The following is a 144,179-nucleotide window of genomic DNA, read 5'->3' as shown; positions in this document are numbered from 1 at the left end:
TCCCGATGTTGGCTTGGGGCCACCTCTACTCCAGAAAGTGAAACAATTTCTCCCAGAAAGTGACTTCAGAACTGTTGTTCAAACCCTCATACTCTAAATTTGGTTGGTGGCAAGGACCGTCTCCAGAGCCCTCCAAGACTTTAATGCCCCTGCCATGTAAGTGTATCATACATGCTGCAAAATGCCTCACTGAGAGCCTCAGGAAATACAACTACATCACCTTGGTCCTCATGGAACTCCACTTTCTTCGATTACTGCTCCACACCATCTTTAAAACTAGCTGCATCTTTTACAAAGTGATCGCAATTGCGCAACTCCCTATTTGGCTGACAAGGTTAACACCTCCAGTGGCACCCGGCAGCCCCACATTCAGGACTCCATCACACTGGAGAACAATGTGCATAAAAAAGCCAATTGGCCTTCTCTGTCACCCAGAATTTGTTATGACATCCCTGTATCCCCCAACCCTGCTCTAGTTGAGTAAAGAGCTGAGTAGACGCCACTTTAAAGAACAGTATATCACAATGCACCTCTCTCTTAAGAAATTGTAAAAAATTTACTATACCTGTGCCTTGGAGATGTACAGCATTTTGCTGCCTTTTCGCTAGGTTTGTGTTATACATATACAACATATAAATACATTCTGGTCTAGGGCTGATTATCCAGCAAGGCGTTAGTTGATCTTTGCTCTTCCTGCTAAATATTAGCGTCTTGTAAAAAAAACAAAAAACACTGTGATAGATAGTATGGGGACATCCACCTTATTGTCAGATGTGTGCGTGACTCACCTTGGTGTTCAGAGGTACTGGTGTGTGGGGTGGCACATGGATATACCTGCCCGTCTACAAAATATTATCTGGCCCTCTGTTGTTTTCCAAAACCTCAGATTCCAATGATCAAAGGGAAATATATATCCAGTTCCTTTGGCAACCTGTAGGTGTCAGCAGAGCCTCTTGAATCTTCTCTATTGTAAAGTTTGGACCAGCAATGTCATGTATGCCAGATCTTTGAAAAACGCAAGTTCCTAGTGCACGCTGCAGAAAACTCCAATTGCATGAATTGTGTAGAAAGGTGCAAATTGAATTTATTTTTGTTAGATCTTTATTAATGGCACAAGTTTATTCTGAATTTCTTTGCTTTGTTTTACTGAAGTTCTTTCTTGGACTGTGTTTATTTTTCTTCTTGGGTGCTACAAAATGGACAGATTATCATTTCATGTAAATTTGTAAATTTTCATTATTTAAAATTAATTAAAAATGAATAGTCAGCTTTTCTTATCTCCAGTTAAGTAACTGATTATTTTGTCAGAGCACTTGCTAATGTTTGACATTTTTACTCATTGTATTTCATTTCACCAGTGTAAGCACAGCATTGTTTCTTTGTAATTCCCACATTTCTATTTCGTTCTGAATCATATTATGCTGATTACAAAAAAGTTCCAAGTAAACCTTATTCATTCAAACAAATTGTATTCATTCATTTAGAAAAATGTTCTTTTTCGCCCTGTGATTATGTGTAAAATATACAATGTGGCCCTCATCCTGAAAAGTTTGGAGACCCCTGGACTAAGCTATTCAGGAAGAGGGGTTTACCATGTGCAAGTGGGTACTTGATACATGCAAGTAGAAGAGTCATCCTGAAGACAGGAGTAGGTTGGAGTCCACTGCTATTTTAATACTGGACAAAAATAGATAATGCCAGTAAAAGACAAAACTAGGAAGACAATGCATGTATACTACAGTAAACAATGTGAAGGCAATAGGAAAGTACTAGGTAGAAGAATAATAGCCTACACGCTCCGTGGATAATGATCTGTCTGCAACTGAAAGGCACAATAAGGAAAGATCAGTTACTCTTATAGTCTTGGGAGACACCTAGCACCTCCTATTGGAAAAATGTGTGAAGTGAGTTTCAATGCATGAGCCAACAGTCCTCAGAACTTACAGGCACCCTCTTGGAATACAGGAATGGCTCACCCATGGTTCTCCTTTTTGACTGCTCATTCACAGTCAGTGGGTTTGTCCTTTTTTGATTCACACAAATGTACTTTTTCACTGTTTTTATTTAATATGTACTCCCAACCTCCTGTAGCCATATAAGATCCTACAGCTTTGAGTGTTAGTCATAAATCAATGACTCTCAACTACTGGTAAAATTTGATCAGAGGTCTACACATTTTCAGTTAGCTGAAAGACTGCCTCCTAGGAATTTAACATTGGATGACCAGAAACTTCTTATAACGAAATGGAGAGAGGACTGAGGTGTTCATCGTGAGTGAAGAGGAAAATCACTGGACTTCTAACCTATGGCTTATCTGGATCCCTGGTGTAGGTACTCCTGTCTTCTGGGTATCCTGGGGTAGGGGCATTCCCAACCTTCGACTTGTGCGCTGGTTTCCTCGAGGTCCTCAGGGAAGGGTCCTGAAACACCTGAACTCCAACCACTACTTCCCTATGTTAGCCTATGGGAAGACTGGGTAGGTAACCTCTGAGCACGTGGTCGTTGGGAACACTTGCTGTACTAACCTCTAGCGTTTTATCTTTCCCCAGCTCCTAACTACCAGACTCACTTTGATTGGGTTCACTATTTCGCATTCCACTTACTTAGTGGCCATTGGGCCCTGTACATTTTATGCTATTTCATATTCCACTTACTTAGCGGCCATAGGGCCCTGTACATTTTATGCTATTTCTGCCGGTTATTTTGCATATATATTGTGTGTACATATCTCCAAAGGGAGACATACCAATGCTAGTCTAGTAGTAGTTCTGTAATAAAGAATACTTTATTTTTGAAACACTTGTGGGGTTCCTACTTGTGAGTGACTGACTACTGTGGTAATGCAAGTGCTTTACATTCCTCCTGCATAAGCTTGAGCTGCTTGCCTCAGCTACCCCTAGAAATCTTTGGCTATCTGGACACCTATTCACCATCCCTAAGGGTTGCCTGGCCTCAGAATAGGGTGCCGCATCATAGGTGTACCCCATAAACTGAGCCAGCCTCCTACAACCATCCTACCTCTTAAAAAATCATCACTAAACACTTATGACCTTACTCATTTCCGACCTATCGGCTAACTTTTTGTCCTCTCTAAAGCTCTTGAGTACCTCGTTATTTCCCAGTTTTCCTTACGACAGTCTTCTTTCTCTTGTTCAATCTGGTTTTCTTCCTGGTCACTCCCCGAAACATTGCTTCTCTCTGTTTGCAACTTTGTTCCCCATTGTTGACCCAATAAATAGGCCTTTATATTAATTCTTCCTGATCTATCCGCTGCTTTTACAGTGTATCAATAAATTCTTCTGTCCACCATGCAATCTTTTGGGTGTCTGTTTCTGACCACCCCGACCTTTTTTCTTTCTACCTATCTTTCACACCACTCTGTTTAGTCTCCTGGAAGTGATCTGTGTCTGCCCTTGATCCTCGCCACCCTCGGCATGTTAGGATTCTTTTCTTGGTCCACGTCTCTTTTCTCTACACTTTCTTTATTTCGGCTCAGTGTCTAGAGCCGCGTTTCTGTGCAGATGACCATACATTTGTGTTTCCCTTCTCCCCTTTTTCTATTGTTTTTCTGCTGCGTGGGATTGAGAAGGCTTTTCATTTTTTTAAACTCAACCCTAGTAAGACTGAAATTCTATTTTTTCTGTGACACCCGCATCCTTCTTTCCTCCTTATATTCTGTTCTCTTCTTCTGCTATTAAGCTTCACTTCTATTTTCTACTCTCTAATGATCCTGTTCCTCTGATCAATGCTTTGTTAAATCCTGTAAGGTAAGCTGTCAATATCTTTAACATATCACCCCTTGTTCCTTTTTCCCCCCGAAACTTCTCCTTCTTGTTCTTTTTCTGTCACCCTTTTATCCATTCCTCCCTTGTGTGTGGGGCTGCCTAAGGACACAGGCACTTGACGGCAGTCCATTCTGATCACTTGTTTTCACCTCCTCTCTACCGCCAGGTTCTTTCACCTTGCATTCATCAATTACGCCGGCTTCCTTTCCCTTTATAGTGCAGATTTCACACTCTGTTATCACTCTCTTGCTTCTTCTCATTGAGTTGCTGGGCTCTCCTCTTGTTCTGAACAGTCCCTGTTGTATGCCTTTGCAAGACTGCTCTCTTCTCCGGGCCTCCTTTCATGTTTTCGCTTATTTGAATTATTGGCCTCTTTGTTGTGGACTCAGCTCTTCTTCGCTGTTTGATCAGTTTCTACTTTGGCTTTATTAAAAGGACACCTGCTGTTTATCAGTTCTGCATCTTAAGTATGGCTGTCCCAGACTTTGGTCTGAATGTGTCCTAACTTATTTGTTCACTTGTTTTGTACAGTGCTTTGGATAAAAGTGCTATAGTTAATTTGGTAAATAAATAAATAGTGCTCTATTATAAAAACAAAGGTACCAGAATCCTAACAGTATGCCCCTTGTATATAGAAAATGAACGTAGCTATGCTGCCTCTTTCGCTGAAAAAATCTAGAGATTAAACATTACACGTGGACCTAGACATCATATTTATACTAAAGGAAATGTTTTGGAAGTGCTTCAAGGGGTTACTGGGCTTAAAAGCACCAAGAACATTTCACTAGCACTGTTTCTCATGGTAGTGAAATTTAGTAGTCCAAAGTTTCTCTGTGTGCTAGTCAATGTAGTAGAAAACCAGAATTCAGTACAGTGAATAACCGCAGTCCTTCAATCATTGTCCAACTAGGGCATTTAATTTTGCTCATAGAACTCAACATTGGTCCTGAAAGTTCAGAAGGCCATCAGAATGGACACAGATATATCTGGAGAATAATCACTGTTTTGGGGGAATCTGCTGGATTGGTCTACGCATGGCCTGTAGCACTAGGTAATCTGTGCAAATTAAGTTGTACTTAAGTGATTAGGACAGCGAGGGATGCCTCCCCTTCGGGTAGATGCCTTGTCCCAGATGTCATGTGTCATGGACGTTCTCTGTGTCCTGTTTCCCCTGTTCACAATCTATGCACAGAACCTGTTTCAAAGTTACTGCTGGCTGGGCCTCTCTTGTCGGCGAAGGCAAGGTGTGTGTGTGGCGGGGGGTGGGGTGTTCTTACTGGCCTGCTTGGGCTGAAAAGCGAGAGATCATAGAGACATTGACTTCATGCTAGACTGGCCAATGTCGCTACTTACCTCTGGTTCCAATCACTAGTATGCAGGTATATTGGCGATAGATGGGAAAGGCTGGGCAGGCTGACACAGATGAGCAGCGATTGCACTCCACTCAGAGTGGCTGGAGAATATTAGTCCTTGTTATGGGATGCTTCCTCAGGCACCAACTCAAACGTGCCACTAAAGTAAAGCAAACAAATGAAGAAGGAAAAGGTCAAGAACAGTCTATAGACTACAAGGTTATGCTCTGTCTCCAATCCTGCACACTCTAGGGCAGAGGTCTTCAAACGTTTTTGCTTCATGCCCCCCAAATAAAATGTTTTGAAGTAAGGGCCCCCCTCCAAACCTTTACAGCAGGGATTGAGGGGTGGGGCTGAGCACAGGTGGTGGGATTTATGAGATCATTTCAGGGAGACATTTTCCATGCTGGATAATCCACAATGAATGTGAGACTTATAAAAGAGCACATCCACCAAAAACAATTAACTCTCCATAATTGGGGTGTAGTGAGCCAGTCACACTCGTCGGCCCTAATCTGCAGTAATGATAACCGTGGCCTTGAGTACGGGAAAAAAACCTCCAATTACATTACACAAGGTCATATTTTTTTAAGGCTCAAGTAGATTAATTGATTTCCCCAGAACCACAGGATGTTGAGCCAACACTGGGAGCTGAACCTGGTTACTCAGTTCCAAAGTCATCAGCTCTCACCATTAGACCATATTACCTCTATTTCAAAAACGAATTAGCTTCCATGTGTTGCCCCCCCATTTTGCAGTACAGGTTTTCTCTGCGCTAATGCTAGCAAGGAAAATGAGCCCCCACACCCATTTTTTTAAAGAAAGATATAATTGTTATGTGGACCCTCAGTGCTGCAGCACCTGCTTCTCTAATGATAGCTACTGCCTTACCAAGTGGGATGTCTCCTCTGCCCTTTGTTAAAAACATCAACTCCTATTTTGCCCCATCCCAGTCTCTGTGTCCGAGCAAGTGGGCACATGGCCCTAATACAAATTAGGAAGAATAGTAAAGCAGACATGGGGTTTAGCTGGCTCATCATACCACTGGAACCTGGTACCACAGCACCAATCATACCTACTGCCCCACTTTGTTCCAGTCGCAGGTTGTTCTTGACCAACGAATAGAGTGCTCCACAGAGTAGTCAGAATGCTGTGGTGACCTAGGTCTTGTGTCTACATGATACACAGTCTCCCAGTGGTGAGGGGAACTCTCATGAAGTCTGTGCTACTTGATGAAAAAACGGAGGTTTACCTAGCACCTAGAAGACTGCGTGTGCCTTCTTGCTCAAAGAGCGAAGGAAAATCCGTGGCCCCGCAGGAAGAGAGTATGTCCAGGTGGGGAAACCCAGCTGTGTCCCTTGAAACACTCAGAACAAGCAGACTGCCACGTAGGAGCATTGCGGGGGCAACTTGTGTCGTGAGGTTCATTCTGACTCTGAGCATGGCTGTTGAGGTGAACTGTGTAAAAAATCCTTTTAAACCAAGCAACAATATTCCATTGAGCATCTCTGCTGTGTGCCTCAAGAGCTGACGCTGCCGACGTGTGGCACAATCTCTGAGTAGACGTTGCAGGTGTCAAAGCATGAGAATTGTCATAGTTGGGATACAACACAGCTGCAGAAGACAAGCACCCACTGTTGTTGCCTGGATAACACAACTGCTAGTCTGGTCTGTTGGGCTGATACTTTAGTGGTCCAACAGAGAGAAGCGAGACCTCCACCAAGGGTGGCACATGCCATCCAGCATCACCCAAACTGTGTCTCCGATGAGCAGGTGGCACGGCCTTCACAGTTTGAAAGAGTTTATGATGAGTGCACAAAGATAACTTTGCAGTAAGAAGTTCTCCTTAGCTGATGGAGTGACAGATTAGTGAACCTGCACCTGTGCGTAATCTTGTGTAAACTTGAAACTGTGCATCGGTGACTATAGACGGTGGGGGAACTGTCGAGCAGGAAGGAGGGCTCATTAGTTCTAGTGCTTTGTTGCGAACCCACTGGTAAAATTGTTTCACCTTGTTGCGTGTCTAGTTGTGTAGTATTCCATTTTGCAATTTATAGTGTATGTTGTTTGTCTGTTTGAGTTCTGAGTCTCTGTCCACTACCCTACCACCCTGAAAAACCTTTGACTGCTTGTTCTTGCTACAAAGAGTCAAATACAGAAAGGGTGTACTTGGGTCACTTTGCAGGGCTATGGAGGGACGGGATCTGAACTACCTCAGTTGTGACCCATTAGCACCCACCCTCCACTCCCCCTGCTCAGTGGTACTCCAAATGGGGTCTAACAACCATATCAAGCTTAAAAAGAGTCTTCTCCAGTGCTCTTGGATGGATTAGCTCCTTTTTACCCAGAGCCCAAGATGCTTCCATTTTCTTACGATAATGGCATTACTCCTAGTCCTACTCCCTCGCCTTCCTTTTAACCAATGAGGCCTCCCGCCTCCCCTCTAGACCCTCCCTTCCCCTTTCAAAAACCCCCCCCACCCTTATCCCCTCCTGTACAAAAACCAAGCCCAAGCTGCAACTCGGACAGTCCGTACCGGGAGGGTGGGAGGGAACGGAAAAGGAAGGCGAGGGAGTAGGACTAGGAGTAATGCCATTATCGTAAGAAAATGGAAGCATTACCTCCCGTCCCTCCCTCGCCTTCCTTTTAACCAATGAGACATAGCAAGAAAACACACAGGAGACGGACATCGAGTTGCAAGACCTTTATTTAATATCCTGCACCAAGAACATCCCAAACATTATCTCATAGAGGATAAGACCCGGTGACCTAACACCGACTCCAAACTACCCAAGTCCGACAGCCTATAATGACGCACAAACGTCGAAGGAGAAGCCCAAGTGGCGGCCCTGCAAATTTCCACCACGGAAGTCCCCTGAAGCTCCGCCACCGTAGCCGCCATGCCTCTGGTAGATCTCCCCTGAATCCCTTGAGGAGGAACCACCTCTTTCAAGGAATAGGCCAACAGAATTAAAGATCGAACCCACCGACTCAAGGAAGCCGTGGAAGGTTTCTCACCTTTGCGAGCCGGACCAAAATTAACAAACAGTGAATCCCCTTTACGAAAAGGAGCCACCACCCGCAGATACTCCAACAAAACCCTGCGCACATCCAACGAATGCAAACGGACCTCCTCCCTTGAGGAGGGATTCGGACAAAATGAAGGAAGGATGACCTCCTGCCGGGAATGGAACGAAGAATTGACTTTAGGAATAAAGGAAGGTACCGGAACCAGAACCACCCGATCGTGAAAAATCTTACAAAAAGGAAAGGAACAAGCCAATGCCCCCAATTCCCCCAACCGACGAGCCGAAGTAATGGCTACCAAAAAGAATGTCTTCAAAGATAGATGGCGCAAATCACAGTCCCCCAAAGGTTCAAAAGGGGGCTCCGTCAACACATCCAAAACCAAGGACAGATCCCATGAAGGAAAAGAACGTACCGGGCGAGGAAATAAATTAACAAGCCCTTGAAAAAATCTCGGCATCAAGCGCCCTTCATCCTGAAGATTACGCCATGGTCCTCTGAATGCCTGAATAGCCGCCCACTGCACCCGAAGAGATGCCACTGACAACCCTAAATGAGCACCGTCCTGCAGGAACTGCATCACCTCAAAGATAGAAGCGCAGGTAGGATCTAACTCACGACTTAAGCACCATGACGAAAACACCTTCCACTGTCTACCATAAGAAAGTAAAGTGGAACGTCTCCTCGAAGCCAGCAATGTAGAACTCAAAGCTACCGGCACCCCCAGACCTGTCAATCCCCGTCGTTCAACTTCCAGGCCGTCAAGTGTAACCTTCTCAATGACCCCAATGGGAGGCAGGGAAACTCCAGGGGAGACGGACAAAGAGGCAGAGGCCACATCCTCCCGTCCGCCATCAGCCTCAACAAGGGGAACCAATTCGCCCTCGGCCAAAGTGGCGCAATTAGGACAACCCTGGACCCCAGATCCCTCACACGTAACAGAAACGCCCTGAGTAGTTGAAAAGGAGGGAACGCATACAAAAGGCCCTGCGGCCAAGGACATGACATCCCGTCCACCTCCCATGCTTGGGGACATCGAAACCGGGAGCAGAAGCGATCCACTTTCGCATTCCCTACTGACGCAAACACATCCAGCACTGGAAGACCCCAAAGCCGAACCAGATGCTGAAACAGAGACTTCCGGAGAGAGAAAAGTTGAGAGGAAGGAATCACTCTGCTCAGCCGATCCGCCCGAACATTCACCACCCCCCGAATGTACGTAGCCCTGAGAGAAGGAACCCACTCCTGAGCCCACACAAAAATCTCCCTGACTAGATTGAACAGAGCCCTTGACCTGGTCCCTCCTTGCCGATTGACATAAGCCTTGGCCACTAAGTTGTCTGTGCGAACCAGAACCGCCGAACCCCTCAGGGAATCCTGAAAATGGACCAGAGCCAGGAATACTGCCCGCAATTCGCGCCAATTCGACGACCGACTCGCCTCCCGAGGGGACCAAAACCCCTGAATCTGAGCCGACCCCATCCATGCCCCCCAACCGGAGAGGCTGGCATCCGTCGTCACCACCACGGGTCTCAGAGGCGATAAAGAAACCCCTATCCTCAGGTGGTCTGCATCCAACCACCATTGCAACTCTCTGTGAATCAATCCGGACCCTGGAACCCTGTCCTTCAGAGAACCGGACCCTGGTGTCCACCTTCTCAAGAACCATGTCATCAAGCACAGGAGATGGAAACGTGCCCAAGGAACCAGAAATATCACCGACGCCAAATGACCCTGCAGACGCAACCATAGAAGAGCTCGGGGAGCAGACTGCAACAATACCTTCTTTACCAAAGCCTGTAGGACACCCAACCGTTTTTCTGACACAGTCACCAACCCAAGAAGAGTCTGAAACCGAGCTCCCAGAAAAACCAGATCCTGGGACGGCACTAAGTCTGACTTCTCCCAATTGATTAAAAACCCGTGGTTTTGCAGGACCCCCAGAACATGGACCACCTGCTTCTGCAAAAGGTCTCGTGATTGGGCATGAATCAAAATGTCGTCTAGATAAGGATGCAGAAATACCCCTTCTGAATGAAGCAAAGCCACTAGAGGAGCCAGCACCTTTGTGAAAATTCGAGGAGAAGATTTTAGACCGAAAGGCAGAACGCAAAACTGATAATGGTCCTGACCCACAGCAAACCTCAGGAACTTTTGAGAGGATCTTGCCACCGGTACGTGTAGGCAAGCATCCTGCAGATCCAGTGACACCAGAAAGTCCCCGTGTCTGACCAATGGAAAAATAGTCTGAATGGACAGCATGCGGAAATGCACTGTCCTGATCCAGGTATTCACCTCCTTTAGATTGAGCACCGGCCGAAATCCCCCTGAAACTTTCTGCACAAGAAACAAGACCGAATAAGTGCCCTGACCCCGCTCGTCTAGCGGAACGTGGGAAATGGCCCCCTTGACCAGTAAGTCCCGCACTCCGTCCAATAATGCTCTTCTCCGTGACCCCTCTAAAGGCAGAGGTGTGGGACGTACCCCTGAATCTGGAGGAACCACCACAAAATCTATGACATAACCATTGGCCACAATGTCTAGTACCCAATGATCGTTTACACTGTCCTTCCAAGCCGAAAGAAAGTGACTCAGTCTTCCCCCAACCGGCCCTCTGCCAGGCCCACAGTGATTGTCAGGACCCCTTCTTGAAACCACCCCGGGTCGCAGGAGCAGACTTCTTAGGTGAAAAACGCGGCTGAAAACGCCGTTTCCTAAATGAAAAGGATTTAGCATCCCTAGTAGGAGAAGATCTGGAATGTTTCTTCCACCCTTTACTCGAAGAAGAACCCCCTTTATAAGGTAAGGCATGCTTCCGTTCCTTAAAAGCCTTGGAAAGCATGGATGGCAATTGTTCTCCAAACAAGGTACGACCTTCAAACGGCAGTCTCAACAAGGCCGCCTTTTCCCCCGGATCAGCCTTCCAGGAACGCAACCAGAGGGACCTACGAGCCCCAATCAAAGACCCAGATGCCAGAGCCGAAGTACGGACCACATCCGAAGACACATCAGCCAACAATCTGGCCTGCTGCTCCATACCAGCCAGGAGCTCCGAACATTCCGCCCCTTCCTGTACAGCCACCGCCAGTTTATCAAAGTCTTGAACCAATGACTGTGACGCATATGCAGAATAAATCCCTGCCCTCAGCGCCAGATTTTCCGCAGCAAAAACCCTCTTAAGACCCGAATCCACTTTACGGTCAGTGGCATCCGTAGGCACACAATCCTCCGGATTGACTGCCGTTTTGCCAATCAGAGTAGCCAAAATAGAGTCCAGGCGTACTGAAGGAGGCAAAACCTCCTCACCCTCAAGTAAGTAAAGTTTCTGAAGGAATCGTGGAACCTGAGCCTTATCCACATCCTTCCACTCACGAAACACCATATCCCTCACAGGTCCCTGAAAAGGCATGGCAAACTTTGAAGGTGTCTTATATTGAGGAAATAAATGAGAATCCGAGTCTGCAGGTTGAAACACTGGGAAACCCAAATTGTCCCGAACATGTGCCATCACTTCCCACATATCTTCTCTGGAAACATATTTCCCCCCAGATGACGTCGATGGGGCCTCATCCTCACTCTCCGATGAGGATTTCCTAGTTGCTACCGATGAATGCTCACATTTAGACTGACCAGTCCTGGCCACGCCTGCTTGTAGTGCCCTGGTCACCGCCACCTCAATCATATCCTGAACCTCCTCTCTGGACATGAGGGGAGTACCCCTGCCAGGTACCTGTGAGTTCTCCGGAGTAGTAATGCTAGCCTCACCCCCCTCCTCCTCCGAGGAAGAAGAGACAATCCTACGTCTCTTTGCTGGAACTTTAGGCATGGTAAACAAATAATCACTGACTGGAACCCCAAAAAACTACCCTCTATATAGGCACCTGGTCCTCCCCCCAATCAGGGCTCCACCAATCCCTAAAGAGGTCACCTATTTCATCAAAATACATAAAAACCACGGGCCGAACGCCCGTCCTACCTGAGAGCATCTCAGAGTTGAAGTCCCTCGGTTCCCCGCGGCTCCGCGGCGCTGAAACCCGGAAATCAACGTCCCAGCCACAGAGGGCCGGCTGACCCCGTCAGCCGGCCTCCAGGACACGCCTCTCGAGCAACCATGCTGCTCGTTCAAGACGCGACCCAGCCGTAGCACTCCTCGCGGAGCTCCGCGTCCCGAGGAGTGCCTCCATCGACGACCTCCAGGCCCCGCCGTGCAGGTAAGAAAAGGGAAAGAAAACCGTCTAGCGTGGGCTAGACAAAAGAACAGGAGGGGATAAGGGTGGGGGGGGTTTTTGAAAGGGGAAGGGAGGGTCTAGAGGGGAGGCGGGAGGCCTCATTGGTTAAAAGGAAGGCGAGGGAGGGACGGGAGGTAATGTCTCTTATTTAATTTCTTTATGACTTCAAACAGCTCTCCAGCAGAGTGAAGCAGAGCTCTTCTGCCCGTCCTACCATAGTTGATCTCATACATTTTCTTTAATTCATCTACAAGTGACAGTAGCAGAATAGATGGCAGCAAACACCTTAGAGTTTATCTCCGATAAGATGGAGGTCCAGTTGTTCAGAGGCCTTTATTCTGTCTTAACCACAAGTTGGAGAGATGCCCTGTTTGGCCCAACGCAAACTCCTGTCAACAGTGCTCAAAATCTAAAAGTGGGGTAATTTTTTGACTCAGCGCACTCTTTTGTGTCACAAATTAACAAAAAAGACACTACCTACTTCCTTATTTTGAAATCTGTCAACAGTATTCTTCTCTTCTTAGACGTCTATGCCTATTGGCTTGTATCTAACTTGTCCTGTCATCATCTCTTGATTATGATGATGCTCTTTATTTAGTGCTTCCTAAATATCTACTGAATAGCTTATAAGTTATTTAAATTACTGCAGTACAGCTTCTTCTTGGTCTATGTAAATTTAATCACATCTCATTTCACAAGGGGCCAATCTACATTGGTTTCCTGTCAAGAAAAGACTATTTTTTTAATTTAATATGTACGGTACGGTACATCAGGCCACACACATGTAGCAGACCCTCTGTATCTTCGGAGCATATTTTCTCTTTGCGCTTTTGCTTGCTGTCTTTGCTCCGCTGCTCCTGCCTTATTGCAGTCCCACGCTGCATATGCAACAGCCTCGTCAGACTACGGCCCATATTTATACTCTGCTTGCGCCGGATTTGTGTCATTTTTTTAATGCAAATTTGGTGCAAAACTAACACCATATTTATACTTTGACGCTAGACCCCGCTAACGTCAAAATATCTCAGTGTGCGTCCTTTTCTGGATACGTGAAACCGTCTTGTGTTAATGACATGCAAGTAGGCGTTCCTGTTCAAAAAATGACTTAAATACCTGTGCGCCATATTTATCCAACCGGGCAAAAATGGCGCACAGCTGGGAGGCAGAGCTGGAAAATTATGTAAATCCCGATTTGCGTAAAAAAGTAACGCCTGGGTCAGGGCAGGCGTTAAGGGACCTGTGGGCTCTTTTCCATGGTGGGAGACCATGGAAACAGTCCACAGGTGCCCTTCCCTGCACCCAGGGACACCCCCTGCCACCCTAGCCCACCCCTGGAGGACACCAATGGATGGAGGAACCCATCCATGGTGAGTGCAGGTGAGTGCAGGTAAGTATAATTTTTCTTTTTTTTAGAGTGGCATAGGGGGGCCTAACTTGGCCCCCCCTTACATGCCACTATGTCCAATGGCCATGCCCAGGGGACAGAAGTCCCCTGGGCATGGCCATTGGGCAGGGGGGCATGACTCCTGTCTTTGCTAAGACAGGAGTCATTTGCATGGGGGTTGTGTGTCAAAAAATGGCGCAAGTCAGGTTAGAGCCAATATTTTTTACTCTAATCTGACTTGCACCTTTCTTTGGCGCACAACCCCCAGTCTTCCCTCGCCTTCGCTGCCTGGTTAAAGTAATTTATTTTGACGCTAACCAGGCCGCAGCGCCGGCTAACGTCATTCCACAAATAAGGCTCCCAGCAGGCGCGTTGGAATGGCGTTAGCCGGTGGTAAACTTTTTGACACAAATCTGCCCTGGCACTGATTTGCGTCAAAAAGTAAAAATATGGGCCTATCTTTTTTCATCTTGCTGCTGTTCATTGGAATAAAATGCCTCTTAACATCCACCTTCCTTTGTAGCCATGCACTTTTGTAAGGTACTGATTACTCACCTATTTGCCATTAAGTAACAAGGCAGTCACTGAATAAAAGCACGCTATGGTAACTGTGTGCTATGCGAGCTAACCATTTAGTTAATCAATTTCATACCCAGCTGTAGACTGAGCTAGGGGGTCCCCTGAACGGTAGTGGCCCAGCTGTGCCTGGAAAGTTGGATCGCTCCATTAGCTGGGCACTTCCCTTGCCTTAAGCAGAAATGCTACACTCCTGTGACATTGTTGTGGCGGAGTGCATGCATCCCTGTTGACAACCACAGTAGCAGGAAATCTATTAGAGATCCAGTGGAGTCTCTCCAGTGTGTCCAGTGCGGAAGAGGGGCCCTTCAGTTCATAACCACCCAATTTGCCTAGTCTGCCTAGAGAAAAGAGATCTTGACAGAGATCACAGTGGTCAATAACATGACAAATAACCATCAAGCTATCGCTCCCTTCTCCATGGCCTACCCAAGGCCTAGTTCACTACTGAGGTGGGGGCTTCCAAGCACTTGGTGGTAGGTATAGGCAGGATGGACTGGGAACGGGAGATGGCAGCAACTCCAAACTCACTAGCAGCACTTCTGGTTTCACCAAAACTAGGAAACCTGCCAGAGAGCCTAACGATCAGGTGTATACTAGCTCTGCTCTCAGACAAGCTAAACCCAGGATATAGTGAGAAAGCATCTGGTCCATTTTCTAGTTTTTCTAGATCTGATGAATCTCATTCTCAGTTCTTTATCTGAATGAGCCAGTGGAGTTGCAATCCGGGTTGTCCTGAAGCAAAGTCAAGACTTCCTATTGCGACTCTTAATCGCTCTGTTGTGAAGTGTATGGTTAATTTATAGCTCCTCTTGAAGATGTGACAGTATACTGCTTTAAGTAATAGCAAACTCCGACATTTGTCCCAAAGGCAGAAGATTGCAGTAGTGAAGTGTAGCACCTTGGCACTGTGTGATGCAGATTCCCTTCAAAGCTGGTGCACTTGAATTTCTTAGTACTTTTTTATATTCTATTTTATTTACATCGAGAGATAAACACCACTATTATAATAAGTACTTACAACAGCCATAGTGGATGAATTAGGTTCATTCAGATCATTGCCCGGAAGTTAGTCATGTATGCATTGTGTGGGGAGTCTACACCAAAATAGTACCACCAATGACCCGTGATCTCCTGTGATTAAATGGGCAAACCTGTGCACGATTGAGTGGTGCTTTATGTATTTATCAGTTGCCTATTCCTCTTAACCATTTTTCAAAATAGAGGGCAAACGTGGACCTCAATATTTAGCCATCCTTCTTTAGTGAGCAGCAAGCCCAAGTTACTGAAGATCTTTCTGTTCTTCTCAAGATTGAAGTTTCCCCCCAGTCTCAGCACGGTGGCTTGGCAACCCATCATGAGATATAAGTATGCACGCTTTAAATACATGGAAGTTATGATAGCATGAGACCCAAATGTGGCTTAAGACTATAATAAAAAAAAAAATCTGATATTCACTTTCTGTGGATATTATATGCAGTAAGTTCCTGTTCCCGATTATATGGCATGTAGCCATCTTTAAGGTGGCTGGCTTCACCTCAAATCCTGAATACTTTATAAAACTAGCTGTTTGAGATCACAGAAAATTTCTCTAGATAGTGGCAGGCATTATACTTTTTTTCCCCAAGGGAAGGTAGCATGCTGGGATTGGTTAATTGTTGCCAGTCCACTTATGATGGCAGCCTGCCCTTTGTGATCAATGAGTGCTTGTTCAGTGCAAACCTTCAACTTGGACACATGGCCACTCTTTGGAAATACAGACCCTCTTAAATAGGGTTTCTGGGATCTTGAAGCCACTCAATGGGAACTAGGTAAACAGAAGAAGAGCTCACCCAATCAAGAAATGTGTCCAAGGTTATTGCACCTATCATGATTTCTCACTGGAGGATGGTCAACGAGTAATGTTCTATGGTTTATCACCTGAGGCCCAGCCACATTTGTTTTTTTTGCTTCTAGTCAAGGTGTTAGAACAAAGTCAAACTCACTGAACAACAACACCCATTGCAATTGACTGCAAGATAATGCTCATACCAAGCATAGAAAGTGTGGTCCAAATAAATGGTCATGGTATGGTGGCATCTGAAGAGGTGATACTTCCATTTTTGAATGACTGCTTTAATTGCCACCATCTCCTTTTTCATTATGATATAATTGCAGTCAGCATGGAGCCTTTCTTTTTTTTTTTTTTTAGGAAATTACCACAGGATGAATCGCTCCAGTCTTGATGTTTCATTGGGATGATACTTCATCAATTACAAATAGCGAAGTGTCGGCTTTACCACATATGGAAATGCAGACTTTGAGCGTCTGAGGACAGCTGCTGAGGTAAAACCCTCTTTCAAAATTTGGAGGGTATCTTCTGCTTCCAGGGCCAAACAAAAAACACTCTTCATTACGGAGGAGATGAGTTATAAGATAACGATGCTAAAAACTTTAGCAATATACCACCTCTAGAAATGTGCAAATCCTAGGAACCTCTGAACTTCCTTGACACAAGCAAGTGAAATGGCTTTGACCATTCTTTGTTCCATTGGTATCCCTGCTGTTGTGGTGAAAAAGTCTAGAATTTTGACATTTTTATTGTTGGAAATACATTTTTTCAAGCCAAATGAAACAATGGTGCTCATGGAGAAGCTGAAGGGCAGCACACACCTGTTCCATGAGCTCAACTTCAGTAATGAAGCAGATTAAAGACTATCCAGGTAGATGACCACATGTACATAAAAAAAGTCCCAAAGGGCCTGATTTATAAAGACAAAATGGAACTGCACTGGAGTGTTACAGAGCCTGAAAGGCATAACAGCGTACTTGCCACTCTTAGAGATCATATTTCACATGAAATAGAGTACTTGTCACTCGTAGAGATCGTATTTCACATGAAATAGCAGCCTTCCGTCCATCTTCCTCTTAGACTCTGACAAGATGTTACACCCAAAATAAGTTCAATTTTTTATAATAGTACTAGGATTAAGGGTAGTGGGTACTTGTTCTTAATTAGAATACAAAAGGAAGAAGGTGGAGAATGCCAACGTGCTCGCACATCAACACAGGTTTTGTCAAATGTCCATCAATAGTAGTCTTTTTCAAGCAGCAGCTAGTTGTGGGTGCCAGGCTAGCCACGCACCTGCCACCTCAGGTGTCAAGAGACCACAGACTGGAACCAGTGAGTGGTTGCATGTACAATGTAAACAAAAAGGCCAGGGCACACCCAAAGTAAAACTCCGTATTGTGGATCCAAGTAGTCATTCAAGAAAAGTCGAAGTCCAAAGAACAGGTGATACTGGATATTCATTGACAGGTGAAAACAAGTGGTCAGTGTTCCAGTCAAAGACCACATAAAGCACAAATCCAAACAGCAAACAGCCGACACGTGTTTCGTCTCCTAGACTTTGTCAAGGCTGTGAAATAAATAAACAATATATACATATAGAGGAAATGGGACATTAATTACTCTAATATCCACACACAATATAAATTTAGAAAAAGGCCAAACCATCTAGCCCGGTGTAACTAAATATCTCACATGAGAAAAAATTCTAGAGTATATTTAAAAATAGTGAATTGTGGCATAGTTTGAGGGATGCGCACCATAAGTGATCAACATCGCACAAAGAAAAAGTGCAACGTATAAGAATCATAAAAACGGGGATATGAATAGAGAGTAAGACAAGGCCCAACACCATAAAGTAATAGTGCACTAATATGTGAAGATTAAGTGGCCTATCAAATAGGCAAATCATGCAGGTTGAAGTGAAGGTGATTGCGCAAGTCAGGAAGCCATCAAAAAAATAAATAAAGAAAAGGAAAGAAAATAAATAAATTTAACCAGAGGTCAAAAACCTTCAGATATGCAAGAATATGCAAGTAGAAATATATTGAAGGAGTTCCAATATAAGGTATGTTGTCAATCTCCAGGTGGATCAATAATTTGTAGATTGCAGGTGGAAAAGGAAGGCCATGATAAGCCTGGTGAGAAAGTAAAACAGAGTAAAACTATAGAAAGCCAAATGGCGCTCAATGACAAAGTTGGCATAAAAATTAGGGGTTGAGTGAAATAAGGAACCGTATGAAAATGGCTTGCAGCAAAATCCAATAACCAATAGTCTCGAAAGGCCGATTGAGTGAACTAAACGAACTAAAGTATGTAGTGAGAGGGTAAAAAATGACCAAATTGATGGCTAGAGTGGGTAAAATACTATTGAGAGAGCGCGAGCTCCGATATGAAGAGCTTGAACATAATTCGAATATGCAGTGCTGAAAATAAGCAAAAAGTATGAAAGTATATGTTAAAATTAAGACCGCCGCCCAGTTGTGCTGTACTTTTAAGCCCCGTTGATGCCATAAAGGTTGTGGACGGAACGAAAAAACCGGCATGAGTAATGTTCGGGGAACGTTACAAACCCGAACACCGCAGGCGAAAGTATGGGAAGGTGTATAATTATGTTGCTGTGAGGCGCGGGTCCAAATAACAGGATCACCAAGCGAGCAATGACTTTGTGGAAGCCACATGTTATTACCTTCAAAAGCTGAGTAGCACCGTGCCGGACGCGTCGGTAACAAGAATGTAAGCCACCCGTGCATTGCGGCTGTGATTTAAACCAGCATAGAGGAAAAATGGAAACCGACAAAGGACTAAAAAACGGAAGGACCTGGTGAGCCGAGAATGGGGGCCATTTTGAAGCAGAATAAACGAGCAAAATAGTGCAGAGGAAACCAGTCATCCCCAAAAAAAGTGCAGGAAAAGTGTAGATATTACATATGTGAGTCACAAGAAACATAAATCCTTGTCCAAAAAAAAAAAAAAAGGGTAAGCATGTAGAGCCCAAAGAAATTATTGTAAAAATATTAAATTGAAACATTCTGACATTCCCAAGTATGTGATGGGTAAGGTGATGTTCATAGTCATAAACACAGTACTAAAACGCATAAGTTGAGCAATATGGTGACAAGGAGTCATTGTAAATTACACCGTCTTTACATAGAATGAGAGCAGATAATATTAACATATCTAAGAATGTAAAGAAGCAGTATATACTTATACATTATATTGTCAAGGAGTCACAATAGTGGCATATGCAACATATTATAAAAAAGGTGTGTAGATCCTTATCAATGTTAATACCCTCCTCCACTGCTCTGAGTCTGATAATCCAGCTACTTTCTAGCCGTCTCAGAATAAGGGTTCTGTTACCACCTCTAGGTAGTGTATTAACTGCATCGAAACCGTGTATGCTGATGCCTAAAACCTCCCGCTGTCCGTGATTCGCGTTGTAATGAACCGCAAAGGGGAAATTAGCATTATTGTTACGAATAGCTCTGATATGTTCTTGTAGTCTCTCCTTGAGAGGTCGAATGGTACTACCCATGTAAATACGGTTACAGATGCAGATTGAACAGTAAACAACAAATTTAGTATTACAATTAATGAACTTGTCTATCCTCTGTATAACTGGCGTGTTATATTGAAATTTCACCAATTTGTCTTTAATATAACAGCACATATTACAATATACACACTTGTATGATCCATGAGGTGCTGTAGGTAACCAAGTATCTTTGAGATCTAGCGGTAAGAAACTATGACACAGATAGTTATGTAGGGCAGGTCCCCTGCTATAGGTAATACTTGGTTTGGGAGGGGGACTTTTCTTGAGGTACCCATCTGCTAACAAGAAAGACCAATGTCTCTGGAGAATTTTGTATATATTTGAGCTCAGTGCATTGTATGGAGTAATAAAAGAAAGAGGTCTAGGTGATTTATTCTTTTTGATGGAAGAAACCAGTAGATCAGATATTTTCACATGGCTAATTCCATTGTTAGCTTGTAGCAAAGTGTTATAGGAGTAACCCCTCCATGTGAACCATGTATTCATTTGTTTTTTACTCTTCCAGAAAAACCGTGTCCTCACTTCAGTTTCTCCTGATCCTAGTGAGCTCCCCATATGGTATAGCATTAATTTGCGAGGCGGGATGGGAACTCTTGGCGTGTAAGATGGAATTGCATGCTGTGGGTTTCCTATATAACTTGAAGCGGATTTTGTCACCCTTGATGTATAAGGTGAGATCTAAGAAATTAACTTGAGACGTGCTATGTTCACCAGAGAGGGTAATATTAAAGGTATTTGTATTTAGATGATGTAGAAAGTGCCCCAGTAGGTCAAGGCTACCCGACCAAAATAAGAGGACATCATCAATGTACCTACCCCAATACAAAATGTGTTGGGTCAGATCTGGTGAACACTCCCTCCATATATGAGACAATTCATAAAAACCCATGTATAAATTGGCAAAAGATGGGGAGAATTTCGCCCCCATTGCAACCCCTTGAATTTGTCTGTAGCATGTCCCGTTATGTACAAAAATGTTGTTGTCCAAAACCAATTTGATTAAGTCAATAAGCATATTAGAGTGTTCCAAAAATGAAGCATCACGAGTATCTAAAAAATGCTGGATGGCATGTAGGCCCATATCTCTCGGTATGCATGTATAAAGTGAGGTAACATCTAAAGTAACTAACAGATGTCCATCCGTCCACTCAAAGTCACTTAATTTACTGAGAAGGTCTTTGGTGTCCCTAATGTATGAGGGAAGGTTGATGACAAAGGGTTGTAGGAATAAGTCAATATATTCCGAAATCCTTTCCGTGGGTGAACCAATCCCCGAAATAATGGGTCTACCTGGTGGGAAAAGACCTGATTTGTGTATTTTGGGTAAAATGTAAATGCAAGGGGAAGTTGGGGTAGAATTGAACATATATTTGAATTCTAAATCTGTAATGAGGCATCTGTCCCTCCAAAAAGTTAATCTTTGTTGTATGTGTTCATTGACATTCCCCAATGGGTTGTTTGATAAAGCCAAGTATGCAGTTGTATCATTCAATTGACGGTCTATTTCTTTAATATAGTCCAATTTGTTCATAATAACAATGTTGCCCCCTTTGTCAGCTTCCTTAATGATTATGTTTTTCATGTTCATAAGGGAGTGTAGGTCTCCTCTTTCAGGAATAGTAATGTTGTGTGTAATATTTTTACGACCTGAACGGTATAGGTCTTCAAGCCGGAATAGGTCAGATGTAACACGTTTATAAAAATTCTAGAAACTGTGGTCCAAATAAATGGTCACATTATGGTGGCATTTGAAGGGGTAATACTTCCATTTTTGAATGACTGCTTTAATTGCCACTGTCTCCTTTTTCATTATGATATAATTGCAGTCAGCATGGAGCCTTCCTTTTTTTTGTTTTTTTTAGAAAATTACCACAGGATGAATCGCTCCAGTTTTGAGGTTTCATTGGGATGATACTTCATCAATTACAAATAGAAAAGTGTTGGCTTTACCACATATGGAAATGCAGACTTTGAGCGTCTGAGGACAGCTGCTGAGGTAAAACCCTCTTTCAAAATTTGGAGGGTATCTTCTGCTTCCAGGGCCAAACAAAAACACTGTTCATTACGGAGGAGATGAGTCATAAGATAACAATGCTAAAAACGTTAGCAATATACCACCTCTAGAAATGTGCAAATCCTAGGAACCTCTTAACTTCCTTGACACAAGCAAGTGAAATGGCTTTGACCATTCTTTGTTCCATTGGTATCCCTGCTGTTGTGGTGAAAAAGTCTAGAATTTTGACATTTTTAGTGTTGGAAATACATTTTTTCAAGCCAAACGAAACAATGGTGCTCATGGAGAAGCTGAAGGGCAGCACACACCTGTTCCATGAGCTCAACTTCAGTAATGAAGCAGATTAAAGACTGTCCAGGTAGATGACCACGTGTACATGAAAAAAGTCCCAAAGGACCTGATTTATAAAGACAAAATGGAACTCCACTGGAGTGTTACAGAGCCTGAAAGGCATAACAGCGTACTTGTCACTCTTAGAGATCATATTTCACATGAAATAGAGTACTTGTCACTCGTAGAGATCGTATTTCACATGAAATAGCAGCCTTCCGTCCATCTTCCTCTCAGACTCTGACAAGATGTTACACCCAAAATAAATTACATTTTTTATAATAGTACTAGGATTAAGGGTAGTGGGTACTTGTTCTTAATGGTGACTTTATTCAGGAATCAGTAGTCTATAAAGGGCTGGAGTTCTCCATTCATGCTCAGCACAAAAAAGGGTGGTGAAGACACCAGAGATGCTAGTTGTAGATTAAACCATCTCCAAGAATTTGTTGATATTCTTGCAGATGTTCATTTTCTTACTTGGTTAAGGCCTCCATCACATATTAAATACTGTATTTACACTATTCCCTGACTTGACATTATCTCTCCTCAATCCCTTAATCAAGGAACTGTACCTAGTTCTTCAAAGAGGCAGTAGTAGTTCCACTACATAAGAAAGAAGGTGAGGATCCCCTCAACTGAAAAACCACCAACCAATTTCTTTACTTCCCTATCTGGCAAAAATTCTTGAGGCCCATGTACCTAGGCACCTCTGCTCCTTTCTTGACTATTCAGATTTTCTTGATCCTTGGCAAGCGGGTTTTCAACCAACCCACGCCAAAGAAGCAGCTATTCTACCAGTAGTGGATGATCTGCAAGAGGAGGTGGACAGAGGTATGACTCAAGCTCTTGTCCTTTTGATCTCTCAGCGGCCTTTGACACAGTTGACCGTAACTTTTTGGTTGACCGCGTCAGGGCCCCAGGACCTCAGGATTCTGCAATTAACTGTGTTGCTTCTTTTTTTAAAGACAGATCACAAACCGTCAGACTGTCCCCATTCAATTCTCCTAAAGTGCCCTTAAACTAAGGAGTGCAACAAAGGGTCTTCACTTTCTCCACACGTTTTTAACTTATGTATTCGCCCTCTGGTTCTTTTATCTCAAAAACATGAAAGTCAAATTATATAATTATGCTGATGCTATGCAGCTTTTTTTACAATTGATACCTACCTACACCCCTAATTCCAGAGTGCATTTCCAAAACACAATGCTGTTCATCTGAAATTGGATGAACATCAATCAATTGAATCTAAACTCTGACAAAACAGAGATAGTAATAAGTAAAAACAAGCTCAATCCTTGGAATCAGTCATTCTGGCCTACTGAAATGGACATTCCCCCTCTTCCTAGAAAATCAGTAAAAAGCCTTTGTTTTTATTATTGATGAGAATCTGCCTCTGAAACCACAGCTTTGCACTGTGATATCTTCCTGTTTCTTCCAACTTTGCAGAATTAAGAAGATAAAAAAGGTTCTTACTATGGATGTCTTGGTTCAAGTCATCATAGCCTTGGTCAAGAATTGACTATGCCAGTCCACTGTATCTGGGTTTTGCTAATTACCTTACCCGGAGGCTTCAGCTAGTTCAAAACCAAGTGGCACGGTTGATGTATTGACTTCCCAGACACTGCCATATTTCTCAAGCAACAGAAGACCTCCACGGCTCCCAGTTGCTCAGAGATCCATATTTGAATCTTGTTGCATAGTTTTTAAAGCCCTGCATATGAAGAGCCCAGCCTTTGTTAAATCCCATATCCACAACTACTCCCCTGTTAGACTTCTCAGATCTATTAATTCACACTATCTAGTCACTCCCCAATTAACAGAAACGGACAGGTGGAGTTTGTTTCACAGTTATGAATCCTCACAACTGGAACTCCCTACCTTCAGACATTAGGAATAAGTCTAACTATGGGAGATTCAGACAGCTACTGAAGACCTGGCTCTTCAAGCAAGCCTATCAATAGATTTTAGGAGCCATGACGACTGAGTTACTCCAGCGCCAATAAACTGTGCAGTGAATGAGTGCTTTATAAGTTCCAGTACCACAACATAACAGAACACAGGGTGTATACTCAGCTGCATAGTAAGATTGCCCCTGGTTGCAGGTCTGCCCATGAGTCAAAACTCAAATGTGGGGGCAAGACATTAGCTTTTGTTTTGCTAACACATCTTGTAAACACGTCATTGCCCTCGAGTAGTTTACATCACTGCACAATGTTATAACCACTCATGGAGCTTCCTCACAAGTATTCCGGTAACAATCAATAGAGTCAAAGGTCACTTTTTGCAAGTGCCAATCTCTCAATTATGTCTATAGAGCAAGGTGATCCCCAGTATGACGCCAAATAAAGAAGTGTCAATGAGACCAAAAATAAGTCATTCAACTTGCTCATTATCTCATTCCATGGTAAAGTAATTAGCCCAGAGCACAGTTCAGTGCCTTCTACAGCTTGAACAGTTTTAAGCGCACTTTCTTAAGTGTAGGTATATCTGAGGACTAACCTTAAACAATGTCAATTAAATTCCCCGTTACAGGAGGACTTGGATGGGTTCTTGCCACTGATTGGATGGCATCAAATCAACAGGCATGGGCAGCTGATGGTATTCTTAGGTCAAAATATTGGTCGAAACATTAGAGAGCGAAACTGCGTTTATGCCCGAAACAGGGGTTTCACTTTCTGTTGGGTGGTGTTTTTTTCCTTAACCTCCAGGGTCGTATCCAGTGCCAGTGTGTCACAGCCATATATGGAGCCATGTGGGATGAGGAAATTCTTATGCTAGTTCACCATTCTCCACCAACTAAGTTCAGTAGGTGGAGGAACAGGAATCTCTAACCTATTAGTTTGTAAAGGTGGAAAATAGAGATTGTAGAGATGAAAGGAAACACATTGGAACAGGAGGTGGCTTGTCTCCCAGGCGTTTGAGTTGTTTCATGACTCAGACTTCCATGATCTCCGCTAGATGTCTCAAACGAATCACACTCACCTCTAGTACAGCCAGTCCGACTACAACAACAAAAATAGATGGTAGGTAACAGCAGTCGTGACTCTATACAAATACTTAGCAATCCCAAACCCTGTTGCTTATACCCAATACTCCATAGGGGAATGATGAGAATGAACTCAGGAAGTTCCTGGCAACCTTCTTGGAGCTCAGGAGCACGAGTAGATGCTGAGAAGTGGGGGTTGCATCGAATATTACACAGCAGGTATTAGTTAATTGGGTGCTGGTCTTCAAAGGCATACAAAGTAACAATGAAGCGAGTATATGAGGAAAAGCGGTAGAACAAAAAGCTGTGGGTAAACAAAAGTGATCGAACTAAGGGCGTGGGAACAGTACAACTAAGAGATTGAGATGCAACTTGCTACTACCACCCAGGTGCATAAATTACCCCGGATGTGGTCCTACGGCAAACCTGATTAGACGTTCTATTCTGTCTGGCCTGGAAGACTTGGCTCCTGTCTCTCAGCCCCAGCCTTTCATGAACCGGTCTCTACAGTCATCATGGTCTTAGCATGTCTTTATGCTTTTCTCCTATGTTTTTCATCCTCGAGTAACCAAAAAACGTCTGCACTTTCCCTGAGTCTTGAAACCCTGCTATTGCTTTGGTTGATTTAGGCTTTGCTGGATATTCCTTAGTGAAGAGTCACACTTTGCCGCAATACAAGCACTATTTCTTCTACTGATACCTCTACCCTGGTCAGTGAAAGTGCGTAGGCTTCGCCCTATTGGCGCAGGGGCGCATCTCATTATACCTTTTGTCCTGATGAATGACAACTACACCACCCACCCCCTCCGCCCCCAATCCTGTCTCCTTTTCATTTCTCCCTCCAAGATTCTGAACAAGTTTAACTATTAAGTCGATCAAGTCTCTACGGGGGGCAGAACATGCAACGCCAGGACTTAATGTAAGTCATTGCACGGGCCCAGTAACAGAGAAGAACATTTCTCTCCGGAACAGTTCATTTTTGCAACTAGTCAATTAAATATGGTTACAATAAGAAAGGAGATCGTTATTTCCTTGTTTTATAGTAAGAAAATCATTATCCACGACTGTGCTATTTATGTTTCGTGACAACTTCCTCATGGCCTTATTAAATGCAGCAAAGTTGTACAGCAAAGAGTCACGTGCCTGAGTTCAGGGCATTAGCCCCCCCCCCCAAGAGTGTCTCTATCGAACTCACCCAGCCTGCCCATCGGGAGATCACCGACGACCTCCTGGGTTTCTTATTTTTTCTGCTCTGAGCGTCGACGTGTATAATCCTGCATTATAACGTGTGAGTGTATGAGTTGTCTGAGTGGCCTCCTGTACAGCCATTGCTGACCAGCTCTCGAATCCATCAGCTGTGTCTCTCATTGTTAACCACTAGAGATTGTCACCTGCCTTATCCACGAGTTCATATCATTTGTGCTGAGCTGCCAACCGAGCCGGTTTTGCCATGTCTGCTGATGACTCCTGTGGTTCACTATCTGTGACTTCTGTTTGGCGTAATCCTGGCTCCTCCAGCATACTTCTGCCTTAGATCTAAAATGGCAGCCTCCAACTAGGTTGTGGCAGCCTCAGTCCCCTGATTTTGTTTTTCATTTAGGCAATCCGCAATGCATCGCTACTTGATGACAGTAATTTAGAGGGCAGAGTTCCATCGCCCTTATATTTTCTTTAACTTCTTATATTGAAAACATTGAAGCAGAACTTGTTTTCCTGCCTGGAGTCGCTGATCTCTCTGATTGGTCATTGTGAGCCCAGATTTTATGACATCCTTGGTTGCAGTTTAACAGGGTGTTCAGATGCCTTTTCTGACTATTCCTTGAAGTCTTTCACATAGGACAGGTGTCACTCCCAGTGCAGGGGGGGGGCACAAAACAGAAAGGGGCTATTAGGCCTGAACCATGGTGTTTGAGGTCATTTGCCACTGATGACCTTGGTTTCTGTCCTGCTGTGGCTCTGCAATAATCTGTGTTAAGGATAACTTTTTCCACCTTTTAGGATAGAGCAAGTTGTCCAAGGCTTCTCAGAGAGGGTGTGTGGGGGAAAGAGCTCAGAATTCAACAATCAACCAACCACAATAATTAAATGTCCAGTCTTTATTTTTGTAAAAGCAAATATTTTAATCCCACAACAAAACTAAATGCTTCTCCTCCTGGGCAGTCTGTCCTCCTGCAATAGCGAGGAACTGCCCTTCCATCTCTCAGGAGGCAAGCTTCTAGGCTGTAGGCTGGAGACTTTATAATGCCTGATCACCTCTAGGAAACTGGCTGTCAGGTAGACAACAGCTGTGGTTACAGAGCAGCTTTTTGAGTGTTCTCCGGTGCCCTCCCTCCCTTGGTCAAGAAGAGCTCAAGGGTAGAATAAAGGGGATTGGTTTGGATCACACTTGTATACACATTTGCTTTATGGCATTTAGATCCACACTGTCAAATTTCAGTATCAGTTTTGTTGTTTCAGGCATCCTTCGCAGGTTGCTCTCCAGATACTGACTTTGTGCAAAGTACACTTCTCAGAACAGACAGCACTGAAGCTCTCTCCAAGCAGGAGCACCCATCTCATGGGCACAAAACAGTGTGAGTTTCCTGCACCTAGCTGTCATCAGCCTTTCTGAAGTGATAATGAGGGACATACAAAAAAAGGATGCCTGGGCTAGAAACTCCCTCACCCTGAGCAAACGGAATTGCAGTCCCATCCTTCACCCCTAAGATCTACCAAACTGTTGTGCTCTGGAAGTACAAAAACATCAGTACCCTGCAAACAAAGATGGCATGGAATTTCGAAAGGTAGCCCTGTCTTCTTCTCAATCTCCATCCTCCAGTCACAGGAAGGTAGGCAATACAGTTCCACTGCCTCTGGAAGCTGCTCTCGTCCTCTATTTAGCCATGCTAAGCTAGGGGCATCCAAAGTGGATCCCACTGGCTTCAGTATTCAGTTGTGCTTGGAGTCCTACCACGGCGCATATATCACAGACTCAATGTACACCCAAATCTACTTGGCATACACACGGGAAGTTAGCCCAAGGTTCAGAGTTTCACATAACAATTAACCTTTACGGAAGAGGGGGCAGTAGGCCAAACCCTGACTGACACAGATAAAAAGGGCTGATATACCATAAACCCACAAAACGTGGAGTACAGCCCTCACCATTTTATGTGCTACACTCAGGACAAAGGCAGAGGCCCTCTTCCCACTATGAGTGCATGCTTGGTGTATCCCTCTAGGTCACAGGATGAGTCCTGGAGATTGCATTGCATGGACAGGCCTAAGCCTCTGTGTGCACTGTAGTTTAGCATAACACCTCTGCCAAAGTATAGGTCAGGATGCCATATTTACATGTAACTGAGCACTCATAGAAAGGAAAATTCCATATTCAATGCAAAGGACTTTTCCATATCAATAATAGCTATATTTCAGGACCACAGAAGCTACAGATAGCTAGGCTTCCCTCCCACACATATCGTAGGTACAAGGGAATGAACCACTTAACATCATTTATTTTTCTATCATAACCATAATTGTGTGCCTAAATGCTGGCATCACTCAGGCTCCTGGTGTGGCTTGAAGATGCACAATTTGGCTAATAGAGTCTGATCAGAGGGATTCATGTGGACGGGAAGTGCTTCCAGTCTATTTACCCCTATCAGATTGGAGTTAATATCTACCTCCACTTACATCAAATTCATAGTATTGACTACCAATGTAAAACGTATGGAGTTAAGAATAGTAAATCTATACTTCCCTAACAATATGTTGGTAGTAGATATAATGGGTTAATATATGTGCATACAAGTAATATGGATCTCCATATTTTGACAACAGATCAAGCACAGCTGTTATCAGCTTGCTTTCAAGATATCTGCCCTGGCGTGTGAGCTGTTTCTCTGGCCAGCCATTAGACATGTATACCGTCTCTCAGAAAATGTTTACCACAGTGGATGCTTTCTGGTGTTTGGAATAGTCTGGCATTACAAGAACACCCTCTCTCCTGAAGCTGTCAGGGTCTTGTAAAAGTCCATGCAGACCTAGGCTGTAAGTCGTTTGCTATGAAAATGTCACATCTAAGTGAACGGTGTGGTTGAGCTTCTGGTAGATGGTGGACACCCAGGTTTGGACGAAAATCGTTGGAGTCTGACGTGGAGGACACTTTCAAGTACAGGTGTGCATAGTTACTATATTTGTGTATTTTTGCTGCTGATCCCTATGAGTACAGTCCCACTGGGCTCCCTCTATATGTTAAAGGACATAGAGGACAGAAATGAGCCCTGGAGTACTCTGCAAGTTTTTAGAAATCTTTTGGGATCTAGCGGTGCTCATGTGAACACACTGGTATGAGGGTTTGAAAGGGTGCTGAGCCATTGGTGTCTCATGCAATTCAACTTATCTGTTCGCCTTGTGTATGTGGGGCTTATGCATGTCAAACTCTAAATGTTCACTATATAAGTAGCCGTGGAAGATCTCAGTGATTAATCTCTTGAAGGTTAGGAACCCAGTCTCATTCACTCGACATTTCTTCGCTGGCCTTATAAAACTATAACCTGGACTGAGTAGTAATGAGGGACAAATTGGCGCACTGTGGGTCCTTTCAAACCTGGAAGAGCTGATGCACGTTCAATCTGCCATGCCCTAAAAGCAGATGTAAGGGGGCTACACGCAGTAGTCTACCGCTTCTCGGAATAATAATGCTTCTCAGTCTGTTGCATCTGGGTGCCCCACCAAACACTTTGAAGTTCTCACGGGTTTCTCTTCAGAACCTATATGCTTTAGTTGTAGTATTTGGGAAATGGTTTCATGCAATACGTCATTTGGACACATTTGTGAATGCTAAATCTTGAAGGAACCCCCTGCTAAATGTGTTGCTATTTGAAAACATTTTCGGGGGCTGGTCATAGCTCCTATTCCAGCCATGGCTTGCATAGGTAACAAGTCTTGCAATTTTACCTTACTCCTCCTAAATAACAGCCTCTTGCCTCTCGAAGCTGGTGTTGATGTGCAGTAGGTGGGGTCTGCTGGGGTCAGAAAATGTCAGGGTTGGTTCCTGATTCAGTTAACTGCTGTTTGGTCTGTGTCTAGAAAGCTTTCAAACACTTTTGTGCCCACCCACGCCCGGTGACAGACAGATTTACAATATGGCTGTAGTCAGAAACCATTGTTTTAGGTCGACCCTAGGGGGTGCGCTTGTGTGCTGTCTGCAAGACATGCTGTATTCAGTCTATGGGCTTTAACCACACCCACTTTTGCCATTCGTTCTTTGTTGTGCTGGTCTAAAATACTTCCTTTTTATTGATGCACTATTCTAAATGTCCCTCCTTTGGGTGCTTAGTTCTCTCCCAGGCGATTTCACTAAGAGGAAATTTTTGTCAGCCATCACACTATCTTCACACTTCCTCCTGTTGCAGCGTATGATATCCCCTCCTACCTCCTCCCATCTGGGTATTGCAGCCTTAGTGTTCTTTTTTGGTTGTCCATAGCAATGTGTTCACACCACACCAGTGAAAACACACTGAAGGTTTCAGGTTTCACTGGTGATAGCACTTTGTTCTTCGATATCTCGCTGTCTCTTCCTCCACATCGAGCGCAGAGATGGTGCTTTGCTCTTGGAACACGCTCTCTACCCCTACCTCTCTCTCTACCTCTACCCCTCTCTCTCTACCTCTCTCTCTGTACCACTACCCCTCTCTCTCTTCCTCTCTCTCTCTACCCCTCTCTCTACTTCTCTCTCTACCTTTACCTCTCTATCTCTATCTCTACCTCTCTCTGTGTACCTCTACCCCTTTCTCTGTACCTACTTTTCACTCCACCCCCTCTCTCACCCTACCTCTCTATCTCTCTCTAACTCTACCTCTCTCTACCTCTTTCTCTCTGCCTCTTACTCTCTCTACCTATAATCCTCTCTCTCCAGCTCTACCCCTCTCTCTCTCTACCTCTCTCTCTCTACCTCTACGTCCCTCTAACTCTCTACTTCTACATTTACCTCCCTCTACCCCTCTACCTCCCTCTATCTCTGTCTACCTCTTCCTTTCTACACCTCTACAAAAACCTATAACTCTAACTCTACCTCTCTTTCTACCTTTACCTCTCTCTCTCTCTACCTCTACCCCTTTCTATCTCTACCTCTACCTCTCTACCTCTCCCTCTACCTATCTACCTCTACCTCTCTACCTATCTACCTCTACCTCTACACCTCTACCTCTCTCTACCTCTATCGTCCTCCATGCCTCTACCTCTACCTCCCTATACCACTCTACCTCTACCTCTCTCTCCCTCTCTACACCTCTACCTCTATCTACACCTTTATCTCTCTACCTCTACCCCTCCCTCTACCTATACCTCTCTCGCTACCTCTACCTCTACCCCTCTCTCTCTACCTCTACCCCTCTCTCTACCTTTCTCTCTACCTGTACAACTATCTCTGTCTACCTCTACCCCTCTCTACCTCTACCACTCTCTCTCTCTCTCTCTCTCTACCTCTACCTCTACCCCATCTCTCTCTACTTCTACCCCTCTCTCTACCTCCAGCTCTCTCTCTACCTCTCTCTCTCTCTCTAACTTACCTCTCTCTCTACCTCTAACCACCTCTCTCTACCTCTCTCTTCTTCTACCTCTCTACTTCTCTGCTCCCTCTCTCTACCTCTTCCTCCCTTTTCTTTCCTCTGCCTCTCTATCTTAACACCTCAACCTCTCTCTACCTGTCCCTGTACCTCTACCCTTCTCTCTACCTCTACCCCTTTCTCTCCACCTCTACCTTTCTCTACCCCACCCCTCTACCTCTCCCTCTCTACCTCTCTTTACCTCTTCCTCTCTACCTCACTTTCTACCTCCCTCTACCTCTCTACACCTCTAGCTCTCTTTCTACCTCTCCACCTCTCTCCACCTCTACCTCTCTCCCTACCTCTATCTCTACCTCTACCCCCTCTCTCTCACCTCTCTACCACTCTATCTCTACACCTCTACCTCCCTAACCCTCTCTACCTCTACTTCTCTCTCTACCTCTACCCTTGTCTCTCTCTACATCTACCGCTATAACTCTACACCTCTACCCCTACCCCTCTGTCTGTACCTTTCTACTTCTATCTCTACACCTCTCTACCTCCCTCCACCCCTACCTTTCTACCTCTGCCTCTCTACCTCTCTGCCACTCTAGCTCTCTACACCTCTACCTCTCTACATCTCGACCTATAATTCTACATCTCTCTCTACCTCTACCCATCTCTTTCTACCCATCTCTTTCTACCTCTGTCCCCTCTCTCTCCCTCTCCCTCTCCACACCTCTACTACCTCTATCTCTCTCTCTCTACCCCTCTCTATCTACCTCTATCCCTCACTCTCTACCTCTACACCTCTCTACACATCTACCTCTCTACACCTCTCTCTCTCTCTTCTCTAGATCCCGCCTTCACCCCCAGCACTTATTGATTCCGACACAGCGGGCGGTTGTATGTCATTCACAAAGCATATTGGTAGTCTAATGCAAAGAGCTGGCTAATGCTCTGAACGCAGCCCCCAACCGTCCTTTTTTTATTTTCGATGCGTGAGTACAGTGTCACGAACATATCTAGGGGTGTTTTTTCGCTTGTATTTGCAACACGAGATGCTAAACAATAACACAATAGAAACGCAAAAATAGTGCATTCACATCCAAAATGCGTGATCTATTGGCTATGCCAATGCTTGCTTTGTTTATCTTTCTTGATTGGTGGATACAGTGTCACCAGGGGGAGGAAGAGTTTTGAAAAGTGTTGTTCCAAGCATTAGTACAGTACTAGAGTACGAGCAGGCCACACTGATGGGACTCCACTTCATTCGGCCCACTGCTGTTCACATAATGAGACTATAGATCCGTCTTATTGGAGGGTTGTAATGTGAATTCTTCATATAGAATGGTAGAAAGACCATCTGCCTGCCGTGCTCCACGTGCCTTCTGGATATTGGAAGAATGGAGGAAAGATAATGGACCTGATGGCCATGTCGGCACCAGCTCCCCCATCAGGTCTGTCATCAGATGGAGGTACCACCGGCATTGTTTTCGGATCAGATACCCCATTCAGACTGCCCAGTCTGTCCCCATTTTGACTGTTCTGTGTTTATGGGAGACAGCCATGTAAACCATAATGTACTTCCAAGGAATGCACTGCAGGCATCCCTTGTGTGCTGGGGTTAATGTGCAGCTTGCCAAGGGCGCTTGCAGTGTGGGCACAGGAAATAAGCCCCTCCCACTTTTTCTAGATGCGTCATTTAACTGTATTTGCCGGTGGCGGATACACCATGCATCACAGGTATTGGTGAAATGCCATCATGGCTTCGCCCCCAACCCTTAGAGGAACCTTCTGTGGTGGCAGAGGTTATCTCAGAGAAATAAAGCTCTACAGTAAGGTTAGGAATTCGCCAACTACTGCTTTTCTTCCTCTGCTGGCTAATGAGAGGTTTTTCTTTGCAACACTTGGCGAGGGACAGCATAGGCACTTGCTCTTAAAGTCAGCCTGACCTTATGCAAATCAGTCTTGGTCCTACTCCAATAGAACTGTCCCCACGAATTAGGCTAGTCAGGACCCCTCCAGATCAGACCAAAAGCAACCCCAGACCAATTTCAGCCTACTTAGGTCTCATCAGTCTAACGGTATAGCTTGAGTCCTATAATCCACTGAGCAAAGGACACTTAGCATACCTGTCGCACTTAGGGCATCTCCTGCAAAAACAAGCTGATGGAAGGAATGCTTGAATTAATATCAGCCATGGAGATGACTTGGTCCTCATTACAGAGGGTTAAAGTGTCTGCTTCAAAAAACGTGGACCATGCAGATCGCAGAACTGAGTGTGAATGAACTACGAGTAGTGCTTTATAAAATGTAAATGAAACTCAGAGAGGGGCTATGAAGAGATGAGGGGCACTATTGGAAGGTAGTAGTGAGGGAATTCTTGGAGAAGGAGGATATTTCAGGGCCACCAAAAAAGGCTGTCACTCTGGGCGCCACCAGTGCTAAAGCCAGTCCTGTCTAAAGAGCTGTATAAAGCCCGTCTCTAGACAAAGACTCTGCCATACGAGCTGTGTGGTATTACTTAGCCAGTTAAGGTTCCACTGGACAATATGAAGGGATGGTTTATGTTGTTGCCCCCTACATTAAGACTGTTACCTCTATTTTTTCCCCTGGATATAAGCAGTCTATTCACCCGCAAGGTTTCTCAGTCTTCTACAAGAACCATTCATTTTCAGGCTGATTCCAGCCCTGGCTGCTCCTTTCATCCCTGACCCGCCGCACAAAATGGAGACTATTTCTCCACTGGCTGGGGTGTGTTTCCTTGCTTTTTAGTGGCTGGTTCCTTTATTTGGACACACATTACAGGACTCGAAAAAATCATTAAAATGTTACTAGACCTGCAGTTGAGTAACTTAAATAATCTACTCGATCGAATGTAATGTACTTGACCCGTAAACGGGTCTCAAATTGTGTGATCCTAGGCAAGTAGTTTACAGAGTTGCCTTTTTCTTCATTTTCACATATGATTGCACCTTCAAATATGTGAGCTCAGCATTTCTGCAGTAAAAAAAAAAAAACTCTTTTATTTGATTAAGTAGACTAAAGTTTGCTGCATGCATCACAAGAATCTAGCCCACATACCCATGACGTCTAGCCCACATAACCTAGGACTTCTTTTAGTTTACTAACAACATTGCCATCAGGGCAGGAGTGTTTCTCAGTTTGTTTAAAAAACACTCAATTTTAATAAAAATATTACTAAACCATGATGTGGCATACTACACACAGTAACTTTCCAAGAATTGTCTAAAAACCTCTCCACTAACTTGCAGCTTTACTGATAAAACTATATAGTATATTAACAATCTTTGAAAATTGGGTTTCAGAAAACATATGCTTTGCACTTCAACACGTAAAGTATTCTGATTTGTTTTCCTCCTATTAGAATATTTTTTCCATCACACAGAAATATAAAAAAGCATTTGCAATGCAATGGATCTCGCGTTTGCTCGAGTTAGATATATTAGCACTGTAAACTCCTAACCGGACTTGTCTTGCCAAATAAATTGAAAATTTTAACTAAAACAGTTTCACATAACTAAGTGGACTTTTCTTGCCATATAAACTGAAAAGTAAAAGTTTCACATAAGAGAGCCGATGGCCCCCATCAGTGCAAAGCAAACACACAAAGGGAAATAAAAGTTCGGTCGCAGTGAAACCTATCGGCAAAAGTGCAATTATCCATTTAACCAGCAAAAGTGCAATTATCTACCTAACCGGCAAAAGTGCAATTACCTATGTAACAGGATCAAAATCATGCAAATCACTTGACTTCTGCCCAGCGAGATCGCGCTGCGAAATAAAGAGAAAAAGACAAGACAAGAAACCAGACGGAAAACATCAAGCCTCATATGTTTTCAGTTGGTCGGTGCATTCGAGGAGGGCAAAACACCAGAAAAGATATGACGTATGCATACCTTTCACTAATGAAAGCAAGCAGATTATAAAAGGCAAGTCCACGAACCAATGAAAGTGACTGACGTGACATGGGCATGGTTAGAAGCCCAAAGAGAGATTACAACAGGGGACAGAGCGCTTTGCACTCACCCCTAAAAAGGGCTTTCACAACTACTGAAATATATTTTGAAATGTTTGCACAGTTGACTTAGTCATTTAAATGTTGTATGTTAGGAAAAACATGACACCCTATATCCTTTTATTTTGCATTCTAAGCAGTAGGTCACACAGTTTATTTACTAAGTCCTGGAACTCTGCAGTCAGAAGGAAAATTAATTGTAAGAAAAGCTGACTTTTGACATCTGTCTGTGAACACAGAGCAAATGTGCCATAAAAACAAAATTTAAAGGCATCTTTTATTTCCCCTCCACTTTTCAACTGAACAGAACACCTGTTCAGTGTCAACTTGACAATGCCAGTGGTCCAGCCTGTTTGCTGTTAGTGCTTTCTCTGCCCTACTGAAGGCTAGAATTTTCAACACCTGAACGACAAATCAGCCCCTAGTTCTTAAGGCATTCGGAGCATCTCAATTGTATATTTACCCAGAGTGCCACATTAACTGATGTGAGCCTTGCAGTCCCTTTTGTGTTGCTTCATTTTATATATTTCCAAAATGTTTCATTATAAAGTTTGCAGCTAAAGCTTTCCCCTACTGCTTATGTTTGTCATACATTTGAGACATTACTTTTGGTCTGAGCGGATCTTTCAATTATTGAAATTTAAATCTGACTTTGCCACTCCTCTAGACATTGTAAAAAAGAGGTATACCTAAACAGACATCTTTGTGGGTCCTGTGATTTTTTTTAATTACATTTTAGCTTGCTTTTAGGCTTTAGAGTTTTAAACGTTAACTTTCATTAGTGTTGAACGCAAGCGCTCCAGCCTGCTGTTTTCTCTCTGTGGGCTTTTAACCAAGCCCACCACATGCCCATCAGTTTTGTTGGTTTGTGGGCTTGCCTTTTAAAAATCGCTTGATTTTATTTGTGAAAGGCATACATATGTCATGCCTTTTCCGGTGTTTAGCCCTCCTCGAGCGCACCGGCCAACTACTGAAATTATATGGGGTTCCATGTTTTCAGCATAGTTTCTGGACTACTTTTATTTTTTATTTCCTACGCAGCGTGATCTCGCTGCACATTTGCCAATACGTTTGACTGCGAGGGATCTTCTGTTTCATTTTGTGTGCTCCTTCACTCATGGCGTTGCGCTTTAAATCGGCTCGCTTATGTAACACTTGTATAACTTTTCAGTTTCATTTTATGTGGCAATAAAAGTCCGGTTAGGACTAATAGTTCTAAGTCGAGCAATTGCGAGACCCACTGCATTGCAAATGATTGTCTTTCAAATTGCAATGTATGTACCTTGCTTTCTGTTGGTTGTTTTAGCTGTAAAATTGTACTATGCAATGAGTGCCTTTTGTGCAGCAATACTTGATCTCAGTTTGTCTGCAATTATTTCATAAAATACAAACTGATCCCCTGGGTATGTCCATGTTTGTAGTTAGCAATCAGCCTAGCTTTAAAGTGCACCAGCGTTGCACTAAAAAGGGTGCACCAGCAGAAATAAGGACCATATTTACAGAAACTCAAAAAAAGCCACTTTTACGACTCCAGGCTAATTTTCATATAGCTTGCTTTTTATCATGAACTGTATCTAGCTAATTTGTTTCAATTATTTTAGATATGATGTTGTTTAAAATATTTTTGTGTCCCTGTTATTAGAGTGTTTCCCTCTGATTATTCACACGGTACAAATGAAAATAATAGGGAGTATTGATTGTGTTTAATGTTTAATAAAGACAAGGATACCCGAGATCAGTGGTTCCCAACCTTTTGACTTCTGTGGACCCCCACTTTATCATTACCGGAACCCGGGCACCCCCACTGAGTCATTACTGAAAGCTAGGGACCTAATCTGTTAATATCATTTAATTTTCCAAGCAGTTGCGGACCCCCTGATGAGGCTTCACAGATCCCCCGGGGTCCCAGGACAACTGACGAGGCTTCACAGACCCCCAGGGTTCCCAGGACCACAGGTTGGGAACCACTGCCCTAGATTGTATAATATGTACACAAAATAAATTAGTTCAAGTCAAAATAAAACATGTTTTTAATCGCACAGGATATAATGGTGATATAGACTTTGTGTGATGACTCAATAAAAGCTAGAGTGTGTTACTGAACAAATTAGTTGTTTTCACAGATACCCTGTAACCGTGTATGTACTAATGTATACATATGTTAATTGAGGATTGCATGGACATAATATCATTGTAATACAGTTAATATATTTTAGATACTAAAACTATTTTTGAAATTATGAGACCTGAACTAACTTTTGCTAAGTCTACTGCAGCCTGTAAGCCTAATGAATAGGGACTACAAACATGACAATTGTATTTTTGATTAGATAGGTATTTATGCTTATGCTTATTATGCTACCTAATAATCTATTATGCCTTTCTACTTCTGGCCTTGAGACAGCTTGAATTGGCTTGCCAGCCCCATGTAATACAAATCATAAAACAAAAATAGATACATGTATTCATACGTAAAGGGGTTTGGGGGCAGCCCTCTTCATCCATTGATCTGTGCAGCTGTCATTCACATTTGCTTCCACCTACCACAGCATACAGCATGGAATAATAGGCGTGCTCACTTCAGATTTTAGCTCTCTTGCAGTATGAGTTACAGCATTTTTTGATGATCACATGCGCATATCCACCTAAAAAGAAGTGCACTGCATTAGTAGGCATAGATTATTTTTTTTTTTAATTTTGCTTTCCATTTGTTAGCCTTTTGTATTTTTTGTCACCTGAAGATATCTAAACTATCAGGTTTAAGAATTCAAAGGAAATGGCGCCTTTTCTGTGTGCTAGTAATAATCATTATATTTCCTATGCTGTACATAAAAACTAAAATGAGGTTCTGTACGTGTTTCAAGTACACTGGCCTGCTAGGAAGCACAAGCACTCTTGGTTTGATATTATATGTGATGGCTATTTCTGTGTTCTACTGCTGGCTGCTAAATGTAAGTGGGTGCAAGGTATGCTATATATGTTTTTTTAATAATAATAAACATATATCTTACTATTGCAGAAGTTTGAAAAGGCCCGACTTATTGTCTTTGCCAATGCATATTGATATGTGCAGCAATATTGAATACATTTGTATTTGCCCTGACTTTTAGTTCTGCTTCGGTTTTGAGCTCGCTGTAATGGCCCATCACCTGCTTTGGAGATAGCTTTGTGATTGGCAAAGCTTTCGAAAGTCAGAGTCAAGAGGACTTCAGAAGCCACATTAGATTGTATGAGTAACTAGCAGAGCCCCATTTACAAGGGTGTTTTTACCCATGTACCCCCTTCGCCTATCCCTTTCTAGGAGAAGGGCCAGGAAAGCCCTTGTCCCTTTCAAGGCTAGAGTCAGCACTCTATAATCCACACTTGCCGCCTCCGAGCAGACTGTCTGCAGATGTTAACCATAAGTGTCCAGTGACCACAGTTAGTGACCTGGCCTGGCCTCTGCATGTCCAGTCCCTCGGTAGCAGGCCTCTCAGCACCCAGCATTGCTCTAGTCCCTTTCTATGCACAGTGCCAGCATATTCCCTGCTGACCATGAACTTCCAGTGTAATATGCATCCTCTCGCCCTCTCTGGGCTCTCTGTGCCCAGTGTTAGCTCTGTACCTGCCCTCTCTGACCTTCCCCAGTCCAACCATCCTGTTGTCACCGGCCTGTGACGCTTCAAGACCAGTCTCAGCACCCTGTGACCACCACTGCCCAAGCCTCCACCCGGACCCTGCCTGCCTAGTGCCAGCAGAATGCTGCATTACCACTATGCTGGTGCAGTACTCCCTGTGTGCTTAATGCCAGCAGCTTCTAAAGCTTCTCATGCGTTCCATGCCCGGTGGCAGCATCCACAACCCCTTCTGCCCTCTCTGCTCACATCCCCAAATGTCAGCACCCCTAACTCCTTCTTACCTGCCCTCTTATGCCCAGTTTGATCATTATACCTCTGCTCCCCACATGTCCAGTGCCAACTGGAGCATTTTGTAGAGGTATCTGCCACGTGCTTGGCCAATCACAGCGTCTCCTAAACGGTGCTTTAAATGAAAATCTAGAGCGGCAGGTACTCACTCTTAAAGGTACCTGTTTGCGCCTGATAAGTGCTGGTACTCTCCAATTAAATGTATTGTAGCAGTGGTGATAGGGGCCGGCGCTCTCCCATTTTAGAATAAAGAATTGCAGGTCCTCAGTACCGGATAGTACCTGCACATTGGGTAAAGCGCCCCCCCCCCCCCAAAGTGGGGGGCGCGGCCCGTTAGGGGACGGGACCTCCGGGGCCCAGCGCTCTCTTTAGCACCGGAGGTGCTCAGGGCTGGCCGGGGCTTCCGCTCCCACACTTCGCGAGAGGTGGGGGCAGAAGTACTGTGGGGAGGCGAACGTTGCGGCATCGTGGGCTGCCAGCCGGATCCGGCCACCGCAAACCGGTGGGGAGCTATTTAAGAGCCCCCCCAAGAAGGCTCGTCCTTCTTTCTGGTTTACGGCGGCCGGGTTCGTACGGAGCCCGCAATTGTCTTGCCTGCCTTCCTTTTTTCTCATTCAACCGGCCGGTGGTGCTCTTCAGTTGCTGCGTTTTCGGAGGACCAGCGGACTTCTGTGACCTGGGTCGGGTCGGTTGGTGCTATTGTTGGCTGCTTCCTTCACCTTCGGGCAGGCTAATCCGCATCACAAGTTGGATTTGTAAGTATTGTTTGCTGGCCGCAAACTGTGTTTCTTCCATTGTTGATGTAACGCGCATAATTTCTTTGCGCGCGTGTTTTGAAAGACAGCATTCTTTTTGTCATGTTTCGCGCGCTAGGGCGCTAGCCACAAGCAGTGTTTCTCTGTGTGCGCTAAGAATCGCGCCGACAGTTGGTTTTATTTGTCTACGTTTATGCATATTTAATTTATTCTGGATCTGTTGCCGCATGTAAGCCATCGTTGTTGTAACACTGTTAATTTCTTGGCGTGCGTCTTTTGAAGGACGGCATTCTTCGTTGTCGTGTTTCGCGCACTAGTCGCAGGTAATGATCTGTTGCCGCATGTAAGCCATCGTTGTTGTAACACTGTTCATTTCTTGGCGAGCGTCTTTTGAAAGACGGCATTCTTCGTTGTCGTGTTTCGCGCGCTAGTGCGCAGGTAAATAAAAAATAAAAAGCGCTCTGAAAGTATGTAAATGTTTGAAACGCAGGTTTTTTAAAGCAGCATTCTTTCATTGTTGTCCTGCGCGTGCTGCAATGCCATCAATAAAACCCTTGCTGTAAGTGCCTTTATTTACGCACTAGAGGGCCTGGTGGGTGTTTACTCACAAGCAGGTAATAATTTTTTTGTTTTGCATCACAGAACAACTATATTTGTCAAGTAAATAAATGTAAAAGTATACCATTTGAACTTCACATTTTAGAGGAAGCAAATAACTCATAACGCAGTAGTCATTCATATGTGACTGTACTCTATATGGCTATATGTTAAGGCGAGTGCCTTTGTTGACCTGCTAATTAACAGAGCTATATATCATTTGATTTGCAGGGCCATCATCATCACCCTTCCCCCCCAAAAAAAAAAAAAGTATTTGCTTCACTGTTGGGTAGCCTTTTGATATTACATTTGCACCATGCCATCTAGCAAGGCTAGCGCTGCGAAGAGGAATTGGAGGGACCCTGAGTTGTCCCAGTTATTAAAAATGCTTTTGGAGAAGTTAGAGAATGATGACACGGACAGTAGTGACATGGCATCTGATAATGAGGTTAGTGGGGAAATGACCAGCCGTCCACGGCGGTCCCATGTAGCCCCTCGTGCCACGTTTCCCCTGGTTAAGCGTAGGAAGAATGGCAAGACAGCAGCGCCCGCTCCCCCTAATCAGTTTTCATCTGCAGTGATCAGTCCCCTGGCGCTGGTGGCCCCCTCTGTGATTCCAGTCCCTGTGGTAGCTACTCCACCCGCGCAGCAGGGCCCAAGTGTAGGCACATCCGTAGCATCGGTCCTAGGAGTAGAGGAGGTATTAGTGAATATTCGAAAATCGTTGGCTTCCTTGTTGCCCACAGGGCAGTCAGGGGCCCCTCCAGCCACCCTTCCTGTGGTACCGCCACCTGCGGCCCCACTTTTGCCCCCTGGCGCCCCAGGCACCGTTGCAACAGGCGCAGGGACATGACTCGCACAGGCAGGCCTTATTAGAGGTATCCAGATTATTAGCCAGCATTAACGGCCCTGCCAGCAGCACACCCCCACCCACAACTCCCTGGGTTGCTAATGATTCCTTGCAAAGTTCATTATTGGAGCTGAAACGCCAAGTGGACGCGTTGGCGGCAGGGCATCCCTCAAATACATCCCAGGCGTCATCAAACAGTCCGTGTGTCACCCCGACACAGTGCACTGTAGTTACTGCAACCCCTGTACTTTCAAATGTGCTGCCCAGTATCAGCAAAAATCCAGTTCAGGATAATTCTGCAAAAGAAGGGTCAACTGATGCATTACTATCAAGATCAGGTAAGCTGGCAGCACACGTTAGTGCAGAGGTAAAAGAGAAAATTTGGAAAGGGGATTTTGTGGACGTATTTTCATTAATCAGGGCAAGGCGAAGGGAAGTGGATGCTAAAGATAAGGAGACTAAGCCTTCCTCTTTTGGGGACAGGAAGCCAAAAGTAGGGGTGAACATTACAAACTGGTTATTTGGTTTTAATGTATTCATGATGGTATTGTTAGAAAAGAAACCAGAGCTGGGCACCTCTTTGATCTACTATGCAAACAAGATATTGAAGGCTCAGCACACCTATGGGGGGTCTCCCTGGTTGGAATACGAAAGGAACTTCCGCTGGGCTAAAGTGGAAGATCCTTCCATTGGTTGGGATCAGACAGAAGTTAATGTTTGGTTGGAGTGCGTTAATAACAAAGTCCCTGGGAGGCAGCCCTTTCTTTCGCAATTATCAGGTGAAAAGAAGGGATCCTGTTGTGCATTTAACAGAAAGGTGTGTTCGCGCCCCGCTGGGTCCTGCAAGTTCAGGCATAACTGTTCCTTTTGTGGACACCCTTCCCACCCAGAATTTAAATGCATCAAGAAATCTAAAGAAAAAGGTAGAGATGCAATTAAGCCTTCTAACTGACCCCCCCTTGCCGTCCCCTATCAAGTTGGTCACATTGCTCCCATGGTTGAAGGCTTATCCGGTCTCTGATTCTGCAAAAACACTTCTTCAGGGTTTTTCTTTTGGTTTTAGGATCCCGGCATTTAATGTTCCACCGGTGAATCACTGAAAGAACTTACTTTCCGCTTCACGGAACCCGCGTGTGGTGGCCAAGAAGTTAGCAAAAGAATGCGCGCTGGGCAGGCTAGCGGGAACCTTTCAGGGCCCCCCCCTTGGTAGGCTTTGTTTGTTCCCCATTGGGTGTGGTTCCTAAGAGGGAACCAGGGCAGTTCAGACTGATTCATAATTTATCTGCCCCTCGGGGGGATCAGTAAATGATGCCATTGATCCTCAGCTATGTTCTGTTCATTATGCATCTGTTGACAACGCCTTAGAAAAGGTCAGGGCTTTAGGCATTGGGGCCCTGTTAGCAAAAACTGACATTGAGTCAGCTTTTAGACTTCTTCCGGTCCACTCACAGGACTACCACCTACTGGGTTTCCAGTTTCAGGGGAAGTATTTCTATGATAAATGCATGCCCATGGGTTGTGGTATATCATGCAGTTACTTTGAGCAGTTCAGCACATTCCTTCAATGGGTTTTTTCACTTCGCACAGGGCACCGCGCCGTCATTCATTACCTGGATGATTTCTTAGTTTTGGACCCTCCTAGGTCTGAAAAATGCTTGGTGGGCACTCCAGGCGTTGATCACTATGTTCGAGGAATTCGGGGTCCCTTTGGCCCCTGACAAAACTACCAGTCCCTCTACTTGCATTACCTTCTTTGGTATTGAAATTGATTCCATGGCAGGGGAGTGCCGCTTACAGCAGGATAAGCTACAGGTGTTCAAGGAGTCCATTCACACAATGCTATCGCATAAAAAAGTTACCCTCCACCAGCTTCAGGTGCTGGTGGGTCAGCTGAATTTCGCGCTTAGGATCATTCCCATGGCCCGCCCCTTTTCTAGATCTATTGCTCGGTCAATGGCTGGGCTAACAGAAAAACATCACCACACTTGTTTGTCTTTGGAGGTCAGGGAGGATTTAAGGTTGTGGGAGGTTTTTCTGCGAGATTTCAATGGGGCTGTCATTTGGCCTCACCAGGCAATTTCCAGCCCTGTGCTGGGTCTGTGCACTAACTCAGCAGGTAGCCTGGGTTTTGGTGCAATATTGGGCCCCCTGTGGTGCAGGGCAGACTGGCCAGCGGAATGGGTGAGTTGCGGTTGGACGAAGAACATAGCCTTCTTGGAATTATTCCCCATTGTCGTAGCTGTCAATATATGGGCAAACGAATTGAAAAATAGAGTGGTAATCTTTTGGTCTGAAAACATGGCAGTAGTTGAAGTCATTAATCGCCAGCGGGCTACTTGCCCTCTGGTCCTACGCCTGTTAAAGAGTTTAATCTTGTCTTGTTTGCAACACAACATTACCTTCAGGGGTTCATAACAACGCTGCTGACGCCCTATCTCACTCATTAATGCAGGACTTTCTGCGGTACCATCCCCGGGCAATGGAGAAGATGACGGAGTTCCCAGAATCTCTGTGGAAAATTGGCGCCCGCCCTCCCAGATTTAGTAGCAACATCTCTAGCGGCACGTACTAGGAGGGCATATGAGAACGATTTCTACCATTACAGGCGGTTTTTACATGCGCAGCATATTTCTGAAGTATTCTCTGAGGCAGCAGTCTGCGCTTTTCTACAGCATTTAAAAACCTTGGGGCGCCCGGTGTCTTGTGCTAAGGCTTACCTGACTGAAATATGCTTCTTCGCAAGGATCAAGAGCATGGAGGCACCCCTGAACTCTTTTATTATAAAACGGGCCATAGCGGCTGGGCCCGGATGGCCCAGGTTAGCGGGGACTCTAGGCGTCCTGTGACTCCCCACCACTTCTGGAGAGTCTTCTGCGCGCACTACCTTCCATCTGCTCCTCCCAGGCTGAGTCAGCCCTTTTTTCAACGGCATTTTCTGTCGCTTTTTACAGGGCCTTCCACATCAGCAAACTGGTAGGCTCCTCCAGGGGCGACCACGCGGGAGGGTTGCAGAGGGAAGATGTGTCAGTCAGCGCTGGTTTTATAACAATAGTCCTGCGGAAATCAAAAACTGATCAGGTTAAAAGAGGAGCGCGCATCACACTTAGTGCCGCAATCGGCTCCCCCCTTCGCCCTGTGACTCTGACGAATACTTACCTCTCAGTTCGCCCTCCATCGGGCCCCTCTGCCTTGTTCATCCATTCTAACGGGGACTGCCTCTCACGCTACCAATTCTTAGAGGTGTTCAAGTTAGCGCTGAGGGCAATAGGGGTTGACCAAAAAGGCTACTCCTCCCATTCCTTTCGTATTGGGGCAGCAACACTGGCGGCGACTGCGGGCCTGTCAGCGTCCGCGGTAAAGGGTATCGGGCGTTGGTCATCGGAGTGCTATAGGTGATACATTCGGCCCGAACTAGCATGAAGTCAGCATGAAATTCTGTATGTGATCTCCTCACGCTCTTTTCTTTTATTTCAGTGCAATGTCTCAGCATGTAGTTTGGGTTTTGGGGCATTCGTTTGTTCGACGGGCGGCGTACCGGGTGCAACAGCTCCGTGGGTCAAATCCGGCAATGGTGCAGGGCGTAGCTTTCCGTTGGTGTGGAACTGGAGGAGTGGGAATCACTCAACTCTAGCGATTGGTCAATGAAGCAAAGGGTTTTGGGGGGCTCCAGTCCCCGGATCTTATCATCATCCACTTAGGTGGCAACGACTTGGTACATTTGGGTTGAAAGGCACTGAGAGAAACAATATTCTTGGAGATCACAAAGTTAGCGAAACAGTTCCCTAAGGCAGGGATTGCCTGGTCCCACATAGTTCTGCGACGCAAATGGGGAGTGGGGATCAAATCAAGGACAATCAATGTTTCAGTACGCCGTCTCAACGCCGAGATGGCCAAACTTTGGCACCCGACTTATTGTCTTTGCCAATGCATATTAATAGGTGCAGCAATATTGAATACATTTGTATTTGCCTGGACTTTTAGTTCTGCTTCGGTTTTGAGCTCGCTGTAATGGCCCATCACCTGCTTTGGAGATAGGTTTGTGATTGGCAAAGCTTTCGAAAGTCAGAGTCAAGAGGACTTCAGAAGCCACATTAGATTGTATGAGTAACTAGCAGAGCCCCATTTACAAGGGTGTTTTTACCCATGTACCCCCTTCACCTATCCCTTTCTAGGAGAAGGGCCAGGAAAGCCCTTGTCCCTTTCCAGGCTAGAGTCAGCACTCTATAATCCACACTTGCCGCCTCCGAGCAGACTGTCTGCAGATGTTAACCATAAGTGTCCAGTGACCACAGTTAGTGATCTGACCTGGCCTCTGCATGTCCAGTCCCTCGGTAGCAGGCCTCTCAGCACCCAGCATTGCTCTAGTCCCTTTCCATGCACTGTGTCAGCATATTCCCTGCTGACCATGAACTTCCAGTGTAATATGCATCCTCTCGCCCTCTCTGCGCTCTCTGTGCCCAGTGTTAGCTCTGTACCTGCCCTCTCTGACCTTCCCCAGTCCAACCATCCTGTTGTCACCGGATTGTGACGCTTCAAGACCAGTCTCAGCTCCCTGTGACCCCCACTGCCCACGCCTCCACCCGGACCCTGCCTGCCTAGTGCCAGCAGAATGCTGCATTACCACTATGATGGTGCAGTACTCCCTGTGTGCTTAATGCCAGCAGCTTCTAAAGCTTCTCATGCGTTGCATGCCCGGTGGCAGCATCCACAACCCCTTCTGCCCTCTCTGCTCACATCCCAAATGTCAGCACCCCTAACTCCTTCTTACCTGCCCTCTTATGCCCATTTTATCATTATACCTCTGCTCCCCACATGTCCAGTGCCAACTGGAGCATTTTGCAGAGGTATCGCCAATCACAGCGCCTCCTAAACGGTGCTTTAAATGTAAATCTAGAGGGGCAGGTACTCATTCTTAAAAGTACCTGTTTGCGCCTGAGAAGTGCAGGTACTCAACAATTAAATGTATTGTAGCAGTGGTGATAAGGGCCGGCGCTCTCCCATTTCAGAATAAAGAATTGCAGGCCCTCAGTACCGGATAGTACCTGCACATTTAAAGCACTGCTCCTAAACTCTTCTCTGCATGCCGTGTGCCCGCCCTCTATGGCAATCTGTCCCCAGTGCCCAATGGCAGCAACACTAGACCGTGCCTGCTTGTCATCTCGATGCCCAGTGTCGGCACCTCCCAGTCTTACTCCATTCCTAGCGACAACCGCCCGCCGCCCCTACCCCAGACCCTCCCCACCTCCTGCAAGTGACAGTGCGCTCGGTCTCGCCGGGGATCCGAGGAGACGGGCTACACGGCGAGGAGAGAGGTTCGGATTCTCTCCAGCAACCCCTTCCTCGCCGGGAATCGATTGGCCGATGCAAATCCTGCTGGCTTGCCCCCATCCAATGAGGGGGTGAAGGAGGGGTCTCCCATTCAGAAGAATGGACGCTGGGGTGTTTACAATAAGTGGGCAGCGCCAGACTGGAGAGAGCGGGGAGTGAGGGAGCGTCTGGGGCGATTGAGGTAGGGGAGGGACAGACTGGCAGCGGGCGGGGTGCAGACGGAGGAGCCGGGGTAGGAGTTAAGGCGCGCTACCAGCGTGTGCAGCGCCAGACAGAGCCTGGTGCCCAGGACGCGAGGAGCCGAGCGATGCTGGGGCAACCTGGGACGCACAGCCACCCGCGGAAGACCCCGGCAATGCCAAGGTCATGCTAAGCCCAAGTTGAAATCTTCAGAAGTGCCTGCAAGAGACCGGCGGTGCCAAGCCCACGCTGGTGGAAACCGACAATGGGAGGTGGACTCTGGATGACCCCAGTGATGGAAAGTGGACACCGGAGGACTCCAGCAAAGGAAAGTGGCCGCTGAGAGACCCCATCAACGGAAAGCCTACACTGAAAGAACCAGGCGAGGCTTAGCCCATGCTGAAAAAAACAAAAGTGCCAAGTCGATGATGGAAAGTCGGTGATGCCATTGTCTCGTTGAAAGAGTTTGCAGATGTTAGTTCCATGCTCAAACTTCTCACCACTTCCCAGACGACATCGTGTGGTGGGGAAAGCCGTGCTTGCCTGTTTCCAAGATTCATCAACAAAAAAAACAGAATTAAGAGGGCGATTGGACCAGCTGCCAGTCTGCAGAGACAGTGCGGAGAGGCGTACTGGACCACACTCTAATGGTAGACTACAGACTGAAGTTGGTGCCCTGCAACACCACTGTCAATACTGATGAGCATCAAAGCCATTGCATCCCCTTGTCTATGCTTTCAAAGGTTCCCAGTGATAACTATATCCACGAGGCTCAAGAGATCCTGCCAGTTCGACTTCTAAACTTCAAAAGAATAATACAAAAGTCAAGTAAGTTAGCTCACTCAATGTCATCACCTGCTGCAGAGATCTGTGTGGGTAATCGGCAAGACATAGAGTTAAATGCTGCAAGTTTGGCTCAGTCTTTCAACTTTCCAGCTTCTCCATACCACTAATTTGGATAACAACACCTCTTGTTATTGGCATCAAGAAATATTCTGATTTTATTGTGCCCTAGAATGCAATTCTCATTCACAAGTGTTTAGAATTGAACACTGACCCAGGAGGCCTTCATACTGGTTAGCCAAGCATTGAGAACCCCCCAATAAGGGAATATTTAGGGATCTTCAGACTTCAGCATCTTCCATCCAGCAGCACAGAATGGTCCAACACAGGGAATCTGGGGATCCAACACCTGCATCAAAGATGGACATCCACCTCAGACCATCTAATAGGAAATCCTTGCTGCTAGATTCTTGTCGAGTAAAAGGAGAGCCTGGATGGTGCAAGACTCCCAGCGGGCACATCAAGCGTCCAATGAATGCCTTTATGGTGTGGTCTCAGATAGAGCGGCGGAAGATAATGGAGCAGTGGCCCGATGTCCACAACGCCGAGATCTCCAAGCGGCTGGGCCTTCGTTGGAAACTCCTTCCAGACTTAGACAAGATTCCTTTTATCAGGGAAGCAGAGAGGCTAAGGCTCAAGCACATGGCTGACTACCCAGATTACAAGTATAGGCCACGGAAGAAAGGCAAACCTGTGCCCAGCAAGGCCACAGACTCACTTCCCGCCCGGGTCAAGCCCTTCGTCTACAGACGGACCACCTCCTATAGTGCATTACCATCCTCAGAAACAGGTGACCACCCAGTGGTGTCTGGCTTTCCAGAGCAGGAGGAGCTGAGTGAAGTTCAAGCCACAGAAGTAATTTCTCAGGAATCTACAGAAACCTCTCCCAAGCACTGGGGTGGAAAAAGTGAAGGTGGTGCATCTCACCAGTTTCAAAGAAAAGACTCTTCAGTGCAGACCTGTTCAGCAGCTGTCCCTCGTTGTGGTTGGCCAGATGGGGATGGCTCAACCTCCCCTACCTCCAGCAGGTCGTGGGCATCTTCATTCACCTCGGATGATGACCAAGAACTCGGGGATGAACTTTCGGACCTCCTGCTGCCTGGGACACAGCCAGAGGCAGATACCTGCGGCCTCCTGGATTGTGAGTCCTTAGACAGAGACCTGGACCCATTCCCTGCCAGTGCTGGGTCCCACTTTGAATTCCCAGACTATTGTACTCCGGAGGTGACTGAGATGATAGCTGGAGACTGGCTGCTCTCGAGCATCCCCGACCTTGTTTTTACATATTGACTTTTCTGCCACAGGTAAACTTCCTATCCAATCAGGTTCCAGATACCATCTATTCAAAAACAGCAATTATCTACGCATTCTTGACATTTGAAAGCTGATAAGGTCCCCCGTATTCATATAAGGCATCCTGGATGTGCAGGCAGCCTTCCATTGACCTCTCCCGGATCCAAGACTGAACATAGCCGAAGCAGCGAGTGGAGATCAGTGTCTACACTGCTCCTACTCACATGGAAATCTGCTGTGCAGAACTTGTGTTCGATTGAGCTCTGAATGTACATCCTTTCCAAATAGTGTACATATCTATGACCTTAGTTAGATACTTGACCATCACAAACCCCGAAGATTAGTTGCATATTGATGCTGTTCTTCAGCACACAAAGGCCAGTGAGTCCTTGGCATTGGGAAGCACTCCCCCCTCCTATCCCCACTCCACCTCTCTACTCAGCCTTAGGTTTTCAGATCCCAGAGGCAGGTTTCCCCAGCAGTGCCTGACTCCATACTTCCATCAGCCAGCACTCCTTCCCCACCAGTGCAATTCCTCAGCCTCTTTGGCACCAAGATGAACATGCCTTGGGCAGCTCTCTCCCTTTCCACCTCTCTGATGCGAAGTCTGTTTCCGACAGTTAATGTGAATTATCAGACCGCTCTTTTATGGGCTCAAGTGAGAAAAGATGACTTCTTGGCTGCCAGGTTCTTACATTCATTTATTTATGTACTCATGCATGCAAGTATGTATGCATTTATTTATTTGTTTGTTTATGTATTTAATTATTTATTTATGAATTTCCTGTTGTGTGAAGCACATTCCCACTGGGGTTTTTAGAATATGTATATCTTGGTTTCAGTCCTACCATTGCCTAGTTTTGCATTCAAATCAGCCAAAACTAACCCTCACGATGCTGTGATGTTATTTTGCATGCTTTGATAGGGGTTAGTTGCTTAGATATCCAACAACTTTTACAATAAGCACCTATTATCCAATCAAATAGAATTATAGCTCTCAAGGGATGACACAACCCATGTATTTTCTTCCATCGCACCTTATTTCTGCCTGCTCTCAACCAATGAATCTTAGAGATTACTTGACTGACAGTAGGCAGAGACTGACCACCACTGCATGCATGTGGCGCATGCAAGCTGCGTCTTCCTACGTCCACATGCTCTGAGCCTGACACGCCTTCTACTACACACTTCTGCTGTAGTAAATCCTCGTGCTAACAGGCAGCCAATGGGCGTGTGTGGAAGGCACCAATGGGCACTCTCTCTGCTACGCAGGCGTGCCTCCACTCAGGCATCAGTGCTGAATAGACATTGACTGGGTGATTCTGGCAGGGAGGGGTGCTGTCAGATCTTTCTTCTAGTGCCCAGGAGGGCTGCTGTATCTCCATCGTACTGCACAGGGATGCTCCTGGGTCTCTTGGTAGATGTGTTGGCTCTACTGTACTTCTGCATGGAGGAGTTTCATCTCCTCTGGTACCGCATGGAGACGCTCTGGTATCTCTCTTGTATTGCTTCGGTGTTCTAAGATATCTTGTAATTCAATATAGCGGTGATTGGGTCTCTTGGCACAATGGGGGGACCATGTTGGTTCTCCTCCAGATCTACCTGGACTGGCCATTTGATTTCCTCCAACACTGAAAGAAGTGCGCATGGATCTCCTCTGCACTGCATGGGGTGCTATTGGAGTTCCTTGGTGTTCCATGGTGCGCTGTTAGGTCTACTAGGTAGGCCTGGAAGTTATGGCACTTCTCAATTATTGAAAAAGGGAGTGTTCTTAAATCTCCCTGGTACTTCACTGTGGTCCGTAGAATATCATTTGGTGAAATAAGGGGTGTTGGAGATATCATTTGGTACAGCAAGGAGGTGGGACTCTTCTCTCAGACACTAATGGGATGCTTCCAGGCTCTGCACTTACTCAACATGGTCAAAGCAGTGCAGAGTGGCCACAGCTCTAAGCATATTCTAAACTCAGGAAAATCGCTCTCTTCCAGGTACTTCAGAGCACATCACGAAGTCCCCAAAGAAAACAAAACTCAGGAAATGTCTTAATTGTTTCAGTTCCCAAAATCTGCCCTCCTAGAGATCAGAAGGCCAACCCCTGACTACCGTAGCTACATCTGTGTCAGGGTACAATGCCTCGGGTTGGAGTAGGCGCTGACCTCCGGGGCCTGTTCTGGAAGGCTTAAGGAGAACAGGGTATGTTGTGCCCGGAGTGCGATCACACGGCCAACACCAGCAGCAGAATGTGGCCGACACCAGCAGCATGTCACGGCTTTTATGGACTGCTGGGCAGCTAGACTCCTGAAAGCTATCCGTGACCTCTGCTCCTTGGTAAGCAGCAGCACCCCTCATAAACCTGAGCAGTAGCCTCCAATCCACAAGAACCCAGCAGCCAAAGACACCTGCTGCAGCAGTGGAGACCCTAGCATGTACACCTCAGCTGGGTTCCCATCTCGCGCTCCGAGTGACATCATCCTTGTGCTGAATCTCTGGGATTCGGGTCTCGTGCAGGTCGCCAGGCCAGTGGCTGGGCGCGGCCACCACAGGGCTGACGCTGAAAAGTTTGACTGAAGTTATCAGGCTGCGGGTCCTCTGACCCTCCGGCCTGCGTGCAGCCTCCTGTGGCCTGCAGACCTAACATCTGGAGCGGGACTCCGCACAGGGCTGCAGGTATGGGGAGCCCCCTGTGCTGTCCGGGCCGTTACATAATCGATGCCACTGGCATCACCGTGGCCAAAAACCTCTCCATAGGTGAGGCCTCCTCTAATGTACCTTGTTTTAGTGTCCTCGTGCGGCCTCGCCGTGCCCTCCTGTGGGGTTCTTGTAAGGGGTGATATGGGGTGAATGTAATTGTTACAGAAGAGCTGCCTGGCAAGAAAGAGACGGCGAGACGCGGAGAGATGCGGGTGGGGGAGCACGGGGGAGGAGGGGAGGCTGAGGGAGGGGGCGGTGATGGAAATGTAGCCCGGTGAAAAGGGAGAGACAGCACGTACTCGTGTCAAGGAACGGTCTGTACAGATTTCAGGGATACAGATGCCTGGGGGTGGGGGGCAGAGGGTCAGAGCCTGGGCGTGATGCTAATATGGCTGTGCAGGGAGCTGGCTTCAATCTCGTTCTGCACCGTCTCCTCTCCTCTCCCGCCATCAATTACAGGGTCTCTCCCCGCCCTCTCCGCGTCCTTCCGTCTCGCATCTCCTTCCCTCTGCCCCCACGTACCACCGGCTCTCTGCTATTTTCACCCAGCCCTGCCTGCCATATACGTGCGAACCCGCCACAAATTTGGCGCATAATTAATCCCGCAGGAAGAGATGCTCTACAATGCGCAGGGAATGGTGAGTCTGGGCGCTCGAGGTTGGGGAGCCCCTCAGTGGATAAAAGTTGCCCTCTACAGAGCGGGCGGGGTTGTGTCCCGGCGGGGTGTTTAGGTCCGTGCCCCTGGATACGATCCTGAAAGGGCGAAAGAGATCCACAGCGTGGGATCCTGCCTCCTGCAGGCTGAGAGGGGCGCTGGCCGATTTTAGGGTCACCCCGCGTTTACATTAGGGAGGTGGCGGCAAGGCGGGGGTGATCTAAGGACGGGGAGAAAATGCCGCAGGGTGGATGTCAGTCCTGAATGCACTGCCAGCTTGGCGCTAGGCGCGGGGGCGGACAGCACGAGGAGCGGGCGCTTTTCATGTTATGTAACCGGGTAACCCCTCCTCGTCTGCCTGCACAGTGAGCGAACAGTCACCCGTCCACGCGCAGACTGAAGGAGCCTTCTCCCAGCACACGCTCCCCATCCTCCACCCCCCGAAACTGGCACGAACTGACCATGCCCTCACCTCAGTTTGCATTAACAGACCGAACTGCCTGACACAAGCACAGACTGAGGAACGCTTACCCCACCATGGAATAAGCACCCCCAGGGCCGGACTGGCCATATCGGGGGTCAGGAGGCAAGGGGGGCGATTTTCACCTATCGGGGTCGCTCTCATTAAAGTCTTGGACGCGACACGGTAATTTCAGAAGCCAAGTGCAATGGAAATAGAAGCCTCCGCGCAGCCCAGGAGAGCTGCCTGAGACTGACTATGCAGTGAGGGGACTAGTCCGACAAATGTGCCTGGGCTGCTTTTGGCTCTCAGCCAGGCCCTCAGCACCTCTCCCCTAGACCATCAGAGTGAGGGAGCGCCTTTCTGTGCCTAGACTAAGCTAGCCAGCCCCCCGATACCGACTGGCAGAAGTTATACTTCTCGAAATCAGCATAAGCAAGCCGGCGTCTTCTCTCTCCCTGACACTAACAGGCTGTGACTGAGCTCCTCTCCCTCATACCAGGACATACTGAGTGAGCCTTCTTCCGGGACCAGGACAAACTGAGTGAGCGCTCTCCCTGCCACAAGAGCATGCTGAGGGAACTCTCTCCTGACACCAGACCAGAATGAGTGAGCCCTCTCCCCGACACCAGAAGAGACTGAGTAAGCCTCTGGCCCTTACACCGGTACCGACTGCATAAGCTATTTCCCTGACACCAAGCCACCAGGTGGCCTAATGTCACGTGAACACACATTATTCCAGTTCGTGCCTTTCACCCAATGGACCTTCACACTTTGGGACTTGTAGTCTAGGGTGTTGTAAGTCTGGACTTAAAATCCCAGCATTCAAAGGTCTGTTGGATAAGAGGCTAGGGCTGGCTGAAGAAGTCACACATGACATGGAGCCACTTGGCAACTGTGCAGACACCTCTAGACTGAAGGAGCCCCCTTTACCTGCCACAGAGAAGACTGAGCCATTGTAGACTGATGATAAATGGCTGAGGGAGCTCCTCTCCTTGACACCAGCACAAACCGAGGGAGTGCCTCTCACTTACACTCGCTGTCTGAGGGAGTTCCAGTCTGCCTGACACGAGCACAGACTGAGCCCTTCCACTCCTCAGATACCAGCAAAGACTGAATGGGGAATCTGTCTCGGTCTGAAGTATCGATTATCTGTTAAAAGAGCGTGGGTGCGTTTAGGCCCACAAAATGTACACTGCTATATACTGTGAATGAAATGTGGGTATATGTTAAATACATATACATATATTTACAATTTTAGAGCACAACACCCAATAGAGACATTTTGGAAGGTGGCCCAAAGCACATAGAAGGGTGTGCTGGGTGTAGTTGGACTTTTTGCTGCACCATCCTAGTGGAAATACAAGTTGGCCAAAAATACAATACCTAGTTGGTAGCAAATGGGTTTTTGGATGTACTGGAATGATTCCCACCTGTGGGAAATTCTCTTTCCAACTGGAATCAGTGGCGTTTGCTTCCAGCACTTCACTCTCTCCTGTTCACAGGTATCAGTTACAGGGATGGGGCGAGGCGGTGGCTGTCGCTCCTGTTTTTTATAGTGATGGATCATCCACCAGGAATGACGAGGAGGCAGGCAGCACATGGATTAGGGCTACTTGGTTGATAACTAAGAATGCTGGGTACCAGGAGTGCCCTCTCAAACATTATCTTTGGAGCTGGGGCTATTGTGTGGTTGGTGAGATGCAGAAAATCCTTGTTGCAGGGGGGAGGCCCTTCTACAGCTGCATGCGCTTCCAAAACAGAAGAGACTCTCTCCATCAGGCATCCACCAAAGTAGGCAAGGTTTGATTTTGGGTCTTCTTCTGGTGGCTCCTTAGTCAGCAACACCAGGTCCTCTCACACCAGCTTGTCTCCAGATCTAACTATTCTTGCAAATGAGCTGAGAAGCAAAGGGTAGTCGGATAAGATGAGGACATGGACGGGAAAAGTAAGCAATTCTCAGGGCCTATAATGCACAAATAAATGCCAAATTACAGTTACAAATTAATGGCAGGGAAGGTTCAGCCCTCTTGGAGGATGCAAAGGGTGTTACACACAGACGAATGACAGTCTGTTCTGTCGGTCTTGCCTCCCAAAACTCTTCCATAAAGCACAGGTCTTACTCAGGAACCACAAATTCACCACTTCAGCCATAACAGCCCCTCTTGGGGCTCCACGATGACAGGGAATGTACTTGTGGACCTTTCAGTAATCAAAACTGCTGTGAGCTCTTTGTGACATGGTTTGTACTTGGAGTTCCTGGGTGGCATAGGCTGAACCACGCCTGTCACTTAATGGACTTCTCAGGACCCTCTGTGAATTCTGCTCCATGTCCCCAAAGACGAAGGTCCCTTCTTGATCTCAGTGACATAGCTTCTACCTTAGGTCCTCCGTAATGGGGACAACCCTGGGCCATCCAGTGATATCACTTCTACTCTGGGCTCTTAGTGACGCTGTTTCTGCAACAAACACTTCATGATGAAAGGTACTTAAAGCCCTCGATGAATGCTGTCCTAAGCACTATAACTGCCCAGAGAAACTCATACCTCACCCGATTACAGATTTTTAGTTGTTTGCAGAGGGTCTCAGCTCAAGCCCTTCCTTCTTAGAGCAGCTTGTGCTCACGTGCTGTGATGTGTTGTGACAGTGTCTTGAAGTACTTCTGTAAGTGAGTCACTGGTACCAGACAGAGCTGGTGAATCCAATATGGAGAATATATGCACTTTATTAATGTGGACATTGTGTTCCCAACGTGATGGCAGGTACTGCACCTTCTTCTTTCACAAAGTGTTAATGTTGATAAACTCGTAAATAAATCGAATTCTTGCACAAAACATTTCTTGCTTACTCTTATCTGGTGCTGCTTCAAACTCTGTACACTTTTTCATACTTCCACAGTACACAAGTGAGTCTAGAGCCCCATCTCATAGACCTACACTGGCTACCAGCATCAAAGAGGATCACCTTCAAACTCCTCACCCACGCACACAAAGCCCTCCACAACACAGGTCCAGCCTATCTCAATGACAGACTCACCTTCCACACCCCCACCCGCAATCTTTGCTCCGCCAGCTTCGCCCTCGCCTCCATCCGCCGCACCACCGCCGGAGGAAGATCCTTCTCTCACCTAGCCGCCAAGACCTGGAACTCCCTACCGCTCCACCTTTGCCAGACCCAAGACCTCTTGACATTCAGGAAACGCTTCAAGACATGGCTTTATGACCAGTAGCTCCACCATGACAATGTGTTTACAATAACTTATGACCTAAAAACCCCTGCTGCAGAGTTCTTTGTGTGTCCAAATTTCAGGCAGTGATACAAAATTAAAGACAACTTTTGTGATTAATGGTCCTGCTAGAGAGAGGGAGTGTTGCCTAGTGGCAGTTTTGACTCTCCATAAAGTAGTGCAGAAGGTTACTATGTCTGCTGCAAAGAACACAAAATGCAGATCACAGATCTGTATTTTACTTGGATAGCTGAGTGGATTACTGCCTTTGTCACAGAACTGTCATCAAAGAGTTGCATGCAATCTTCATAAAGAGGCTAGGACATTATGGCCCTCATTATGACTCTGGCGGTCTTCCATGAAGACTGCAAAAGCTGCAGGCGCCAGGAGACCGTCAGTGCTGGCGGTCTCCCGCCCACCATATTACAGGTACTGCCGAATTTCAGCCACACTTAGTGCGGAAATCCAGCAGTAGCCGTGCTGGTGGGCAGAGGCGCTCTGGCAGTTCCACCACCAGCCCGCCCTACCAGTAGGACACCACCCACCATATTATGGGCCATAATACGGCCTGGCGGTGTCCTGCTGGCGGGCGCTGCTGGCAGTGAAAGCACCCCTTCCCATTCCCTGCCGGATGACCTTCTCCCCAGAGCAGATCATCCCACATGGGAGGATGATGGGGGGTGTTGTGTGTGCGTGTGTCAGGGTGTGGTGTCTGCGTGTGTGCATGAATGTGTGTATGCGTGGTTGTATGCAGGTCTGAATGTTGAAGTGAGTGCATGTCTGCATGTAAGTGTGTATGTATGTCAGTATGTGTGTTTGGATGGGTGTGAGTATGCGTGCTTGAATGGGCGTGAGTATGCATGCTTGTATGCATGTTTGAATGTTGTGAATGCATGTATGGATGCGTCTGAATGCGTGTATGAATGTTATTGTGAATGCGTGCACAGATGCGTGTCTGAATGCATGGATGAATGTTGTGAATGCATGTATGAATGCTTGTCTGAATGTTTGTATGAATGTTGTTGTGAATGCATGTATGGATGTATGTCTGAATCGTGTATGAATGTTGTTGTATGAGTGGATGCATGTATGTAAGTGTAGGTGAATGGGCCTATGCGTGGTGCGTATGGGTGTTTGTGTGCATGTATGCGGGGAGAAGGGCACTGTGGCTCAAGGGGGAGTGGGAGGTCTAGTGCTTGCTAGGGGAGTGAGGGGGGGGGTCTAGTGCTTGCTTGGGGGTGGGGGAGCCGTCTACCGGTGACAGGGAAGAAATTCCCTGTCAGCGGAAGCCTTTCCGCTATGATGTTCGTGGCGGTGCTACCGCTGCGAAAACCATGGTGGAAGCCGGCTCCTAATACCACTGGCGGTCTTCTGTGGACCGCCAAGTCGGAGATGATCATCTCCGGCCCGGCGGTTCTAACCTCCATGGCGGTATGATTGGAGATGTGGCAGGATGGCAGAGGCGTACCCGCCACACTCATAATGTGTCAGTCTGCACCACCAGCCTGTTGGTGGTGAGACTGCCACATTTACCCTGGCGGTCAAAATGACCACCTATGTTTTTATTCCCAGTGTTTCATTATCTATTCCTAATGTTGTTAAAAAGGGTTTGTTTGGGTAGATATACTTTCTTATTATTAAAGCCAACCTTTACTAGCGCTTTAAAATGAATTAACTGTATGTGGAAGAAGGTCTATGGAGAGATAAGGGACACTTCTGCCTAGTGGTAGTGAGAGAATCTGAGGAGGAGGTCATGGGGATCACCAAAAATGGTTGTTACACAGAGCGCCACCTGAGCTAAAGCCAGCCCTGGTTGTGAGGTGGGGCAGGAATCCAAACAGGAATAGACCCATTGGCCAACTGTTGAGAGAATGACTAAGGTTGAACATATATGCACAGAAAAGAAAAAAGAGGAATTGTAATACTCTTAACACATCGAAGAATATCACATAGGCAAAATGCAAGGGATTTGTTTTTAAATGCCCTCACCCACAAGTAGTGGCATGCTTCATCACTGGCCCTGTTGCAACATCCCCGCACAGACCAATGTCAGGGATGGAGCAAAGGGTATTAAGGGAAGACAATACACACACAAATAAAGGGATATACTCTGCAGAACAATAAATGACAAAAATTACCTCATGGGTGTCCTATGCACACTATATTATTTGGCTCCTTAGATTGGGTTAAAATGGGGATATTAGTGCCCCTTTATCCTTCCTATCTGCTCCTTTGCCAACATGTTTTGGCCACTCTCAGAAGCCAAACTGGGTCCTTCAGCCTTCCCCAGGATTAAAGACCACACTTATTTGTCTTCCCCTTGTCTCCAGTCTTTGATTAGGGGATGGGGATGCAGTTATCCAACATATGACTGTAAAACAAACAAGGTAGTGGCTCTGCATATGGTTCACACCTCCTTATGTGTACACATCGATGTATTATTTATATAATGAGCTTGTTCAAGCCAAGGGTGTCCATCAGTACTAGCACCTAGCCACTACAGGTACAAAATTAGTTGGTGAAAACACCAGCCAACAACATGTGAAGAATATGTACCGGGGCACACCCAAAAAGTCCAAGAAGTCCAAACTTTTCTATGATTGCAGGTCAGTGCGTGAAACGAGTATAAGGTACATCAAAAGGATTTTATTCATCCGTTGGCAAGAGATTCAAATCAAGGCAACGGTAAGTTCAATGGCAACAACAGCCAAACAGCCGACACGTGTTTCGTCCAAAAGACTTTTTCAAGGCATCAATGAGAGGCATGAACCAATACTGTAAAGACTTTATCGGGTATCCTGTGTTCTGGACATCCCACCAAGTCCAAAGTCTGTCATGTATACAAAAAGCGTAAAATGCGCACCGAATCAAGTGGAGCACATTTTACGCTTTTTGTATACATGAACTAAAACTAAATTAAGCAGCACGTTTAGGGAAGAAGAGCTCATGACGTCTACAACAGAATTCAAAACAAAACAAAACATCAACTCCCTTATTGTTTATTGCTTGTCACAAAACACACAGAAACACAATAACAGAATGGAACTTCACATAAATCAAAAATAACAGATTTTATAGGTTTACAGCTCACTATTCAAGAATACTCCTACCTAAATTGCCATATTAATTGAATACAATATACACTAGAACATTATTTGTGGGCCTCTTCTGTGTGCAGACAATCGTTTCATAAATAACAGTTAGGAAACACCACAACAGCAACCAATAACCTTGGATTCTGGATCAGCGTGCTGCCCAGTGTAAAGCACTTCAACGCCTCGCCAAGGGTAGTAACCCTTATAGAAATTCAATTACAATGCCTTTGTCACTTCCAACCTTGAGAAGCATGCTGAAACTTGGGATAAAACCGTGCATCAGGCTCTCTCTTTCATCCACCTGGCCCAAACAAAAGTCTCATCCATCCAAAGAAAGATGCACAGCGTCCAATTCACTGCCAGTGCACATTGAAAGAAGCATTAGGTCATTGGATGACGTCAATCTGCAAGTGTACAATGGACCTCTCTGGGAAGGATGAGCCATTAATGAATTGTTTACACCTTTACCATTATGGTATGCCTGATATGTATGTAGAACGAGAAAATTATTGTTAACCCAGATAAGCGAATTGAGGAGCAAATCAATGAGTATTAGGATCAAGAATTGTTCTATATTTGCTTACATATGCAGTGCCTTGAAGTGAACTATTTCACAACCCCTTGATCTCCAAAATGTGTCTTGATTCAGGAGGCATAGATATTTTCAACAACACATATTCTCACTTTCATGTGAATGTTCCGGTGGCATGGAAAAATAATGCACATTTGGCATAAGAGGTTCATGGCTGATAGAATCACAGAGTAATGCTGCAACCAGGTGACAAGGCTCCATTCTTAGCAGTGTAACCAGCAAAATCAACCATCCTGAAATGATTGCTGGCCATCACATTTTACTACAGCTACTTATTTCTGGATTTGCACATCATTCAGCAATTGTTTTTAACATAGATGCTAATTGTGATTGATGTCGCTGCAGACAAGAGGTAGTCCTGTTGTAATGTAATGTGGCACAATAAATACATACTTAGAATCGTTGAAGATGTTCCTGAGCTACAACACAGGCTCTGTAAGGATAACATGCTCAGTCAATTGGGCAGAGTAAATGTGAGGAAGGTTTTCCACTACTTCAGTTTGCATGTACACCTCATAATCTGCCACCAGTTTTCAGTCATTATTTGTGAGGCAAGACCCATCAACTTAAAACACAATATCATAGTTTATGATTGGCTTATCTTTAAGGTCAATTTGGGGCTTAGTGAGACGGGCAGATGTTATCAGTCATATGCGGTTCACCCTCTTGGGAGGTGGGAAATAATGAGGCAGGATTCAACACAGGTCATCTTTCATGTGTGTTAAGTGAAGTAAACAAAATCAATATTTCATATTTTGACAGTCTTAACTTTGATAGGTGTTATTTTTTAGTTGTGGGCAAAAGTGCTACAACAGCTATTTAAAGTGGGAATACCTGCACAATATATTCAAACACTTCAACCGACTGGAAGGTATCTGCCTCCAAATGTAAACATGTAGATATACCATCTGCAGTAAGATCCAATGCTGAGAACCACTAAGCAATGGTGTTTTTTTTATCTCTTTCAGTTATTTTTTGAATATATAGAACTATTGTTGGATAACAGTGAATTTCAGGGATTTTGTTCACTAGGGGTTCTGAGTGACATCAAATAGACATCAAGAGCAAAGTTCAAATGTCTAGCCTATAATAAGATCCCTGAGGTGAAAAACATCCCCATAATTCACTTTACCCATCTATAATTTATGACCCCCAAAATCATCTGCCCCTGCTTTGAACAGCTACGCAGTGACAGAGGAGTAACGGGGTAGGCATATATATCATGGCCTCTGTTATGTATCCCTGTTTAAAAAGTTTTAAAAAACTTACTGTTAACCTTCAACAAACCCTACCACCTTTCCTGCCTTCCTTTCCCTTCCTCCAGCTGTGATTTCTGTTTTCAGTTAAAGCAGACAAGCAATGCTGTGCGGACAGGCTCTCACGGAGGCCTGCCAGCTTTGCCTGGAAGGTCTTTATGACATCGCAACAGTGGGTAACCAGTTTAGTTATCTACTATTGCTATGTCATAGCAGTGGGATATGAGATTCAGACACTGAAATAAACAATTGAGGCTCTCCATGAGAGCCATACATAACTATTAAGTAAACCTAATGTAGGGGCCAAAGAAAAAATGGTCTTCAAAGAGCAAAACCATTCTCTGCTTCCCTGGACCTTGGATAAGACTCAATCAAGTCTCTTTTGATCAGCTCCTGTGAGGGTTTACAATATCAGCATAATCTAAAATCCAGTGTGGACAGTAAGCAGCTCTTCCTAAAATGAATCAGTGACACGGTAGGAGGAAAAGGCACTCTAAGAATAGTTTGAATCCTGTCTCCAACAGGTGTCTTCCTCCAGGTAAAATGCCATGACCTAAATAATGTACATGGGGGAGTAAAAAATGAAACCCAACAGGCTATTCATGTATTCCAACAGAACAATCGTGAAAACTGAACGAATCAAGGTTTTTTCTTGAGATCTCAGAAGCAGATGGAGGGTGATTCTGTATAGTCAATGGGAAGTCTTGTTCGAGTAATCTGCTTCTTTTTGAGTTGTTAAAAACAAATACAAATTGGCAATCAGTGTGAACTGGTTGGAAAAGTCAGTAGAACACCAATCAGATACACTGAAATAGGAAGTAATAGGTGGTATACAAGACCCATTGGTTACAGAAGGGAAACTGGGGAACACAAAAAAATTCAGTGCTCGGTACGTTTGTTCAAGGTGATATATATAGATTTGCCGGCTTCTTGATGGTAAGATACAACTGCTGCAAATGCTAGTTGTGAGCACAAGAATATCTTGATCTAACAGTGCAGATATAATGGGTCAATTTGCTTCTTTAGAATCTCAGAAGGAAGATGAAGATGCTTTTTCAAAGACTACATGTGAATCTTAACAGGGTCATGGTGACAGTACACTAGCATGTTGGGATAAAAGGGAAATGGGAATCTGTTTTAAACAAGTTGAGAACTTCTCTGAAGAGGCTGAAGTTGTGGTTGTAACAGAGTGAGGGTCTTGGCACAGTCCCACAGGCATAACCAAATAAATACCAACAGGTGCATAATACACCATAAAACTCAATTTACACTATGCCTCAGAAACATCCCCAGCACAGAAGAAAAACAACACTGGTACACGCAAAACTGCAGACCTACACTTAACCCCTTCGCTGCCAGGCCTTTCCCCCCTCCTGTGCCAGGCCTTTTTTTGGCTATTTGGGGCAGTTCGCGCTTAGGCCCTCATAACGTTTTGTCCACATAAGCTAGCCAAGCCAAATTTGCGTCCTTGTTTTCCAACATCCTAGGGATTCTAGAGGTACCCAAACTTTGTGGGTTCCCCTGAAGGAGGCCAAGAAACTAGCCAAAATACAGTGAAAATTTCGTTTTTAAAAAAACAATGGGAAAAAAGGGGCTGCAGAAGAAGGCTTGTGGTTTTTTCTCTGAAAATGGCATCAACAAAGGGTTTGCGGTGCTAAAATCACCAGCTTCCCAGCTTTTAGGAACAGGCAGACTTGAATCAGAAAACCCAATTTTTTAACACAATTTTTGCATTTTACTGGGACATACCCCATTTTTAAGATTTTATGTGCTTTCAGCCTACTTCCAGTCAGTGACAGAAATGGACATGAAACCAATCCTGGATCCCAGAAACCTAAACATTTCTAAAAGGTAGACAAAATTCTGAATTCAGCAAGGGGTAATTTGTGTAGATCCTACAAGGGTTTCCTACAGAAAATAACAACTGAAAAAAAAGTATTGAAATTGAGGTGAAAAAAACCGCAATTTTTCTCTACGTTTTACTCTATAACTTTTTCCTGCAATGTCAGATGTTTTAAAGCAATGTACCGTTACATCTGCTGGACTCTTCTGGTTGCGGGGATATATAGGGCTTGTAGGTTCATCAAGAACCCTAGGTACCCAGAGCCAATAAATGAGCTGCACCCTGCAGTGGGTTTTCATTCTATGCTGGGTATACAGCAATTCATTTGCTGAAATATAAAGAGTGAAAAATAGCTATCAAGAAAACCTTTGTATTTCCAAAATGGACACAAGATAAGGTGTTGAGGAGCAGTGGTTATTTGCACATCTCTGAATTCCGGGGTGCCCATGCTAGCATGTGAATTACAGGGCATTTCTCAAATAGACGTCTTTTTTACACACTCTCTTATATTTGGAAGGAAAAAATGTAGAGAAAGACAGGGGGTAATAACACTTGTTTTGCTATTCTATGTTCCCCCAAGTCTCCCGATAACATTGATACCTCACTTGTGTGGGTAGGCCTAGCGCCCGCGACAGGAAATGCCCCAAAACACAACGTGGACACATCCCATTTTTTGACAGAAAACAGAGGTGTTTTTTGCAAAGTGCCTACCTGTAGATTATGGCCTCTAGCTCAGCCGGCACCTAGGGAAACATACCAAACCTGTGCATTTTTTAAAACTAGAGACCTAGGGGAATCCAAGATGGGGTGACTTGTGGGGCTCTGACCAGGTTCTGTTACCCAGAATCCTTTGCAAACCTCAAAATTTGGCTAAAAAAACACATTTTCCTCACATTTCGGTGACAGAAAGTTCTGGAATCTGAGAGGAGCCACAAATTTCCTTCCACCCAGCGTTCCCCCAAGTCTCCCGATAAAAATGATACCTCACTTGTGGGGGTGGGCCAGGTGCCTGCAACAGAATAAGGCCAAAAACTTGTAGAGATAGAGGGGATAGCACAGCGAGTTGATAAGGACATATTCTTCTTTTATACATCTTTAGGCTGACTCTGCTTTGGGGACCCACACAAGTGAGGTGGCATTTTACTTGGGAGACTGAGGGGAATGCTGGGGAGTAGGAATTTTGTGCTGGAGCGGTTATCGTACAAACGAAAGTCAGGAAAATATACTTTTTTAAGCAAATTTTGAGGTTTGCAGAGGAGTCTGGGTAAGAAAATGTTGGGGGATCCACGCATGCCACACCTCCCTGGACTCACTGGGGTGTCTAGTTTTAAAAAATGCCTGGGTTTGGTAGGTTTCCCTAGATGAAGGCCGCACCCTGGACCAAAAACATAGGTGCCCCATCCCCCCCAAACACAAGTAGTTTTGTAATATATCATTTTGATGTGTCCACATACGTCTGTGATGTGCCAAACTCTAAAATTGTTGAAAGAAACGCACTTAGGTTATGTGAAAAAGACCCCTCACCCACCAACCAAGTTGGTGGCATGCTTCATCATCGGGGTGCCACCTGAGACACCTAGCGTGTCTCAAGTGTGCTGCGACGCCTGATTACAGCAGAGCAGGTTTTGTCATTTGTACCACACATACTGGTTGGATTTGGCACGAGGGTGAGTGATGGTTCAGTAGATCAAATTTTATTAACAAGAGATTTCACAAAAGTGAAATGCACTGGTAATAACTGAAAGGCCAAAAAACTGAACTAATGACTCACAGCTCGTGAGCTGTAAAGCCACGGCAAGGCACCAACCGCTTTACAGTCCATTCACACACCTTTCATACATGACATGCACAAGACCATTCACGCCGCCAGCCACGGGCCCAGCACATTACAACACTCGCATCGACAGACAGCGCCAGTCAAGGGCCCATCACTTTCATACGCCCACATGCCTGATACAGCAATCACACCAGCTGATGAGTGTCTGGACTGGCGTTTGGCTGGCACCGCTAGCCAAGCGCCATCCCACCCATACCGCCATCCAAACGCCACCCCAAGCACACCACCAGCCAAGCGCCACCCCACCCATACCGCCAGCCAAGCGCCACCCCAAGCACACCGCCAGCTAAGTGCCAACCCACCCATACTGCCAGCCAAGCGCCACCCCACCCATACCGACAGCCAAGCGCCACCCCAAGCACACCGCCAGCCAAGCGCCACCCCACCCATACTGCCAGCCAAGCGCCACCCCACGCACACCGCCATCACTTTTTTTCTGTTTATAAACAACAAAGAAACCACTAACTAATTATAAAATAAGTACAAAACTACAAACACAAAAGCTCTAACTAACTACATGACAGTAATGCCAACCGTGAAACCGAACATATGAAAATATAAAATAGGCAGTTTACGCTCACGGTATTCCCCAAAAGTTTTTCCTTGTGTGGTATCTTCTAAAACAGCCGGGCACACTCAGCCCAGGCTTTGAAGGGCATTCGGGGCAGTACATCCGGCTCTCCCTCCGGATTGATCTCCGGGCACATACTCTACATTTCTTTGTGGGCAAGTCTTTTTTGGGAGTGGGAGGAATGTGATCTGGAAAGTGCCGATCTCTCAATCTAGCCACATCCTCCACCACTTCTACTCTAGGAACTCTTGTCTGGTCCACCACAATAAGGCTTTCTATCACTGACTCCTGAAATTTAACAAATGTAATCCTTTACTCAGGTGAACAATCCTTGAACACAATAAAAACATTAAAAGTTGCCAAATGAAATAAATGTAGGGCCAACTTTTGATACCACATGTAAGACTTACGAAGAGCAGTGTAAGGTTCCAACCTCTGATCTACTCTATCAACACCACCCATGTGCCTATTGTAGTCCAAAATGCACGCAGGCTTGCACACTTCCGCAACCTGACCCCAAACAGTTACAAGGGAAGTACTCTCATCATGGATGGTAGATAGTATGTACACATCCCTCCTGTCTGAAAATGTCAGAGCTAGCAGCTCATTATTCCGCAAGGCACTGCACTGTCCCCTCTCAAGTTTTTTACAGACAAGCTCCCTTGGATAGCCTTTCCGGTTAGAACGGATTGTGCCACAAGCTACAGTGTCCACTCTAAACAACTCCTTGAACAACTGCACTCCAGTGTAGAAATTATCTACGTACAAATGGTGACCTTTGTTAAACAGTTGTCTACCAAGTTCCCACACAATGTTTTCGCTAACTCCAAAAGTGGCCGGACAACCAGGAGGGTCAATACTGGAATCCCTACCAGTGTAGACCTGGAAATTATACACATATCCTGTACTGCTTTCTGACAGCATATACAATTTAATCCCATACTGTGCCCTCTTACTAGGAATGTACTGCTTAAAAACTAAACGCCCCTTGAAAAGCACCAAAGACTCGTCCACACTTATCTCTTTGCCTGGAACATAGACCTCTGAAAACCGATCTACAAAATGATCAAGGACAGGCCTAATCTTAAAAAGACGGTCACAATCAGGGTGATCTCGTGGCAAGGCTAAAGCATTGTCTACAAAATGCAGCATACGAAGAAGAAGCAAATAGCGATTACGTGTCATAGTTGCAGGAAATATAGCCTTTGCCATCAAGGGACTAGTAGACCAATAAGAAGCCAGTGACGGCTTCCTGATCAACCCCATCAAAAAAGTCAAACCTAAAAGCTTTTTCATCTCTTCCAGATATGTGGGAACCCACTGAGTAGCTCTAAACTGAGGCTTAGGTCTGGCAGTGTTGTCCCGCAAATATTGCTCTGCATACAAATTAGCCTGCTCCACAATCTCTTCCAAAAATACATCGTCCATAAACAAGTGAAAGAAATGGACAGGCAAAAAGTTTTCCGTATTGACTCTACACCCTGGGAGACCAGTAAATGCAGGTAACTGTGGATGCTCCATGTTTGGGGCAATCCAGGTGTCAGGTCTTCTAATGGGAAACCCTTCAGCCCCAGGCTGCTGCACTCTTGGCACATCAATGTCCTCCTCTACAACAGGCCCTTCATCTGCACTGAGAGTAGCTTCCTCATCAGAAGAATACTCTTGGACAGAAAACTCACTGCCAGAAACTCTCACTTCCTCCTCTGCCTCAGATGCAGAGTCAGTCTCGTAATCATGGTCTGAAGACGACTCAAAGAGCATGCCAATAACCTGCTGAGCAGTCACTCTGTGGCTAGCCATGATCCTCACTAACAACAAATGGATTGCCAACAACAACCAGCACTAAAATAAGTAATAAACAAAGTGTAGCTTTATCACAAAGAGTTATGTACTAAAAAACTATACCACTCACTTGCCTGAAAAAGCTACTCACCAGCAACTACTCTGCACAGACACAGCAATCACCAATGATATCCCACTAAAAAGAAAAAAGCAAATTAGACATATGACAACACAAATATCATTGTGCTCAAATCTAAGGACAATTTCACACACAATACTGCATTTAGTACACCACCTACAAACATGTCATTCATGCATGTCAACAATATTCCTTTGGAGTAAATTGCTTTCACTTACCTAAAACATGCAACTATGCAAACCACAGGACAACTACTGCCAAAACCGCAAGGATCCACAGCAAAGGAAGCAAAAGCTTTGAACTAGAACAAAAAGAAGAAATAAACTGTTATAATCACAAATACAAATACTTCGCCAGTTGACAAACACCCCACCACCAAGAACTTAGAAATTGTCCCTGGTGCCTAAGTGGCTTCTGCCCCACTAGGAGGCAGATGGGCCTAAAAAAAAATAGGCTGATCTGCCTCCAAGGTGGGCAGAAATGGCCATCACTAACGTGCCCCCTTTGGGGGGCGATCCTTGCCAAAGGTGCTTCCGCCCCCCCACACAACACACACACACAGGATCCCTGGTGCCTAAGTGGATTCTGCCCCCTTGGGGGCAGATGGGCGTAAAAAAATTGGCCGATCTGCCCCCAAGGAGGGCAGAAATGGCCAACAGCTCTGTGCCCACTTTAGGGGGCGACCCTTGCCAAAGGGGTCAAACGGGGGGCACCCCCAGCACTAAACAAAAAAAGGGGAACCCAAAAAAAAATCCCTGCCGTATTGGTGGTTTCTGCCCTTCTTGGGGGCAGAGATAGCCAATACGAAATGTCCCCCCTTTGGGGGGCGACCCTTGCCCAAGGGGTGCCCCCAAACACACAAAACACACACACACCTCACAATCCCTGGCACCTAGTGGGTTTCGACCCCCCCGGGGGCCAGATCGGCCAAACACATGGCCTATCTAGCCCCAGGGCGGGCCGAAACATATAAAAAAATAATTGACCCCGGGGCAGCGACCCTTGCCTAAGGGTCGCTGCCCTAAAACAAAGAAAATAATTTCCCTGGTGTCTAGTGGTTTCTGCCCCCAGGGGGGGCTGAAATAAGAAAAAGAATTAGCCCCCAATGGGAGCGACCCTTGCCCAAGGGGTCGCTCCCAAAATATTTGCAAAAAAATAATATCCCTGGTGTCCAGTGGTTTATCTGCTCCCAGGGGGGGCCGAAAATGGAAATAATGCCCCCCTTGGAAGCGACCTTTGCCCAAGGGGTCGCTCCCAAAATATTTGCAAAATCATAATATCTCTGGTGTCCAGTGGTTTTTCGGCCCCCCCTTGGGGGCCGAAAAAGGAAAATAATGCCTCCCAATGGGAGCGACCCTTGCCCAAGGGGTCGCCCCCCAAAACTACCAAAAAAGGAAATCCCTGGTGCCTAGTGGGGATTCCTGCTCCATGATCGCGGGCCCCGCCCGCAATCGTGGAGCAGGAATCCACTGAAAACAGGCACTGGATGCGCTGGAAGCAAATGGCTTCCAGCGCATCCCTCGGCAATATTTGATGACGTCGCGCGTTGTGCGCGCTGACATCAACGGATTGCCGAGGGGGGGGGTCGGGGGTGGAAGGGGAAGGGCTTCCCCTTCCATCCACGACCGGGGGGTGTGGGTGGGAAGCCCAATCCCCCCAGTTCCCGGGTGCAGGACGAGGTGATCTCGTCCAAGGCACCCGGGAACCGGTGCCTTGGATGAGATCACCTCGTCCAAGGCACCCAAGCGGTTAAGGAAGACTGAGCTCTGTAAACTCATCATCCCAAAAACAAGACCACCCATTACTAGCTTCTAGGAACACCCGTCCACCACTAACTCACATTGAAGAAAGAATTTGGCCTGACCAGCATCCACCATCTATGCTTTCGGACCAACCAATCATCTGATTCACAACGCTAACAAACCTAATATAGTCCCCGGCCAACACTACCCCATGAATATGTAACAGCATGCCCGGTCACCCATCAATCAAGGGGAGGAGATGTGGCATAACTGTTTGGCTACTGACATTGAAACTGGGAAATCAGTTTTGTGCTCAGCTTTGGCTCTACATCTTGTGATTCTGGGCAAATCACTTAATCTCTCTGTGCCTAAAAAACATCTGACCTTATGTAATGTAATCTTGTGCTTATGTAAAGTGCTCTGATGCCTTTGGGCCAACTTCACAGGATATAACAATGCAACAACAAAAAACAACGCCCCAACTATGAATGCATACCTCTTAAAGTGTGCCCTTCCTCCCACAAACACTCCTATCCTCTTAATCTCTCGCACAATGCAAGGAAAATTTCAAAGGCAAAACCCTTAGAAAAAAACTCAGAGACACTCAAAGCTGGTCTCTCCAACCTCTCCCATAGTTACAAAAAAGGTAATGAAATAACCATTCTCATTTTCTTCATCCACCATATGCAGGCTCAGAGTCCTTACTCGTACCGTACAGTTATTGAAAACCATACACATCCCACATGGGACTAAATGCACTATCACAGCGCTCCACCACCTTATTGGCAAAATGAACACATTTATCTTCAACATTGTTAAAGTTATGATGCAAACTTCGGGCACCAACCTCAATCTCTTCAATGCCCACTTTAGGATGCTCCTCAATATCAAAAACAAACTCAAATGTTTCAGCCAGCAATCACACACAGCGAACCCTCATACCTAACCCCCACAACCTTTGAGCTCCATTGCCATAACTCTCATCCTGTGCCCTTCCCCGTCCCACATCACACAACAGATTCCTTTGACGAAACCCTACACCTCGTACTACCCCTCCCACCAACAATCAACCCAGCTCCCAAAGTAAAAATGCCAGGCTTAATCCCTCAAAAAGCAGCCTTCACGCTGAACAGCTCCTCCACATACACCAGGGACATTGCACAATCCCACACATGCCACCCCCACTCATTGTGCCCCCTTCAGGAACAAACCGCATGCCCCACCCAATAAACAAACCATCCCCACCCAACCGATCCTACTAATCCCTGTAGGAATTCAGGCTATTAGTTATGCAGGATGTGAGGCCTGCACAGTTAATAAGTCCACAATTATCCCCTAACTGGGAAAGAAGCACCCTCTTGTAGCACTTGACTCTGTCAGAGTAGCAAAGCAGAGCAATCCAAGGCCTTCCAAGGGGAGGTGGTGCAGGCTAGTAAGTGCCAATCACTGGCATGCAATAGCAACACTCAATAAATGATTGTCTAGGCTGTGTTTTTCTTTGGAAAAGGAAACATACATTTGTTGCACTCCCTACTCAATATGGTGCACTAATTTACAAATATATACTCAAGGTGGGTGGAAATACATTTTACTTAAACCACATTTAACTCCTAGTGAATCACATCCCCCAAAACCATAATACCCCCTTCTATACTAGAAAGAGCATTCCAATAAAGAGGGTTTCATCTTTAACAGTACAGACATATTGACTTTGTCAGGGGGTCAGCACACCAGTATATGTAACAAGCCCATTGGCTTTAAAAGGGTCACCATATTGAAAGATCAATAAGCACATGTTAAAAATCACTATTTTGTCACTAGAACTAGTAACCATGTTTATATGCATTCATTACTATTAATAATAAAAACCACTGCAGTGTTTATCAAAATCTGTCAGTAATACATTTTTAATAAAGCAATTAAAATCTATATAATGTGTCTGTGTCTTTCTTGAACACATCTAGGCCATATAGAATGCAACCATAAGACTAACCACTAGAGGTCCTTGTGATCTCAAGCTGTGGAACAAATATTGAAGCCTTAGGGATGCCTAAAACAACGCTGAAAAGCCTAACAGTCCTAGATTCCTTGACCCTGGAAACTTAGGGTCTTTTAAGAAAGTGTCTAGGCAGCTGCAGCAACTCCTACAGCCCCCACTATCCTCTTTTATTTCATTGGTGGTTCCCCTGCCATTCTTGGTGCCATCACAGAATGAGAAACTGGGGAAAACAAGCCTTCAGGGCATTATGGGGTGCTCCCACCATTGAGCGATACATTTTCATGAGCTGCTTAGGCTGCTTTGCTTAGCTGCATGCATCCTTGTGCTGCACATCTTTTTTCCCTTCATTCCTGGTTTTTAAAGGGGTGCCCACTCCCACCTGGGACATATCAAGCTTCCTTTCTCATTGGGGATGTGTGGGGAGCCCATTACTTGTGCCACCACTTTAGCCTGCATTCTTTTCCTCCCTCAAGAGCTTCACATGAGTAGATGTTTCAGCCCTATTCCTGCCACCTAGACCCCCCAAGACATGGCCGCCATGGCACTCCGCCTTCTCCACCCCTCAACTTGGGGTTCCATGGATGGGGCTCTCAGTCCCTAGGATTTCCATGTCAGACCTCACCGACCCATATGCTGTTGTGTAGGCCTCCCTGGGCAATTCCGCATTTAGAGGAAGGGGCCACACACACACACCCACTCCCCCAAGAATGATTACAATGATTCCTGCACTGACCCTCAAACACTGGCATGCCTTGGGGTGTGTTTAAAACTAATGGCAGAGCCCCACACGCTTTGTTTTAAATGGGAAGCCTTCAAGGATGCGTAGCTCTGGCCCGTTGGGCCATTTTCCTTAATTATGGCTTAATTGTGATCCTGCTAGTGAGCCCTAGCCACCTGGAGCCCTTTCAGCAGGCCTTATGACCTCCAAAGTGGCACAGTTTGCAGGGAGCTGGTTTCCCTGGTTCTTTGCACCAGATTCTCTCATTTGCCTGGCTCCTGGTATTCCTCTCCTCTTGCTGGTGCACAGAAGTCCAGACTTCCGCCAACTGGTCCTCATGGGTGTAGGGTGTAAGGGGGCTGGCCTCACTGACCCTGAAGAGGCCCACTGGTCCTGGTTCGGACAGAGTACTTAGTCCATCAGGGCATCAGAGGACTTGTCCTTCCAACTGTCCAGAGTGTTGCCACTGTCCATCCACGGGATCTAATGCAGTGTGAGTGGAGAGTTCTACATGCCAGGCACCCGTGACCAATCCTAGGATCTCACATCACCCTTCCTCTCCTGTCACAACCCTCCTGTGGTTAAGTGGTTTATATCCACATCTCCTCTGGGGCCTAAGCTCCACCCCTAGCTGACATCACTGCCAGGGAGCTTCCCACTAAAACCTCAAGGGGAGGGGTGGTTTCTGTGTTGGCTCTAAATGTCCGGACTTCCTCCTTTGTTAGTGGGTATGGGCTGTATCAACCCTGGTACATTGTGACAGCTAATTACAAGATGCAGATTTTCCTTCCCACCCCTTCTTTCTCCGTAGCTGAGTGAAGCACTGATAATTGCCTCTTTTATGTGGGCAGACCCTTGTTCCCTTTGCTGGGGAGCAGAGTAAATAACTTGGTACACCAAAGTGACCAAAGCTTGAATTCTGATTCTGAGCTGAGCCAGAGATATATGACAATTCCGGACAACCCATAAGGTTTACATCTAGGTTCTTGGGACCTGCATATTCAAACCTGGCATGCATATTTAACCCCAGTTTAATATGTGACTGGACTGTGTGTAGGTGTAAGGGGAGCAAAACTGCAATTTAAGGCAGTTTCCTCCCTGTATAATACAGTGACACTGCTGATAACACAGTAAACCATACTGACCTACCTATGAGGGCCCACTAATAATATAAGGCCTACCCCATGTCAGCATCTATCCATGCTGAGTACCTTCTGTGCATGCTACCTGTGCACAATTACCAGGCTCACTCGATGCAAGTCTCACACTAGCAGCCTGCATATGAGTGCATATTCATGTACACACATGTTCATGAGTAACCAGTCCAGTGCCCCTTACACTAGCAGTGTTAAGCAGCCTTATCTTAAAAGGTGGACAGTGGTGGTAAAAACACAGGGCTCAAGTGATTACCTTGGGTGAGACTCACCCGTAGTAAAGGACCGAAAACCAAGTGAACAAAAAGCTAAAAATCTGGGCAAACTAAATGGGCATAAGGTATTTCACTTCAACCCCCCATTCCCTCAACTCCTCACCATAGCAGATTCGAGCCGCAAGAGTCCACACCTTATTTCCAGTACTCCTATCCCCCATCTCTCATCCTCTCAGTCCTCAGATTCACCCTATCCCCTACCTCCTCACAACCCCATCACTCATCAGCCACCACTCTTCTTCCGCGCTAGCACCTGTAATTCCACCACCATCCTCTTCCACCGCCTGTCCAGCACCTACCTTCCTACCTACTCTGACATCACTCTTCCCTGTACTCTTGATCACCCCAATCGCAAACACACAACCCCAACCCAGCACCACCGGAACACCTCATACCCAGCCTGTAATTAACACTGGAACACCACAAATCCGACCCTTGGCCAGAACACCACAATACCAACTCAAAGCCAGAAACACCAATGAAAAACTAGACTGCATCAACAACTTCATCAATACTATAGCAGCTTTCTAGTCGTTCTCTTACCCAAAGGGCGTAACATCAAAACCTGCTTCAAACACCAACTCCCAATTTCATTGCAAATAAAGCCCTGAGCAACACAGAACTGCATTACAATAGGGCCACCCACAATCAGTCAAAGATTTCTAGAGCGCACACTCTAAAATAGAGGCATCAAAGGCCTACTAGGAAGCTCAACTACAAAGCTCTCAATAACAACATTTTCACTGGCCCCCAAACTGCAACAGTAACTAGCCGATGAAGAAACTCCCTTGCCTCAAAGGCCAGAGGAATCATCTCACACAGCCTTATCACAATTCTGTTCCATCATCTGCCTGGACAGACCATCCAAAGCAGGAAGAAGGTTTGCGCTTATTTACAAAGACATGCTTTTCTTCAAGAATCCTAGCACTACACAAATGATGTCCTTCAAATATCTCTCAAGTGAAATCTAAACCAACAAGACCCAAAAACAACACTTATCATCTACCACTTTCCAGTGTAGATTTATGCTTTTGCCAAACAGTTCATTGAGCTCCTAAGCAGACAACATTTATATAGGAAACTTCAAACTACAAAGAGGTGATATCAATGACACAGCCGCCTCTCTAATATCTGCAACCCGTGTTAACCTCGACCTAAACTTTATCACCCTCTCCAACTAAGTCGCGCACGCATTGCAACATATCCTACCCCCTTCACCTGAGCTCAGTGATCTCTCAAACCTATACACTGACTCATTAAACAAGGTAGGTGTAGGAAAATGGCTCCCTGTTGCAGTTACCCCCCACTTTTTCCCTGATATTGATGCTGACTTGACTGAGAAGTGTGCTGGGACCCTGCTAACCAGGCCCCAGCACCAGTGTTCTTTCCCTAAACTGTACCTTTGTTCCCACAATTGGCACAGCCCTGCCACACAGATAAGTCCCTTGTAAATGGTACCCCTTGTACCAAGGGCCCTGTGACCAGGGAAGGTTTCTAAGGGCTGTAGCATGTATTATGCCACCCTGGGGAACCCTCACTCAGCACATGCACACTGCCTCACAGCTTGTGTGTGCTGCTGGGGAGAAAATGACTAAGTTGACATGGCACTCCCCTCAGGGTGCCATGCCCACATCCCACTGCCTGTGGCATAGGTAAGTAACCCCTCTAGCAGGCCTTACAGCCATAAGGCAGGGTGCACTATACCACAGGTGAGGGCATAGTTGCCTGAGCACTATGCCTCTACAGTGTCTAAGCCAAATCTTTGACATTGTAAGTGCAGGGTAGCCATAAAGAGTAGATGGTCTGGGAGTCTGTCAAATACGAACTCCACAGTTCCATAATGGCTACACTGAATTCTGAGAAGTTTGGTACCAAACTTCTCAGCACAATAAATCCACACTGATGCCAGTGTGGGATTTATTGAAAAACGCACACAGAGTATACCAGTTCAATTCCTAGTGTTAGGCTGACCAGTTAATGCCAGCCTGCCACAACCAGACGGGTTTCTGGCCACATGGGGTGAGTGCCTTTGTCACTCTGTGGCCAGGAACAAAGCCTGCACTGGGTAGAGGTGCTTCTCACCTCCCCCTGCAGGAACTGTAATACCGGGCGGTGAGCCTCAAAGGCTCATGCCTGTTGTTACAGCACTCCAGGGCATTCCAGCTAGTGGAGATGCCTGCCCCTCTGGACACAGCGCCCACTTTTGGCGGCAAGTCCGGAGGAGATAATGAGAAAAACAAGGAGGAGGCACTGGCCAGTCAGGACAGCCCCTAAGGTGTCCTGAGCTGAGGTGACCCCTGCCTTAAGAAATCCTCCATCTTGTTTTGGAGGATTCCCCCAATAGAAATAGGGATGTGCCCCCCTCCCCTCAGGGAGGAGGCACAAAGAGGGTGTAGCCACCCTCCAGGACAGTAGCCATTGGCTACTGCCCCCCAGACCTAAACACACCCCTAAATTGAGTATTTAGGGGCGACCCTGAGCCCAGGAAATCAGATTCTTGCAACCTGAAGAAAGAAGAAGGACTGCTGACCTGAAAGCCTCGCAGAGAAGACGGAGACAACAACTGACTTGGCCCCAGCCCTACCCGCCTGTCTCCCGTCTCAAAGAACCTGCACAGCGACGCATCCAGCAGGACCAGCGACCTCTGAGGACTCAGAGGACTGACCTGCCCCTAAAGGACCAAGAACCACATAAGGACAGCGGTTCTGTCCAAAAACAGCAACAAGAAACCAACTTTAAAGAGACTCCAACTTCCCGCCAGAAGTGTGAGTCTTCACACTCTGCACCCGACGCCCCCGGCTCAAGTTTGGAGAAACCAACACCGCAGAGAGGACTCCCAGGTGACTCCAACGACATGGACACCCTGAGTCGACCTCCCTGCACCCCCACAGCGACGCCTGAGAGAGGATCCAGAGGCTCCCCCTGACAGTGACTGCCTGGTAACAAAAGAACCCGATGCCTGGACCAAGCACTGCACCCGCAGCCCCCAGGACGGAGAGGAACCACCTACCAGCGTAGGCGTGACCCCAGGATCCCTCCATTATTTTCAACGACAATCCTGACACCTACTTTGCACACTGCACCCGGCCGCCCCTGTGCCGTTGAGGATGTATTTTGTGTGCCTGTTTCCCCCCCCCCCCCCCCCCCCAGTGCTCTACAAAACCCCCTTGGTCTGCTTCCCGAGGACGCAGGTACTTACCTGCTAGCAGACTGGAACCAGAGCACCCCTGTTCTCCATAGGCGCCTATGTTGTTTGGGTCCTTCTTTGACCTCTGCACCTGACCGGCCCTCTGTTGCTGGTGCTGAGGGTTTGGGGTTGCCTTGAACCCCCAAAGGTGGGCTGCCTATGCCCAGGAGACTGAACTTGTAAGTGCTTTACTTACCAGAGAAACTAACCAATAACTTACCTCCCCTGGGAACTGTTGATTTTTGCAGTGTCCACTTTTAAAATAGCTTATTGCCATTTTTGCCAAAACTGTGTGTACTACTGTTTTAAATCAAGTTCTGTACTTACCTGTGTGAAGTACCTTACAATTGATGTACTTACCTAAATACTGAATCTTGTGGTTCTAAAATAAATTAAGAAAATAATATTTTTCTATATAAAAACCTATTGGCCTGGAGTTAAGTCTTTGAGTGTGTGTTCATGGAGCCACTCACTGCTATTCTAAAATGTTCGGACCTCAAATACCACTTCAACGCAGATGACATACAACTCTACATTAAAGTTACCACCCCAGAAGACATAACCCCTGCCTTGCAAACCTTCAACTAAATCCAATCATTGATATCTTATCAACACCTTGCACTGAACCCACTCAAAACCAAACTTCTCCTGATTTCCCCTCCCTAAAGCCTCCTCCCAGCATGGAGTTGGCTTGAAGAGAGTTCCTTACTAGACTGTAAATCAATCATTGTGGAGAGCACAAAATCACTTGGATTCATCCTTGATAAACACTGTAACTTCCCACTGTAACCTCCCTCACTCGCCACCCCCTCTGTAACCCCCTATCTTCCTATCTTTCTATCTTTCTCCCTCACTCGCCACCTCCTCTGTAACCCCCCTATCTTCCTATCTTTCTATCCTTCTATCTCTCTCCCTCACTCGCCTCCACCTCTGTAACCCCCCCCTATCTTCCTATCTTTCTTCCTAATCCCCTAACTCCACGCCACCCTTAATCCCCCCTCCCCTATCTTTTCTCCCCTCTACCTGACCCCCCTCCCTCCACTTTCCCGCCGCCGCCTCCTGCACGCCCCCGCCCCCCCAGCTCCCATTCGTCGCCCCACTCCCGTCCCCCGCCCCCAGCTGACCCCTCCCCCCCTCCTCCCTCTTATGGCGGCCGCTGCGCGACAGAGTTAGCGACCCTTGACCCAAGGGTAGGTCGCTCCCCCTGCCGCTGCAGCTCCACCAGCCCCGGCTCCTGAGACCTCCTAGCAAGCCCAGCGAAATCACAGTAAGTACCCCCCCCTACCGCCCAGCCCCTCACCCTGCCCCACGCTACTCACCTCCTCTCCTGCTTCTTTTCTTCATCTTTGATCTTCCTCTGTGCTCTTCATCTGTACTCTTCAGCTGTGTTCTTCTTTCTTCCCTGCACCCCGTCCTGCGTGTTCTTTCGTCTGTCTTCATCTGTGTTCTTCTTCTGTGTACTCATCTGTGCTTCTTTCTCTCTCTTCTGCACCGCGACCTGCGTGTGCTTTCTTCTTCTGTGTCCTTCTTCTAGGCTCTTCTCTCCTCTTCTCCTCTTCTTCTTCACCATCTTCTTGGCTCTTCTCTCTGCTGCTCGTCGCTCCTCTTCTTCTTTTTCCTTCTCCTTGGCTCTTCTCTCTTCCGCTCTTTGCTCCTCTTCTTCTCCACCGTCTTCTTGGCTCTTCTCTCGCCTGCTCTTCTGCTCCTCTTCTTCTCCACCGTCTTCTTGGATCTTCTCTCTTCTGCTCCTCTTCTTCTTTACCTTCTTCCTGGATCTTCTCTTGTCTGCCCTCCCGCTCCTGACTCTTCTCTCTGACCTCCCTCACTCGCCACCCCCTCTGTAACCCCCCTATCTTCCTATCTTTCTATCTTTCTCCCTCACTCGCCACCTCCTCTGTAACCCCCCTATCTTTCTATCCTTCTATCTCTCTCCCTCACTCGCCTCCACCTCTGTAACCCCCCCAATCTTCCTATCTTTCTTCCTAACTCCCCTAACTCCCCGCCACCCTTAACCCCCCCCCTATCTTTTCTCCCCTCTACCTGACCCCCCTCCCTCCGCTTTCCCGCCGCCACCTCCTGCACGCCCCCGCACCCCCAGCTCCCATTCGTCGCCCCACTCCCGTCCCCTGCCCCAAGCTGACCCTTCCCCCCCCTCCCTCTTATGGCGGCCGCTGCACGACAGAGTTAGCGACCCTTAACCCAAGGGTAGGTCGCTCCCCCTGCCGCTGCAGCTCCACCAGCCCAGGCTCCTGAGACCTCCTAGCAAGCCCAGCGAAATCACAGTAAGTACCCCCCCCACCGCCCAGCCCCTGCCCCGCGCTACTCACCTCCTCTTCTTCTTCTTTTCTTCATCTTTGATCTTCCTCTGTGCTCTTCATCTGTACTCTTCATCTGTGTTCTTCTTTCTTCCCTGCACCCCGTCCTGCGTGTTCTTTCGTCTGTCTTCATCTGTGTTCTTCTTCTGTGTACTTCATCTGTGCTTCTTTCTCTCTCTTCTGCACCGCGACCTGCGTGTGCTTTCTTCTTCTGTGTCCTTCTTCTAGGCTCTTCTCTCCTCTGCTCCTCTGCTTCTTCACCGTCTTCTTGGCTCTTCTCTCTGCTGCTCGTCGCTCCTCTTCTTCTTTTTCCTTCTCCTTGGCTCTTCTCTCTTCCGCTCTTCGCTCCTCTTCTTCTCCACCGTCTTCTTGGCTCGTCTCTCGCCTGCTCTTCTGCTCCTCTTCTTCTCCACCGTCTTCTTGGATCTTCTCTCTTCTGCTCCTCTTCTTCTTTACCTTCTTCCTGGATCTTCTCTCGTCTGCCCTCCCGCTCCTGACTCTTCTCTCTGACCTCCCTCACTCGCCACCCCCTCTGTAACCCCCTATCTTCCTATCTTTCTATCTTTCTCCCTCACTCGCCACCTCCTCTGTAACCCCCCTATCTTCCTATCTTTCTATCCTTCTATCTCTCTCCCTCACTCGCCCCACCTCTGTAACCCCCCGTCCCCTATCTTCCTATCTTTCTTCCTAACTCCCCGCCACCCTTAACCCCATCCCCTATCTTTTCTCCCCTCTACCTGACCCCGCTCCCTCCACTTTACCGCCGCCACCTCCTGCAAGCCCCCGCCCTCCCCAGCTCCCATTCGTCGCCCCACTCCCGTTCCCCGCCCCCAGCTGACCCCTCCCCCCCTCCTCCCTCTTATGGCGGGCGCTGTGCGGCCGTGCCGCTGGCGCGCCAAAGGCAAGCCCGTCTGCCCCCGTCCGCGCCTGGCCCGCGCCCAGCGCCATGACCCCTGGCCCCCAGCACTCCCAAACCCCGCTGCACCACTACGACCCCATCACCCTCCATGCCCTCAACCCGGGGCGCTCCAGCACCTGCTTTCAAGCCAACCCGAAACGTACCCACGGACCCTTCGTATGTCACACCTGCAAACTTACCTTCCACCACGAAACCACCACGTCCGCCAGCCCACGCGCCATCAACCACCTCAAATGCATCCTGATCAACGCACGCTCCGTCCACAAGCACGCCGTTGCACTCTGGGACCTCCTGGACTCCACCGCACCAGACGTCGCCTTCATCACTGAGACCTGGATGAACGCCTCCTCGGCCCCCGACATCGCCATAGCCACCCCCGAAGGCTACAAGATTTCCAGTAAAGACCACACCAACCAAGTAGGAGGAGGAATCGCCATCGTCTTCAAGAACTTCATCAATGTCACCACCTCCACCGAAGACACCCCCCTCGCCGCCGAACACCTGCACTTCCAGATCCGCACAGACCCCAGGACCACCCTCAGAGGATCTCTCATCTACCGTCCCCCTGGACCGCGCGCCCTCTTCAGCGACTCCATCACCGACTTCATCTCCCCGCACGCCCTTGCCTCGCCAGACTACATCCTCCTCAGCGACCTCAACTTCCATCTGGAACAGAACAACGACCCCAACACCACCGCCCTGCTCGACAACCTCGCCAACCTCGGTCTCAAGCAACTGGTGAACACCCCCACCCACATCGCCGGACACACACTCGACCCCATCTTCTCCGCCAGCAACCACGTATCATTCAGCCACTCCTCCGCTCTACACTGGACCGACCACAGATGTGTCCACTTCACCTTCCGACGCGAGACTCGCCACCTCCGCACACAACCCATCCCACGTCTACAGTGGAACAAAATCCCCGAAGAACAGCTTCTCTCCACTCTCATCGACAACCAACCCACCTTCTCCTCCGACCCCAACGACGCAGCCCTCAGCCTCACGAACTGGATCACCAACTGCGCAGACAACCTTGCTCCCCTCAGACGCCTCCCAAGACAGACCAACACCAAAAAACCTCTCTGGTTCACTGACACCCTTAAGGAATCAAAGAAAACCTGCTGCACTCTCGAGAAAGCCTGGCGTAAGGACCACACCGCAGATAACATGACTGCCCTCAAGAACGCAACCCGCGAACACCACCACCTGATCCGCGCCGCCAAAAGGAATTTCTTCACAGACAGACTGGACAAAAACAGCCACAACAGCAGAGAACTCTTCAACATCGTAAAAGAGCTCTCCAACCCCAACCCCAATGCCAACGCCAATGCCATCACACCCTCACAAGACCTTTGCAACTCCCTCGCCACCTTCTTCCATCGTAAGATCACCGACCTACACGACAGCTTCGGACACCAGACCCAGCCGACCACCACAGAACCCACAACCCCAGCCATCACCCTCAACGCCTGGACCCACATCAACACAGAAGAGACCAAAGCCACCATGAACTCCATCCACTCCAGTGCCCCCTCGGACCCCTGCCCACACTTTATCTTCAGCAAAGCCGACGACATCATCGCCCGGCACCTCCAGACCATCATCAACAGCTCCTTTTCATCTGCTACCTTCCCGAGAGCTGGAAACACGCTGAAGTCAACGCCCTGCTAAAGAAACCTACGGCTGACCCAAGCGACCTGAAGAACTTCCGCCCCATCTCACTCCTCCCCTTCCCTGCCAAAGTCATAGAGAAGACCGTCAACAAGCAGCTTACCAACTTCCTTGAAGACAACAACCTTCTCGACCCCTCTCAGTCCGGATTCCGAACCAACCACAGCACAGAAACCGCCCTCATCTCAGTCACAGACGACATCAGAACCCTGATGGACAACGGAGAAACAGTCGCCCTCACCCTCCTCGACCTCTCGGCTGCCTTCAACACCATCTGCCACCGCACCCTAATAACCCACCTCCGCTCCACCGGGATCCAAGGACAGACCCTAGACTGGATCACCTCCTTCCTTTCCAACCACTCCCAAAGAGTCTACCTCCCACCTTTCCGCTCAAACCCCACCGAGATCATCTGCGGCGTCCCACAAGGCTCCTCGCTCAGCCCGACTCTCTTCAACGTCTACATGAGCCCCCTCACCGACATCGTACGCAAACACAGCATCATCATCACCTCCTACGCCGACGACACCCAGCTGATACTTTCCCTCACCAAGGACCCCACCAGCGCCAAGACCAACCTGCAAGATGGAATGAAAGACGTCGCAGACTGGATGAAACTAAGCCGTCTAAAACTGAACTCAGACAAAACGGAAGTCCTCATCCTCGGAAACACCCCGACCTCCTGGGACGACTCCTGGTGGCCCACGGCCCTTGGCACCGCACCGACCCCCTCAGACCACGCACGCAACCTCGGTTTCATCCTGGACCCACTTCTCACCATGACCAAACAAGTCAACGCCGTATCATCCTCCTGCTTCCTCACCCTCAGCATGCTCCGGAAGATCTTCCGTTGGATCCCCGCCGACACCAGAAAGACCGTGACCCACGCCCTCGTTACGAGCCACCTGGACTACGGCAACACCCTATACGCAGGAACCACCGCTAAACTCCAGAAACGTCTGCAACTAATTCAAAATGCCTCCGCCCGCCTCATCCTCAACATACCCCGCAACAGCCACATCTCCGCACAACTGAGACACCTGCACTGGCTTCCCGTCAGCAAAAGGATCACCTTCCGACTCCTCACCCACGCACACAAAGCCCTCCACAACAAGGGACCAGAATGCCTCAACCGCCGCCTCAGCTTCTACGCTCCCACCCGTCTCCTCCGCTCCACCAGCCTCGCTCTCGCCGCCGTCCCTCGAATCCTCCGCTCCACGGCGGGTGGGAGGTCCTTCTCCTGCCTGGCGGCCAAGACTTGGAACACCCTCCCCACCATCCTCAGGACCACCCAGGACCACTCCGCATTCCGGAGACTACTCAAGACCTGGCTTTTCGAGCAGCAGTAACCCCTTCCCCCTAGCGCCTTGAGACCCGCACGGGTGAGTAGCGCGCTTTATAAATGTTTATGATTTGATTTGATTTAACTTTTGGGATGACATCAACAATATAGCATAAGGAAAACAATTTCAGCTCAAGCTGTTAAGAGGTATCAAGTATTTCATCCCATCTGAGAACTCCCCAAAACCCACCTATCACCTCTCAAAGCTACTCTACAGACAGCCGCCAGACTAGTCTCAGGATCCTGGAAAATTGACAATATCTCTCCCATCATGATATTACTCAAATGGGTCCCCTTGGAAGCTAGAAGCCTCTTTAAACTACCATACATTACACAAAAGACACTACACAACTTCTGCCTTATTTCCCTCAACCAGAAACTATGTATCTTAAGAGGTCAACATATCACAAGAAGCATTGGCTTGCTATTATTGGGACCCCCTATCAGAAAGAAATCTAGATTGATGAAACAATCCTTTTCAGGCTGTGCCCAAGAATAAGGAACTCCTTACCTCCCAACATCAGAACAATCCCCTCACACAAAACCTTCAAAAATGACTGAAAAACCCACTCTTCCATTGCCACCTACAGTCATAATAGTCTGAACGGACATTTGCCTCTTCCTTATATTCATTTTACTTGCAGGGTCCTATCCTGTCTTTTGTTTCATACTAGAGCACTCATTAGATTAGGTGGCAAGTGTGGGAGTTTGAAGACAGAGGTCTTCTCTGAACTGCAGGGTGAACTTTTGTTAGTGACTGCCCCCTTTGTTTTACCAAAGGTGATGTTGTGCGAAGATTTTGCTCCTCTATTTGATCATGTTGAGGGTGCCTTCAAGTGGATGCTCCCATATTTTGTTCTGCTCCTTAACACGAAACGTGTGTCTGCTTTTGAAAAAGGATACACAAAGTGAAAGAACCACATATAACCAGTTCCAGAACAGCATATGTGAAATACATAAACCATGCATGTGAAAGGAGCATAATAGAAGAAATGAAACTTCCTGTCACTATTAGAAGACTTATCACTGACTAGTCTAGGTGACACCTGATAGCTATTTCTTGAACACCCTGAGATCTATAATTGGTATCCTTGACATTATTTGAGGAAGTGTGCAGCTATCTACTGGAAGAGGTAGGTCTGTCTAGGCAAAGGAGTGTGCCTAGCTAGCAGAAAGAGGGGTGTTAGAGGTACCCCTGCAGAAGGAGTCATCCCAAATGGAAAAAGCCCAGTTGTAGCTGCCTGGTGGAAGAGCTGCCCATAAGAGCAGACAGATCCAGTCAAGAACTGAATTATGGTCAAGAAACATGTGGCTTCAAAAAAGATACAAGCCACTGTCCGCAACTGATCCTGCCACCTTATTGCTGTGGTGCTGGTCCTGCACCCTGTGACCTTGAATCCCCCTATTATTGTGTGCAGGGGATTCTGTAGTGCAGACTCCAGTGACCAACAGTGTGTACACTACAAACTTCACTGAACTTGGTCTATTGGTGGGCTATGCATGTTTGTTTTGCCCTGGAGGCTAGTGTGCTTTGGGACTCAACTGCGTCATGAACTACGACCACTCCAAAGTGTGACTGCAGCCTCTCTGGAAGAGGCACTGGCACCTGGAGAAGGCAAGGCCAAGATCGACCTCAATGTCAAAGACCCCGCAGCCAAGGGTCCTGCTGCAGCAACCCAGGTAAAATAGTGGGCCTGACCTCCCTTGACTGAGAATGCAGACATTACACTTAGCCGGAGAAAAAAGACAAAGGGCCTAATTTATGTGTTGGCAGTATGTATACTCCATGGCAAAAGCAGGGGAGAATGCATACTGCCAACGTAATGGTCCGCCCGCTCGATTTAGATGCGGGCGGACCATAGGTTTGGCTCGGCTGTGACTAGTCTGTCACTTCCATATTTGGTGGGCGGTCCCTCTGCCATGGAAATGGAGTAAATTTACTCCATCTCCTGGCGGATGAACGGGCCGTCTGCCAAAGTATAAAATAGTCCCTAAGTCAGGATGCACGTATTAAATACTGACCTGTGGGTCCCAAAAATGGGAAACTCTTCAGTCCTCTTCCTATACCCCTGCACGTGTCCAGGTTTGACCACTTAGTTGTTTAGCATTGCTTTTCATGTAGCTTCATATTTGTAGACTGTCTCCTGGCTATATTTTTATAGCATACTCAGTAGTTGGTGTCATAAAGTACTTTCTCTTTTTATGACTTAAAAGCACTGATTGGGCAGTTCTTGATTCATCTTTATTGTTCATTTCTGAGTCTCTAACGCACACCAGCTACCTGAACAAGCCTTGGACTCCTCGCCACCCTAAGAGAAAAGTGCTAAAGAGGTGTACTTGATGCGCAGTTATGTGTGTTCATATTAAGCCATGCTCTGGAACATCAATGATAAACTGACTCGACCCCCAGGGTTGAAGCCTTAAAAACATCACTGACATTTTGACAGACGGGATATCCAATGGAGTAACCTGTCCACCGAGTTCTAAATCAGGCCCTTGGTCTGTTACAAGTATTAATAAAATGAGCCTCCTGTCTGCTCAGATTGCTAATTTCAGGGCAGGGAGGTAAATATAACGCTCTGGTAGGAGGCATTTAATGAGGCTGTTCGACCTGGCATTCATGGCATGTCCTCCCCTGACTTTTTTGCCTTCCGACCACCTGTTTACTGACTTTGTTTTTTCTGGGTTTAGGACTCTGGGCTTTTACCACTGCTGACCAAAGCTAAAGTTCATGTGTTCTTTCCTTAAAACATAATGCCATTCACTTATCCACAATTGGTATATTTAAATAACGTATACGTCCCCTAGTAGACTGCACTACATGTGCCCTGGGCCTGTAAATTAAATGCTACTGGTGGGCCTGAGGTACTGATTGTGCCACCCATTTCAGTAGCCCTTTAAACAGCACTCAGGTCTGCCATCGCAGAGCCTGTGTGTGCAATTTTAAACCACCTGTCGACCTGGCAAATAGGCCCAAACTTCCTTTTTAATACATATGTAACCCCTTTGGTAGTCCCTGGACAGCCCAAATGGGCAGTGTATTTAAAAAGATGGACATGTACTTTTAAGTTTTACTTGTCCAGGTAGTGAAAAACTCCTAAATTAGTATTTCACTACTGCAAGGCCTATTTCTCCTATAGGTTAACATTGGGAGTGCCTCATTACATTTCAGTTGGGAAGAGATGAGTGTCTCTGGAATCACAATTTAAAATCACAACTTTTTGTGACGTCGGATTTTAAATTGTAATTCTAAAAATGCCACTTTTAGAAAGTTGTCATTTTCTTACTTTAAATCATCTAGGGCCAGATGTATCAAAATCCCAGTCTGCATTTCTTAATTCGCGAATTTTAAGAAATCGCTATTTGAGAAATGCAAAATGGGATACAAGAAAATAGCGAATCCCTAATAGCGATTTCTTACAATTCGCAATCGTTGTTAGGGAATCGCTATTAGGGAATGGGACTCCATTCATCCCTATGCACCTGAAGGCCCATAGGTGTGAATGGTTTTGCGTTTCCCAATTTGCGAATTCCTGTTAGGAATTTTCAAATTAGGTAATGCAAATCCAAGAGTGCTGGGGGCCTCAGGCCCCCTTTGATGCACCCCCCAAAAAAATTGTGCGCATGTAAAGCGCTCACATGCCCTAGGGCCCTTTTAATAATGTATTTTCAATGCATTTTTAAAAATTGCAGATGGTTACCACCAAATTTGAATTTGTGGTAATTGCATTTCCTAAATGCTCAGGTTCGCATTTAGGAAATGCATGATACATGTGCACAAGTAATTGCAAATAGGTATTCCCTATTTGCGATTCCCTATTCAAAGTCACAATTTTAGGGAATCGCTAAAAATTGTGATTCCCTAAAATTGCACTGCACTGCCTTTCATACATCCTGAAAGGCGATTTCGCATTTGCAAACAATGGAATTTACCGATTTGCATCGTTTGCGAATGCAAAATCCTTTGATACATCTGGCCCCTAGTGCCTTCTACCTGTCTCTGAATACTTGTTCGGGTGTGTGACATATGGGCTATTGTGCATTCCCTCCAGACAGCCCCACACCTAGGGAGTTTAGGTGTGAGTGAATGACCATCTGCATGTTGATGGCCCATCCTGGGCAGGATGGGAGGGAGCAGCTGACACACCTGAATCTGCTGTGTTCTGCACCCTCACAAAGGGCTGCATAACCCCCTGTAGTGTGTTTGGAGCCAGGGCAGGAAGAGCAGGGTCTTTGTACACTTCAATGACCTCTCTTTGAAGTCTACCCCATTTCAAAGGCACCACTGGGTATAAGAATTGGACTTCTGACCCTACCAAATGAGTAAACTTCTAGACCTCAAGACATTCTGCCAGGATGAAGTAAAGCTGTGCTGCTGAAGGGTTTGTCACTCTGCTGGAGTTTGCTGGACTCCTGCTCTGGTGTGCTTGCCCCGCTGACTGCTGTCCTCCTTGCATGGGAGTGAGAAGGACTGGACCTGCATCTCTACATCCCCAGAACCAAAGTGATTCCAAGGGCTTGCTCACTTTCCTCCTGTTCTGAAGTCTCAGGGGTACCAAAGACTTCTCTCTACCCTGCTACAGCTTTTTGACTTTGACAACTGTGATTCCTGCCCTGCCAATTGATGCCAATCCATTCTTGGCCCTTGAAAGTGGGTTCTTCAACCTTTTCTACAAAAATCCATGCATGGCCATCACTGCGCCAGTCAGAACTGGGGCATCGCCTGCCTGCCGTTTCACCGCTGAGGACATCGCAACGCTGACTGCGCAGATCGGAAACAATGCATTGCCCCTAGCACCAACGCATTGCCTTTGCATCACCAGCTGTGCAGCTCACCGACGATGATGGTTCACCTTCATCACCAAGGGTTTGCTGCGACGCATCCCCAACTGCGTGAATCGGAACCAACGCATTGTCTGCGCATTGCCTTTCTCTGCTCCTTGCACCAGGACTTTGACTGACACATCCTCCTTCCCAAAGGTATTTTTCAGCAGGACAGATTGGTCCCTGCATCCGGGCCACGCTCCATCATGGTCAGTATGACTTTTCAGATTTGACCCTGTCTAGTGCTACCAAATAGCCCCGGTTGGCGCTTTTGAAGCTTCTAAGCACTATATTTGCAGATATTCCTTAAAAAATTATATCTAGACTTCTACCTATTATATTTTGTTCATTTTGGTCTTGTTTTGTTCAATCAATTAAGCTCTATTTTCTAACCTAGTGTGGATTATTTATGTGGTGTTTTCACTGTTTTGTTGTTTTAGGTGTTGCACAAATACTTTACACATTGCCTCCTAAATTAAGCCTGCCTGCTCTGTGCCAAGCAAACAGAGGGTGAGCACAGGTTGATTTATGGTGTGTAACTGATTTACCCTGAAGAGGACTGTGGTCCCTATTCGGGCAGGGTGCATATCTCTGCCAACTAGAGACCCAATTCCTAACAGAGGCTTTGTGAGGTAATCATCTTGCCATGATAGCCTGAAGTTTTTCATGATTGTGCTTGCTTGCACAAGTCCTGTCTGTCTCGCTTCACCTGCCTACACCCCTGCTTGTGCACCATCTCTTTTTTCTTGGGGTAGGAGAAGGTAACATACCCAAAAGAACCCTTTTATTTTCTTCCTGACTCTCCCACTTGGTCACCTGTGTTTAAAGTAGGGTGGCCGAAATATTCTGTTCCGCTAGCGGAATTTGCAGAATATTGGCAACTCCACATTATTCTTGTAAAGCCAAATTCTGGCCAAATTCCACCAATCACCTTGTGGCAGAATTTTTTCTCATTCACAGCTCTAGGACAGTAAGTTGACGAGCAAAAGCGAGATGTGGCACCCCCTAGCTCATTTTTTTCGTATGCTATGACATCCAGCAAGATTTTTCTAATGCAGGCGGTCACAACCTTTCCTAGTCGGAAGGCTGACGCTCGAGTAGAAAATCTACCTGAGCAGCAGCAAAATCAACTCAAGTAGCTGCGCCCTCTGGTGCGCAGTGTGGAGTGGTTCATGCTGATTTTTCAGTACGGAATGCACTCTCAGCACTAAATCACAGCACGAGCAGTGTGAACTGCCTATTTCCGCCCATTGGCGGAACTCCATGGAGGTAATTCAGCGGAATTCCGCAGAGTCAAATTCCTCAAGTTCCACCCACCCCTAGCAAAACTGTTAAGGGGGTGCCGAAGCAGTAGGAATACAGATTTCGAGTCTATTCTTCTTATTGTTAATCTGATATTTTACCTTTTCTTGGGTATCTTTGAGAGTTTCCTCCTGCTTATTCAGGAATGTTTTCCATTGAGTGAAATGATGCTGTTTGAATTTTGCCATTTACATTGGAGGTTGATGATCCTATCCTTATCAAAGGTACTTCCTACAGAATAGGGCTTGCCCCTTCCCCTCATTACAATGTTCCCAGTCTTTGACATACCTACGCTGGCTTTTACCATAATTGTGATGCCTACAGATGGTTGGACTCTCCTTCTGCGGGACCGCTATGACGTCAGAGCTTCCAGTTCCCATTTTAACCTAATTTACTCCCAGTCATAAGAGAGAAAAAAGGGTTATGTTTCTTTCCAACTAATGACAGCTGACCCCCTATTAGAGAGGATGGAAAGTGCAACACCAGGAATCACAATGGACTAAAATGTAATCTGGAGTAATCACCCGTGACTGAGATAAATTTAAGCATTCCACCTATCACCTTTTTTGCTTTGCGGCGAGTATGCTCCTATGTGAGTCCTGTGCTACTAGTCTCAAGTGCTTCCTTTCCAATGAGGCCCCAAAGGCTGAAATGGGTTAGGAGTTGCCAGTTTCCCTTCAAATGGGATCTACCCTGACAGTTTGCTCTTAACTGTTCCTCCTGGAGCAGGACCCAGACATACATGCAGTACGGTGAATCGTGTGGGGACTGGCCCAGAGACTAAAAAATTATGGACTGGAATGCTCCCCAGAGCGATCACCAATTGCTGAGATTAATTAAAACTCTCTATCAAGCGCCTTTTCTTCTCATCATATGAGGTTATTTCTTCACTAGAACCGTGTCTTTGTCCAAGTGCTGAAGTCTTTCTTTGGAGAATTATTTCAGTGCGGTCCTTAATGGTTCTGTATAACGTGCTCAAAGAATGTTAGCAAAGCTGGAACATGGGCAGGCGGGAGCATATTTCTGATAGCAGCTTGTGGCTGCCATTCCCATGACTGGGCTTCTCCATAGTGGTGCTGTGCTGGGAGATCGTGTTCGTTTTCTGCAGCAACCAATGCTCTCCTGATCGATACTTCTAACTGTAGATTCCTCATCTGTTGAATTCCCCTCTGGTGCCAGAGGAGATACTTACATTTTTCAGCTATTGCTCTAATGGCAGTGTGAGCGAAACCATATTCAGCATCTCCATTGAGTTGCCCCATTGGATGATGCCATGGACCTGTTCCGAGTAATCCAGCTTTTTTTAACACAGCACCCCATGCGAGGAGGCCTTTTAGCTCAAGCGCTGGCCAGCAAGGTCAATACAAAAGCCTTTCCTACTGACGTGCCTGGCAGATAATCTCATAGCACACGTGGAAAGGGGAGAGGGTTTCTTCTGCCAGTTGGGTGTTGAGATCTCTAAATGTTTATTTGTTGGAGAAATACCGTCATACCTTTTGGGATAGGATGACCGATATCTTTCTGCCCTCCCTCCGAAGTTCCTAAATTCCAATATTTGAGAGGATGCAGCCACAAACATTTTGCAGGCCAGCGTGAACACCTCAGACTACGTTGGCTGTGCAGTGGGCACTAGTTTGATGATTCGTTGTCATACTGGATGAATGCCACAGACTTTTCCTGGGACAAGCAAGCATCCCTTATGGATCTGCCATTTGATGCCTCCAGGCTGCTTAGGGCACAAGCAGATTCAGCATTGGAGCATTTCAAAGATAGCAACGCTGCTACCTGCTTTTTGGTCTATCTCCAGCCTTTTGGTTCTAACAACAATACCAGAGGTTTGCAGGTTTCTCCTGGGGTCTGGCTTACTGCCAAAGGCAGCCATTTCAGCCTGTTAGGCATTCCGCCCAGCTCTTTTGTGACTCTAAGGGACATACCCAGTGCAGAGGCCATGGCCACCAGCAAGGGGTGTCTTTCTGTTTCTCTTCATCTGCCAAGACCACTGTCAAGCCACTCTGATTCCTCCTCCAAGAGTCCACAAGTTACTTACCTTCTGTAATGTTCTTTCTGTTGGATAAAGTATCTAACCACAAGTTATTCACCTCCCTCCTTTCTCATTCTGCTGAGTGGATTGCTCAGTGTTGATAAAGTTCCATGCACACTGTACCAGTTTCCAGTGTGTCACTAAACCCCACATCTTAGGAAGCTGAATGCTTCATTTGTAAAGTGACATCAGCATGCAGTAGTGGTATACACAGCTCCTTGTGGACGAGGTTGCTGCAGAATTTGATGATGTGACTTATAGATGTGTGGGGCAATTGTTGAAAAAAAAATCTGGATCCAGTTAGGTGCCCGGTGAAATTCAAAAGTTGAGGAATATCTACAACAAAGAGTGTTAACAAAGGTAAGTAATGTGTTCTTCTAAACTGGGCTACTGTTGCATAGACGGAAGTGAATTGGGAATAGAAAATGTAAACCCTCCGAAGTACAACACTTTCCCTTCTGTTGCTTAGACTGAAGTGGAAATGGTATACCTAAACCCTCTGAATTCCAACATTTTCCTTACTGTTGCTTAGAATGGAGTAGGAATAGTATGTCTAACCCTTTGGAAGTCCAACACTATCCTCACTGCTGCTTAGGCTGGAATGAGAATAATAATACTTACCCTTCTGAAGTCCTACAATTTACCCAGTGTTGCTTAGACTGGAGTGGGAATAGTAAATCTAAGCCCTTTGAAGTCACACGCTTTCCCTACTGTTGCTTAGATTGGAGAGAAAATAGTGAATCTAACCCCTTCAAAGTAAAACGCTTTGCCTACTGTTGCTTAGATTGGAGTCAGAATAACCCCTCTAAAGCCCAACACCTTCACTACTACTTCTTAGATTGGAGTGAGAATAGTAAATCTAACTGTTCCAAACTCCAACACTTTACCTAATGTTGGTTAGAATTGATTTATAATAATTATTTTTTTTATTGTTGTTTAATTTCATTTTTATTTTTTAATATTTTGTTTTTTAATGTTAACATAATTTTATGGAAAAATGTATTTTGTATTTGAATGTTGGTATATTTATTGTTTTAATTATTATGGCTTCTCCTTCCTGGCTCCTAAAGCCTGGAAAGACCAGCCACAACACATCAGAGCCTCCTTCTCAGTTCTTGAATTCCATAAAAACCTGAACAGCTGGCTGTTCACTTAGCCACGACCCTGGCTCTGCCTGTGCAGCGCCTGCTTCAGCGCCAGGACACCTTCCCAGATGAGTGATTCACTATAGAGATACACACAACATAACACACAAGCATGCACATATCAATAACAAATCAAAACTAGTTATCTTTCATTACATAATTTCTACCGAATTTACTATTTTAAATACTTTAAAGCTGATATTTATTTAAAAAAAAACACTATTCTTACTTTTTTAAGCAATATTCTCTTCCGCTCTATTTTTGATACAATGCTTTTGTCATTTGCATTATAATTATAGCAACACAATATTTCAGTAAACAATGTGTTTGCCACAATATTCATGTCAAGTCATACAGCTGGTAACTAAATAGAACATTATTTAAAACCGTCAGTACTCATTTTCGACATGGCCTTTCAGTTTTGTTCCCTCATATTATCTGCCAGTGATCATTAAAAGAGCTCTAGAACACATTCTGAGGTGCTTTCTTCTTTTATTTACTTTTTAAAGTATGCCAAGAAAAGGGGGAAACGTGCAGGTTTTCGGTGAAATTCCTATTTGTTGTACCAGTCGGGATATTAAAATACTGGGTATGCTGATAAAAAATACCACGCTGGCAGACCTTGACCTGCAAGATGAGGTGAGGGCTATGGGGTGGATTTGAAGTTTAGTGAAGGCCTGTGGTATTCGTGAAGGTGTGAGATGCTGGGACGGCTGAGAGATGCTATGAGGCGTCAAGGGATATTGAGAGGGCTGCATGATCTTTTGAAGGGTTGTGAGTTTTAGTAAGGAGCTCATAGGGCTGTGGGATTTTTAAGGTCTTTGAGGTGATTTAAGGGATGTGGGTGTTTTGATTTTTTTTGTGTAAGATGCACTGAGAAGTTGTGGGATGTTATGAGGGACTTGCTGATAGTGTGAGAGGCTGGAGGTTATGTGAGGGCTGTAGGATGCGTTGAAAGATTCTTGTACGATGCAGCAAGAGGCAATATGTTATGAGAGATTGGGGGATATTTTGAGAGGCTGCGAGATGATGTGAGGGTTGTGGGGTGTTTTGGAAGGAAATCCAGTAAGAAGCTGGGAGCGATCGAGGGATACTTTCATGGGCTGTAAAGTGATGTGATGGCTGTGCGTTGGTTTGTGGTATGAAACGGGGGCTGGGAGATTTGATTGGCAGTAAGGGGCTCCTAGTGGATTGAAGGGGTTGATAGATGCTTGCTTTTAGGGGCTGCGAGATTATGTGAGATGATTCACATCCATGCCTTGGCAGTCGTGAGTCACACTGATTCCTGATTGGACACTCGCAAGGGAGGCTGGGGCTGCAGACAGGCAAGGACTCATTCTCTGAGCACGGGATCGGCCCTGGGATACACCAGGACCAGAGGCGGGGCACTTGCCCAGGTGAGAAAGCAGCCGCCCTCAGCTCTGGCGAGCACACATCCCACCGCCGGATCCCGATCCTACAAGCATGCAAGTTACGCAGACACCTGGCACACATGGAGCGCCTACGACCACGTCATCGCAGACAGGAGGCGCGTAGGCAGCAAAGGGTTAATAGGAGCGGTACATCGAGGGACGCCGCTAGCTTCTTTTAAAGGGGGCGGGGAACCGCGCAAAATGGTTCGCTTGCAAGGCTAGGAATCGACGCTGTCGGTGGCAAGGTGTCTACAGGTGTCGGCGTGCGTCACACACTACTCGGGCACATGTGTCTTCTCATGTACCGAGTGGGCGTTTGGCCGTTTTAGGATTTATCAGTGACGTGCATGAAGACTTGCATGCTTGTGTAGGGCAACATTTTGGGTTTGCAGGCAACACAAAATGGCTAACTTCCCCATTGCAGACATACAGCGCTTTATTGATGGTTGCCGATTTCTAAGCGCTCATAATATTTAGGCTCTTGAGGAACTGCGTCATAGGTAGAAAGCGCGATTTGCCCAGGATCACACAATGTAACCAATACAGAAGAAGAGATTGCTTCAAAGAGCAGCGACCTGGGCCCCAACGTCATCTCCTTCCGTAAGGTTGCATTTATGTGCCCAGGAAGGGGTCAACAAACGGGGTTAAAAGAGGGGTGGCGGGTGGCCTAAAGATGCATTGGGTGCTTTGTTAAGGGGTGTGGGCAAAGCTGTGCTCGATTTGGGTTGTTCCAGCGTGGCCCTTGGGTTTTTTGGGAATTGACGAGGATGGTCATAAGGCTAAGCGGAAATGATGCTGTAAAGTTAAGTTGAGGGGACGACCATTACTTGATGTTGAATATTGAGTGTAACTATTTCTTATTATGTATTTGGCATTAGGATCTGCTGATCGGATGGTTTAAGAATTGTCGAGAGATTAGCATAAAGATTTTTGTGTGGTTAAAAAAATCTGGCAGGGATTTTGTGGGAGGCTTGTGGGGGGTGGTGTGAACACGTTTTATGGAAGGTTTGAGGACTTGTGAGGGATGGAGGAAGGTGGTTTACGGATGTGTTCGAGGTGTAAGCATGTGTTGCGGTAATATTTTGATGGTGTGCACTGTTTTGGATGGTGGGAGAACTTGCTGTTGTGGGGTAGTGTGTTAAGTTTATTTCTGGATGTGTAACTTGAAGATTTAGCAATCTTTCTTTTGAGGATGGTATAGGATATGTTCTAGAAGGTGTAAAGGTGTTGTGATTATAGTATACATGTTATGAAACGAATTCATCAGAATAAATGTATTTCTGAGAACCCTAATAATCGAAAACCCATGTAGTTGGAAATTATTAGTAGGAATTTTGACTGGGGTGATGGGGTTGATGTAAGCGTGTGTCTGGGACTGTGTAAGGATGTGTTAGGCATAGTCCACAGAAGTGTTGGGGATATGATGGAATATTGTGAACATGTTGTTAGATTGCAGTGGGATGGTGTACATTTACAAATGTTTCATGATGATCAAGGGATGTGTTGAGGATGCTATAGGATATGCAAAGAATGGTGTACTCATTTATCGGGGTGACATTGGCCTTTTAGGGATGCTGTAAGCATTTTTTGTAGATGTAATGTTGGTTGGGGAGGGAATAAGGACCTGCGTGTGTTAAGGATGTGCTGGTATGGTCTAAAATGTGTCAGGCTATTGCTGGATGTGTTTGGGCTACCAATAGGTTGTGTTTGGCATTAATATAATATAGTTTGAATATGACCAGACATGTGCCGGGTAGTATTATACAGATCTGAGTGTGGCGGAACAATAACGCGCTGGGCACAGTGTGTTCATATTTTGGGGGTCCCCTAAGAACATTTTGGCATTTTCATTTCATGAAAATGTGTTAGGACAATGGGAATGTGTCATCTCTCCTGACACATCACCTGGGATGTGTCATGTAGGTGTATGAGGATGTTTGTAAAGTTGTCAGAATGTATCAGTCGTGTAAGGATGTATTAGAGTTTGTGCGTGCATGTGTTGGGCGTAGCCCAAGAATGTATTGTTTTAGGGATGCTGTAAAATGTGTTAGGGATTATGTAAAGGTATGTCTGGGATGGTGTAATGTTGTGTTGGGACAACATTGGGGTGGGCTCTTGTGAACGTCACAAGTCAATATAGGTATGTTTGGGACCCACTAAGAAAGTTCTGGATACAATTTAATGATGAGTTATGTAGTAAGGATCCGTAACATGGTGTAAAGAAGTGCTTAGAATGATGTGCTGTCCATGTCAGGCCAAGGTCACCTGGACTCACAGGCTGAGATTTCCCATTGAAAGGAAAAAGCGAGAGCCTGGTAAAAAGCAAATAAATAAACACTTACCTTGTGCTATTGGGCCACATTGAGTGGTGTCTTTTTCAGATGACTAAGGTGCCTTTTGCCTCAAAAAGGTTATTGTGTGTAAAGATCAGTAATAGAGTCACAGTTCACGTGTCACCTTCTTGTTAGATTATTGCAGCTCAGCATGCATGGCTGACTGAATGCACAATATTTGTTGTGTGTTAGAAAGGGATCTCTCTTTTCCTCCTTAAACTCTAATGCATTTTCTTCTTCCATACCTGAGAGCAATTAAAAGTTGAATTGAAAGATACAAACCTTCTGATTGGTGCCTGTCTATGTGTGATGATGCACCTTCCTCTTGTCCTTTGGGCTGGGTAAAGCTCTTTGAACGCTCTCTGGGCTGTAGTTAGACATGTTATTGAGGCAAAGCATGTTATGGAGATCCCTGGCTTGGACTACATGATGGAAGTTCCTGCCAGAAGAATTATTCCATTCCACGCACTTGCCTCGTTGTTGCGTGCCTGCCTTGTGTTCTCTCAAACGCTTGAGGAAGTCCTGTGGATGCTACAGCCTGCAGGTCTTGTGTCCGACCAGTGAATCTCTGCAAAGCCCGCTTTCCCTTGCGAGCGGCCAGATCACGTCACAGATAGGTTGGGGGAGGTACCTCCAGCTCCTAGGTCCACCCTTTACACTTCTGGAAGAACCAGTCACCAGGAGTTAGCGCGATCATGCTTGCATTAAGACATTTGACACCTATGTCTGCAATAAGACTACCGCTAGCCCTGCTCTAGTGCCTAGAGGTTACTGCATATGGACGAGCACCCAGTGATAAGCTTCTCCAGTGGCAATTGTAACTACTTAGTGATAGGAAACCGTTTTAGACCTATGCCAGCTTCGTCGTCCAGAATTTAATCTAACTGCGTTTAGAGGACCCTGGACCGCATGATTCTGGTGCTGAAAGAACCAATTGTGATCTCTCTGAATAACTGCGGTTCCTATTATTGCTTAGGCTCCTGATCTTTTCCGATTGGCTGGTTTTAGATTCAGAATGGATATAACCCTAATACTTTCACTAGTTCACCTCTTTAAGTTAATTCAGGAGGTGTTTCCTTTTAAAGAACTACGCTGCCGAGAGGCTTTAATTATTTGAAATTGTGTCAGCAACTGTATTATGTTGTTCTCACTCCACCCCATGGTATGGGTACTGTAAGGAAATGCCTCCTTGGCATGGTTGCCCCCTGACTTTTTGCCTTTGCTGATGCTATGTTTACAATTGAAAGTGTGCTGAGGCCTGCTAACCAGGCCCCAGCACCAGTGTTCTTTCCCTAACCTGTACTTTTGTATCCACAATTTGCAGACCCTGGCATCCAGATAAGTCCCTTGTAACTGGTACTTCTAGTACCAAGGGCCCTGATGCCAAGGAAGGTCTCTAAGGGCTGCAGCATGTCTTATGCCACCCTGGAGACCTCTCACTCAGCACAGACACACTGCTTGCCAGCTTGTGTGTGCTAGTGAGAACAAAACGAGTAAGTCGACATGGCACTCCCCTCAGGGTGCCATGCCAGCCTCTCACTGCCTATGCAAGTATAGGTCAGTCACCCCTCTAGCAGGCCTTACAGCCCTAAGGCAGGGTGCACTATACCATAGGTGAGGGTACCAGTGCATGAGCATGGTACCCCTACAGTGTCTAAACAAAACCTTAGACATTGTAAGTGCAGGGTAGCCATAAGAGTATATGGTCTGGGAGTTTGTCAAACACGAACTCCACAGCACCGTAATGGCTACACTGAAAACTGGGAAGTTTGGTATCAAACTTCTCAGCACAATAAATGCACACTGATGCCAGTGTACATTTTATTGCAAAATACACCCCAGAGGGCACCTTAGAGGTGCCCCCTGAAACTTAACCGACTGTCTGTGTAGGCTGACTAGTTCCAGCAGCCTGCCACACTAGAGACATGTTGCTGGCCCCATGGGGAGAGTGCCTTTGTCACTCTGAGGCCAGTAACAAAGCCTGCACTGGGTGGAGATGCTAACACCTCCCCCAGGCAGGAGCTGTAACACCTGGCGGTGAGCCTCAAAGGCTCACCCCTTTGTCACAGCCCAGCAGGGCACTCCAGCTTAGTGGAGTTGCCCGCCCCCTCCGGCCACGGCCCCCACTTTTGGCGGCAAGGCTGGAGGGAACAAAGAAAGCAACAAGGAGGAGTCACTGGCCAGTCAGGACAGCCCCTAAGGTGTCCTGAGCTGAGGTGACTCTAACTTTTAGAAATCCTCCATCTTGCAGATGGAGGATTCCCCCAATAGGGTTAGGATTGTGACCCCCTCCCCTTGGGAGGAGGCACAAAGAGGGTGTACCCGCCCTCAGGGCTAGTAGCCATTGGCTACTAACCCCCCAGACCTAAACACGCCCTTAAATTTAGTATTTAAGGGCTACCCTGAACCCTAGAAAATTAGATTCCTGCAACAACAACAAGAAGGACTGCCCAGCTGAAAACCCCTGCAGAGGAAGACCAGAAGACAACAACTGCCTTGGCTCCAGAAACTCACCGGCCTGTCTCCTGCCTTCCAAAGAACTCTGCTCCAGCGACGCCTTCCAAAGGGACCAGCGACCTCTGAATCCTCTGAGGACTGCCCTGCTTCGACGACGACAAGAAACTCCCAAGGACAGCGGACCTGCTCCAAAAAGACTGCAACTTTGTTTCAAGAAGCAGCTTTAAAGAACCCTGCAACTCCCCGCAAGAAGCGTGAGACTTGCAACACTGCACCCGGCGACCCCGACTCGGCTGGTGGAGAACCAACACCTCAGGGAGGACCCCCGGACTACTCTACGACTGTGAGTACCAAAACCTGTCCCCCCCTGAGCCCCCACAGCGCCGCCTGCAGAGGGAATCCCGAGGCTTCCCCTGACCGCGACTCTCTGAAACCTAAGTCCCGACGCCTGGAAAAGACCCTGCACCCGCAGCCCCCAGGACCTGAAGGACCGGACTTTCACTGCAGGAGTGACCCCCAGGAGTCCCTCTCCCTTGTCCAAGTGGAGGTTTCCCCGAGGAAGCACCCCCTTGCCTGCCTGCAGCGCTGAAGAGATCCGTTGATCTCTCATAGACTAACATTGAAAACCCGACTCTTGTTTCTACACTGCACCCGGCCGCCCCCGCGCTGCTGAGGGTGAAATTTCTGTGTGGGCTTGTGTCCCCCCCGGTGCCCTACAAAACCCCCCTGGTCTGCCCTCCGAAGACGCGGGTACTTACCTGCAAGCAGACCGGAACCGGGGCACCCCCTTCTCTCCATTCTAGCCTATGCGTTTTGGGCACCACTTTGAACTCTGCACCTGACCGGCCCTGAGCTGCTGGTGTGGTGACTTTGGAGTTGCTCTGAACCCCCAACGGTGGGCTACCTTGGACCAAGAACTGAACCCTGTAAGTGTCTTACTTACCTGGTAAAACTAACAAAAACTTACCTCCCCCAGGAACTGTAAAAATTGCACTGTGTCCACTTTTAAAGTAGCTATTTGTCAATAACTTGAAAAGTATACATGCAATTGAAATGATTCAAAGTTCCTAATGTACTTACCTGCAATACCTTTCAAACAAGATATTACATGTTAAATTTGAACCTGTGGTTCTTAAAATAAACTAAGAAAAGATATTTTTCTATAACAAAACCTATTGGCTGGATTTGTCTCTGAGTGTGTGTACCTCATTTATTGTCTATGTGTATGTACAACAAATGCTTAACACTACTCCTTGGATAAGCCTACTGCTCGACCACACTACCACAAAATAGAGCATTAGTATTATCTATTTTTACCACTATTTTACCTCTAAGGGGAACCCTTGGACTCTGTGCATGCTATTCCTTACTTTGAAATAGCACATACAGAGCCAACTTCCAACATTGGTGGATCAGCGGTGGGGTACAAGACTTTGCATTTGCTGGACTACTCAGCCAATACCTGATCACACGACAAATTCCAAAATTGTCATTAGAAATTGATTTTTGCAATTTGAAAAGTTTTCTAAATTCTTAAAAGACCTGCTAGGGCCTTGTGTTAGATCCTGTTTAGCATTTCTTTTAGAGTTTAAAAGTTTGTAAAAGTTTGAATTAGATTCTAGAACCAGTTTTAGATTCTTAAAAAGTATTCCAACTTTTAGAAGCAAAATGTCTAGCACAGATGTGGCTGTGGTGGAACTCGACACCACACCTTACCTCCATCTACAGATGAGAGAGCTAAGGTCACTCTGTAAACTAAAGAAAATAGCAATGGGCCCCAAACCTACCAAAGTACAGCTCCAGGAGCTTTTGGCAGAGTTTGAAAAGGCCAACCCCTCTGAGGGTGGCAACTCAGAGGATGAAGATAGTGACTTGGAGGGAAATTCCCCCCCTCCAGTCCTACTTAGGGAGAGCAGGGCTACTCAAGCCCTGACTCCACAAATAATAGTCAGAGATGCTGGTTCCCTCACAGGAGGGACCAACAACTCTGAAATCACTGAGGATAGCTCCAGTGAAGAGGACATCCAGTTAGCCAGGATAGCCAAAAGATTGGCTTTGGAAAGACAGATCCTAGCCATAGAGAGGGAAAGACAAGAGATGGGCCTAGGACCCATCAATGGTGGCAGCAACATAAATAGGGTCAGAGATTCTCCTGACATGTTGACAATCCCTAAAGGGATTGTAACTAAATATGAAGATGGTGATGACATCACCAAATGGTTCACAGCTTTTGAGAGGGCTTGTGTAACCAGAAAAGTGAACAGATCTCACTGGGGTGCTCTCCTTTGGGAAATGTTTACAGGAAAGTGTAGGGATAGACTCCTCACACTCTCTGGAAAAGATGCAGAATCTTATGACCTCATGAAGGGTACCCTGATTGAGGGCTTTGGATTCTCCACTGAGGAGTATAGGATTAGATTCAGGGGGGCTCAAAAATCCTCGAGCCAGACCTGGGTTGACTTTGTAGACTACTCAGTAAAAACACTAGATGGTTGGATTCAAGGCAGTGGTGTAAATAATTATGATGGGCTGTACAATTTATTTGTGAAAGAACACCTGTTAAGTAATTGTTTCAATGATAAACTGCTTCAGCATCTGGTAGACCTAGGACCAATTTCTCCCCAAGAATTGGGAAAGAAGGCGGACCATTGGGTCAAGACAAGGGTGTCCAAAACTTCCACAGGGGGTGACCAAAAGAAAGGGGTCACAAAACCTCCCCAGGGGAAAGGTGGTGAGACAGCCAAAACTAAAAATAGTAAAGAGTCTTCTACAGGCCCCCAAAAACCTGCACAGGAGGGTGGGCCCAGAGCCTCTTCACAAAACAATCCTGGGTACAAGGGTAAAAACTTTGATCCCAAAAAGGCCTGGTGTCGAAACTGTAGTCAGTCTGGACACCAAACTGGAGACAAGGCCTGTCCCAAGAAAAGTTCCACTCCAAACTCCAATCCAGGTAACACTGGAATGGCTAGTCTCCAAGTGGGATCAACAGTGTGCCCAGAGCAAATCAGGGTCCACACTGAAGCTACTCTAGTCTCTGAGGGTGGGGTGGATTTAGCCACACTAGCTGCCTGGCCGCCTAACATGCAAAAATACAGGCAGCAGCTCTTTATTAATGGGACAAGTGTAGAGGGCCTGAGGGATACAGGTGCCAGTGTCACCATGGTGACAGAGAAACTGGTTTCCCCTGGCCAATACCTGACTGGAAAAACTTATACAGTCACCAATGCTGACAATCAAACTAAAGCACATCCCATGGCGATGGTAACTTTAGAATGGGGAGGGGTCAATGGCCTGAAACAGGTGGTGGTCTCCTCAAACATCCCAGTAGACTGTCTGCTTGGAAATGACCTGGAGTCCTCAGCATGGGCTGAGGTAGAACTAAAAACCCATGCAGCCATGCTGGGTATCCCTGAACTGGTGTGTGTAAAAACAAGAGCACAATGCAAGGCACAGGGTGAAAAAGTAGAGCTGGAGTCTGGAAAAATGGCCCAGCCTACCAAGAGAAAAGGAAAGTCAGTTGGGAAACCAACTGCAACACAGTCAGAAAAAGAGAACCTCTCTTCTCAGGAAGAAGTTCTGCCCTCTGAGGGAACTGAGCCTTTGGAGCTTGAACCTTATCAGGTTGAGCTCTTAGGCCCAGGGGGACCCTCCAGGGAGGAGCTGTGTAAGGGACAAGAAACCTGTCCCTCTCTTGAAGGCCTTAGGCAGCAAGCTGCTGAAGAGTCCAAGGGCACGAAAAATGGAACACATAGGGTCTATTGGGAAGGTGGACTCCTGTACACTGAGGCCAGAGACCCCAAACCTGGTGCCACTAGGAGAGTGGTAGTGCCTCAGTCGTTCAGAGAGTTTATTCTGACCTTAGCCCATGATATTCCCCTTGCTGGGCATTTGGGACAAACCAAGACGTGGGAGAGGTTAGTCAACCACTTCTACTGGCCCAATATGTCCCAGAAGGTTATGGAGTTTTGCCTCTCCTGCCCCACCTGTCAATCCAGTGGTAAGACAGGTGAGCACCCAAAGGCCCCCCTCATTCCACTTCCAGTGGTGGGGGTCCCCTTTGAAAGAGTGGGTGTGGACATAGTTGGTCCACTGGAACCTCCCACAGCCTCAGGAAATATGTACATCCTAGTAGTAGTGGATCATGCTACTAGGTATCCTGAAGCTATTCCCCTTAGGTCGACTACTGCCCCTGCAGTAGCCAAGGCCCTCATTGGTATCTTTACCAGAGTGGGTTTCCCTAAGGAGGTGGTGTCTGACAGAGGTACCAACTTCATGTCAGCATACCTAAAACACATGTGGAATGAGTGTGGAGTGACTTACAAATTCACTACACCATACCATCCACAAACTAATGGCTTAGTTGAGAGATTCAACAAGACATTAAAAGGCATGATCATGGGGCTCCCAGAAAAACTCAAAAGGAGATGGGATGTCCTCTTGCCATGTCTGTTTTTTGCTTACAGAGAGGTGCCACAGAAGGGAGTAGGATTCTCACCCTTTGAACTTCTGTTTGGTCACCCTGTAAGGGGACCACTTGCTCTTGTTAAAGAAGGCTGGGAGAGACCTCTTCATGAGCCTAAACAAGACATAGGTGGTCATTCTGACCCTGGCGGTCTTTGACCGCCAGGGCGGAGGACCGCGGGAGCACCGCCGACAGGCCGGCGGTGCTCCAATGGGGATTCCGACCGCGGCGGTAAAGCCGCGGTCGGACCGGCACCACTGGCGGGGTCCCGCCAGTGTACCGCGGCCCCATTGAATCCTCCGCGGCGGCGCAGCTTGCTGCACCGCCGCGGGGATTCCGACCCCCCCTACCGCCATCCAGATCCCGGCGGTCGGACCGCCGAGATCCGGATGGCGGTAGGGGGGGTCGCGGGGCCCCTGGGGGCCCCTGCAGTGCCCATGCCACTGGCATGGGCATTGCAGGGGCCCCCGTAAGAGGGCCCCTACATGTATTTCACTGTCTGCTGCGCAGACAGTGAAATACGCGATGGGTGCAACTGCACCCGTCGCACAGCTTCCACTCCGCCGGCTCGATTCCGAGCCGGCTTCATCGTGGAAGCCTCTTTCCCGCTGGGCTGGCTGGCGGTCTGAAGGCGACCGCCCGCCAGCCCAGCGGGAAAGTCAGAATTACCGCCGCGGTCTTTCGACCGCGGAACGGTAACCTGACGGCGGGACTTTGGCGGGCGGCCTCCGCCGCCCGCCAAGGTCAGAATGAGGGCCATAGTGGACTATGTACTTGGCCTTTGCTCTAGAATGGCAGAGTACATGGAAAAGGCAACCAAAAACCTTGAGGCCAGCCAACAGCTCCAGAAGTTTTGGTATGACCAAAAGGCTGCACTGGTTGAGTTCCAACCAGGGCAGAAAGTCTGGGTTCTGGAGCCTGTGGCTCCCAGGGCACTCCAGGACAAATGGAGTGGCCCTTACCCAGTGCTAGAAAGGAAGAGTCAGGTCACCTACCTGGTGGACCTGGGCACAAGCAGGAGCCCCAAGAGGGTGATCCATGTGAACCGCCTTAAGCTCTTCCATGACAGGGCTGATGTGAATCTGTTGATGGTAACAGATGAGGATCAGGAGGCAGAGAGTGAACCTCTCCCTGATCTTCTGTCATCAGACCCAAAAGATGGCTCAGTAGATGGAGTGATCTACTCAGACACCCTCTCTGGCCAACAGCAAGCTGATTGTAGGAGAGTCCTACAACAGTTTCCTGAACTCTTCTCCCTAACCCCTGGTCAGACACACCTGTGTACCCATGATGTGGACACAGGAGACAGCATGCCTGTCAAAAACAAAATATTTAGACAGTCTGACCATGTTAAGGAAAGCATTAAGGTGGAAGTCCACAAGATGCTGGAATTGGGAGTAATTGAGCGCTCTGACAGCCCCTGGGCTAGCCCAGTGGTCTTAGTCCCCAAACCTCACACCAAAGATGGAAAGAAAGAGATGAGGTTTTGGGTGGACTACAGAGGGCTCAATTCTGTCACCAAGACAGATGCTCATCCAATTCCTAGAGCTGATGAGCTCATAGATAAATTAGGTGCTGCCAAATTCTTAAGTACCTTTGACTTGACAGCAGGGTACTGGCAAATAAAAATGACACCTGGAGCAAAAGAGAAAACAGCATTCTCCACACCTGATGGGCATTATCAGTTTACTGTTATGCCCTTTGGTTTAAAGAATGCCCCTGCCACCTTCCAAAGGTTGGTGAATCAAGTCCTTGCTGGCTTGGAGTCCTTTAGCACAGCTTATCTTGATGATATTGCTGTCTTTAGCTCCACCTGGCCGGATCACCTGGTCCACCTGAAGAAGGTTTTGAAGGCCCTGCAATCTGCAGGCCTCTCTATCAAGGCATCCAAATGCCAGATAGGGCAGGGAACTGTGGTTTACTTGGGCCACCTTGTAGGTGGAGGCCAAGTTCAGCCACTCCAACCCAAGATCCAGACTATTCTGGACTGGGTAGCTCCAAAAACCCAGACTCAAGTCAGGGCATTCCTTGGCTTGACTGGGTATTACAGGAGGTTTGTGAAGGGATATGGATCCATTGTGACAGCCCTCACTGAACTCACCTCCAAGAAAATGCCCAAGAAAGTGAACTGGACTGTGGAATGCCAACAGGCCTTTGACACCCTGAAACAAGCAATGTGCTCAGCACCAGTTCTAAAAGCTCCAGATTATTCTAAGCAGTTCATTGTGCAGACAGATGCCTCTGAACATGGGATAGGGGCAGTTTTGTCCCAAACAAATGATGATGGCCTTGACCAGCCTGTTGCTTTCATTAGCAGGAGGTTACTCCCCAGGGAGCAGCGTTGGAGTGCCATTGAGAGGGAGGCCTTTGCTGTGGTTTGGTCCCTGAAGAAGCTGAGACCATACCTCTTTGGGACTCACTTCCTAGTTCAAACTGACCACAGACCTCTCAAATGGCTGATGCAAATGAAAGGTGAAAATCCTAAACTGTTGAGGTGGTCCATCTCCCTACAGGGAATGGACTTTATAGTGGAACACAGACCTGGGACTGCCCATGCCAATGCAGATGGCCTTTCCAGGTTCTTCCACTTAGAAAATGAAGACTCTCTTGGGAAAGGTTAGTCTCATCCTCTTTCGTTTGGGGGGGGGGGTTGTGTAAGGAAATGCCTCCTTGGCATGGTTGCCCCCTGACTTTTTGCCTTTGCTGATGCTATGTTTACAATTGAAAGTGTGCTGAGGCCTGCTAACCAGGCCCCAGCACCAGTGTTCTTTCCCTAACCTGTACTTTTGTATCCACAATTGGCAGACCCTGGCATCCAGATAAGTCCCTTGTAACTGGTACTTCTAGTACCAAGGGCCCTGATGCCAAGGAAGGTCTCTAAGGGCTGCAGCATGTCTTATGCCACCCTGGAGACCTCTCACTCAGCACAGACACACTGCTTGCCAGCTTGTGTGTGCTAGTGAGAACAAAACGAGTAAGTCGACATGGCACTCCCCTCAGGGTGCCATGCCAGCCTCTCACTGCCTATGCAAGTATAGGTCAGTCACCCCTCTAGCAGGCCTTACAGCCCTAAGGCAGGGTGCACTATACCATAGGTGAGGGTACCAGTGCATGAGCATGGTACCCCTACAGTGTCTAAACAAAACCTTAGACATTGTAAGTGCAGGGTAGCCATAAGAGTATATGGTCTGGGAGTTTGTCAAACACGAACTCCACAGCACCATAATGGCTACACTGAAAACTGGGAAGTTTGGTATCAAACTTCTCAGCACAATAAATGCACACTGGTGCCAGTGTACATTTTATTGCAAAATACACCCCAGAGGGCACCTTAGAGGTGCCCCCTGAAACTTAACCGACTGTCTGTGTAGGCTGACTAGTTCCAGCAGCCTGCCACACTAGAGACATGTTGCTGGCCCCATGGGGAGAGTGCCTTTGTCACTCTGAGGCCAGTAACAAAGCCTGCACTGGGTGGAGATGCTAACACCTCCCCCAGGCAGGAGCTGTAACACCTGGCGGTGAGCCTCAAAGGCTCACCCCTTTGTCACAGCCCAGCAGGGCACTCCAGCTTAGTGGAGTTGCCCGCCCCCTCCGGCCACGGCCCCCACTTTTGGCGGCAAGGCTGGAGGGAACAAAGAAAGCAACAAGGAGGAGTCGCTGGCCAGTCAGGACAGCCCCTAAGGTGTCCTGAGCTGAGGTGACTCTAACTTTTAGAAATCCTCCATCTTGCAGATGGAGGATTCCCCCAATAGGGTTAGGATTGTGACCCCCTCCCCTTGGGAGGAGGCACAAAGAGGGTGTACCCGCCCTCAGGGCTAGTAGCCATTGGCTACTAACCCCCCAGACCTAAACACGCCCTTAAATTTAGTATTTAAGGGCTACCCTGAACCCTAGAAAATTAGATTCCTGCAACAACAAGAAGAAGGACTGCCCAGCTGAAAACCCCTGCAGAGGAAGACCAGAAGACAACAACTGCCTTGGCTCCAGAAACTCACCGGCCTGTCTCCTGCCTTCCAAAGAACTCTGCTCCAGCGACGCCTTCCAAAGGGACCAGCGACCTCTGAATCCTCTGAGGACTGCCCTGCTTCGACGACGACAAGAAACTCCCGAGGACAGCGGACCTGCTCCAAAAAGACTGCAACTTTGTTTCAAGAAGCAGCTTTAAAGAACCCTGCAACTCCCCGCAAGAAGCGTGAGACTTGCAACACTGCACCCGGCGACCCCGACTCGGCTGGTGGAGAACCAACACCTCAGGGAGGACCCCCGGACTACTCTACGACTGTGAGTACCAAAACCTGTCCCCCCTGAGCCCCCACAGCGCCGCCTGCAGAGGGAATCCCGAGGCTTCCCCTGACCGCGACTCTCTGAAACCTAAGTCCCGACGCCTGGAAAAGACCCTGCACCCGCAGCCCCCAGGACCTGAAGGACCGGACTTTCACTGCAGGAGTGACCCCCAGGAGTCCCTCTCCCTTGTCCAAGTGGAGGTTTCCCAGAGGAAGCCCCCCCTTGCCTGCCTGCAGCGCTGAAGAGATCCGTTGATCTCTCTTAGACTAACATTGAAAACCCGACGCTTGTTTCTACACTGCACCCGGCCGCCCCCGCGCTGCTGAGGGTGAAATTTCTGTGTGGGCTTGTGTCCCCCCCGGTGCCCTACAAAACCCCCCTGGTCTGCCCTCCGAAGACGCGGGTACTTACCTGCAAGCAGACCGGAACCGGGGCACCCCCTTCTCTCCATTCTAGCCTATGCGTTTTGGGCACCACTTTGAACTCTGCACCTGACCGGCCCTGAGCTGCTGGTGTGGTGACTTTGGGGTTGCTCTGAACCCCCAACGGTGGGCTACCTTGGACCAAGAACTGAACCCTGTAAGTGTCTTACCTGGTAAAACTAACAAAAACTTACCTCCCCCAGGAACTGTAAAAATTGCACTGTGTCCACTTTTAAAGTAGCTATTTGTCAATAACTTGAAAAGTATACATGCAATTGAAATGATTCAAAGTTCCTAATGTACTTACCTGCAATACCTTTCAAACAAGATATTACATGTTAAATTTGAACCTGTGGTTCTTAAAATAAACTAAGAAAAGATATTTTTCTATAACAAAACCTATTGGCTGGATTTGTCTCTGAGTGTGTGTACCTCATTTATTGTCTATGTGTATGTACAACAAATGCTTAACACTACTCCTTGGATAAGCCTACTGCTCGACCACACTACCACAAAATAGAGCATTAGTATTATCTATTTTTACCACTATTTTACCTCTAAGGGGAACCCTTGGACTCTGTGCATGCTATTCCTTACTTTGAAATAGCACATACAGAGCCAACTTCCTACAGGTACCAGAGTATTAAAACTATCAGTAAGCAAAATATCCATAAGGAAGTAAAAGGTTGTTATATTTAACTCCTGTAGCAAGTAGGGTTCAGCCAATTTATTTCCAACAGATTTTTCGCACACATCTACCCCGTTTTTGACTTTTACTCTGAGTGAATCTCTGAGTCTCTCCCACAGTAAGTTCACAGTTGTGGATCTCAGAGTGCTGCCCATCGGCTGTGTAGCTAGGGTAAGAGGCTGTGGGCTGGGGTCACGTGGACACGTGAGTGTGCATTTGCCTGGGCTGCACGTGTGTGACTACCATCTTGCGCAGCCAAGTTTCTGCAGAAAGGTAGCCTGTCACTGAAGGGACTCTTCAAGGGTTGGTACTGACGTGGGGTAGGCCTTTCAATGTGAGTGTGCCACTCATAGCGTAGGTCCATAGTGCACACTGAAAGTCTGTAGTGCTTACACTATATTGCACATTATAAGCAAAATCTGCACTTGGGCACAGGCTCGCTCCACTTAGGCCTACAGAGATTAGTGAGGTACCAGTCTAGGGGTGAACAAGCACCCTGAGAGTAGGTTTACAAACCCCAACGTCATGTCTACACTCCGTATGACAATTTAAACATTGTAATTTTTCTCTGGCTCAGCTCATAATCAGATTTCAGACCTTTGTGCTCCTAGAGCAGTGGTTCCCAACCTGTGGTCCGGGGACCCCTGGGGGTCCGCAAAGCCTTCTTAGGGGGTCCGCGAGAGCCTAGAAAATTAAAAAATATGAACAAATATTGACAAATTAGGTCCCCAGCTTCCAGTAATGACAGGTGGGGGTCCCTGGATTCCCATGATGAGTCAGTGGGGGTCCCTGGGTTCCATTAATGTTAAAGTGGGGGTCCACAGAAATCAAAAGGTTGGGAACCACTGTCCTAGAGGGTATAGTTAACTACATTTTTCCCCCAGAAGGAGGATCAAAGTACCCCAACACAATAGAGGAGTTGACAATGCTTGACCCAGATTCTGGGAAAGGAAAGGATGGGGAGGAAATCTGCATGTGTTAATTAGCTTTCCACACTGGACTTGAGTTGGAACAGCCCAGGCCCACTCAAACAAAGGAGGCGGGTTAGGCACCTGGAGCCAACACAGGACAGGCTCACATTTGAAATCTTAGGGGGAAGGGATTAATTAGTTGTGTTAGCTAGGGGCTCTCCCACACACAGCTTGAAGCAGCCATACTGGAGTGTCCCAGAATGCTGTATATGAGGATTGGGACATGGGTGGAGTGATGAAGTGACCCCTAGGTTTTGCCAGTGGTGCTTGGCTCCACAAACATTTCACCCCACTTAAAACCCTTTGCACAAGAGAGAAACAGATGAGAATGCACTGGCCCTGGGAGTAATGACGGGGGACGAATGGCCATCCTGCAGGAGAAGCTACCTGGTGCCCTATGAGATTGAACTTTGAGACTTTGACTGAAGCTGATCCCCCGGACTAGGATGGGCCTCTCAAGGGCCAGTGGTGCTGGTCACTTTATACCTTGTGTTGAATAGGTGAGAGAATGGATTTGCTGAAGGATTTGCTGAAGATTGTCCCAGGACTTCTGTGGCCGCTGACGTTGGTGACACATAGATGCCCTTCAAGAAGCCAGGAGGCACAGAGGAATAAACTGCAGGTAGTGAGTAAACTAATGAGGTTTAGAAAATTGGCATCTCAAAAGAGTGGGATATAACTAAGGCAGGTTCCATGAAGTCCGTTGAGAAACTTTGAGAATAGTACCACCTAAAGCCCGCTCAGCAGTCCAGACACTTTCAGCTTAAACAGGCCATACAGACAGAAGTAAACAACAGGACGGACTTGCCTGATAGTAACTGGTTGGAAAGCAGAGTACTGCAAGAGGAGCTTTTGAGGAGGACATTTCATCAGTGTTTTTTATCAAACCCTTATTAACAACATATCTTTCAATTTAATGAGACTTAGGGCAATGTGGGAGGTAGACCTGGGTCAACTAGAGGATATCGATTGGGAGGCTGCATTGATGCATCCGTGGGAAGTAGCCATTAAGGCCCCACTAAGATTAATTTAATTGAAAATACTCAACACAGTAGGATATAATAGGAGTAGACTGCACAAAATGCACACAGTGTAACACAACTGAGGGAAAATTCTGTCACACAGTCTGGAGGTGTCCCTTGATACAGAACTATTGGGCCGAGAAAACAGACGAACCATCAGTGGTTCTTGAGGTCCAAATATCTATTTACCCTCTTTTCATGATCGATCGATGATATTCCATGTGATGTTGACCTAACTAGATTACAATTGTTGTTCTGTGCAATAGATTGTATGCTCCCAAAAAGGGACATTGCTAAAATGTGGAGTATCCCGGCTACCTCAACCGAACAAATGTTGTCAGTTGGAATGCCTGCATGCATGGAAATTAAAAAGGGAAGTCTAGAAGGGAAAGCATGGCCGAACAAGAGTAGGAAGTTATGGGCTGGCTGGAGGGCCTATAATGGTACTGAATGGGAGTCTTGGACCACTCAAGAACATGACTCGGGCTCTAGGTAGTGCCTTAGGACTGCACAAGAGGGACTAGTGGGGCTCAAGGCGGGGAATCCAGGTGGACCAAAGTCAGAAAGAAACAAGCAGAAATGGGTGCATACGTGCACTGAATTTGTGTATTTTTGATACCGTGTGTAACAACCTCCGTTTTAGTGACATGTTTCTGAAAAAATAATAAAAACAGTTTAAAAAAGAAGCCAGGAGGATTTGTGACCTGAGGAGTGCAGCAAAGATGGTGTTTTGCTAGCCGGCTGTCGAGTGGGTTACTGCACCTCCCGTGTGAGAAAGCGCACCAAAAGCCCAGGTAGGGGCAGTATTATCCAGCTCCCCCTAAAAATGCACCTTTAGTGGCTCGCAGGGGAATGGCCACCAGAGGCAAAAGGAGCCAAATATCATGACAGTCGGACACATGGGCCTGAAAAAAATAGGCCTATGAAGTTGACGGAGTAATGGAAAAATTAGTTACATGGCGCTTCACTGATATTTCCTCAAAATACCCCTGGGATGGGTCAGGACCCAGGGGTCAGCACAGTGTCCCTTTTGACCCTATCTGGGGAGGAGAACGTGCATTTGGCCCCCTCCCTAGAGGACATATTTGTCCCCCAGGGGAGCTATCTCCTAGGAGCCGGTGCATCAAAAGTGGATTCTGGGGACTCGGACCTCAGGGACCGCATAGGACTCCAGGCCTGAGTGTTTTGGGTGCCCCTGTGCGGGTGCCGGGAGGTGGGGCAAGGTGACCAGCTTCTTATCTCTCTGCTCTCGAACAGGGCAGAGGGCACTGCTCCTGCCTACGAGCAGGAGACAGAAAGCCTTCTAACTAGTGCCACATTACACGAAAGTGGGCAAGCTCCCGTGCCACACTGAAAGAAGGGTGCTCTGCAAGGAGAGCCGGCAGGGGCTGCAGAGGCATCGGAGCTCACCCACACAGCACCCAAGAAACCCCAACAGACCCCAGAGCTGTGGTTCCCCGGGTCAGACTGGGACATCTAGATACAAAAAATGAAAATGCAGTGCGGAGTCCGTACAGAGCGCCTCATTGCCTCGTAGCCAAGGCTAGCTGTTTAATTATTCATGGATCAGACATGGAGCGCACCACAATCCCTCATAAAAGTGTTTAAAAATGTGCATATTTTCCGTGTAGCGGCTCACGAAGGGCAGGGGCTAAATCAACGGTCTTGAAATGTACTGTAGGCGGCGCATAGAGCGCAACAGACCCCCACCCCCCCAAAAAAAAAAAAAAATTTTTTTAATTTTTTTTTTTTAGAACACACTGTACCTCTCCCAGGGAATTGAATCTCTGACTTCAGGAAAGGTTCACCATGATTTTAGATTTGGAGTGTGGGGGTCCGTTCTCAGGGGCTTAGTCAATAATGTAAGGGGGGTGTGGGTCTGAGATTTCCCAACAAGATATGAGGTGAACCCAGCTAAAATAGATTAGGCTGGTGCCTCTGGCTGGGTTTAGTTTAGAGTTATTTAGAAGAGTAGGGTAGTCAGCAAGGACCACAGTGAAACAGTCTGAACTTCTTGGTCTGCTCTAGGCAAGTTCCTTTGCACACCTATGAAAGGCAGGGAGGCCAATGAGAGAAGACGAGGCTCAGGCCTCACATAAGCAGGCTAGACTTGGAGAGGGCAGCGAGAGCTGGTCGTGTGGTAGCCCAGGAGTCCAGGTCTGCAGACTTTAAGAGATGGGGACACACACTGGATGCTTACAATCAAGATCACCTGCTTAGAACCCATAGATAGGTACCCACCTTGGGCAACAATACGCAGGGATACCATAGCATGTGTGCCTAATGCGTCTGAGACAGTGGAAGGTATTCAGTTGCATGCTTCCCTACCTCACAGAATAGGTACAGCACACCATCAGTGAGGTAAGCGCCCCACTGTGAAAGTTTCCTTCCTTAATAGAACAAGTACAACACAGCAGGTTGAGTGCAAGCTTCAGTCTCTCACAGAACACTATTCACATTTTAGCTTCCAGTCCTCATAAAATAGGTACAGCCCAGCAGCAGAAGTGCACGCTTTTCCCTCACAGAACAGATACAGCCCACCATCATCACTGCAAGTAGCCCTCACAGAACAGGTAAAACTGGGCATCAGCAGTGCAAGTTTCTCCCTCACGGAACAGGTACAATCCACCATCATCACTGCAAACCTCTCCCTCACAGAACAGTTACACCTGGGTATCAACAGTACAGACCTCTTTCCTCCCAGAACAGGTACAACTGGGCATCAACCTTAAAACCCTCTCCCTCATATACCAGGTACAACCGGGTAGCATCAGTACAAGCCTGTCCCTCACAGAACAGGTACAGTCCACCATCAACAGTACAAGCATCTTCCTCACAGAACAGGTACAACTGGGCATCAGTGCAATCCTCTCCCTTACAGAACAGGTACAACTGGGCATCAGTGCAATCCTCTCCCTTACAGAACAGGTACAACTGGGCATCAGCAGTGCAAGCTTCTTTCTCTCATGAACAGGTGCAACATGATAGCAGTACAAGCATTCGTCCCTGACAGAAAGGTTCTAGCACTACATCAGCAAAACAAGCTTCCTATATATGACAGTTACAGCACAGTCTGCCTGCCTCAATTGTGCAAACACCCTTAACTATTTGATGTATATGTATGCTGCAGTATGAGTATATGAGTTGGTAAGTCTATGGATTGCTGAGTAGGTAAACAGATAACTATGGCTGGATAAGTGGGAGTTGATGTACTCTATCAATCTGTGACAGGACAGAGAAGTAGTTGGTATGATGGTGGAGTGAGTTGGTGAGCAGCTGGGAGAGTGGGAGGCTGGATGGCTTATGATTTATGTTTGAATGAATGTTGAATTTGTGTGGATGGATCGATTGATGAGAAGTCTGGTGATGGAGAATGTATGTGGAAAGAGGATATCTGGGGAATAATAGTTATTTGTGCAAACGTGATCGATGGTCAGCTTATGTGTTTATGGATGAATTACCGGTCACTTTGTATATGAGGTACATGTGTATGTACATGGTGTGTGGGTTGATGAATGTGTGGACAGATCATGTGAGCATGCACATGTGCAGATAGATCCCTGTAACTTGATGCTGCTGCACTTACATCTGCAGTCCGTGGCACATGGGGAGCTTTAATAAAGGGCTATTGAACTCACAGGGCACTTACATCTGCCTGTTGGGCAACAACTCACTGTGAATCACTGTGATGGGAAAGCAGCACCATACAATACCATTGGGAATCCTGATTCTACAAATCGACAGTGATGTTGGATTTCTGCGCTTCTGTGTCATACTCCAATGTTCAAATATTCAAAATGTGTCAAACATGATATCTTTCAGATGAAGCTGTGTCTTTGACACTGCTGGCTGTAACATAGAGTCATTAGAGAAAAGCTTATAACTTAAAGAATAGAAGTGAATCTTCCCAAAATGAGGTTTAACATGCAGTAGCACTTACAGTAAGGGGTTACATGCACATTCCAAGAAGTCATCCATCTCAGAATGAGGTGTAACATGTGGTAACACATTAAAAGGTGTGACATGCAAGTTCCAAGAAGTGAGCTATCTCAGATCAAGGGCTAACATGAGGTAGCACTGGTAACAAAGGAGGTGACTTACACATTCCAAGAAGGGAGCATCACAGACTGCAGTATAACATGGTAGCACCGAAATAAAGGGGTGGCAGGCACGTTCCAAGAAGTAAGCTGTCTCAGAATGAAGTACAACACACAATAGCACTGGTAACAAAGGGAGTGACATGCACATTCGAAGAAGTGAGCCATCTGAGAAGGAGATGTAACATGCGGTACCACTGGTAACAAAGTGGTTGAGATGCACATTCCTGGAAGTGAGCCATCTCAGAATGAGGAATACCATGAGGTACCACTGGTAACAAAGTGGTTGACGTGGACATTTCAGGAAGTGAGCCCTCTCAGAATGAGGTATAACATGAGGGAGCATTGTAACAAAGGGGTTGACATGCAAATTTCAGGAAGTGAGCCATGTCAGAATGAGGTATAACATGCACTGGTAGTAAAATAGGAGAAGGACATGCACTTTCCAAGAGGTGAGCTGTCTCAGAATGAGGTACAACACGCAGTAGCGCTTGTAACAAAGGGAGTGGCTTGCACATTACAAGAAATAAGATGTCTCAGAATGAGGTATAACTTGCAGTAGCTCTGGTAACAGAGGGGGTGACATGCACATTGGTGGAAGTAGGCAATGTTTAGAATGAGGTATAACATGCAGGATAACTAGTAATGAGAGGGTGACATGCACTTTCCAAGAAGTGAGCAATCTCAGAATGAGGCATAACCTCTGGTAGCATTGAAAATAAAGTTATGACATGAAAAGCTATGAGAATTAATCACCCGTATGCTAAGGAACTGTGAGTAACTGTACATGTTTGCACTATTATTCTCAGCATGGGGCTCCATGTGCACAAAATGGAAGACACAATTTTAACTGCTGTAGCACTGTGCCGCAGTGCCCGAGCACCCAACTCAGGGTGTGGCACTGCGCATGGATGGGAGCATCACCCAAGTGCATCACTGAAGTGAAGTGCATAACAGGAATGAGCGATCTGCACTGCTTATAATAGACATCAGGACCCAACTAGCACTGTCAGCCCATAACCCAACTCAGGAAATATTTGGGTGGTGTCCACCACATAAATCCCCTCAATGCCACCCCACTGCCCCTCGTGGTTGGTTCTACGACTTCAGTTGCAGTCTAATAAAAGTAAAGGAAAGACTGTGGAAAACATGTTTTGAAACACAGTGACTTAATGACACCATTGAGAGAACAATGCAAATGTTTTATGTCAGAATTAATACTATTGTTTGTGAGTATCACCCCACTTGACTTCAATGGTGGATCACAATGTGTAATGCATTCTAGTACTGTCTACACCAATTTAAGTGGTGATCTGGTGACTCCTGGACAAAGCCTGTAGGCCTGCCTAATTGATAATGACATCCTATAAATGTTGATGTTACATCTAATATAGGTGTGGGTATTGTGGTTATACTGTTTAGGGTTCATAAAGCGTGGAAAGTGATATGAAGGTGTCATCAAAGGTAATATCTACTACTATCTGAATGTATATATTTGTAATTTATTGCATAGTATTTAGTAGTGTGTGTGTGTGTGCTTGTGTGTGTATGTGTAATAAAAGTAGATTCTGTTTTTATAAGCAAAAATATTGAATGGACAATTTCTTGAGTGTTGTTGTTTCACACTAGTGATTTGGGGTTAGTAACCCACACCACCTCACCACCTATATATATGACAAAAAGATCCTTCAGCTCTTTAACACCACAAGAGAAAGCCGCCATTAAGCCAGAATTAGGCCATGACGAAGACCCTTTTTGGTTTGAAACGCGTAGCTGAATAGAACGTTTCTGGAAAAGATGCAGATACGTTGAGTGCAGCTTTCTCTTTTGGTGTTATAGCGCTAAAGGATCTTTTTGTCATTTATAAACCGGATCCACACCCGTTTGCCAGCACCAGCCCCATTTGGTGGATGTGGATGAAGCCGGAAGAAAGTGGAACTGTTTGGAGTATATAAGGATATATATACATATATATATATATATATTTGCCATTCAGCAGATGCTGGCATGCTGCAGAGTGTCAGTGGTGCTCGTGAGTGTGGTCCATAGCCGCAAACACATCATGGAATTAAAAATCCTCCTTTCAAGAGAATGAGCATGGCACTACGGATGCTGTTGCTAATGCAGAGTTTATTTCACTGAGAAAATCAAATCAACGCGTTTCAGTTGACACTGCAACCTTGTTCACAGTAAGTACTCCATGATAGAGGTATGCATTAATATGTAACATGCAAACATCAACATAAACAAAAGACTAACTCATGCCTTGTTACACAGCTGCCATCTTTGAATAGGCACAGATATATGTACATACTCTGCATTAAATAACAGGATGCATCGGTATTCTCCATTGTTGCACATTCTCATTGAGTCAATAATACAATCCATCTTATTAGAAATGTGGACGTATGAATCAATGCTCCAAAAATTAATCACTTATTATTCTCAAATCTGTCATTCTCTATCTCATATTAGAAAGGAACGATTGAATTTCCTGCTACAGTGCATGAATCACATCCACTGTTGAAGCATTTTATGCACTGTTTGACACCTTAGGTATAATAACATGAATTTACAAAAAGAGCAAAACATTCTCATCATGATCATTCTGCATCAAGTTAATATCATAATGTGCACCACTGCAACTTAATTGAAATTTTATTCTATCTAGTGGTGACATCACAGCAGAGTGTTAACTCATTTCGCCCCAGTGGGCTAACAAAATCTCAAACCATTCTAAGCAACATCAAATAGAAATAAAAGTGAATAAAGTTAGAGAAATACAATTTGAAACAATATATACCTAAGACCTATACCCATGAACATATGATACTTCATGTGGCTTCAACCTTCTAATCTCTGTAACCCATACCAAAACTTTTACTGAGATGTTTTACATTTTGCTATCAGGCTGTGTATCTATTGAAAACAAATATTGTGCAAACAAAATTAAAATTAACAATTATGTACAGTAAATGGCTTCAAATGCTAGACTCAGATGTTAGTGACACTCTATCCCAAACAAGTATACAGTTCCTCATCCACATTTGAACCAATTGGTTGTATGCTAACCATTTCCAAAATGTATTGTTTCATGCCTTCTCAATTATTTTTCTATGTCCACTTGTCTGATGTTTTTGGGTACACGTGCAATGCAGCTATACTTTAACAGTTCCTGATCACCCTCATGATGATTCTTAAAATGCCTAGCTACTAGGTAGCTATGATCTTTATTCTTTATAGCCCTTATGTTCTGTAAGATCTGTTTGTGCATCTTTAGTGTGGTGCTCGCAACACAGGTTTTAGGACAGGGGCATCTTAACATGTATGCAATGTATTCACCTTTGCATGTTAGTCTGCCTTTGAATTTGATGTTCCTATTGGAAGGTGTCTTTATGTTAGTGATGTTCTCCCCGTGTTGACAAGCCTTACACTTTTTGAATTTTGTGAAGCTTTCCATTACTGTCAACCAAGTCATTTTTTTTTTGTTTGTGCACGGATATCACTCCTTACTAATCAGTCCCTCATGGATACAGCTCATCTAAAGAACATCAAAGGGTGCTTAGGTTCCTCCTGTCCTATGACTGGGTTATCTCATTTTTTTTTCATATACTCAAAGTATGTAATGGTATGAGGATGAGTAAATCTGTATTTTTCTATATATACTTACCTTCTGGGACAATATGTTTGCTCTGATAAAATGATAGCACAGTATTAAAAGTGCACAATTCTGACATACAGTCACCTCAACATCATTGTCTGAACGGCCTTGACCTTGTTTGTTTACGCTGCTACTGGAGGTGAACCAGTGAAATTTAGGTGATCTGGTTTTCCTTGACAGAAATACATGTCTGGTACTATTTCATCCACTGAGGCTTGATGGCTCACCCCTAAATGTGTTTAATGACCTGTATGCACATACCTTTTGGTATAACCACCAAACCATTGTCCTACGTGGCTTTATCATTGGTGTGAGTGATTTCTTGTCAGGTCCAGCAACAACATTTCTAAGATGCCTGTCATCATTTGGCTTCTTACAGGTGGTCAGGGTGCAATTTGCCCATGAGGATTAAGAGTATCATAGTAAAATATTAAAATGTCAATATAGTAAATATTGAAGTCTGGCCATCAGCATGGTATGATCATCAGGTGATTCTTTTTAAACTTCCTGTCCACATGTGGCAGATAAAGGGGTAGCCCCTGCCCTTGCTTCTCTGAGACACAGGGTTGTCTGCTCATCACTGCCAACACCCTGACCACTGCATTTTGGTCAGTTGCCTAGTTAAGCCTCCCCATTGGACACCACAGTTGTTTGTTTTTTCTACCCAGTTTTTCCCATTATCTATAGTCTCATGTTCTTGGCACTCAAAATCGCTAAGCTTCCTACTCATGCTGGAAATTGTTTCAATTCTAAACATAAAACTCCAGTAATGCTGGAAAGTTGAAAGGAAATGGAGAAAAAGCTGCTGCTAAGCATCCACACCCAGAAAATTTGTATTTGAAAATCTAACATTTAGGTGGTGACTCAAGCAAAGTACCTTATGGTTCTGTAAACTCCCTCTCAGTTCCTTTGCTTACACTCCTTCTATGTAAGTCCCCCAAGACCTTTCCAATTCTTTTGCAGACTTCTATCACATATAATCGAGGCTACTCAAAAAAATTGAACACACTACTGAGGGCCACTATCTTCCCAGAAAGGGATATCTAAGAAAACATATGTATTAAATGATTGCTTACTATAAGGACAATGGTATTTTTTCTTTTTAGCCTTATACCCCTTTTCTCAATTTCCTTGCAGGTCTTCAATTTCATCTTCTGTTCTCTCTTTTCCACTCTGGCATCCTCAAGTACATCTCTGTCAATGTCCTGAGTGGCCTTTTTCTTGTATTGTTTGTGCTTTCTTGTAGCTTCCTTTCTCTGATGTCTTTCTCCACCTCTCCTATCCACTTTTAGTTTTTCTTCATCTTTCTTCAATGCCTTTTCTCCATCATTTATAATGTTTCTCTCTTTCTTCCAAACTCCCCTTGCACCTGTCTCTCTCTAGAAGACAGAAACTGAGCTTAACCTTTGCAAAGTGTCTGTCTCCTCTACGTCTTTGTGTATTTTGCTCTTTCTACTCATCCTTTCACCAGTGGCTTTTCTCTTGTGGTCTCCTCATCCCTCCAGTTTCACTATCCTCAGACCCCCACCACCAGGATGTTTCTTTCTCCTTCAGTATTTTTCATCCTTATTACAATATCTCTTTTGCTAAAGCTTTTCCGTAATTTCTCATTTCTTCTCCGATCCCCAGTGTTATTGAATCTCATTCACAAACTGCACTTTATTGTATGTTTTGTAGTAGTAGTCCAATGAAACTTACTAAAAAGTGCTAATCACGATCTACCCTTTTGTAGTAACTTACACTTTTCTAGTAATTTATACCTTTGCAGTAAGCCCAGCACTACACATGGTCAAACCACTGGTACTGCAACACCCTCTCATAGAAAATAATGGAGGGAGGACTTAAAGTAAAACCCCACAGGAAATAATGTTACATTAAATTAGATTATTTAAAATGATTAAAAGTATAACTAATGTTAACTATATAAAAATAGTACACATTTATTATTTAATTATAAGATATGTAATAAACCATTTTTAATGTAAAACATAGGGACGATTTATATGTTGGCAGAAAGAGTACTCCATTGCAATGGCTATGGAGTATCCTTCAGGCCAACATAATGGTCCACCCAATTTAGATTGGCAGAATATAGCCGTTTTGGGCTGCTTGTCACTACTAGGAAAACCATAGTGATGAGGGGCAGTAAAAACATAAAAATGCTCCGCTTAGCATGGGAGATAACTCTCTTGGTGAGAGGGATTTTTTTTTTTTCCAAAAACAAAATCCCACTTTAGGGCTTTTTTTCTAAAATAAAAAAAAACTTTGTAACTTTGCCATACACCTTTGTCTGCCGGAGCCATAAGCCTAAGTAATAATGCATTCACAAGAACTGCCTTGCTGGCCTGACATGCATTTCTAAATTTGGAAGTCAGGACCGCCACCAGGGTGACAGAGTATTTTACTCTGTTGCCCTGGCGGTGGATGGGCCGACCGCCAGGATATAAATAAATATGTTGATTTTAATTACTTCAGTACATCACTTTTAATAATCATTAATTCACTATTAAATATATATTTTTCAGGGCGGAATGTGTTTTTAATTTAAAAATTCAGAACATTAATTTAAACGTAATTTAATATATTTCCATTATTTAATGGCATAATTTAAAATTACTAGTGCTGCAGCATTTTTCTTCTATTCTGTTCTACATTTAAAGTAAATATATAAAATTAATTTGCATTAATAGTTATCCTATACTTTCCCATGTAGAGATCTGCAGAGTCTCCCATGTGTAGAGTGTAGGAGCAATGTAATTTAATATTTAATAATATTAGATTAACTATGAATGATACTGACAATCATTTGTTTCTTGCACAGACTGCTGTGAGAATAGAAGAAGAAAAAGTTATTAATGCTCCTGAATTGTTGGATAGTGGAACATGGGGAATGTCTAATGATCATGAAAAGAACACTAAAAATAAAATTTCTAAGTGAGTGAAAAAGACCAGAAGTGGTTTGAATTGTTGAAGGTTCACTGTTAACTTCAGGACCAAGATGAAAGAATTATGATCCACTTGAACTACTATTTGGAGATCACACAGAAGTGTTCGTGTTTGACGTTACTGCTCTAGTAATCATACATTCATTTTTCGGGATTATTTAGTTGAAGAGTTATAATCTATATATCACTTGAACAGTATCTCTGTCACCACAGTAATGTCATGATCACTACTATATCTCTGAAAGTTATTGCCCTTCAGATGATGGGATTCCACTTTGACGTTGGTAGAGGCTAATCTTTCTTCTGTGCCATTGCAGTACTATGCATTTTCTCCAGTTGTTTTATAATGCTAACATTTGTTCAATGTCTCCTCATAGGTAACTGGATTGTGTCATACCAATTGAACCTGGCATTGTGGTTCTTTTTTTGATATATTTGTTCCCTAACTGAGAAAAAAGGAAATGCTAAATAATTATTTACAGTATGATTTGCAAAATGAGTTAATTTTAATCTGTTCATCACCTGTTGGAGCACCTTTATTATTTGTACCCAAGAAAGACCAAGAACCCGGACCATGTATTGATAATATAGGCATAAATCAGACCTCAATCATAGATAGATGTTCTTTGCCTGTTTTCAAGGATATTCTGGAATAAGTTAATGTGGCACAATTTATTGTACTAAACTTGATTTACACAGTGCTTATCAGTAAAAATTAAGATAAAGTGTAAGAAACAATGGTTTACACATCGTTGGAGAATCATGAATATTGTATGATGTCATTTGGGTTGTGCAGTGGTCCTGCCATTTTTCAGATCTTTATGGATTTGATATTCTGAGACTATGTTAATTAGGGCCATCAAGGTAATTTTAAATGGTGAGGTTTATCTTTGAGGCTATGATGTGACATTTTGTCCTGTTCAATGGACGGCTGCTATCTCAGATGACTTGATGGTGGTTCCTCTCAAATGGCTCCTTCTTATTTGTAGTTGTTGATTTTTATGTCAATAAAAGAACTTAAGAAAAGAAAAGGTATCAGGTCATTTCCTCTAGGCTGTTCCTACATTATTCACCTATTAAGGTGAAAATCAATTTAAAATGTATCTATCTTCTAAATAAATGTTTTGACGGGTCTATTCCAGTGTGTTCATACAATCAAATCTGTAATTTCCACCCCTCAAGATAATTATGGGGAGGAGATCAAAACCATCTTTCTCTACACTATGTAGAGAGTGGCTTATGAATGGTGATACTGGACTCTCCCCATTGGAACTTCCTCCCTCTTGCCCTCTCATCTTGAATCACGCATTTATTTTGTATATGTGAACAGAAGTCCCAACTTTTCAGTTTAGACAAATTCCACTTCACAAACCAGCGCCACAAGACAGTTTTCTGAATTAGTGTTCAATATTAGCATTATTAGATTAGATAAGCAGGGAGTACAAGCAGTACCACTTCTTTATTGCCAAACACCAGTGACATCCACACAGAAAATACATTTTGGAGAGAGTCTATGTGTAGTGGATGGCAAGGATGTGTTTGGGATGAAATAGGTTTATATTGGGTATGTTATACCATTGTGAATGTGTCATTGACAGATCTGGTAGGATGGTATTATATGTCGGCAATGGTATAGAGGTGTGTCAAGGATGGTAGTACAGTGTACCGAGGAGGATGTAAAGCTCAATTAGGGATTTTGTAAGGGTTACTGTGGATGCTGTATTTGTTGGATATGTGGTTCGGTACGGTATGTTTTAGGGATGGTCTAAGGTCGTGCTTGACACATGCAAGAATGTGTTAGATATGATGAAATGGTATGTTGACAAAAGCGTAATGTGTGTTTGTGATGGAGATGTTCTTTTGGGGATGGTGTAATGTCTTATGTTAATGGTGTGATGTCTATTGAGAATTGTACATGGGTTATAGAAAATGGCATGGGAAGTTGTTGGGAATGGGGTACCAATGTGTTGGAGGTGATGCTAGAAAGTGTTGCAGATGACGGTTGATGTGTTGAGGATTGTGTATTGACTGTTACATTTCTTAGATTTATGTTATAGTTAGGTTGAGAGAACAAGGAAATACTTTATTGGTTCTCTTAAAGTAAATTTTATAGGAAGAACACTGCTTGTGGACCTCCTGGCCATCCCAAGTAGGTCCTTCAATCATGCATGTACTTTGCAAGAGCACTAAGACCCAGATCCTCTTAAAACATGTCTGTGTAGCAACTCAAAATACTGAATTGTTTGGTTCATTCTCACCACTATACATATTTCTCAAATCATGGGATATGACCAAAGAGAATCCTCTCATTGTGTTAAAGGTGAGGTCCTATGTCTTAATATGTTAGCAGTGCAAGACCAGTTGATTTTCAGCTGACAATCAGTTATGTCACAGATGAGGCCCATACTAATTTTAGGTACATTAAATTCTCCCTAAAACACATTTTCCATCTCTCAGGGAACTTTCCATTCAAGCATTTAGGAACTGCAGCCCAAAACCCCAGCATGGCCAGTTTAGCACAGCTTGTATGCCCAAATCAAAAATCAATGGACTCCGAGGACCTTCCTACAGAGGACGTACCTCCCTCTTTGAGCCCTCTTCTAGGAAAGGGCCTCCTAATCTGTGTCTTAGGGCCTGATTTAGATTTCGGCAGCTGGGGTACTCCATCACAATGGTGACGGATAGCCTACTGACAAAATATAAATCCTTAAGGATATAATGGGATTTATATTTTGGCGGAGAGGTTATGTGTCACCTTTGTGTGATGGAGTAACCCGTCCATCGAAATCTAAATGAGGCTGTTAGTGCATTTTTCATGTAATAGACTATCTATTCTATATTCATTTTTGCTGCTTAGCTCTTAACCATCCCCTTGGAGCACATCAGCCATCTCTTAGCAGCCATATTTCAACGACAGACTGGACAGTGGCTGACCAGCCATAAGAGTGGCTGACCAGCCATAAAATCTCCTGTAGGAAACTGGCCCTTGTTGAAGTTACCCCCCCACTTTATGCCTGATATTGATGCTGACTTGACCGAGGCCCCAGCACCAGTGTCCTTTCCCTGAAGCTGTATCATTGTTTTTACAATTGGCACACCTCTGGCACACAGATAAGTCCCTTGTAAAAGGTACCAGTGGTACCAAGGGCCTTGTGGACAGGGAGGGCCCCTAAGGGCTGCAGTATGTGTTGTGCTACCCTAAGGGGCCCCTCACCAAACACATGCCCACTGCCATTGCATATTGTGTGTTGGTGGGGAGAAAAAGGCAAAGTCGACATGGCATCCCTCCCAGGGTACCATGCCCACAAAACACTGCCTGTGGCATAGGTAAACCATCCCTGTAGCAGGCCTTATAGCCCTAAGGCAGGGTGCACTATACCAGAGGTGAGGGCACTGTTGCATGAGCAATATGCACCTACAGTGTCATATTGCTCATGCAACAGTGTCCATTCTTAGACATTGTAAATGCAGTGTGGCCATATTAAGTAAATGTGCTGGGAGTTTGTCATTATGAACCCCACAGCTCCTTGATGGCTTCATTGATGGCTGGGAAGTTTGGTATCAAACTTCTCATCACAATAAACCCACACTAATGCCATTGTTGGATTTATTCTAAAAAGCACTCAGAGGGCTTCTTATAGATGCCCCCTGTATTTTACCAAGCCCTCTAGTATAGGGCTGAATGCTCTGTGCCAGCCTACCACTAGCAGACATGTTTCTGACCCCATGGGGTGTGTGCCTCTGTGTCTCTGAGGCCAGAAACAAAGTTTGCTCTGTGTGGAGATGCTTCACATCTCCCCCCGCAGAAACTGTAACACTTGGGGGTGATCCTCAAAGGCTCAGGCCTCCTGTTACAGTGTCCCAGGGCACTCCAGCTAGTGGAGATGCCCACCGTTTGGACAAAGCCCCACTTTTGGCTGCAAGTTTGGCGACAAAGAAAAAACAAGGAGGCGTGACCACATCAGCTGTGTAAGGTGTCCAGAGCAGAAGGGACCCCCTCCCTGCAGAGTCCTCCATCTTGGTTTGGAGGACAGGGACCAATAGGGTTAGGTCTGTGTCCTCCTCCCCAAAGAGAGTGGACACAGGAAGGGTGTAGCCACCCTCAGAGACAGTAGCCATTGGCTACTGCCCTCTGACCCCTGTAACGCCCCTAAATCCATGTTTTAAGGGCTGCCCTGGGCCTAACTCTTCAGATTCCTGGCAACTTCAAGAGGGACTGCTAAGCTGACCTCCAGCAGAAAAGACTGAACATACCAACTGACTTGGCCCCAGATCTACAGGCCTGTCTCCAGCTTCTGAAGCCCAGCTACAAAAAGGTGAGGCATCCTGCAGGACCAGTGACCTCTTAAAAGCCTCAAGACGACTGCCTGTACCCCAGAGGGCCAAGATCTCCCGTGGACAGCGGCTCTGTCCAGAAAGAAACCCCAACAAAGGACTCTAGAATCGCCCTGGATCCATGAGTCCTGCCTACTCAGTACCCAACGCCCATGTCCAGGTTGCCCAACCGACTAGAGCTGGTACCCAGGCGATTCTGACCTAGTGTCCACCCCAGGTTAACCCCTCCTGTCCAGCACGACAACACCTGCAGCCTAAATCCGAAGGACCCCCCCTGACTGCGAGAGAACCGGACGATGACTCCGGACGCCTAAAGGGTACCCCTGCACCCGCAGCCCCCTGGCCTTGGGGAATCCAAACTTCGGTACAGCAACATTTAGCAGGTGACCCTCATCTATGTCCAGCCTATAGTTTTACAGAACCGGCCCACTGGACCCAGCCTGCAGCCTCTTTGTGACCCACGGGTTCCCCCTATAAAGAAGCATTGTGAGCCTGATGCTGTGTTTGCACCGTGAGCCCAGCTGCCCCTGCGCCGCTGAGGGTGTGTGATTGGTGCTAACCAGTGCCACCCCCCCCCCCCCCAGTGCTCACCTAAACACCCCAGGTATGCCCTCCGAAAACGCAGGCCTGATTCTGAGTGCCCCAGGCTCCGTTGGAGCTCATGTTAAATTGACCTCGACTTTGACCTCTGCACCCGATTGGCCCCGTGTTGCTGGTGGTGAGTGTTTTGGGTTAACTTGAACCCCAACCTGTGGATATCCTAACCCCTAGAGACTGTAACTGTAAGTTTTGTACTTACCTTGAAACTGTGCTTACTGTTCTTCCCCCAGAACTGTTTCTGAAAATTGCACTGTCAACTTTTAAAACAGATTATTGCTATTTATTCAAAAAACGTTTAACTTGCCAAATCGAAACAAAGTGGTATTGCTATATATATTGGATACTTACTTGCAAATGTACTTTCCTGCAACTTGAATCTTGTGGTTCTAGAAATAAAGTAACAACATTTTTTGCTATATAAAAACAATTGACCTTGAGTTCATCATTAAGTGTGTGCTTCCTTTATTGCCTGTGTATGTACAACAAATGCTTTGCACTACCCTCTGATAAGCCTAACCACTCGACCACCCTACCACAAAAGAGAGCATTAGTATTATATACTTTAACCTCTGTTAAACCTCTGGGGAACCCCTGGACTCTGCACACACTATATCTCATTTTGATATAGTATATACAGAGTCAGCTTCCTACATTGATGGATCAGCAGTGGGGTCTATGACTGCATTTCCTGGACTATTCTGCCAATACCTGATCACACAACTGCATTCCAAAATTGCCCTTAGTACCAAATTTTTTAATTTGGCAAATTTCTCTACATTTTTAAAAGTCCTGCTAGGGCCTTGGTTAAGTCCCCTTTAGCATTTCTTTTTAGATGTAAAAGTTATTACAAGTTAGGGGTTAGTAACTAGAAGTAGTTTTAGTTCCTAAAAGTAATTCCCAACTTTAGTAACATAATGAGCAGCTCAGAGTTCATGGTGATGGAATTCAACCTCACCCCTTACTTCCATCTTGGTATGAAAGAAATAAATATCTACTCCAGCCTCAGAAAAATCTAAACTGGTGCCAACCCTAGCAAGATTAAGCTCCAGGAGCTCTTAACAGAGTATGCAAAGGAACACCCTGCAGAGGAGAAAGACCTCCCTTCAGATGGGGAAGAAGTTATGGATCAGGAGGATGAACACCCCCCCTCCTAACCTAACTAGGAAGGACAGGGTCAAATTGCCCCTGACTCCAATGATAGTACTCACAGGATATGGGTCTCCCACAGGGGAATCCAGTTCCTCTGGGAACATTGAGGGCAGCCTCAATCAAGAGGACCTCCTTCTAGCAAGGGTGGCCAAAAGATTAGCTTTGGAGAAAAAGCTCCTGGCTATAGAGAGGGAGAGATCAGAAATGGGTTTCGCACCCATTAATGGTGGCAGCAATTTAAATAAGGTCAGACAGCATTCTGATGTCCTAAAATCCCCAAAGGGTTTGTCTCTAACTATGAAGAAGATGATGAGATCACCAAATGGTTCACAGATTTTGAGAGGCCTTGTACAACCAGAAAACTAAACAAATCTCATTGGGGAGCTCTCCTTTGGGAACTGTTTACTGGTAAGTGTAGGGATAGGCTCCTCGCAGCAGATGCTGAATCCTATCACCACGTGGAGGCTACCCTGATTGAGGGCTTTGGGTTCACCACTGAGGAGTATAGAATTAGGTTCAGGGGGGCTCACAAAATCTTGAGCCAGTCCTGGGGTGATTTTGTAGACTACTCAGTGAAAACACTGGATGGTTGGGTAACTGGAAATTACGTATATGACAATAATGGGCTTTATAACTTGTTTATGAAAGAACACATTATATGTAACTGCTTTGATGACAAGTTGCATCCATATCTGGTAGACCTAGATCCAATTTCTCACCAGGAATTGGGAAAGAAGGCAGATCACTGGGTCAAAAATAGGGTGAAAAGGACTTCCACTGGGGGGTGACCAAAAGAAAGGGGTTACAAAGCCTCCTCAGGTGAAAGTGGGTGACACTCCTAGAAATAAAGAAAAAGATTTCCCTGAAGGCCCCCAAAAACCTGTCCAGATGAGTGGGCCCCAAGACACACCCCAAAACAAAAGTGGGTACCAGGGTAAAGACTGGGATTCCATAAGGCATGGTGCCACAAATGTAGACAGACAGGGCACCACACCAAGGACACTTCTTATCCTAAAAACAGACCCACTAGCAAACCTCCAGGGGTAGCCAGTGTAGCCATTGGGGATGACTCATCAGATGAGGAGGTCCTCATAGCCTTTAACTGGAAAGTGGGCCCCACAGGTGAGTTGGAGATTCCAGAGGGGAGTAGACACTTCCACACATACTGGTGAATGGAATCACAGCCACTGCCCTGAGAGACATTTGTGGTAGTCACACAATTGTGCATGACAGGCTGGTGCTCTTAAACCAGTACATTGCAGGTGAGATTGCCAGGGTAAGGGTTAGCCCAGAGGAGGTCACTAATAGGCCTGTAGCTTTAGTGCCCTTAGAATTGGGTGGGACTCTTAGCTGGAAAGGGGTGGTGGTCAGTACTGACCTCCCTCTTTATTGTCCTCTTGGAAATGACTACCCAGAGGTTGGTCAGAGCCCAAAAGAGGAGCTGGTCCAGTACCAATCCTTTCCTAAGGATTCTGAGGGTGCTGCCCCTGCAGTGTCTACAGGTACGCCCCAGAAGAAAAAGAAGTGTAGGAAAGGTGGACAGCCTTTAGCCAGGGTCCTGTAAGCCAAGGAGATTCTGCTCTAGTAGGGGAGAACTTCAAAGTTGGCACTGGTGAAGTCCAGCCTGACCCACAAGAAGTCCTGAACACTCAGGCAACTGTTAGGCATGAGTGGGTGGCTCCTAGACAACATAAGAAAGAGTGGAAGGAGGGTGTTTACTACAGGATGTAGCAACCCCCTACTCTACCACAGCAGACAGGCATCCTGAACCCAACAAAGCCTGTATCTTAGCCCCTTTTCCTGTTGGTGAAGAGATAAAGGTGTGGTTCTGGGCACAGACAGCTGTCAGTAGCCTCTGCTGGGTATTAACCTTTATGGCTGCACTGTCCTTAGCATGGTGGTCTGACCCCATGCCAAATAGCAAGATAGCCCCCCTGACCCTGTTGATCATGGTGGTGTTACTCCAGCTGTGGGTAACGTCTATGGGTAAGCTGGGGGTGGCCTTGGCTAAGATAACATTAGCAGAGGTGGATGCCTCTAGCCCCAAGACATTAAAAACACATACAAGAGGCAATTCATATTGGGTCCTATCACTGTTGAGGTAGGTCAGTTCCCCAGAGGGAATGACCTGGACAGGAGGATGTGAGGCAGAGTAGGCCCAGCAACAAACCATCCTGTTTCTCTACTCTTCCTCGCCTAAAAGATTAGGAAGACTCTCCCAGGTTTTGCTCAATCTCTTAGGCAGGGTACACTATACCACAGGTGGGGCATAGCTGCATGGGCAATATACCTCGACAGTGTCTAAGTCCATTCTTAGATATTGTAAGTGCAGTGTGGTCAAATAAAGTGCATGGGTTGGGTGTTTGATATCAAACTTCCCAGCCTTCAGTGAAGCCATCATGGAGCTGTGGAGTTCATAATGACAAACTTCTCAGCACAATAAACCCACACTGATGCCAGAGTTGGATTTATTCTGAAAAGCACACAGAGGGCATCTTAGAGATGCCCCCTGTATTTTACCGATCTTTTAGTGTATGGCTAACTGTCTGTGCCAGCCTGCCACTAGCAGACAAGCTTCTTACCCCATGGGGTGAGAGCCTTTGTGCTTTCTGAGGCCAGAAACAAAGCCTGCTCTGGGTGGAGGTGCTTCACGCCTCCCCCCTGCAGGAAATGCAAGAGATGGTGGTGAGCCTCAAAGGCTCAGGCTTCCTGTTACAGTGCCCCAGGGCACTTCAGCTAGTGGAGAAGCCCACGCCCCAGACAAAGCCCCACTTTTGGCGCCAAGCTTGGTAGGAAACTTTGGAAAAACAAGGAGGAGTGACCACTTCAGCCGGGATGACCCCTAAGGTGTCCAGAGCTGAAGTGACCCCCACCCGGCAGAATCCTCCATCTTGGTTTGGAGGACAGGGACCAATAGGATTAGGTCTGTGTCCTACTCTCCAAAGGAGTGGACACAGGAATGGTGTAGCCACCCTCCGGAGAGTTGCCATTGGCTACTGGCCCCTGACCCCTGTAACACCCCCAAATCCATGATTTAAGAACTGCCCTGAACCTAACTTGTCAGTTCCTGGCAACCTCAAGAAGACAAGAGGAAAGAAGAAGGACTGCTAAGCTGACCCCTTGCAGAGAAGACTGAACACCCCAGCTGACTTGGCCCCAGCCCTACAGGCCTGTCTCCAGCTTCTGAAGCCCTGCTAGAAAAAAAGCAACGCATCCTGCAGGACCAGTGACCTCTTAAAAGCTTCAAGAGGACTGTCTGCACCCCAGAGGATCAGATCTCCTTTGGACATCGGCTCTGTCCAGAAAGAAACTCCAATGAAGGACTCCAGAACCGCCCCGGATCTGCGAGTCCTGCCCACTCTGCGGCCGATGCCTGTGTCCAGGTGGCCCAGTCGGTTAGAGCTGGTCCCCTGGCAATTGAGTGTGTGCTTCCTTTGTTTCCTGTGTGTGTACAACAAATGCTTTGTACTAACCTCTGATAAACCTAAATGCTCGACCACCCTACCACAAAAGAGAGCATTAGTATTATCTACTTTAGCCTCTGTAAAGTCTCTGGGGAACCCCTGGACTCTGTGCACACTATATCTCATTTTGATATAGTATATACAGGGACAGCTTGCTACATCTCCTGCTTACAGTATGCAGACATCCCTTATTCAAACTAGACCCACAATATAAAACAGCAACCTCAGGAGAAATAAACAAGAATGCAAGAGTAATGGGTCTTACTTTAACGTGCACCGATTTACATACATTAGTGTAGCATTTGACATATACATGTCAGACAGAAAAGACTTAAAGCCTCCCGTAGATGTGGAGAGTAATGGTAAATCAGGTGTACAATTGACCGACCTCTTAGTTCCTTGTCTCACATAGAATGTAAGCATAAGTAGGGCAGGATATAGAAACTAGCATATGTAAAACAATCACTTGTAAAGCAGAGCAAAAACGTTCAAGGGGATATCAAAACATGATTTCTCTGACTGTGGCTTCTGACTGTTGGGACTATAGATATGTTGAGTGTTTCATATATAGACGTATTTGGTTAAAGATGTGTTTGAGATGGTATACAGGTGTTTTAAGGTTTTTGGGCAATCTTGAGTTCAGGAAGCTGGTACCATTGCAAAATGTGTTGTGTCTCAGTCCCTTATTGTCTCCATTTACCTGACCCTGTAGAGCCACCCATGGCCACCTGTAGCTGCCGAAGGGGTCCCAATGTGGAGGAAGGAAAGTGGTATGGTGTTCGTTCCTACCTTCACCTCTTCTACGAAGACTGTGCAGGGGCTATCCCTGAAGATGAAATGGGCAGTGTTCAGAACTCACATCTCCACCGCGGCTGCCATACGCTCCTCTGGAAGGTAAAGCTGCCCTCCAGTTCTTCAGGTACTTTTCTTTCACTCCGCACTGATCAGCATGCCAATGAGGGAGCACCACACTCTCTTCTTCATCTTCAGGATGGAGAGAGGAAGGATGCATGGCATGTGATGGGTCTGTGGACAACCAAGGTGTATACTAGTAGGGGAGGGGTCTCCAGAAGACAGTCCACCAGTGTCCCCACATTAGTGGAAAGACAGTGGGCCAGGACTGGAAGGAGGAATTAAAAGGCACTCATTCATGGGGAAAATACTCCCACTTTGGGGGGTGGGGGGCTCTTTATTATGGATTGGCTATGGCACTGATTGACTCTGTGTCAAGTACTCATCTCAGTGAGGGATTGGTAATGGCATCAGACATCCTTTACCTGGAGGCTCCCTGTGTTGGGTTATGCCCATGTGTCATACTCCACCAGTCAGTGATTACACAACTTATCATCCTTGATGTCTTGGAGACTCCCCATGAAGTGAATATTCTCTTTCCCATACTCTAACAGTGATTAATTGTGGCTTTGATCGTCCTTGACTTTGGGACTCCTCATATTGAGATTAGTCACTGCATCATGATCTTCCAGTATGTGATTGTGGCATTTAGCACTCATAACTGGAAGACTCCTGTTGTTGGCATTAGTCAATGTCTCAAGTTCTTTCAGTGAGTGTTTCTGGATTTGATCACCCTTTACTGCTTGAAGACTCATGTTGGGACTAGTCTCGGTTTCATGCTCTTCTGATGAATGCTTGCAGTAGCATGGATCATCATTGGCTTGGAGATACAGCATGCTGGGATTAGCCCTTGCCTCGTCTTCTTTTGAGTTACTCCAAGTTTGTTCTAAACTTGTTAGTTATCCTATCTGGGTGTCTTTGAGCTTAAATGATTTCTAATTACATCTCACATCTTTATCTTTCTGTGACTCAAATGTTGGGTGGGACCTCCTAATAAATGTGTTTGTCACTCTCTTGACTAGGGGACTCTGCAATGTGAATTTGCTGCAGGGCAGGGAGAGATCTCCTAATGCTTGCTTTTCTTTCTTTACCAGGTGTGCCTCTCCACTGGAATGCTGCTTCTCCTGATTGGTATGGCAGCCTTGGCTACGGGAGCCCTAGTGCCACCAAGGCTGGAAGGCATAACCGAGGGGCAGTTTGTGGTGGTAGACCAGAAGGCAGTAGAGTACAACCAGGCGCTCATAATCTGTAAAGTGGTGGGAGTTATTCTGTGTGCAGCAGCCGGGGTGCTGGTGGCCTCATCTGTGGTCTCCTCCATACTGTGCAGAGCAGCAAGAGATACTCAAGAAGAAGAAGAAGAGCAGCTGTCCCCCATTCTCCGGGAGAGCCTCCCAAAGAAGCAGCCCCACTCCTGACTCCATCAATAGTAGACATTTCAAATTGTAATAAGATGTGGTCTGTGCAACCAGAGTGGAAAATATGTATTGAAGTCCCTTATCTTGTCGCATCTTCCCCAAGCCATTTGCTCCCAAAAGACGTATTGCACACAAACACTCTCACATACCCATCCCACACATCCTCACCTTTCCTCCTCACATTAGTCTGTATACACATACACTTAACCACCTCACACATAGGTACTCATAGCACTAAGCTGGTACCTCTTACTGCTGACAACACAATCTCCTACAGCTGGAAGTGGTTAAGCATTGGCCTCTACAGGCTCCACAACATTTTGTGAGCTCGAAAGAGATACAGGTGAAGATCAGTGTCTCCCAGAGCCCCCGTACCGGCCTGTCCTGACCAACCCCTCAGTTTCTGTGAGGTATTTGACAACGATCACTACGCGGGAGGTTCCGTCTGATGTCATAAAGCAATATGGCCAAATCTCCTGCTAAATCAGAATGGAGTTGAGTCCAACTCAAGGCAGGTGCAAAGGGGAAAAAAATCTGCTGGCTGAATTTCCTCCACCATATGAGGTCACTGGCTTAGAGTTTAGTGGACAGGATACTCTGTCGCAAATCCACCAAACCCTCGGTCTGCCTGCTTCTATTATAGATGGAGGGACCTTAAGTGTTTTGTTGACAAAGCTCCTCTTGCTCCGTTGATGGAATACTTCCTCCAGCAGTCCAATGCAATAGTGGCCGTCAGGAGAAGGTCATTACACCATTCGCCCTATTTACAAAGTACGGAGTAGTGCCTTTTTCCCTATCTGTCACTGTGAGGAATAACCTGGCAGTGAGGGACAGGAAAAAATACAAGAATGACCCCACATCTTGGAAGAAAATGTCATCTTGTGAGTTTGTTTCTGAAAAAAGAAAAAGGTCAAACGTTTGTGGATAGCCGTAAGAACTGATGGGACTGTCCCCTAAAACGTTTAGCACATTAAAATAACCACCACGGTGGCAGTTACTTCAGTGGACAGAGATGACTACTGGACCCGCGGTCATCTCTAAATTTGGTGGGTGGAGTACTGTTGAGATGGCAGAGGTAATATACTCCACCATACCAACAGACACTACTCCATCTCCCAAACACTAGGTTAAGCCCTATGTCTGTGATGGAGGAAATTCAATCATTTGGGTCCAAACAATGGAGCCTTTTCAGTTACCTCCCCAATCTAAAGAGGCTCTAGCTCAGAACATAAGGGCCCAGATGGAGGAATCCTATAAGGAGAATGCACATGGGTTGAATCCTTTGCTGAATTTGTAGAAAAATGAAGACGTCTCCTTAACACTTCTATTTCTCTTCTTGGCTAATATTCACCTCCATAACTCTGGACAGCTGTTTATGCTTTTTGGTATGAAAATCTTTTCTTACAGGCTTTTCAGGGAACTCTTGAGTTTTTAATGCAGAGAGGTGACATTGGTATCTAGTCTTTCCAAGTAGCACTATGAAGTTCCTCTGGTAACTGTTCAGGGCACCTCAAGGGCACTAGGAAGTAGACACTTCCGTTGGCCCTCAGCACAGCATCACGGAAGCCTCTTTACCTCCAGCGCTCTTTCATATGGCAGCACTGTCAGGGTCCGGTTGAAAGAAGCCCACACTCCCCATGGTAGAATGCTGACACTTCCAGGAAGTCAATTCAGGGCATTCCAAGTATCCAATGGTATGTGTCTAGAGACAGCTTGTAGTCATTCGTATATGACTGGGCATATCATAGAGCCATAGGAAAGACTAAGCAAACTCAATGTAGAGAAGAGGGATCAGTGGCACTGGAAATGAAATAACTGCGTCTTCCAATCACCTTTTAGAATAAAGGAAAGAGACAGATTCCTGAAATTATATTTGTAGCAATTGGGTTTGTACTTTCCCTGGGACAAGAAGCTTAGACGAATAGCTGTGGATTCCAAATAAGCTAAACATTCATCACACATAGTTTAACACAGCTTGTCTTTCTCTCGCAAGCTTTTCAATCAAATGGAGGATGCTGTGCAACAGCTGTTTCTGCAGGAACTCTCTTGGCTTTGCTCACCTCCCAAACAGAAGGTATATTACCAGGTCTTCAAACATGGGCCAAATTAATTTTAAAGACAGGAATATGTGAGAAAGCCTGCACGCCTAACTTGATTTACATACCCATGTAAATAACACATCATCCAACTTTTAGTAAACCTCCAGCTAGAAGCGTTGAGTAATCACACTACAGCAGATGGGGATACTTAAGTCAATAGTCATAGTGCTAAAAGATCTTAACAAATGGCAAATGTCAGTGATTGTCTGATTGTCTATTACTTTATCCTCATATACTTCTAAGGCAAGGACACTTTGTTTTATAGCTTTCAGTCAACCTGGGTTCCTGTAGATGAAGATCCACTCCTGTAGAGGGGTACTGGAGGGTGAGGTGGCCGATCGACTCTGCATAGACTGCAGAAGGAGGCAGTCAGTCCCAGACAACCAGCTGATGGGACTGCTGGGTCATGAAGTTACTCCTTGACAAACAGGGCATTGCAGGCAGTTCTGATCTCTGGAAAGTATCCCTGTGCCTAGCAGGCACCACAGGAAGAGAACACCTCTGGCCCCTGCAAGACGTGTGGGTGCCTATAGACACCTGAAGTAGACCATGACCTCTCTGATGGCAGTACAGGTACCAAACAAGCATTACAAGCAGAGAACAGCTGTGTGGGATGGGTGTGTACCAGTAACTCCACATGGGTACTGAAACGACAACAATGCATAAGATAGCCAGCTATTTCTACTATAGCATGTATGACTATGTCATCATCTGCGACAGCCTTGGTTTGATAGGTGGAGGTGTCTAAAGACATGTGAACCAACCTTGAAAAGGAAGTGGCTAGATTTTTAACATGGACCTGCAGATAACATTTTCTCTGCAAGAGGGACAAGAAGGCATTGTTATGTAGTACTTGTCTAGTCAGCTGCCAGATACTGGCTTGACCACGTGACCTAAAAGGACAGGCTAACTCCATGGTTGATTGGAGTACCACCTCTACAATGGCAGAACCTTCAACAGGATGCCAGTTATTAAAATCGTGTTAACCTCTGAAAATAGGTTTGCGCAACATCAGCAGTCTCCACACTGACTTCTAAAAGAGGTTGCTGGTGTGCCAAGAAAGGGCCTCTTGTTCAGCCAGCATTGAGAAACAGCAGAAAGACCTGCCTGCATCATTCAGAAGTCTGTACCCAGCTTCTCAACCAAGATCACTTCTAGGTCATATTACTTGTGACAATGTGCAGCCCTGTGTGTGTAAGTCTTTATTTAGTTTAGATAAATTACAATAATTCACAATAATACACAATATTACAAAATTCAGATCAAGCATAAAAGACATAAAAAAGGAAACAGGCTGTCTAGCAATACTGAAAACAAAAATCATAATGAATCACGACTGGAATGGTCTTAAAATACAATGATTTAAAACTCTGTAAAAAATCAATGTGGGGTATTACATAATACAGGTTCTGTGGCGGCAGTTGCTTTCCTTGTCTAATTGTTCATGAAAGAAATAGGCCACTCTGATTGTCAGCTTATTACATCCCTGAAAGCAAAGTTCACTTGCTTCTTTACTATGCGGTAGTTATGTTCCCTAAAATTAGTCTAAGGCAAATTCACCTTTTAGCTCCTAACTCGGCGACACATAATGTTTGAGAGTTTTGCCTTGCTTTTTGCATAGCCTACATTGATTACCACCTATTAATTTATCCTGCAGTGACCCTTCAGATATGTAATAGGTGCTGGTAAAGTAGGGAATAGCGTAGAAAGACAAGCTTAACTGGAGCTCAAAGACATAAACTGAAAGAAGATTGTCTCTGAAAGCTTCGACGCCAACTACATTTTGCATTGGTTAAGATCCCAGTTCAATCTCACGTCCACCACTTTTTTTCTCAATTTCTTTTACTTTATGTAAATGTTGAATATAATATTATGCTATATAATCTCACGTCCACCACTTTTTTTTCTCAATTTCTTTTACTTTATGTAAATGTTGAATATAATATTATGCTATATAATATAATACTTATCATATGCTGTGCAGGAAAAGTATGTTGGAGATCCTGCACCCTGAATTGCCAATATCAAAAAGTATAATAATTGAATCCAATCCTTCTGCAGTATTGTGATTTTTTTCTGTGCAACGGGGAAGAACATTGGAGGACAACGTTTGGACTCCAATTGCCGCCTTTACTCATTCTACGCACTTTTCCCTGCACACATTTTTGCCAGATTTTGTCTTGCAAATTGTGGTGGTCAAATCTTGGTAGTGCAGAGTTTGTTCACAAGCTCGATTTGTCAAGTATCGTAGGTTACCCAACAAATTGGGATTACTGAAGACTACATAGTGATGGACCTATAAGTAGAGACAGAGAAGGAGAGCATTGGGGGAGAAAAGACATATCCAGGGCCACATTAACCTCAAGGCTCCCTTATCTGACTATATTTTACAATAATTTACTAATTTAAGTAAACAAGAGAATTACGGGAAAACGGGGACAATTACTGTTGGTTTTAGTTTGCTTCTAGAATTATGAGTACCCAATGACAATATAGCAAGCTGTTGTAAGAATGTTTACAGTGAGTCAAGGTTAAACGTTCAAAACTTTTAGTTTGAAATGCATTTAGCTGAAAACCGTAAGTTTCAGTCAAATTTAGCAATGCAAACTATTTTCAAACTAATTTTTTTCAAACTAATGTTTTTTAAGAACACGTTTCAAACTAAAAATGCTTTCAAACTAAATACTTTACTTTGACGTATGTGATATTTGCATATGAAATATATCAATAAAATACATTCTTTTACACTCTAATGACAGGCCTGCTGAGGTGAAAGTGTCCTCTCTTTCCTATGCAGTTGTCCCCATACCTAAGCCTCCCTTTGCCTCGGAGTAAAGATAACTTGAGATGATGCCGAAAGTTGAGCTAAATTCAGTCATCAGAAGATTCTCAGGGGGTTCTCATTTGAGGTTTGTTTGTGGAATCCCACACCCCTTCTTCAGTCAGGGTCTCCCTGTAGAATCCTGCACCTATCACCAACAGCCCAGGCATACACATGAGCATCTGTTACAGCAGTTGTGACTCTAAAATGAGTGACTTTACCACTGAATAAAAACTTTGCAGTCACTGTATTTGGCTCTCTCGATTTTTTTCTGTCATCGTGACATGGCCTCTTGCTTCATTCAAAGCGGCGGCTAGAGAGAAACACATGCCCACTCTCCCTTTCTCTCTCTCTCGCTCTTCTTCTTTCTCTCTCTATCTCTCTCCCTCTCTGTCTGTACATCTTTCTCTTGCTATTTGACTCTTTCTATGTGGGTAACTACCATTTACTCTGATCAAAGGTTTATGTATTATTCTAACTCCAAGTCCAGTTGAATCACCTCGAAATTTGCAATATTAAGAAAAGTAAATGTTACTACTTCAACGTTTTTTTTTTTTTTAAACTCAGAGCCTCAAATAGAGAAATGCTTCCAAAACACCGTGGTGGCAGCCTGTGACTACATCCCTATGTTAATCGGGTCCTCTTAGTGATGGTGAGTTTGGTTAATCAAGAGCCGCTAACAGCATCAATATCAGATGAGGGAGGAATATCACTTGTAAATCACTAGCCACTAGTTGCCAACTACCTGCTATTACTCCCAACCTGATCCCACCAGCCTCTTATGTGACAGAAGCAATTGGCTTTAAAATTCACTTTATCATTTGGCCTTCATAAAAATGCAGCATGTATGCTTGAATCGTAAAAAGGTCAAAAGTAAATGCTTCACAAAAGAAGTTAGCTAACATGTAAATCTAGTGCACGTAAACTAAGATCTGTTCTAAAAAAACTGCAATTTGGAAAAACAAGCCCAGGTTTTCAAAGATATGCTCAAAGTAGTCACATCATTTTACCATACAAACACAATTTTTGGTACCCCCTATATGGCATCATCCATCTCTCTAGTCATGTCGGAGCTTTCCACTCTTAAAATCAGCCTGGATGTTCAGCCATCTTTAGAGAAAAGAAGTGAATGGGCTTATTTGATGTCCAAAGTTGATACCTTACAGGACAGCACAACAGCACAACAGCACACCAAACCTTCCTGGCTTCCTTCCTCAACATCCTGTAAGACCCTCTTCCTACAGTTCGCATAGGCCTCGGCTCCCTAGTCCTAAATGTAGTCCATCACAGCCTTGGAGTAGGTCTAGCACCACACATGGCCACACACAGGTACTGCAATACACACCCACAGAAAAAAATGGAGGTAGGGACTTAAAATAAGGCTACACAGGAAATAATGTTAAATAAATGAAATTATTTTTGCTAATATATACATATCACTGTTTTAGGGTAAAAATGGTATGTTAAGTTACAAATATTATAGTTTTCAAAAATAAAAAGTAAGAATTAACTTATTTGAAAAACAAGTTCATTTTTAATAAAGAAATTTAATTTAAATTAATTAATCGCAGCTTTAAAATAAATCCATCGCTGCAGCTCTCAATTTGAACTGGGGATAAAATGTTCTACAGCCTGCCTAAATGTCAAGTGGCATGAAGATTAAGTGCTGTGAAATATATTCACGTAAGCTTGATTATCATATTGCAGAGCATAACATAAACTCAATGTGTGTCATATTAATCACATGTTTTCACTTTTAAATGGATGACTGGCAGATGCAACTCAAGCAGAGGAATACCCAGAGTAGAAAAGACATAATATTCATACTATCCCCAGAATGATAAGGAAGGTACACACAGTGAATATATTTGTAGATCAATGTGTAAAGAAGTATGCACAATTATAAATGAAGGATAAGAGATTATATTCATTTCCTAATTATTACAGCTGAGTACAAAAACTGTATGTTAAAGAATAAAAGTTACAAACTGTCCCTTTGTGAGCTTTTTCTTTATATAACTTCAGAAACTGGTGCGACAGTTACTTGCATATCACAATGCAATATTGTTACGTTCGTTTTCTCCCACAAGCAGGAGCTGACATAAATGTTCCAAGAAATATGGATGTCGAACCTGCAAATGGCAGAGGAGACCTTGATACTAATGGCTGGTCTGTAATAGCTTGAAGAAGAGCGTTAGCTGAGTTTGACATCATCGGCTGGGTTGTCGACATCGAAGATTGGATGCGCACATATCGGAGCACAGCATTGAGGGAATCCAAAAGGCAGACTCTGTCTACTGTCTGAATCTTGCCAAAACTGGTGACAGAGTAGGCTCCTCTGGTGTTGGAAGCTTGTCAGGTACTGTAAATTTCAAGATTGACAGCAGTGCCAAATGACTGGCGCAATCTTATTGGTCAAATCACTTCCCTCATGTTGAATACAGTCTATAGCAATTCCAAAGGAATATCCAGTCGGATTGTTCCAAAACAGTTCATGCACCAAAACGAAGGCCCCACTCTGGGAGGTAGAAACTTGCAAAAATGATACTCACTGAATTCAACAATTTCCTATGGAGTAAAATGCCATATTTCCTCGGTACTGCTGCTCCTTTGGATGGATGTCATTTCCGCTCAGGCTGGAATTCACTCTGGCTTTATTCCTTTGCTAGAAGACAAATGAGAATTGCTCATCCAACTATCAGTAGAGTTGTGGAAAATCTAACGAACACACTTGAAAACAGTGATATGAAGAATGAAGGAATGAAAACTGCTTTAAACCAGTCAGTAAGCCAGATAAAATGTTTTTGAAAGCTGCAGTTATGCTCATTCTGCTTGATGAGCGGAAATTTGTGTGTAGTATATCAGTACCATGGGTTTGGAACCTGTGTCTGCAGACGTTTTTGAATTCCAGATGCAGAATGGGTAATTTCCAGTCAAACGTTTATGCCGCATAGGTTAAAGACATCTCTTTCGGAATTAATTTTGCAACAAGCTTATTTAGCTTATCAAAGAACACATTTATCATATCTGTTTTTGGCCATAAACATTTTCAAACATTTTTCTTGTAAGAGGATGCAATGTAATATCATAGCAGAGGACAAAGGGATGAGTATGTTAGAGCATTTGTGCATACTGGTGTCCCTATGAATGCCATTCATGAAAAAGAAAGGCATCATATATTTTTTATACCAACCTAAAGATGTGTATTTTTAACAATCATAGAAATGAAAGGCAGTATTTGGCAAGGAAATCACTCCCTGTAGGAGATGCCTGCTATGTGCATCTTCTATCCTAGAAAATGGGGTACTTTCTATTTCCTCAATACTAAATAGGGTTTATGATGCCTCTTTTTAGCCATTTTTCTCTGTGTTGAAGTCAAATCGTAAGGGTCAAACATGACACTTTCTATCTTGGCACTGTACCAGCACTTTAGGTTTGAAATGGCCATTTTAGTTGTGCTATTGCTTGCATCAGAGCCTGCCCTTATTGTAAAAGACTCTAATGTTCCTTTATGAGTAGGTCTTGAAACCATTATCTATGACTTTAAACATGGTCTGCATTACTTTTCCGTCAGTTTATCTACTTCTTTCTGCAGCTTCCCTTTCTGAATATGCCTGCTTCTTTAATAATTGAATATATTATCATGGATACAAATCGTTTATTTTTTACTGGATGGGGACCCAGAAGAAAATCATTGAAACCAATGTCTTTATTCATTTTGGACAGATAGTCTTTCACAGCAGGTAAACTGGAATGTGCTACCCATCACTATACGAGGTTACTGTTATGTGGGAGTTTATACCATGTCAAAGTTAACTGGAATTATGTGGTTGTGCAGCTGCAATGCTTTCTGCATAATTGTGGCTATGCCGCATTTGCCGCATTATCCATCGTCTGCTGCATTATCTGCAAATTTGAACAAAAAATGTGTTTCTAGCTCAAGCGGATCAAAAGTTACTCGAAACATGGCAACGTGTTCCCCCGTAGTAGAAAGCGCTTCACAAAATTTGGCTGGTCATCATTCAGCTGCTTATTGCTTTATAGGGTTATTAAACTGGTAGTAATGAGGTGGAATCTTTGCTCAGACTGTGTTACCATGTGTAAGACTTATAAAAATAATGAAGTAATACTATTACCAATTGTGTCTCAGAATGCCACATAATTTAGTCAACGCTGCCACATAATCTGGTCTTCTCCTGCTGCATAATTCCAATAGCCCTGACTATATTGAGGCTCTGGTCTGTTTTCAAAGGGACCAGTAGCTTTCGAAAGAAATTATGTTCATGCCCCTATCAGTATCTACTGGCAAGAGCAAAACTTCATCTGAATCAAATGGAGTCAAATTATAAGTACCATTTTGAATTATAGTTTTCGATTCAGCATCAGTAATGTTTTCTTTCCATTGCCGGTCTATGAATTTTGTCTTATTAGCTTATGCAGATGATTATGGGGGTCATTCTGACCCTGGCGGTAAATACCGCCAGGGCGGAGGTTGGCGGTAGCACCGCCAACAGGCTGGCGGTGCTCCGCCGGGCATTCTGACCGCGGCGGTACAGCCGCGGCCAGAAGCGGAAAGCCGGCGGTGTACCGCCGACTTTCCGCTGCCCATGGGGATTCTGACACCCCATACCGCCATCCTGTTCCTGGCGGTTCGCCCGCCAGGAACAGGATGGCGGTATGGGGTGCCGTGGGGCCCCTGGGGGCCCCTGCAGTGCCCATGCCAATGGCATGGGCACTGCAGGGGCCCCCGTAAGAGGGCCCCACAAAGAATTTCAGTGTCTGCTTTGCAGACACTGAAATTTGCGACGGGTGCAACTGCACCCGTCGCACCTTCCCACTCCGCCGGCTCCATTCTGAGCCGGCGTCCTCGTGGGAAGGGTGTTTCCCGCTGGGCTGGCGGGCGGACTTTCGGCGGTCGCCCGCCAGCCCAGTGGGAAACCCAGAATGACCGCCGCGGTCTTTTGGCCGCGGTACGGTCTTCTGGCGGTTCCCGCTTGGCGGGCGGCTTTCGCCGCCCGCCAAGCTTAGAATCAGGGCCTATGTCTGTAAATTCCCAGTGGACACAAACCCCATGCAGGTTGTCTGCAGAATTGTCTTGTTCAGACATTTAATTTCTCTAGGTATCATACAAGCCCTTAATAGAGATTTGGTACCTTTAATCTGCCAAAATAATGGTACCATAAATATTTTTTTCATTCATATTTTCCTTTCAGTATTCATAGCCTGGAAGAGTGTGTGGCCCTGTATTTAGTACACAGTTTTTCTAAACTGTTTCTGTTTTTTGTCAATATTAAAAAAGATAGATGGGCCTGACCTATCCTCACTGTTAAAATGAGAGAACCATATCTGGAAATGTCAGAGACTTTTTAGAGATGGAGCCCCACACTGCGTAAAAGTATATTTTTCTTGAAGGCTACTGGGGGCAAAGTCAAAATGCTTCACAATAGATAGTTTAGTTTTGATTTCTTGCACATTCTGTAATAGATTCAAGAACAGCAAAATATCAGGTGTTTTGAACTCAGCCACCTTTCCTGGGACATCATGATCAGGCACATACATTGATCATCTAAAGAGAATCTCATAAGCGGTTTGACCACCTATAACGCCTCAAAATAGATTGTTTAATGCTATCCAAGCCCCATACAGATTATGTATCCATCTTAATCTTGTGTCAAATTCCCTAGCAGTCAAGGCTGGTTTAAGCAAATCATTGGCACGTTCTATGATTCCGTCACTTTTGTACGGAAAATATGGAAATTTAGTAGTCATATTCTCAGAGCAGACATAGCATTCATAAACACCTAGTGGCAAATGCAATGTCATTGTCAAAATGAAAGATATGAACTGTTCCCACTGCTCCTAGACAATGTAAGTCTTTAATTACCACCCTAGCAGTGGCAGTTTTTGTGGCTAGACCCAAAGTGATCTAGAGCATGAGTTGACTGCAACCAGTATATTTTTATACCAGTTTAGACTCAGGATTAGCCAGATTTGGCCAAGGAAAATTACCATGAATGGTTTCTAAGAGGTAGTTAGAGGAATCTGCACAGGTTTTACAACAGTAGAATTTTTCATTTGTTGACAGTACATTCCTGCACTTATTTTATGTTCTTTTTGGTAAATATCGCCACTTGTACTGTTGCTGTAGCATTTATACAGTAGCAGTTCTGCCAGCATGGGCAGATACTATTCGTTTGTGAGCTACCCTGATTACATCTAAACTAGCCTGGCTGATAGGAATATCTTTATCTCTGACTTCAGGTGAGGAACGCCATGGGGATATTATCTTCAGTGAGGGTGTAGAAGTATTTGGGAGGAATCCTTCAGAGGGCTTTTCTCCTTTCAGTGTTGCCTATATTTTTACCAAAATATCTGCATCAATCTTGCATTGAGATTCGTTACATCTGCTACCTTAAAGCTTAGCACTGTTGTTTTTACAGCTACGCCTGTTGTGCTTTTCCCTTTAGCATGCACTCCTTCACTTTTATAGGCCATAGTGTGCTATATGTGGATCAA

General features: G+C 45.8%; 2 protein-coding genes across 5 annotated transcripts; both read left to right on the top strand.

The window, feature by feature from the left end:
* Window positions 1-40,187: 40,187 nt before the first annotated feature.
* On the top strand, window positions 40,188-139,656 carry NRSN2 (neurensin 2). Of its 4 annotated transcripts, none has more exons than XM_069243331.1 (4): window positions 93,470-93,571; window positions 116,322-116,511; window positions 131,189-131,370; window positions 132,423-139,656. In XM_069243331.1, the coding sequence occupies exons 3-4, from the start codon at window positions 131,197-131,199 to the stop codon at window positions 132,741-132,743; spliced, it is 495 nt and encodes a 164-aa protein (XP_069099432.1). In that variant the 5' UTR covers window positions 93,470-93,571; window positions 116,322-116,511; window positions 131,189-131,196; the 3' UTR covers window positions 132,744-139,656. The 4 variants fall into 4 exon arrangements, with proteins under 4 accessions (XP_069099429.1, XP_069099432.1, XP_069099430.1 ...); XM_069243330.1 differs by having other exon boundaries at window positions 93,492-93,571; window positions 116,319-116,511; XM_069243328.1 differs by lacking the exons at window positions 93,470-93,571; window positions 116,322-116,511 and adding an exon at window positions 40,188-40,299.
* SOX12 (SRY-box transcription factor 12) lies at window positions 47,297-56,025 on the top strand. Its single transcript, XM_069243327.1, has one exon. The coding sequence runs from the start codon at window positions 48,413-48,415 to the stop codon at window positions 49,385-49,387; it is 975 nt and encodes a 324-aa protein (XP_069099428.1). The 5' UTR covers window positions 47,297-48,412; the 3' UTR covers window positions 49,388-56,025.
* Window positions 139,657-144,179: the final 4,523 nt, after the last annotated feature.

This window comes from Pleurodeles waltl, chromosome 7, assembly GCF_031143425.1.
Source record: "Pleurodeles waltl isolate 20211129_DDA chromosome 7, aPleWal1.hap1.20221129, whole genome shotgun sequence".
NCBI classification, from domain to species: Eukaryota; Metazoa; Chordata; class Amphibia; order Caudata; family Salamandridae; genus Pleurodeles; species Pleurodeles waltl.
This window is presented reverse-complemented; position numbering and strand designations above follow the sequence as displayed.

What these genes read in the sequence shown, in the direction of transcription:
- SOX12 (XM_069243327.1), top strand. Translation starts at nt 48,413, where the DNA reads ATGGTCCAACACAGGGAATCTGGGGATCCAACACCTGCATCAAAGATG.
- NRSN2 (XM_069243328.1), top strand. Translation starts at nt 131,197, where the DNA reads ATGGCCACCTGTAGCTGCCGAAGGGGTCCCAATGTGGAGGAAGGAAAG. An exon ending in GCCATACGCTCCTCTGGAAG is followed by an intron (nt 131,371 to 132,422) that starts GTAAAGCTGCCC and finishes TTTCTTTACCAG; the next exon opens with GTGTGCCTCTCCACTGGAAT.